Source organism: Rhinichthys klamathensis, unplaced genomic scaffold (assembly GCF_029890125.1).
Source record: "Rhinichthys klamathensis goyatoka isolate OS25496 unplaced genomic scaffold, OSU_Roscu_1.1 h1tg000246l_1, whole genome shotgun sequence".
Taxonomy (NCBI): Eukaryota; Metazoa; Chordata; class Actinopteri; order Cypriniformes; family Leuciscidae; genus Rhinichthys; species Rhinichthys klamathensis.
The window spans coordinates 15,514-136,163 of NW_026606768.1; the positions used below are offsets into that span (position 1 = coordinate 15,514).

At 36.4% G+C, this 120,650-nt stretch overlaps 12 protein-coding genes across 12 annotated transcripts in view; 3 read left to right on the forward strand and 9 right to left on the reverse strand.

Moving 5' to 3' along the window:
- cmtm6 (CKLF-like MARVEL transmembrane domain containing 6) overlaps window positions 1–5,198 on the reverse strand; it is a 9,006-nt gene extending 3,808 nt beyond the window's left edge. The window contains exons 1-2 of the mRNA XM_056266246.1: window positions 5,107–5,198; window positions 4,669–4,819 (exon numbers count right to left, since the gene is read on the reverse strand). Coding sequence (XP_056122221.1) covers window positions 4,669–4,797 — 129 coding nt within the window. The 5' untranslated portion in view covers window positions 4,798–4,819; window positions 5,107–5,198. The remainder of the gene's footprint in view (window positions 1–4,668; window positions 4,820–5,106) is intronic.
- A 6,820-nt stretch (window positions 5,199–12,018) lies between these two features.
- cmtm7 (CKLF-like MARVEL transmembrane domain containing 7) lies at window positions 12,019–16,708 on the reverse strand. Its single transcript, XM_056266260.1, has 5 exons — window positions 16,484–16,708; window positions 14,049–14,222; window positions 13,866–13,964; window positions 12,729–12,810; window positions 12,019–12,619 (listed from the first exon to the last, which is right to left on the reverse strand). Exons 1-5 carry the CDS (start codon window positions 16,595–16,597, stop codon window positions 12,606–12,608), a joined length of 483 nt encoding a protein of 160 aa, XP_056122235.1. The 5' UTR covers window positions 16,598–16,708; the 3' UTR covers window positions 12,019–12,605.
- A 784-nt stretch (window positions 16,709–17,492) lies between these two features.
- siglec15l (sialic acid binding Ig-like lectin 15, like) lies at window positions 17,493–21,555 on the reverse strand. The gene is made up of 7 exons (XM_056266231.1): window positions 21,450–21,555; window positions 20,907–21,278; window positions 19,896–20,249; window positions 19,761–19,788; window positions 19,586–19,668; window positions 17,934–18,119; window positions 17,493–17,815 (listed from the first exon to the last, which is right to left on the reverse strand). Exons 1-6 carry the CDS (start codon window positions 21,511–21,513, stop codon window positions 17,944–17,946), a joined length of 1,077 nt encoding a protein of 358 aa, XP_056122206.1. The 5' UTR covers window positions 21,514–21,555; the 3' UTR covers window positions 17,493–17,815; window positions 17,934–17,943.
- A 204-nt stretch (window positions 21,556–21,759) lies between these two features.
- si:dkey-11p23.7 (V-set and Ig domain-containing protein) lies at window positions 21,760–24,124 on the forward strand. The gene is made up of 3 exons (XM_056266181.1): window positions 21,760–21,901; window positions 21,990–22,379; window positions 23,703–24,124. The coding sequence occupies exons 1-3, from the start codon at window positions 21,835–21,837 to the stop codon at window positions 24,122–24,124; spliced, it is 879 nt and encodes a 292-aa protein (XP_056122156.1). The 5' UTR covers window positions 21,760–21,834.
- Window positions 24,125–25,282: 1,158 nt separating this feature from the next.
- LOC130100705 (uncharacterized) lies at window positions 25,283–30,156 on the reverse strand. The gene is made up of 4 exons (XM_056266254.1): window positions 29,010–30,156; window positions 27,702–27,824; window positions 26,075–27,271; window positions 25,283–25,773 (listed from the first exon to the last, which is right to left on the reverse strand). The coding sequence occupies exons 2-4, from the start codon at window positions 27,739–27,741 to the stop codon at window positions 25,283–25,285; spliced, it is 1,728 nt and encodes a 575-aa protein (XP_056122229.1). The 5' UTR covers window positions 27,742–27,824; window positions 29,010–30,156.
- Window positions 30,157–30,544: 388 nt separating this feature from the next.
- rpp25l (ribonuclease P/MRP 25 subunit-like) lies at window positions 30,545–31,994 on the reverse strand. The gene is made up of 2 exons (XM_056266203.1): window positions 31,774–31,994; window positions 30,545–31,387 (listed from the first exon to the last, which is right to left on the reverse strand). The coding sequence occupies exon 2, from the start codon at window positions 31,375–31,377 to the stop codon at window positions 30,706–30,708; it is 672 nt and encodes a 223-aa protein (XP_056122178.1). The 5' UTR covers window positions 31,378–31,387; window positions 31,774–31,994; the 3' UTR covers window positions 30,545–30,705.
- A 5,475-nt stretch (window positions 31,995–37,469) lies between these two features.
- On the reverse strand, window positions 37,470–42,121 carry LOC130100676 (uncharacterized). Its single transcript, XM_056266222.1, has 3 exons — window positions 41,967–42,121; window positions 40,540–41,739; window positions 37,470–37,941 (listed from the first exon to the last, which is right to left on the reverse strand). The coding sequence occupies exons 1-3, from the start codon at window positions 42,010–42,012 to the stop codon at window positions 37,508–37,510; spliced, it is 1,680 nt and encodes a 559-aa protein (XP_056122197.1). The 5' UTR covers window positions 42,013–42,121; the 3' UTR covers window positions 37,470–37,507.
- Window positions 42,122–43,463: 1,342 nt separating this feature from the next.
- Window positions 43,464–49,868, reverse strand: LOC130100717 (uncharacterized). Its single transcript, XM_056266269.1, has 3 exons — window positions 49,714–49,868; window positions 45,488–46,678; window positions 43,464–44,339 (listed from the first exon to the last, which is right to left on the reverse strand). The coding sequence occupies exons 1-3, from the start codon at window positions 49,751–49,753 to the stop codon at window positions 43,828–43,830; spliced, it is 1,743 nt and encodes a 580-aa protein (XP_056122244.1). The 5' UTR covers window positions 49,754–49,868; the 3' UTR covers window positions 43,464–43,827.
- A 1,656-nt stretch (window positions 49,869–51,524) lies between these two features.
- Window positions 51,525–55,642, reverse strand: LOC130100706 (uncharacterized). The gene is made up of 4 exons (XM_056266255.1): window positions 55,400–55,642; window positions 54,478–54,545; window positions 53,199–54,386; window positions 51,525–52,006 (listed from the first exon to the last, which is right to left on the reverse strand). The coding sequence occupies exons 2-4, from the start codon at window positions 54,515–54,517 to the stop codon at window positions 51,525–51,527; spliced, it is 1,710 nt and encodes a 569-aa protein (XP_056122230.1). The 5' UTR covers window positions 54,518–54,545; window positions 55,400–55,642.
- A 916-nt stretch (window positions 55,643–56,558) lies between these two features.
- aste1a (asteroid homolog 1a) lies at window positions 56,559–60,086 on the forward strand. Its single transcript, XM_056266227.1, is given in 6 exon segments — window positions 56,559–56,585; window positions 57,003–58,359; window positions 58,441–58,654; window positions 58,939–59,110; window positions 59,419–59,803; window positions 59,805–60,086. Coding segments are annotated over 5 exon segments (2,127 nt in total). The 5' UTR covers window positions 56,559–56,585; window positions 57,003–57,054; the 3' UTR covers window positions 59,856–60,086.
- A 3,447-nt stretch (window positions 60,087–63,533) lies between these two features.
- LOC130100685 (protein asteroid homolog 1-like) lies at window positions 63,534–66,938 on the forward strand. The gene is made up of 5 exons (XM_056266228.1): window positions 63,534–63,626; window positions 64,027–65,383; window positions 65,465–65,678; window positions 65,933–66,104; window positions 66,419–66,938. The coding sequence occupies exons 2-5, from the start codon at window positions 64,079–64,081 to the stop codon at window positions 66,849–66,851; spliced, it is 2,124 nt and encodes a 707-aa protein (XP_056122203.1). The 5' UTR covers window positions 63,534–63,626; window positions 64,027–64,078; the 3' UTR covers window positions 66,852–66,938.
- Window positions 66,939–67,266: 328 nt separating this feature from the next.
- atp2c1 (ATPase secretory pathway Ca2+ transporting 1) lies at window positions 67,267–119,783 on the reverse strand. The gene is made up of 27 exons (XM_056266177.1): window positions 119,694–119,783; window positions 103,430–103,534; window positions 96,532–96,648; window positions 90,062–90,151; window positions 89,934–89,969; window positions 89,681–89,742; window positions 88,233–88,341; window positions 87,621–87,776; window positions 86,541–86,609; window positions 86,371–86,446; window positions 86,151–86,217; window positions 85,915–86,039; window positions 84,584–84,681; window positions 83,050–83,145; window positions 82,872–82,961; window positions 80,278–80,382; window positions 77,309–77,465; window positions 76,653–76,823; window positions 74,289–74,386; window positions 73,886–73,936; window positions 73,642–73,808; window positions 73,458–73,526; window positions 71,315–71,431; window positions 71,060–71,207; window positions 70,444–70,539; window positions 70,065–70,206; window positions 67,267–68,872 (listed from the first exon to the last, which is right to left on the reverse strand). The coding sequence occupies exons 1-27, from the start codon at window positions 119,715–119,717 to the stop codon at window positions 68,751–68,753; spliced, it is 2,763 nt and encodes a 920-aa protein (XP_056122152.1). The 5' UTR covers window positions 119,718–119,783; the 3' UTR covers window positions 67,267–68,750.
- Between the last annotated feature and the right edge of the window lie 867 nt (window positions 119,784–120,650).

A 120,650-nucleotide genomic window follows, 5' to 3' on the forward strand; every position in this document is an offset into this window, starting at 1 on the left:
TTCATCTCCAACCCATTGCAAAGAGATCCTGAAGACGTTAATTGTTTGCTTCAGGTGTGTTTGATTAGGGTTGGAGATGAACTGTGCAGGACAGACGATCGGCAGGAGCAGGATTGGGCAACCCTTGTCAATGCGACTTACCTAAACAGACATTGTTTTCTGCGTATGCTACTTTTATTCAATTTGTTTTCTTTATAGGATTTATATTATTAATCTTATATTTATATTATTATTTTGGTCAGTAGTGAATCGATTAACTTTCTCCAACATACAAATCAAATGCCGTCTGCACACACATGAAAACACGGGAGGTTGACCGGTTGACTGTTGACTTTTGCGACAATGCTGCGGCGCTTGTGGCCTCTAGGGGCACTAGACGTGAAAATTACAGGTCGAGCGCACCCTAGTGGCCAAAAATTCCACAGTGTGCCTTTAAGAAACACAAAAAAAAACTTAAGTTCAAAAATACACAGAATATCAAGTGTTACCAATGGGAATTCTTTGACTATTTAAAACAAAGTCAGACACAGTTATTTTCGTACCATTGAGATGTTATTGTAGTTTGTATTAATATTTTCAATTAGTTATTATATTTTATATATACGTTTTAGTAATTTTGTTGTGTTTTTGTCATTTTTTAAGTTTTCAAATACCGGTAAGTACATTGTGTTCACTTATTTTTATGTGAGGTTCAAGTTTAGTTAAAGGGATAGTTCACCCCAAAATGCTAATTCTGTCATTAATTACTCGCCCTCATGTTGTTTCAAACCCGTAAGACTATTGTTCATCTTCGGCACACAAATGAAGATATTTTTAAAGAAATCTGAGAGCTTTCGGTCCCTCCATTGGCAGCCTATACAACTATTACTTTGACTCGTCAAACTGTTGATTAAGAGATTGTAAAACTAATCCATATGAATTGAGGGGTTCCAAATTTTTGGAATAGACTCGATCGCTTTATATAATGAACAGATTGAATTTCGGCTTTTATTCACATTTCACGCACATATTCATCAACGCACATATCAGGTGTGGTAAACGTAAGCTCAAGCTTGCTAGACGTGCGAGAACCAATGAGGTTCATTCTCGTGTTACGCATCACGTTTGTTTTTGCACGTCAAGCAGGTTCGGTTTATGTTCACAGATCAATGTTTATATGTGAATAAAAGCCTAAATTCAGTCAGTTCAGCATATAAAGCGATCATGTCCCTTTAGACAATTTGGACCCAACCGCTCGAATTTTAGTTTTACGAACTTGTTATGAAATTTTTAAAGCATCAAAGTAGTAGTTGCGTATCTGTCTATGGAGGTACAGAAATCTCACGGATTTCATTTAAAATATCATTTGTGTTCTGTAGATGAACGAAAGTTTTACGGATTTGGAACGACATGAGGGTGAGTAAATGACAAAAAAAATATTTTCAGGTGAACTATCCCTTTAACAATTTTTTTTTTTTTTTTTGGCTTTAGATTTAGCTTCAGGTAATAACCAAGAACAGAGCAGCTGCCAACATCCAGTGGCTTTATATAGTACTTAAAGGTGCAGTAAGCGTTTTCTGAGAAGCCCTGTTGAAAGTGAATCGGACCAGCACCAAAACACACTTGTAGCCAATCAGCAGTAAGGGGCGTGTCCACTCATTAGGGGGAGGTGCCTGTGTTGCATAGCATGTTTGTGAATTTGGGGCGAAGCTATAAAGATGGGGGTGTGCTTGTTTTGGTGATTTCAAATATCAACCGCGTTCCTCGGAAATCGCTTATTGCACCTTTAAAAGAAACATTTTGGTTTGTAGATAATAGTTTGGTAAAGTGGTTTGGATGTAGATGAGGGAAGACACTCTCCTTACTAGGGCCTCTTAGAACCAGCTTCAGCTTTGCAACTGATCTAGATGAGGTTGCACATGGGAAGTACCAGGTGTTTCAGGACAAAATTAGAAGTAAGGAATTTCAAACATCAAGGCATAAAAAAATTATAGTCTTAATCTCAAGATATATTATGTTTCTTAGGACTCAAAACTCAGAAAGAAGAAACTAAGTATTGTTTACAATTTTAACTGTTTATGATTAAATTCTAAGTCATTAAGTTTTTGTTCCGTGTCATTAGATCAATGTGTGTCACGAGGAGAACACTATGTACATCCAGTACAAAAAACTCCAGTAGCATTTCCCTGAATACACTACAGGAGAAACACTTGATAAAATCTAATTTCCTAAAAAACATGAGACCAAGCACTGGACTGTAGGAGTATTTACTCATAAGGATATTGACCTTTACGTGGTAATTATTGGCTAAATTTAATGTGTTCTGATGTGTTCTTCCCTGTACTTTAAAGGTTTTGGCTTTTAGTAAACTTTTTGACTCGCCACAACATACTGTGAAAGTTGAGTCTGTAATTGAATTTAGCATCTGCTCTCTAATTGCATTTGCAGGCATTTCTTACACCTGATATCACTTAGCATGTCAGATGTAAGCAGGCAATGCCCTTTGGTCTTTTTTTTAGATGTGCGAATTCAAACACTTAAATAAAGTGACAACCAATGAGTGACACTGAAAATTATAAAACTGATATAGGTTCAACGGCTAATGCTAAAAGCTAAAGATTAGGTAGGCTATACAGTGGACTGGATTCTGTATTTTTCAGACCACATTCAAAGTCTAATATTAAACCACAAAATAAATTAAAAGTATTTCATTTAATTTTAAAACAAAGAAACTGAATGAACAAAAAATGAATAAGAGACATTTTAGATTCTGGGTTACTTATAAAATCAGAAAATTTACCAAATTGAATTCCTTCATTCATTTGAAGCACGTAAACATTTGGGACATTTTCATATCCAATAACATGGAGCATCAGATTTTGCATAAATCTGTCAAGTCAAGTCCATGCCAGTATTTGGGATTAAAAAGGGAAGGTATGTCTAATGCTTATTGTGTGCAAGGAAAGCAACGTAAACACTGCAGAGGTTAAATAAGAATGACGTTGAAGAACCTTTATACAAAATAAACCAGGACCTCGCCTTACATGAGTCAACTGCATCTCTATCCAAAGCACAAGCAATATCTGCTAAATAGCCACTCGAACAGCCAGCACCTTTTCCTGAGTAAACCAAGATGCATGCAGCATGATCTGCTCTGTGATAAATTACACAAGCCAGTTTGACACATATGGAAGATACCAAGGAAATGGAGGGAATCTCTAACTTACAATAGCCAACACCAACAGTCTCAAACTCCCAAGTTTTGTACAAAAAGCCCCATGATCAACAGCCAAGCGGCATATGACTGCAATTCTGAAATGCCCAAGCTTGTTTAGAAAATAAGCTTAGCATTATTAAATGCAGACAAAAAGTTGCCACAGCCAAGTTAGGACATTTGCATTATCAAGGATGTGTGAGACATGGCAGTGGATTCATTTAAGAATGGTTCAGTCACATGTAACAGTATCCACAATATTCTAATTAACACTTTAAAACAACAGCAGTCATTTCAACCCCACCTTTTACATATGTTAACGTACTGCCAGCATTGCTGTTTGCTATTATACACTTTCAGCGAAACTTACACAATGAAGTTCCAATAATGCCACCTTAACTTGAATTGTGTTTTAACTGTCATTACACCAGACTAACCACTTAGACACTATGACCTCTAATTCAAACCATGTCCCATTGTTTACTTTCTGTTTGAAGGGTTATATACAATACCGGTCAAAAGTTTGGAAACATTAAGATTTTTTATGTTTTTGAAAGAAGTCTCGTAAGCTCACCAAGGCTGTATTTATTTGATCAAAAATACAGTAAAAACTGTAATATTACACTTTAAAATAGCTGTTTTCTGTTTTAATATCATTTAAAATGCTATTTATTTCTGTGATGTCAAAGCTGAATTTTCAGCATCATTACTCCAGTCTTTAATGTCACATGATCCTTCAGAAATCATAGTAAAATGCTGATTTTGTGCTCAATTAATATCAATTATGCTCAATTTGGTGCTCAATTATTAATAATGCTTCTGATTTTCATCAATGTTGAAAACCACTTTTGCAAGTTTAATATTTTTGTGGAAACTGTGATACATTTTTGTCTGGATTCTTTGATGAATAGAAAGGTACAGAACAGCATTTATTTGAAATAATATCTTTTTTGATCAATTTAATGCACCCTTGCTGAATAAAATAATAATATTTTTTTAATAATTACTTACTCGTCTCCAACCCTTTAAACGTCCGTGTATCGTGGTTTCCACAAAAATATACTTATATATATATTAAGCAGCACAACTGTTTTCAAACTTGATGATAATAATGAATGTTTCTTGAGCAGCAAATCAGCATATTAGAATAATCTGACACTGAAGACTGGAGTAATGATGCTGAATATTCAGCTTTACCGTCACATAAATAAATGTATAGATTTTAAAACATTAAAACAGTAAGCAGTCATTTTTAATTGTATATTTTACAATATTACTGTTTTACTGTATTTTTGATCAAATAAATAAAGCCTTGGTGAGCAGAAGAGACTTCTTTCAGAAACAAAAAATTCTTAATGTTTCCAAACTTTTGACTGGTAGCCTACATAATTAATTACGTATTTAAAGGCATATCATATTTAGAGATCACAGACTACATATGGTCACATTTGTTTTCAGACCAACGTGCTGCTTACCACTTCAATCACTTTGATCACAAATCGAATTTTATCCAGATTCTCTGATGGCACGATTAACCATTTTCTGGTTTTGGGCAGCTGCTCTGTTGTGGTGGTGGCGTTGTACACCGTGTCTGTAGTGGCCATACTGTATATACTGTAGTTAAATCTGAAAACGAGAAGTAGATTAAACAGTTTAGCGGTGTAACCTGTGCGTATATAGAAATTAGGAAAGGTGAACATAGAGTATATGATACTGCAAAGGAAACAAAGTAACGACACATCGACAGCTGCTGTTTTCCTTGAAAAAAGCGAAAGTAAACTAGTCAAAGTCAAGTCTAACTAAGCTAACAGAATTGATCAAAACGATCGATATTAAACAAACTACAGGATGAAATGCAACCGATTATGTGTGATAACAATATTGAGAAATGTTTAAGGGTATAATAGGCCTACCTGTTTGTTTGATCGGACGGTTGTTTTAATGTGTTCTGTTTATGCCGTTCACGCGTCCTTTGTGTAGCCAACTTGTGTCTCACTTCCGCACTGCCTCAGTTTTCTTCAACGAGGATGGACTTCCTACGGAGTTTGCCAAAAAACCCGACTGAACACAGAAGGGTGTTTTAATGATTTTTCTTTCTGCTATTTATGCGTCCGTGGGTTTGTAACAGATTTCAACTCTATTTTTGTTACATAAACATCGCCTGAAACGTTTTTGCCATGCCTTCATTTATTTGCTTTGAATGCATTTAATGAATATTTTACCGCATCCCAGACTTTAATTCTTAAACTTTGAAAATGAATGATACAATTTTTAATATTAGGCTACATTTAAAACTATGATGATCTGAACAAAGAGCAAAACAATATTTTGGCTATTTTGCGAAAATTATTATAAAAAATTGTTTAAAGAGTATTTTAAAGAGACACTCCCTGAGTTGTGGCCACACATGTAGCCTAATAGTTTTGTAGCCTAAATGTATAAAAATTATACATTTCAACTAAATACAAAATATTTTTTTAAATCAAACTCAACACTGAAATTGAATAATTCTTCTGTGAAAGCTTATAGAACTGCTTGTTTAAGTGAATGTTAGAATATATTCTTATATCTTATATATTCTTGCATGGTTAAATGGCGAATGGCCTCAGACCTCAGTGTCCTGCCTTAATGCTTCACTGTGTTTGCTGCAAACATCAGAACTGAGGGATACCCCTATCTGGTGTGCATTTCCTCTCTTGTGGCATTCTGAAAACAGAAACGGTCAGATGTGGCTGCTTTCTTCCAAGAAGGAAGAGGGGCTAACTGAGCATGTGTAAAATCAATATCATATGTAAAATCAATATAAATAAACATCAGCTCATTCCTGAGTGGAGAAATATGTTGCAACTGCCCCCACTCTGCCCAAACTGTGAAAATATGATTCCATTATTTGTATTGAGAATGCATAAAATGACAGCTATGCTAAAGACAAAGATTCTGACATTTTATTCCAAAAACTATAAAATGATGATGATGACCTGTTCTCAAACCTCTCTGTTTTAAATGACTTAATAAAAAAATTTGGATGGGTACTTGGAAGATGATGTAGATAGAGATTTTGTGAATGCAATACATTATTTAAAAAAAAACTAAAATGAGAAAACTGTTGTTTTAATTCCTGTCTTTGAGCTGTTTATATACTGTGGATCTTTATGAATCGATCAGTTTTCTCTCCCCTTTAATGAATTTGATTATATACCTATGTCTCAACCTTTCTGTGCAATGAAATAAACTTGTGTAAAGACCTGTGAACTGACAAGAGCCTAAAGCCTCCCACATTTCATATTCAAGTCTATTTTACAAAATAGTCTAGATAAACAGTCCAAATATCAATGGACTTTATGGTTAGCTATGCTCAGGCCTGAATATCCAAGTAAACTTGGCATAGATACACATAAACTACACTTGGCCAGAATCTAACAACAAGAACTCTGAGAATATAGTTGATCATGTGAGAAAAGGCAGATTCAAGTGTTCTCTTCTCGTGTATTCTGTGCCACCACATACACACACACACACACACCTGAAAGTACTGTTTTAGTCAAAAATAAAAACCCATGGCAATGATTAGTCTTATCATGTTTGATTGTATCTTGTATTTGTTTCTATGCAACAACAACAAAAAATCCTTTATTTCCCCTGTCCTTTGACTTCTCTTATTCATAAGACTTATTGAATCATTTGGTGTATGTACTGTCATTTTAAAAGTTAACTCTGATTAGGCATGCATACAGACTGTTTCATTATTCTGCGATGAAGTTTGCCCACTAGGGTCATGTGTTAAAGGGATAGTTCACCCAAAAATTACTCAACCTTCATGGCGTTCCAAACCTGTAAGACTTTCGTTAATCTTCGGAACAAAAATGAAGATCTTTTTGATGAAATCTGAGAGCTTTCTGTCCTTCATTGGCAGCTACTCAACTGACACAACTGAACTTCAAAAAGTTCATAAAGAGATCGTAAAAGTAATCTTTATGAATTGAGCCGTTTAGTCCAACATTTTCTGAAGAGACACATATTTATATGATGAACAGATTGAATTTAGGCTTTTATTCACATATAAACATTCATCACCTCACACACATCAGTTGTGGTAAACAGAAGCTCCGGCATGTTAGCTTGACATGCGAGAACCAATGAGGTTCATTCTTGTGTTGCGCATCACGTCTGAGCTTCTGCAAGAACCAATGAGGTTTGTTCTTACATGTCAAGCAAGTTCAGTTGAGCTTTATGTTCTCTGATCAATGTTTATATGTGAATAAAAGCCTATAAATTAAATCTGTTTATCATTTAAAGCGATCGAATCTCTTCAGAAAATTTGGACTAAACCACTCAATTCATATGGATTAGTTTCACGATCTCTTTATGAACTTTTTGAAGCTTTAAAGTTTTATTTGCGTAGTGTTGTGAGAGTCATCTCTTTCTTGCAAATGAAGCTCAGGAGGCAGAGATCCAGAAGTCGTAATAAAACTATATTGAAGAAAGCAACAAAGCCGAGATGCCTGCAGGACATCTAAATTTGTCTCTGGCCAAGGTGCCATTCATATACATTTTTCTTATCTGTTATTTGGCAACCAAATGACTACATTTTCATGTAAATTTTCCTCCTATTTCCAACAATGAATTTCCTCTTCTCTCGCCTTTCTCTCTAATTGTGGAATCCTGCCAAATGATGGTCAGTCCTTTCTCAGAGGCAAGATGTAACATTTTCCAAGGACAATCAACTCTTTCTCTGAGGCAAGAAGCCTCCAAGTGACATATGTATTTCTGACTTTACAAAAACTGCTCAGTGGGCCACAAGACATTCTCAGACGCATTTGACCATTGTGATAATTATTTCTGTAAATATTTCATCAGTAGCTGTCTACAGAGGGTCCGAAAGCTCTCAGATTTCATTAAAAAGATCTTCAGTTGTGTTCCGAAGATGAACGAAAGTCTTCAGATTTGGAACGACATTAATTGGTAAGAAATTAATGCAAAGAATTTTCATTTTTGGGTGAACTATCCCTTGTTTCACAAACTGCTGTCTGACAGTCAATAAGCAGGATAGACTCTGAAAGTAATTGGGTATTCCGAGTTAACTGAAATATGTTTCTAAATAAATCCTGCTAAACTTTTGCACTCAATAAAGAGTGATTCTGGTTACTAGGTCAGTGTTGCAAAGTCTTTGATCTGAATAGTACAACTTAATTTCAAATTCAGATTTTATTTATTTATAGTACATTCTTATGCAATAAATTAATTTATGACCACATACCTGCACATACTGCTGAAATATGAAGGCGTCTAAGACCTGCAGCGCCACCTCCAGAGGTCAGTGTTTTACCAGGTGGGTGAAAGCCACATTTAAAATCATAGTTTCACTGGAGACTTGTTAAAGTTACTCCGAGTTTTGTGGCATTTAAAAATGGTTTGAACATTTGAATCCTTAAAGCAACTGAAAAACTAAATGCTTTAAAACTCTCTAAATTACTTGCAATACGATGTTATGTTTTCACTTTAATTTAAAGTGTTAGTAGCTAATGTTGAGTGTTGTTGTAATTTGTTTTTGTTTTTAAATGTGTCTATATGGATTTATTGATTTTAATTTTATTTAGTTTCAGTTATTTTAGTAGGCCTCCTTTACGTTTAACTACGTGAAAATGAGACATGTTGCATCGGCAACTAGCTGATAGGCCTATATTATTTACAGTTTTATATTTTATTTTAATTTCGGTTAACGTTTATTTTATTTCAAGTAACGGAAATGTTTTTGGTTTTAGTATTACACTGTTAGACATTTCAAGGGGTTTTTACAGTAACTTACCGGCAAGAGTTACTGTCATTAAGATTAACAGTAACAACCGTATTTCAGTTTTACAGTAACTACGTGGTATTGTAATTGTGTAATACAGTGCATTACGGTAAAAACCAAGCTAATCAGTACTCTACTGTAATTATTTGTATTTGTACTTTTTATTAGATTTCATAATTTTGATATATAATTATAATTAAAGTAAATACTGCTGACATACAAATCAATTAGACAAAATACCTTTTTTTTTCTTTTTTTTTACATTTCATATCACAAAATAAACAGTCTGCCAATGCTGGAAATGTGTTACATTTTTACACATTATGGGTGAGTTTAGGGACAACGTTTGTTGTGTTAATTTTAACTCATTCATTGTGTTAATGATTTTTAAAAAGAAAATATGTCAGAAAGGTTAGCACAAACATGTATGAACGTGTTAAATTAACACATTGTCCTTCACTGCACACATTGTTAAAAAACATACATAAAATCCTAAACAAAACGTTAGCATTTGACTAAATAATAGAGTCATCACTTATTTCCAAAAATGTGTTGGATTCATGTACACTGGTGGCCAAAAGAAGTATTTAAGTAGCCTATTTAAGTGTCTTCGTTTTTTTTTAAAGAAGTCTTTGATGCTCAAGAAACATTTCTTATTATTATCAATATCTGACTGTCTTCTAGGCTTCTCCATCTTTTCCACAGTATACTGTAGGAGTAAAAGTCGTCATCAAAATAATCTTTAAAAAGCCAACACAATGTTTTTGTCCACCTTTGCAAACAAATTAACTTCTCCAAAGATTGGTTCCTGTTCAGAACTTGTACACAGGGCCGGCTCTGTAAATCTGGGGGCCCTAAGCAGAAAAATTGTGGGGCCCTGCCTTGCAGTAAATAATGGAGTATTGCCACTGCAAACCGGCAACAATCTAATCCCAATCTAACAAATCTTCAATAAAGTTGTTGCATATAGGCTACAGGTGTTGCTGCCGCTGTTATAGCGTTGTAGACCCGCGGTGTAAGGCAAAAATTAGGAAATAAAAAGCACGCATGGTGCCAGAGAGGCCGTTACGTCAAATACAGTGGATTACAGCAAATTTAAAAAATACAGTAAGTCTATGTATGTGTCACTGTTATTCTATATAGATATTTTACAGTCTATGATATAGATGTGTAGTTTGACGTCACAGAAAATTCCCATGATGCAATGGGAATCACAGTTATTTACTCTAAGGAGAAATAGCAGTATAATACTCATAATACTGGGTGATTTAAAGTAAATAACTAGAAAACTAGAAGTCAGTGTAGTTAACGCTAACAACCTTGCACTGAAGACTGCAACAGACCACAAGAGGGCAGACGACATTCATTAACACATAGACTGTAAAAAAAAAAAAAGAAGAACACCCACATAGGTGTACGTTGGGTTTTCGTGTTTTATGCGACTTTCCATGGTAGACATAATGATTTTTATACTGTAGAAACCGTATATTCTAGCTATTCCTAAACCCACCGATCAGAAAACATTCTACACTTTTAGATTTTCAAAAAAAAATCACTTAGTATGAATGATTGATAAGCTGTTTTTCTCATGGAGACCAAAAAAACCAACACCTACCCCTAAACCTAACCATCACAGAAACATGTGCAAAACACTCAATTTAAATAATCACTTGTTTCGGCCAATATATAAGCCTTTGTTTTGGCCAATATATAAGCCTTTGTAACTATAGAGGACCAGTTAAATGTCCTCACTATTGGTTGTCATATTTCACAAGTGAGGATATTTATTGAGACTTTCCATAATGGCGACTTTATGGAGACTTTACACACACACACACACACACACACGACACACACACACGTGAGAATCCACAAAGTGCTTTTTAAGGTCTTGTATTTAATTCCAGGTAGGCTATAGCTAAGTGTCTCTAGGTTATGTTCTGAGGAACATCAAGATCAGCATGTTTCCAACATCAGACCACATTTTGTGGGTCATTCAGGGTTTGTGCTTGCTTAACTCTTTCACTTCTGTAAAGTATAACCCACCACTGTGAGAAATTCATACACCCAAACCATTTCCCACCCCCTTTTTTCTGTTTGTTTGGGCATTTCAATGTGAGTGTGAGTATAATAGGTTACCAAAGTAATAAGTTGCTTTACTTTAGCCAATGGGAGAGCTTCTTTCACTGGGCTTACAGTACTCTAGTCTAAACAGAACCTTAAGGGGGAGTTGATATGGGCATGATTCATGTTTCCAAATTAGCTGGAATACTAAAATGGAATGTGGGCAGCTCTGTCCATTTCACTCCTTCCCTACCCTCCCTACATCCATAAATATAGCATAATTATTCCCTATGGAATTCATTTCCCTCATAGTTTCCCTTCCCCATTACAGCAGACTTACAACAACAATCTAGCATGTCATTATATTTTCTTCTTTCTCTTTTCGAGGGATTTCCCTGATTGTGGTCAGGATTTTCCTGTATCTCTTGCCCAGCAGCAACACCCACTTACTGTAACCATGAGTAGTGAGCATGATATAAGTCACTTCTGCTGGATGTCTTAAACATTTAAATAGGTAGCATGTCTAATAAGCCATATCATTTTGCTATGTTAAAGTCACACTGACTAAACTCTAACAAACACTTGGCCAGAAAACACATGCCAAAACCAAAAGAAAAAAAGTAATAAAGAAAAAAAAACGTATGACCATTGTGACATTATTTTGTATAATCAAGTATAAACACTTTACAATTCAATTTAGTTTTTTAACTCATGTTAATGAGAATTGGGGAGATTTGCTTGTTATAAAAATGTAACAATGCAAAAACTTTTTTTTTTAAATACCTTAATTTTATGCTAAATAATATTTATTTTGATTCTGAATTCAAATGTGACATGTTCCTGGCTGTTCATGAGTGTTATTACCATGCAACAAATGCAAATTATATTCTATCTATTGTATTACCACCTGTTTTGAGCCCCAAATTCTGGTTTTGAATCAGAGAGGAAGCAACACACAACACTAGAAGACGTTTTACCTTTTATCACACAGTGGACAAAACAAAGGGACTCGCATTTAGAAAGCCAGAAATACATTCTTCAAACTTTACAGTTGTGTTGCATATAATAATATCATGAGATACTGTGAAAAGTAAATATACACTTTAACTCTTGTGATAATAATAATAAAACAGTGGGCCAGCATCCATCCTTTATGAACACCTCACTTCAGCCTAAATATTCTTTGATCGGAGTCACTGAATCAAATCTGCATCACATGAAATACTGTCAAATAAATAATGTAAACATTCTACTGCAGAAATGGCCCCTTTTAGTTTCAGACATCGTTGATAAATATAAAACTCCATTCTTAAAATAATCCATTACTACTGGTGAAAAAGTTGATCCCAGCTGCTGCGCATGCCGAGATAAAAGAGACAGTTAAGTTCATTGAGGCACTGAAATTTTGATGAAGAAATCTACTCTTGAAGCACACAGCATCTTCCAAAACGTTTAAAAATGTCCCTTCCAGGTCCTCAAAGCACTCATCATCCATCTAGAACAAATTGAGAATTTTTCCTGCTACTTCCAGTTTCTTCAATTTCTTCCTTCTGGTTACACTGCAGCACCTTCAAGAGAGTATTAGCAGGAGATTATGCAATCAAATTCAATTAAACTGTGTTCACAGATTTCATATTTCACAAATTACATTATTACACAAAACAGGGTAGGACTCACCAGTTGGTTGAGAGCCACATGTGACCTTATAAGAAGTCCATATGCTGATTGCAATAAGAAAAGTAGCCATAAAGCCAAACACCTGTGTTTATGTAAAAACAGGGATTAGTAACATATTAAAATGCACCTATTATGATATGTTAAAGGTTCCTAGTTTTGTTTTGCAGCTCTCCTACAATAGGTTCACATGCATCCAAGGTCAAAAACACCTCTTTTCTCACAGTGTCTCAAACGGTATCCGTTATATAAAGGATCCAGTCTCTCTAAACCCTCCTTTCTTGAAGCCTACTCTGCTCTGATTGGTCAGATGGCCCAGTCTGCTGTGATTGGTGCAATAGCCCAGTTAAACTAAATCTATTAATAAAATGAAAATGAAAATGTAATAAAGTGTTGATTGCGGCCTTAAATTTAGATCTGCTCGTGTTGCATCATACTTTTTTCACGTTTTTACAGCGTTGCGCACTATAACCAATCACACACGACTCTGTTGAACTTATGAATGCAATGGCCAATCAGAGGCGTTAAGATTAGTCATCGCTGAAACACCGGAGTTTTGTTCAGTGCGTGAACAGAAAACTGAATTCTGCACTCTCGCGGATACTCTCATCATAAACCGATGAACATGAGCAGATTTGGTGAATGTGCTCTTGAGAGCGTCGAAACTAATATAAATAGGTTTTTCTATTTACAACGTATTTTTGCAGCGTTGAGCAATGTAGCCAATCACAAGCATATCTGATGATTTCTTGAAAGCAATTGCAAGTGAGATGTGTTTAGAGTGTTTGTCAAGTGCTGAGATCTACACACTCAAATCCTCTCGATATAAATTTAGCGTCGTCCACTTGTGATAAAAACGATCTTAATACCAGGTGTAAACAGGGCCAAAATGTAATATAAAAAAAGCATAACCGAGGCACTTTAACAATATTTTACAATTATGAATTACCAAACATAAAACGTAATTTTTGATGCCTAAAAGAGCTTTATGAGAATTGCACATGCACTGCCCAGGCGGTAACAGGACATGATGCAACATTGCAGATACGTATTTCCTGCTTCCTCTTCCCTACACAAGAAGTCTTTGAGCATTTCCTTGGCCAATCAGCTGCATGTACTGTACATACTGCAAGCACTCACAGATCCAGCGATTAAAGATGAGATCCCATAACTATTCACAGCTACAACTATAGAGGCGATAAAGACCAGGATTCCTCCTACAGCATAATGTAAAAACTCCTGTGAAAGCAATTAAGAGTTCATTAGAGTAGCATATAACAAGTTCGCAGATACGTAAGTGAAATGTGAACTGTGCCGACTTGCCGTCAATGTCCAGTTGATGCATGTGATTTTGCTTTGAAGTCGAAACAAATACATGAGGAAGAAGAAGAAGAAGACGACGAGAAACCATGCAGTGACCACCTCAAAGTAGCGAAAGGCAGAGTGTGCGTAGAGCCGCTCACAGTGCACACAGAGGAAAGCAATCAGGAGGATCACCTGATCAAAACCAAATCAGATGTAGACAATTTAATTTAAAAATCCCTTGTCTTTCACAGACAAACACTAATACAATTACCTATGGTGATGATACACAGGGCAACTTTTTGAGCAATGTTGCCGCCAACGGGCAACCAGATGAGACGCAGGGCCCACGACCGACCTAAATTATCCAGATAGAAATGTATTGCCCATTTTCAATGGGAAAGTGCCCAAGCAGCAATCGCTCGGCAAGATTGCCCAGCAACATTGCTCAAAAAGTTGCCCTGTGTATCATCACCTTTAGACACAAACCACAGAACGAGGTAGCAATGCTTTTGCTTGGTGACACCTGGGATTAACTTAAATAACAAGGTTTCAACAAGATAATACAACTCAGAAAATAAAACAAGTCCTTGGACCAAAAGAAATAATGAAGTTTCTGTTGTTTTCTTTATCAGCATTAGAAGTGACCAATATAAATTATTTTTATATTTAAGTGTCTGATATTTTAAGTTTAACTGTCTGATTTTTAATTAAAAAAAAAATTATTTATTTTTTACATGTTAAAAAATATATATATTTTATGAATTATTGTCCTATTTCTGCATTTTAACACAATAATAAATAGAAACATCAAAAACTAAATTAATTTAGGTTTTAGTTATGCACAGTGTTGGGTAAGACTACCCGGTAAGTTACTCTAAAAAGTAATTAATTACTAGCTATTAATTACATCTTCAACAGTGTAATTAGATTACTGTATATTTACTCTCTCTCTAAAGGCATTACTAATTACTAACAATACAAGGATAGACTTGAAACTGCTCTTTTAATTCTTTTAAATAAATCATATAAAATTGCATAAGTTATTCTTGAACTGGCCACAAAGTATTTAAACGGAGAAGGTTACATTATAAACACACACATTTTAACATTAGATGTTCAGTTTTGATGTTTAATCCACTATTGTTTTATATAGAATTGTTCTATACAGTATTTAATACAGAACATGTAACTACAGAAAAATTAAGAGTAAAAGTAATTAAATTACAATAATTACAATGCAACACAGGTTTTGCAATCATATTTGTATATTACAGTTTAAGCTCAAAATATGATGTATTTCCACTTCAGTACGAACTGCTCTTGCATAGAAAGTTGAATAATTTATGCAAACACTAAAAAAGTTTATTTTCCTGTAAACACTGTTGTTTCCTGTTGAACCGATTTCTTTGGAAATCTGGTTGCAGGTTTTATTTTTTGTTTAGTTTTTTGTGGTTGCAGGTTGCAGTGCTAATCTCTCTAAATCACAATCATCACCGCGACCATTTTAGGGGCCGGCTGTTCCTGAGCATCCGGGGTGTGTGAGTCTCTAGAAATTATCACTGCCTGTCATCACTTACTACTCTCTCTCTCTCTCTCTCTCTCTCTCTCTCTCTCTCTCTCTCTCTCTCTCTCTCTCTCTCTCTCTCTCTCTCTCATACAACACTAAACCAAACTCTGACCACAAAACACTACTGCTGGTTAGCCCAGTTAATAAAGACATTATTCAAATTTAGAAAAAAATTGGGATTTTTCCTGTGTATACGTGTGAATAGTGGTAACATCATATCTCAAATTCCTTTAAAAAGAATGATAAATATAAGATCTTTGGTTTTGGTGGGTTTTGTTGTGGGTCCTCTCTTTTCACTGAGGTCCCACATGTTACAGTACTATAATAGTGATAGTGTCACATGGCAATTTGCCATGGTAGGCTTACTTCGATTTACATAATAGTTTTGAAGTATATCCCTATTTTGGTGTTTAATCCAACCTTTTCAAATAAGTCAATGGTACATGTTGGATTTTTTTTCTATAAAAAATAACACTGTACTGTCCATAAAAATACATATAATAACATGATACGTGTAACAAAAAAACAAAACAAAGAAACATGGTAATACCACGGTAGTTACGTTTTAGCACTTTTGTTAGTGAAAATCAGGTTTAGATTTACCTTCTGGTATACTAGTTTGCAGAGATATTTAAATAAATTAGCTACTGTAAATAAATCCACTGATTACTGTATCTTGAATGGTTCGTACATAAGCAAAAGTATTCATGGGAACTTAAGTTCCGTTAATCGGTCAATGGAGCACAGTCAGTGGCGGTGTAAAACAGTCAGTTTCAGTAACCATATTTAACCATCTATCTTCCTCAAATTTAGGATTCTATGCCTACGTTTACTTCATAAAATAAATGTGTAAAATAAATGTGATGTAAGTATAACTTTCTCTTACCACTTGGCCGATTTTCAGTAATCCTTGAAATGAACGGGCATAAGCAATGTTGCAAAATCCTCCATCCGCGGTGGATGTTGTTGTGGTGGTTGTAGTAATGACAGTGTGAGGCATTCTGTTTTATTTATCTAATTAATGAGGAACTTTACAAATAAAACAAGATTATTTTTATTTAATGCTGCTCACATGAGACCAATGGCTGAGACAAGAGAAGTGTGTAAACTTTAACAGGGTGTGACCACAGACGTTGGTAATACATACTCTCGGAGTCGTTGCTTCTAGCGGTTTCCCATGGTAAACTATCTTCGTCCACGAGGGGGCGCGTGAAGGCCCAAAAGCTGAACCTTCCACTGAGGTGCATTCAAAACTCTCGACGTTTTTCGTCTTCTTGGAAACATTTATATTCAAAAACATAACATTTTAAAATATATGAACTATAATAAGTTATATCTGACCTAGGAACCAAAACACACCATAAAAATATTTATAACAGGATTTTTGTTTATTTTATTATTCTCATAGCGTAATCAAAAACGACTGTGATTGGTCCAGGTTGATCAGCACCTTGAAAAGTAACAGAAACCACGTGATAACACCGTTAACGTGTAGCTTCAGCAGCGATTTCTGGATAATAATTTACACATTAACGTATAATAGTGAGTGAATTGAATATATACTGTACGTAAAGAGTTCAAATAAAAAATATATAGGCCTATTACTCACCTTCGTAGCTGAATAAAAGACAACTTCACTAAGGCACGCCCATTTTAATTCCTTTCTGTAAAGGGATTGACCTTTCTACCCACCTTCTCTATTTCAATGGTTGTAACCATGGTTGTAACACCATAAGAGGAGGGACCAAAATCAGCAACAGTATTATACTATATCTAGTGTTTATTTAGAATGTGTGGCCATGTTTAGTGTTTAGTTTTCTCCTGAATATATATGAGAATTTTCCACCACAAGCAAAGGGGGTGAAAATGAGTCTAGTTATGTCACCCACCCCCTTCACAAATCACTGAACACACAAACTCACGAGCGGATATGTATATAGACTACATTCTTATGGGGATTTTCCCCTCAAACTGTGGTTATTTGGAAGTTTCTATGTTAGATTTTTGTAAGGTTTAGCTCACATGCTGCAATAAAACCTGTAGTTATATTGAACTGCTGCATCACACAAACAAAAAAGGAAAAACAAGACAAATGTCTAATTTTAAACTGCAACTTTATTCACATAAACTATTTAAAGGCCAGATTTTTGTTGTTTGTTGCTGTGTTTAGATACACTTGATATCTTCTTTCAAAATCGGTTTTATTTCTCTTTGAGGTCTGTTGACAAGAAGTTGGTAAAAATCTGTGAAAATATATGGGGCCTACATAAAGGTCAATTTAACTGACCCTTGATTGAGACAATGCTTTTATGATATTACACATAAATAGTCCTTACCTTTCACTTTTCACTGGTGCCTTCCGGGGGTGAGGGAGGAAGTGGGGTGTGTGGTTGGGGGCGGGGGGGGCCGGGGGCGATGTGGGTTTGGATTTTTGTGGTTCTGGGGTCCAGGAATCAGATCCACCTTTCCTCCCTTTAGTGACACCCCTTTTGAGTACACGTCATCTTGTCTAGTTTCACAACCTATAAAGATTAAAGGGTTAGTTCACCCAAAAATAAAAATTCTGTCATCATGTTCTCACCCTTATGTCATTCCAAATTCGTAGGACTTTCGTTCATCTTGGAAACACGAATGAAGATATTTTTAATGAAGTCTGAGAGATGTGAATAAAATCCTAAATTAAATCTGTTCATCGTGTAAAGCGATCGTGTCTCTTCAGAAAATGTGGACTAAACTGCTATATGTATTTATTTTACGATTTCTTTATTAACTTTTTGAAGCATCAAAGTGATATTTGACGCAATGGAGGGACAGAAATCTCTCAGATTTCATCAAAAAGATGATTTATGTTTCAAAGATGAATGAAAGTCTTATATGAGGGTGAGTAATTAAAGGAGAACTCCGGCGCAAAATGAACCTTTGGTCTAATTACACATTGTTACCTAGTCAACCATTATCTGAGATTTGTTTTCATGATTATCGAATGTAAATAGTTTTATCTCTAAAAACAGTTTAGCCTATAAAGCTAGTATAACGCTAGTATATTGGGCATAGTGTAATGACAAATAAAAATCGCTTGTTAATACCACTAACAAGGCTGAAAATAGACCCACACTAACACGGTAGCATAATGAGGGTCCCTACCTTCAAACCGAAGCATTGAGAACTTTGTCAGTGTACAGACAGTTTAATAAGAAGATATTTTAAACACACAGTCAACTTCGCGTATACAGGCAGAAGCCATCTTTGAAATACAGCCTTTACCAGTCGATCTACGAACGCCGATCCAAGCCTGCTGTTCGCGCTCACCTTATCACAACTTATAGCTCGTTCACATCTCACCAGCGCACTTGGATCGGCGTTCGTAGATCGACTGGTAAAGGCTGTATTTCAAATATGGCTTCTGCCTGTATACGCGAAGTTGACTGTATGTTTAAAATATCTTCTTATTAAACTGTCTGTACACTGACAAAGTTCTCAATGCTTCGGTTAAGGTAGGGACCCTCATTATGCTACCGTGTTAGTGTGGGGCTATTTTCAGCCTTGTTAGTGGTATTAACAAGCGATTTTTATTTGTCATTACACTATGCCCAATATACTAGCGTTATACTAGCTTTATTGGCTAAACTGTTTTTAGAGATAAAACTATTTACATTCGATAATCATGAAAACAAATCTCAGATAACGGTTGACTAGGTAACAATGTGTAATTAGACCAAAGGTTCATTTTGCGCCGGAGTTCTCCTTTAATGACAGAATTTTCGTTTTTGGGTGATCTAACCCTTAAATATATGTACACAAATATGTACAATAGCCTATATTAAAGGGTTAGGTCACCCCCCCCACCTCCCCCCACCCCCCTCCCCCACCCAGAAAAAAAAACATATTTAATTGTCCATTCATAGTAGTGTATCACATAGTAATAATACACATATTATGATACTATAATGGACAATTATATTGGTTTTCTTAATGGTTTAATACTCACCAACTGGATAAGTGCTAACATTGGCATAAACTGTCTCATTAGCTTGATATATAGAGGTTTGAGCCCTTTGTACATCTATTTGCCTGAAAATGAAACAATTATGACACATTAAAATACTTTGTACTAAAGATTCCTTATTTCAGAGGCCATTTAATTGAATAACATTCATTCTTACTGTTGCATGACTCCCAGCACACTTCGTCCTTTTTTTTGGAAATAATAACACACACAGTACATCAGAATTTGCACAAACTATTTAAAAATAAAGACAAAAATGCACAAATAATATTTAGAAAAGGGTCATGCTTACTTCTTTTTATCACCTCTATAACAAACGCCACAAGCCCAAGCAACAGCAAACATCCCAGAAAACAAGTCGCCACCAAAAGACCAAAACAGTTTGGATGATCTGGTGGAAATGTTCTCTGATCTCGGCCCAGTGAGTTCACAGCTTGGCAAGTGTACATGTTCTGGTCAGAGAATGGAACTGAGCTGATGACTATGTAGTTGCTGTGGTCTGTTTTAATTCGTCCATTTTCCAGCAGTCCAGATGAGGAGGTCCATTTCACTTCTGGAACCGGATTCCCGTGAGCAACGCATTTCAGCATCATACCGTTAGCTTTGGCATCTAAATCCAGGGACAGGCTGAGGATTTGTGCTGGAGCTACAGTTGACCATCAAAAAAGATATCAGTAATTGAATGTGTACATGTGGTCCCAATAATAATATAAACATTATATGTTTGTATGTATGTATTTCGGAACAGAACAAAGTTAATTACACAAATAAGTACTGAGTTACTGAGGTTAAGGTTTGGTTTAAGTTAAGTTCCTTGTAATTTATGCATAATTTACTGCAATACTGTTAACTTATGGAACTACGTCACTTTAAAATAAAGTGTTACCATTGTTTAAAATCAGTAATGGTTGTTTTAAATAAATACAACACTGTAAAAAAATTCTAACCTCCCCAACTCAAAATTTTCTAGTGACTGGTCACACCTAAATTTTTCAATTGGCCTAAGTGAAATTCTGCAAATTTAATTTGATCAATTTGCAGAATTTCTCTTGGGCCAATTGAAAAATTTAGATGTGACCAGTCACTAGAAAATTTTGAGTTGGGAGGTTAGAAATATTTTACAGTGAATGGTTGTTAAACTTTGTGGAACATGTTTATTTTAAATATAATGAACTACACCAGTGAAAGTACTGAGAAAAGTGTGACTTAAGTGTCCAAAGGTGTCCAAATACTTATATAATATAATATATATTGTGTGTACCACTGTATATTTTGTGTCATCATACAAATGTGTAACACTCACCATTGATATTAAGCTCCGTGGCCGTCGAAGAACATCTTTCATAATCCAGCTCCACCCTACAGTAGTACTTTGTAGCATCGGTAAACTTTAAATGACTGATACGCAAGGAAATGTCTCCTTTCTTGGGGTAACCGTTAAGCGAGAGCCTCTCTGATGATCTTAGATCAGTGCAGTTAATGTTGTCTTGACTATTTGTCGTGTTGTGAAGATTGCAGTGAAAGATGAGTTCTCTGCCCTTCATCCATTTGACAATGATGACGCCTTTGTAATTATTTTGTTTTGGATGTGTGAAGTCGCAGGGGAGAATCACATTCTCTCCCAAAGAGCCGTTGACCTGAGGCTGTACTGACATCCATTGTGAACATGTTAGGCCTGCGGATGAGAACAGAACAATATACAATATAATAACTTCAGATTCTTGAGAAAATCTAAATCTGTTGTATCCAGTTTATATTAATTGCTTTAATTTTAATTATTTCTTACACTATAAAAATGAAAAGATAAGACTGCTAGACCAGAAGACTATAAATCAATAAAAAATACCTTTGAGACTACAAATAAAAGAAAGGAATCCAAACACAAAATCTCGCCTCTTTAGAGCGAACATTCTTGGATCTCACAGAGAGACACTTTAAAAAATGAAGGCATGCTGACTAAACATGAGGGTAAGAACTGACTAAAACAAGGAACTGTCTACTTACATTTCCCAAATAACTTTTTAAGTGAACTGGTAAGTGCAGGTAGTTTTTTTCCGTTAGAGAGAGAGAGAGAGAGAGAGAGAGAGAGAGAGCTAGATAGATAGATAGATAGATAGATAGATAAAAAGAAAGAAATTATTAATGTCATGAAGTCAGTAATGTGTGATGGTGAGTCAGAAATATAGGAACATGTTGCAAGTAGATTTTTTCTTTTTCATAATGAATCATAAATGTCTGCAATGGAAGTGCAACGGTTCAGTAAAACTCTCGGTCTGCTGGTGGTCCTTCATAGTGCAGGTAAGAATATTCAAAACAGAATTAGAATAGAATTACTTAGTAGAATTATTTGCTTTGAACTTCTCAAGCTTTATAGACATTTTTCTAGCTATAGCCAAAGACGATGACGGCTGGTTGATGAAAGCACCAACTGAGGTGCGGGCGATCGAGGGGTACCCGGTAGTGCTACCCTGCTCTTTCACCCACCCGCACCACACCCATCCCTCCTCCATGCATGTGGTATGGACCCTGGGCCACGGACGGGCTGCCACAGTTCTGTTCCGCTGCACGAGCCTGAACAACAGCCAACAGTGCCAATCCAAGATCAACCAGGACCACCGCTACCGTCTGGAGGGCAACCACCGAAACCATGACATCTCACTCAGGATCAACAGCGTGACCTTGAAGGATAGTGACCGCTACTACTGCCGTGTAGAGTTAACGGGGCACCCTCATACAAGCTTTGAAAACACGCTGGGAACCCGTCTACGAGTGGAGGGTAAGAAAAACAACATTTGACTTGACTTGCATGCTTTGAAATGGGAAAGGAAATATATTGTAAAATTGCATCTTTATGTTGACCAAAATATTGCTTCCTGATTCAACATCTTTTGTTGGTGCTGGAACAACATTTCTGTCCAAACAAGCATAGTTCTGACCCCAACCAATTATAACCTAATCAATAGCTATCCCTAAAAGAGAGAAATGTAAATAAAATAAATAAATAAAAAACCTGAATATGTTGGTATGAACTCTAACAGCAAATTGATTGGTTGTTCCAAGACCAATAAAGCATAGACTTGGAATTTATGGACCAAGTTTGATGAGCGCATCGTTTCTCCTAATGCCTGTTGAATTTCTCTTAATAGAGCGCAGCAGTAATGACGCATTTTTGTAGACCAACCCAGAAGTTAGTTTCACCCCCGTTCTCTCTTGGAACCCCAATTGGATTTTTCCTTTGGCTTTTGGATTATTGTAGAACATAAGTTCTGTGGCCTACAAAAGTTTATGACTTTTACAAGTTTTATCAAGATAATCTTCACAAATTAACACAAATTTTGAAGCCTAAATGAAAAAAAAGAAGCTACATTTAGACTATAAACAAACTACAACATGGTTGACCTTCAACGTCACCAGCACTAAGCTTTCGAAAACTCTTTTACTCTTTATTTAAAATATACATGATGGAACGTTTGAGTTAGAATATTTTGCAAAACACAACAAGGCTGTAAAAGCAGACTAGTGAGTAGATAAGTTAACCTGTTTGACATGATGACATTTAATATCCCAGAAAACCTCTGTTGGCCTTTTTAGCTACTGCCTTTTTCAAGACACATAGGCCTGGTTTCACAGACAGGGCTTAGACCAAACCAGGATTAGGCCTTGAGTTCAATTAGGATTTTTCAGTAGCTTTTATAAACGTGCCCTAGAAAAAAACATTACTGGTGTGCATCTTGAGACAAAACAATGACACTGACATATTTTTAAAATATGTCAGTGCAAGTTGCTTTCAGTTAAACCAGCTCAAACATGCAGTTTAGTCTGAGACTAGGCTTAAGCCTTGTCTGTGAAACTGGGGGATAAAAGCTTAAAAGATCTCGAGTAGGGTATTACCGATGTATTTCATGTTGTAGCATAAAATGTGAAAATATTTTCTGACATTTAACCAAAAAAAAAAAAAAAATATTTGACTTCAGGATGATGAATCCAGAAGTGCAAAAATACTTGCTTCGGGCCAATACAATTCAAATTCCAACTCATGCATTAAAAGGAAGTAAAATCTTAAATTCTGACAGGCTTTGTTTGTATTGCTCACTACTAGCTGCACCACGAATCCTGAGTTTGTCAGCTGAGGGGAGTGAAACATCTGGCTTTAAAGCAGTGTGTCACGTTCAGGGTTCCCCTCTCCCAGATGTTCAGTGGATCGCACCAGATGGGGTTCTAGAGGCAGATACTTCATTCTTGCTTTCTCAGGAGGCTACCGGGCAATACCGCACATCAAGCCAACTACTGGACGTCAAACCTGGAGGACAGTACATCTGTGCGGCTTCAAACTCTTTGGGGAAGGATCAAGCCACTCTCTATGTTTTGCCCCCCAGCCCAGAGAGGTCAACCGCAAAGAGCTCCTTCTCTCTCCTTGTGTTGCTTCTTGCTCTGGCGTTGGGGACAAAGCTGCTATTGGCTCTGGGTGTGGGAGCTTGGGTGATCAAGAGGAGGTTTAGCAGCAGCGTGGATAATCATTAAGTCATGCTCAAATAATCAAAACACTCTGGTCTTCAAAACTGTTTCTTGTCCCATGTGCGTTAAAAATACAGTCTTAAAATAAAACTTCCTGTTTTGAGGTGAGCCATATGACTCTGACTTCCGTCTTTGTCTGACCTGTCTGGAAAATCTAATCAAGTGACTTATATAATACTAACTGATCAAATCTACAAACTTCGTTCCTGCAATTAAGTTAAATAAGTGTCAAATAAACATTTTGAAAATGAAATTGAGTTGGAAAAGATAGGGAATTTTACATATTTCTTTGTCTTACACTGCGATATGCTGTACCAATACATAAAAAATATATATTTCTGTCCTCTCGACACTTTCAAGTCAACATTAAACGGCATTCATCACAATTCATAGTTTTTTCCCCACGATTTTTTTCTCACAAATCCTAATAAAAACCAACAGACTGGGACTTTATTTTATCCATCAAAAATTTATTTAATCCTGCAAAATGGTCTATATATGACACGTCCTTGGAGGGTTTGGAAAGTAAGATGAAAAAAAAAAAGATTTAAGACAAACAGTTGTAAGAATTACATGACTGTTACAGTAGGCTATTATGTTTTACCTTTACAATTAATGACTTAACATGAATATCAAATAAAGCCTATGACATTATTTTGTATTTAAAAAAAAGTTCTACGGACTCATTTAGTTTTATTAACATTCTTTAATTAATTTCACTGTTTTAAAGCTTAACCTGAATACACCTAAAAATGCATCTCAACTTGAACACTAACATCTAAAAGGCCAATAATAGTCCCATTCAGCCTAAAAAGAAGAAAAAGTTAACAGAGTAGGCTCTCTCTAATGATATAATGTCATTGCCCACCAGATAACATATAGGCCTATATCTAGTTTAATATAGGGGTATAATTATATAGTCTAGACCAGGGGTAGGCAAGTTCGGTCCTAGAGAGCCGCTGTCCTGCAGAATTTAGTTCCAACCCTAATCAAACACACCTGAACAAGCTAATCAATGTCTTCAGGATTACTAAGGCTATAGGCAGGAGAGGTTTTTTTCAGTGTTGGAGCCAAACTCTGCAGGACAGCGGCTCTCTAGGACCGAACTTGCCTACCCCTGGTCTAGACAGATTAACTTTGAGCATGAAAATTATACTATTTTCTCTATTGACCCCTAAACATACAGTCCTGAAAGGAGTTTACATAAGTATTGTAATTGAGGCATAAGTTGTTTACAGTATCACTGTAAGTGAGATATTTTATGGATAGATAGCACACAGGTTTCTTTTTAGTACAGCAGCCTGCGCTCTTCCACTTGAATTTCTTGCTGGGGTCCAAGGAAATTGAGGCACACAAGCCTTTCTCAGGTTTTTCAGGATGTCCTCTCTCCCAGTAAGTGAATTCCACAGTGGATGGAAAATTGTCCTCGTTTTTCCAGTACCACTCTGTTGTGTACAGGTTGCGCCGCAGACCGATCCAGCCCTCTTTGGATTCTTGGACTGTCGTGTTCAAAACCATTCTATTCACCGAGCTGTTAGCGACGATCCTGGCAAGCTGATCAGCGTTTTCCAAGCAGTACTTACGGGACATGAACCAGCTCATTTCATCTTTACCAAGTACAAACGTCTCCGGAGTCACCAGACAACCATTACCATCTAAACACACACAAACAAATATTTGGTATTCAGTTGGTATTGAACCGTTTTCAAAGTGCTAACCAATTAGCATAGCATGCTGCTAACCGATTAACCTGACTAAAAAGTCACAGTATAGCATGAAAGGTTCAGTATGTATCTATGTGTTAAAAAAAAATTATACAGTATATGTACATCTAATAATCATATTTTTATATATAAAAAAAAAATATATATATATATATAAAGTTAATTAATTCAAAATGACAGTCTTAGTAAATATGTGTAGAATACAATTATGGTTCTTTAAACACAGACTTACCTGGGTCCGTATTTATAGCTATTGCTGGGCTCCCATAAATAATGTTGGACTCCAAGCGTTCTATCATATATACACCGATCTTTGAGGTAGGATGCCAGATAGTGCCTATCTCTTGTGTCTCCACCAGAGCCCAAGAGTACTCTGTGCCTTCCATAATGCTCCATTTGATGCTTGAAGGCAAAGGCTGATCATTTATTCGCACACCATTAGTGCTGGATGTATTAGTAATCACCAAAGCCCCACTGCGTGAAGAATTAAAACCTAACAGATAGCAGCCAGAGAACATGCTTGTCGGAATGAGGTCTAGAATGAGTCCAGGACTGATTAATTGGAGGGAAACATGCACAGTGGTAGAAATAAAATTCCAGGAGAACGGCAAGATGTCTGTAGAATTTTGCACCAAAATACAATTACTAGAAAGACCCTGACAGACTTTGCAGGATTGATTTGTTGTCAGAAGTAGCTGTTTGGCACTGAAGATAGAGGGCACGAGGAATGTGGCTGGAATCTTGTCAAACACTGGGGGTTTGAGCTGGTTCACCACCATGTTGCATGAGCAGTTTATTGCGTCAAAACACGGATGGGTCAGGAGCACAGCCACTTTGTCCACTGCATTTATTTCTCTCACTGTCCCATTAATCTCAATCTGGAAAAGCTCGTAAGGACCGAGTGTTATTCTATCTGCCTGGCTCTGACCTCTTTCGTCAACCTGTTTGATGGTGACACTGTTGTTTCTGTCTACTGCATTGATAATCATCAGCCTAAAAGGAAGAAATCTGTCCGCCGATGTCATTAAAAGGCTAAAGGATGCGGCTACCTTGGTGTAATTCAGAGCAGGGACCTGATATACCGTTCCGAGATGTTGTTCAGGCTGGACAACACGAGACTGGAATCTCCCCTGCCATCCACTCACAGAAAGAACTGTGACGTTTTTATCACTGGTGATTCGAAAAGACTTATTGGAAGAAACAAACCGGTTTTCTTCAACGTTCTTTGTCAAATACACTGTCAGAATGGTCCCGTTTATGATGCATTCAGTGGTGTTGACGGTGCCTTTGGCCAGATAGGTGACATTGACTATAGTGTTTGGGTGGAGGGTGGTGATTTTCAGTAGGTTTATGGTCTTTTTATAATAAACAGCAATATTCTCAGGGAATGCAGTGATGAAACTAGTCCCACGACTGTCCATTGAAAGCCCTGTGAAAGTTCAACAGCCCAATCATAAATCAGTTTGTTTTGCCATTTAATCCAATTTATTTTCAGCCAGTGGTAATCACTACTGATGCACTAATATTGCTCTGTTGATAATGGAGGGTAAATACTTGTACTTGGTCATACAATATCATCATTTGATTATATAAATATAATCATCATATGATAACAATATCATCATTATCATGTCTCTGAGAACACTGAAATGATGACTTGATTCGACAAAATTGGACTACTTTGAAAATGTCAAAGATTTGTGTTTTTTTAAACATGAACAAAAAGAAAGACTGCCAATTGTAATATTTGTAACAGCGATTTCAAGGGTAGGACAATTTGATTAAAAAAATATATTATCTTCTGGAGTTATCTTATTGTATTAGTGCATCCCTAGAAATCCCATTAGATAGTAACTTACCTTGACTAAACATTAAAATGGTCAACAGAACAGTCAACATGACTGCGTATTCTGCCTACGCAGCTCCTCGTTGAGTGACTCGTGAAGTTGGTTTCAGATGGTAAGCCACTGCTGTGTGCTGACCTGCCAAAAAAAAAGAAAGAGTAAAATACTAATTATTTAGGAGATTTGTTAAAAACACTCAGTTGATCCAGTGTGTTCACTGTACAAAATTGACGTGCACTCAAAAAGACGATAATATTTTTCCACTGAGGAGGCTCTTGTTACAGTTAGTCAAACTAGTGCTGAAACAAGACTACTATGTAAAATACCTGCTTTCAATATATTTTGTCTCTCATTTGCAGTTTTTTAACGTTTGGGTTTGGTAAAAATGCAGATACAATTGTTAGATATTATTACAATTAAATATATCCTTTGTATTATATATATATATAAAATTGATTCTTGTGATAGCAATATTCATCAGTCTTCAGTGTCACATAATTCTTCAGTAATCCTTCTAATATGATTTGGTGCTCAAGAAACATTTCTTCTTATAATAATTTTTATTAAAAAAAAAAAGTTGTGCTGCTTAATATTTTTTTTTGTGGAAAGTGACATTATTCCAGGATTTTTTTAAGAAAGTTCGAGAGAGCAGAATTTATTTGAAATAGAAATATTTTGTTACTTTATAAATATTTTTACTGTCACTTTTGACCAATTTATTGCACCATAAAAGTATTCATTATATATACATACACACATACATACTGTACATGCACATCTAGGACTGTCATTACACGTTTTCAGGTGGCAGTGAAATTATTACACTAAACAAGCAAGAAAATTAAAATAATAAACAAACAAATAGACATGTTATAGCTATCAAGAAGAATATATGAAACAATCCTGATGGTTACTATCATTAATGGTAACAACATTAATATTTACTCTTCAGCAAATGTGTTGAGCAGCTTTAGATTGAGTAGTCACATATTAAATTAAGGTTTGAAATGTCATACAAAGTATATTAAATACCATAAACAAAACCATTTGATATCAGTTAATATCTAGGAGGCTGTATTAAAGCTTTTTATTCATCCAAATAAACTTATTTGTCATGTGCTTAAATTGTTGGTATTTCTATAGAATTAACAACTGTTTATAATGACGACATCTAATTATTCTGCATCACCTTGAATTAGATTCCCTTCTGAAGAAAAATAGTATCTACATTTTGTTATAGTGCTAGACCACTTTTGAAAGAAGAACATTCAAAAATATTTAAGCATTTTTATTGACTCAAGAATAATGCAAAAAATATCCTACCTTATATTTTGATCAGCGCTCTTCTTCTATTTGAACAGAGTGAGCCGTGCATTCTCTGTTCATTCAGTAAAAGAACATTTGACATTCAAAAATCGTTCTCTCCTCTCCCCATGTGGTTTTGCATAAGATGCTGGAAAGATTTGAGTCTTAAGATCAACAAGTTTCATATAACAAATGTAGAAATTCACCAACAACTTCAAACTTCAGAATCCACACTTTATTCACTCAAAATAATTCAGTTTCAAAACAGTACATTTTCAATGTTACATTTTATCTGCCACAAAACTGACCATTGTTTGTATCAACACATCACAACTTTCAATTCCACTGTTTGAACTTCTCTTTTCTGCATTTCACTAAATAGAAATTTCCTAAAGAATATATAACATTAAACTCCTTATATCTCTTAAGTGTTCGCTTTCTTTGTAATTTACTCCAACGAACAGTGCTGCTGGGAAAACATGATGAAATTCATTTAGAGTTTTGTCTGAAGTTGGGCTGATATGCCCAAATCTGATCCAATAACATGTTTTCCATTTGAATTTTACAATATATAAAAAAACGACTCCCAATACAACATCTAGATGCCTTCAGTCCTTCTGAGCTGTGACATTAAAAAAACAGTGGCGCTTGGTCAGACCCCTTTAAGCCCAAATTTGTGTATTTTCTGCAGACATATTTGGTATTCAAAATACACAAGTTCCTTTCCTTTGCATAAAATAATTGATATGTTAGTGGCAAAAGATGACGTAGGCTATTTTCATTCTTTTGACATGAAAAACTTTGCCTGGTACTTGATCTGTTAATCAAATCTGCAATAGTATAATTACAAAGATCAAATTAATGGTGTTTGTTTACTTCAATATGGTTTGAATTGCTTCCTGAAGCAGCAACCTAACACCTCCTCTAAATAAAAAAACATTTCCCCATTTAAACATATGATCGCCAATTTGAATTAATCTATACATTTCTAACACTTCTTTAAACAATTTATACCATATATGCTGAAAAAACAGCCAACACAATCATCGCTAAAGAAACCTAAAGAATAATTGTATTTGCAATAAGAGATTTTAACAAAAAAACATGCTGATGTATATAAAAAAGGAAAATACCTCTTTCTAGTCTCTGGCACAATAGTTCAAACTGGAAATTTAGTTTTGGGCCTTTCTGTCTAAAGTATTTTAAAGGAAAAAAAAGAAAAGAAAACATTTGTCAAACCTGAGAAGCTCCAAAATGCATTATAAAAGTGGTCCATTCTGTAATTCAAACCTGTGTGTTATATTCCAAGTCTTCTGAATCCTTTATGTGCAGAAGGGATTCAAATTAAAGTCACTATTAATTGAAAACTTGCATGGCTTTAGAAGACTGGGATAATAGCACACAAGTCATATGAACCACTTCTATGGTGCTTTATGGAGATTGACAAACGTGATCAAAATTTAATATTGTTGTACGGAAAGAGCAGCATAAAAACCCTTCAAAAATTCTCCTTTTGTGTTGATTCTACTGTTTAAATGGCATAAGGGTGAATAAAGTTTTTAATTTGGGTGAACTGTTCAGGGACTGAACATCAATTTTATGACAGACATCCTCAAGAATCTGCTTATTAGATACGGCACTGAATATTCTTCATCAAAATGTGTCCGACAACAGAAACCAAGCTACGGCTGTGGCAGGAAGCTGCGAAATTCATTCATTCCTGCCCACCCCCAGCATGACCTAGAGGTTTACGTGCTCCTCCAGGTCGGCCCGAGTGCTTGTGCGGACCCTTTCCTCGGCCCGCCCCGTCCACCCTTCCTGCCCCTGTTCCTCCCCTCTTCCTTTTCTGTTCATGTCTTGGGGTTGCCGCTTCCTCTTTGAGAGCCTGAGCCCAAAAGGCATCAAAAGAACCGGGCGCTTGGTAACCCGGCTGGTTCCTATCAAGTGGGTCTCTGGAGAGCAGAACCCAAACACTAGGTACATTTCTGCTGACTGTGAGACTGTCCAAGCCGGCCTCAGGCTCCAGGGGCTCCCAGACCTCCTGAACCGTGCGGTAGGCAAGCTTGGTATGCTGGTGTAGGCAGCGAACACGGCGTTTCATGATCTCCACGCACGTGATGGCTTTAGCCACGCTCTGACCCACACCTGTGAACACGATTTGGCGGCATAGATTCTCCCCCGACCCAACGCTCACCTCTGAGCCTTCACAGGTGTCTGGATGATCTGTTGAAGGGGCTTTCTCCTCCATACGGCTTAAAGCAAACCTCATCAGGTTCCGGACTTTGCTGCCATCCTTCACTCGAACTTCGGGAGTGTTGCTGGGCAGGTCGGGGAACGGACACAGGCAGGGCTGGTCAACTGTGCGTGCTTTTCTGTAGTTCTCCATGACATTTAGCCTTCACAAAGGACAAAAGGCAGAATGAGTGACTGCATATCAGTTATGTGAGTATTGAGTAATAATGTATTGTGGTTCAAGAGTACTAGTTTGTTTTGGAAAAAGAAATCTCACAAAAATTCCCCACATATATCTATTAGTATATTAGGAACTCTATGCCCAACTGCAAAAGTGCGTTTTTTGTACCAATGACTTTGGTTTCAAAGATCCCCATATCCACGTAATGTAAATAGAATAAACAAAAAAATTTGGCAGTGTCCTCAGAACAAGGATGATTTCCATAGATGACAGCTCGTGGCAAGTTAGTTGTCACATATGTGTTTATATGTTATCGAAAACAGCATAATTATTCAGAGTGACACGTGAAAAATATTATGACAAACTTACTTTCGTTTCCTTTGCTAAAGTAGCGATCAGGCTAGCAAGTTCAGATGGCTGCAGCTGTTTTTCTAAATAATTGCGGGCTTGCGTCGTTCCATATAACTGAAATATGGACGCTTAGCTTCGAGAACCTTTTTTTTAAATGCAGAGTTATCTGACTACAGCTAAACCGACCCAATTTGCGAAATTCAAACGTTAAGCTACAGATCGCTTATCCACATGTAACGGCGTGTGACGTCAGGTCTGCCGTAAAGTGCCTCAAATGTTCATGGGAAGTGTAGTTTTGATTTAGCAATTTTATAAAATCTTAGAACATTTTAAAATAATAATAAATAATAAATAAACAATAATAAAAATAAACAAACATGACCCCAAAAAAATAATTTACATATAACATAACTTATATTTTTTCCTTTATGTTTTGCTCACATGCATTAATTAAATATTTTGTGAAGGAGTAAAATAAATTTGATATAGCTAAACAAGCAAGCTCATGCAAAGACCACATATGAGGAGAATAATCTCTTCAGGATAATCTCTCGAATTACTGAGAATTCAGTCAGGATAACAGTATATGAACTAAAAAAAGTTTTGCTTTTGTTCTCAATTTTAAAATGATTTAAAATTTAAAATCCATAAATCTTTACGTCTTAATGTATTTGTATTTTTCTGATGGTCCCTTGTAAAAGAGCTGTTGTTACAGCTCAGACCGGCACAGCCCGTGAAGAAGAGTGGTTTATAAGAACTTAGCGCCACCAAGCGTTCAGACTTAAGAACTGGAATTATAAACCAGTCTGAGATTGAATAAGGTTCGAAATCAATTGAAATTGTTGAATCATAATTATTACAATCATAAGTAGCCTACCAAAAGTGTATTCATGTTTTGATACTTTTTATGATACTGATAAAACCGTCTATAGGAGACATTTGCGAGTATTGTTTCTGTAGGTAGATCATGACCTCATTGCTGTTTTTGTTTTCTGTATTATAAAATATCCCGTTACGGTATGTGAGAAATCCCAGCAAACGATTCAGAACTAGCTACAATGCACCTAATTAAATAACATATTTGTACATCTTTAGGTCTACAAAAAAAAACATATCTGTGTGTGTAAATTAATCTACTAAACAAACGTATAGGGCCTACTTAAAAAAACTACAACAATGTACCAGATTAAAGAACATCTTTGCACATCTTTAAGTCTAACAAAAAATAACATGTCAATGTGCGTGTGAGTGTGTGTATATTCTTAATCATAGTCACAGGTCTGACAGATGAATGATGCTGGTAACCCTGGAGTGCAGGCTTGATGGGCCCAGAAACTATAGGGTGCATTTCACCTCTGTCAGTCTTTCTTTTCCATGCCATAAGTTATTCTTTAAAAAGAAAGTTATATTAGTTATATTCTTAGTAAGGGGATGGTTGTAAGACTTTTTAAATAAGTGTTACAAACCACCCCACCCCTATCAACCAATGTTGAGCAAGCTGTATTAGCATAGTGGTTTGAAATTGCAGGGGGAAATGCATCACTTATTGCCTAAGAAACTACTATTCAATCTAATGTATCTGCAATAGTATAGATACTAAACAAAATATAGCATTGGTCAAAATTTCAAAATCAGTTTTTTCTCTATATATTCTGCATGTGCCTGTTTCCAGCCTTTAGATCACCATGCTGGATCAGGGAGGAAGTAAAATACTGAAGTGATCACATGACTCACATCTTATCCCTAACTGGTGGAATTGGCTTTATGCCACAGCTTCACTACTTCCTGAACTTCAGCCAGCCCTTTGTTTCCTGTCTGTCATTATTGGACAAACTGATTAATCCAGGTGTGCCTGGCCTCAGTAACAATAATCAGGCACACCTGGATTAATCAGTTTGTCCAATAATGACAGACAGGAAACAAAGGAGCTGGCTGAAGTTCAGGAAGTAGTGAAGCTGTGGCATAAAGCCTATTGATGGTGTTACAACTCTCCCCATGTTACAACCTTCCCCGGTCTCCCCTACTTATGTTTTATCATTTAATCATTTAGACCTTAAATATCATTTAATCAAATGTAATCAAAATATTTTAAAGAAATCATTATTATCATGTTGATATGTTTCTCATTACTATCGTGTGTTACCATTATTATAATTTGATGTTAAATGCTTTTCTTTTATTAATCTTTATGCCTCAAATTTAGCTGATTGACTTAGCGTGAACTTTTGTATGCTGTTTGATGAGGTCAAGAATCTATACATTTCCAATAGACAGACCACAAACACTCAAATATCTCAGAATAAAGTGATAAACGAATGTTATCTTAGCTAAAGATCTTGCAGAAGAGACATGTTGTGCAGTTGTTCTGTATTGTATTAAGATGAACAACTTTCTGACACCTTTGGGGTACGAGACAATGTGTGTACGGCCCCCCTCGACGGTGTGAAACCACAAAAGAACGATGTGCTTTTGTCGTTAGTGTCTGCTCAATGTGATAGTAGAGGAACTTAGCCTAGCTGTGCTGATAAGCATCTGCATAAGAGGAAGAATATTTTCTGTAATGGTCAATCTCAACTTGGATGAGACCCTGTTCCTTTGGCAACTTGTCTTAAGAGAGCTCTCTCAAACAACTTACTTACCTTTAAGCAAGAATATTATACTCCGAGTTTGAATTATATTTTACTTAGAAATATTAGAAGTGATTTTAACTGTTCATTTATGTTTCTTTATTAAACTTTTAATTCTGATTATGTGAATTAATTTTACTCTTCATTTATTATTTGATTGTCTGCTGTTAAGAAATAAAATTTGCCTTAATCATCTGACTGGATCTCCTCCCTGCACCACAAAGGATATGATTATAGATTTTAGAACTTATGTTTCACATTATGATACTACGATCAGTAAAGACCAGGCTGTGGTTTGTGACATACAGTCGTAGACTACAGATTGACCTTTGAGGAGAGTTGTGAAAAGCGACACCAGCATCTGTTTTACCTCAGAAAACTATCCAGATTTCACACTGATAAATCTATGATGACCCTTTTTTATCAGGATTTCTTTGAATCAATCGTGTCCTCCTCCCCTGGGTCGTGGTTTGGTAATCCGTCTCTGAAAAACAGAAATTCTCAACCAAATTGTCAAATGGGCTATTGAGATTATCCATGAGCTTCAACTCAACCTATCAGGTCTCTATCCACACAGCTGCGACATAAGGCGAGCTCTATAGCCTATTAAAGACTGTTTCCATGTTGGATTCCAGCTCCTTCATTCTTGTTGTCGGTTTGTGGCCCCTAGGTGGAGAACAAAACGATACAGGAATACTTTTTGGGTGAAAATGTTGTCATCATTTACTCACCCTCAAGTTGTTCCAAACCTGTAGCCAATATGGCATAATATGGCAAGCCGTTTTAACTTTTATTCATTTCCAGGATATGAATCCTTGATATCAACAATTACATTTTCACTAGTTAAAATGATAATTATTGATATCAGGAATAATATTTCCACTAGTAACAATGGCAATTTTGGATATCAGGAATTACATTTTCACTAGTAACAATGCTAATTCTTGATATCAACAATTGAATTTCAACTAGTTAAAACTATATTTCTTGATATCTGTAATTGTATTTTCACTAGTGAAATGTCACCATAGGCTGCCATTCAAAATCAATTCTTGATATCAAGAATTGATTTCTTACTAGTTGAAATTCCAATTTCACATATCAGAAATACAATTCTTACTAGTAAAAAAACTTTATTTTTGATATTAAGAATTAAATTGTCACTAGTTGAAATGTCTATTCTTGATATCAACATTTGAATAACAATGTTAATTTTTGATATCAATAATTCAATTTTCACTAGTGACAATGTTAATTTCTGATATCATGAATGTGATTGTTACTAAGAAAGCCATTTTAGATATCTGAAATAATATTGATATCAGAAATACATTTTCAAATATCAAAAATGAAAATTTCTACTAGTAGCAATTCAGTTGTTGATATCAAGAATAGACATTTAGACTAGTGACAATTTAATTGTTGATATCAGGAATTCGCATTTTTACTAGTAACAATGTAATTATTGATATCAAAAATTAGATTTCTACTAGTAAGAAATCAATTCTTGATATCAACAATTGATTTTGAATGGCAGCCTATGGTGACATTTCACTAGTGAAAATACAATTGTTGATATCAAGAATTACATTTTTGATATCAATAATTCAATTGTTGATATCAAGAATTCAATTGTTGATATCAAGAATTCAATTGATATCAAAAATGTAATTGTTGATATCAAAAAATGTAATTCTTGATATCAACAATTCATATCCTGGAAATGAATAAAAGTTAAAACGGCTTGCCATAAGCCTATGCATTTCTTTCTTCTGCTGAACACAAAAGATGATATTTTGAAGAATGTTGGTAACCAGTCTCATTGACTTCCATAGTATCTTTTAAGTCAATGGGGCCCATCAACTGTTTGGTTATTACCCTATGTGGTTATACCCTCGGGTACTAATAAAGACGGTCTAGCGACAATGCTGATCATACCATCCATTCCATTGAACCGTTAATCTGAAGCTGGACAGACTTGATCTTCTCTTGAGTGCTTGTCAATGTTTGCTTCACTATAGCATCTCTGCTGACAATAGCCTGAATGTACAGTAGCTATGACATATAGTTGTTTTACATTCCGACAGGTTATAATAGTTCTGTGGGTAGTAAATACCCTCATCTATCCAGCCTTGGTTAAAGAGAATTTGCACCTACAAAAAGCACTCAACACGCACATTAATTGGCTCTAGAGATAATATTCTACAGAATGTTTGGTATATGCTGTGCTTTATGAAAGCATATTTATTCATTTAATCAAATGATAGAGATTGCTTTAAATCGTATAGTTTTCAGCAATTATACCGGTAGATGATTCAGGCTCAAACATACAGAACAATGCCATAAGGGATGATTACAGTTATTAAAGTCATAAATAGGCTGATTAATGGTTCCTACAAGGTGAGATTAGAGCTATTAAGCTCGCCAAGCGATAAAATTGATTCATGCAGTCCTGCAGAGTCAGATGCAGTTCTCATCAGGCCTGAGACAATGTCTGTTGAGTGGATTCTGTTTGCACAGAGTGATATGCATATTTACAGACTTTCTTTGATACAGCAACTTGCTACCGTACATGAAGTGGATTATATTGGTCACTAAATGTTTTACTAGATATGTACACTATGTAACATTATTTCATCAGCCTCAATACTTCATTTTGAGCATTAAATCAGCAGATGATACTATAGAAAGTGTTGAATTAATATTTAATAAGGCACAAATAAGGACTGCATACATTTTAAAAAAAAAAACATAATGCATAACTCATGACTGATACCAAATATCATGCTTTATAGAATTTTAATTCTATACATTTTATTGTTGATGTGGCATTCGTAACTCCAGGATCTATTTCCTGCTTCCATTTGAGTTGATGTCTAAGCTAAGTTGAAAACATAATTCAGGATCCATCTGTTTGAACGTTTAAAACATTTCCATACATTCATGGTATCAACGCAACTGCTTGACATAATTTCAAAAAGTCATTTAACCTTATTTAATTTTATTAGGCGTCTAAAATAAATCTAATATAAAGACAAATTAAATTTATTTAAAAATACAGCTCAGATATGCAGGTGGTGATTAATGAGCCTAAAGAAGAATAGCATTACTAGTAAGCACTAAACTTAAGGAATAGTGTTTAGAAACCAGTTTTGTGAAGGATTGAGGCATACTGGCCTTTTGTAGCAGACAGGCTTCTTTTTATCACAGCAGCGTGCACTCTGCCATTTGAAATCATTTTTAGGGTCCAGGGACATTGAAGCACATAAGCCCTTCAAAAGGTCCAGTGGTTGCCCATCGTCCCAGTGGACGTAATTGACATTGGGTTCATAGTCCTCCTGCCAGTACCACTCTGTAGTTAGTAGACTGCGGCGGAGACCGATCCAGCCCGTCCCGTCCTTCGTGGTCAGGCTATCAGCCATGTCCTTCAGGACGGCTTTGCTTACAGGACAGGCAAACTGATTTCCATTATTCATGCAGAACTCAAACGACTGCGTCCAACTCAGAGGGTCAGGTCCAACTGCAAATGCTCCAGGAACCAACGCACAGCCATGAAGATCTGAATGCATAAATAAATGAACATTTTTACCTTCACAATTACATGCCTTGTGGCTGGGGATGTGCACCATTCAGAATTAAATTGAGAATGTTTCTCTTTTTTTTTATTCTAATAATTTAGTTCCTGAAATTGAATTGAGGCACCAAACAGGATTCAGAATTGGGTAGCACTTTAGAATACCGTTCCGTCATTAATGATTAAAGAACTATACAGGAACAAATGAGTAACACACTATTAACTTAGTAACTATTAACTCTGATTAATTAATAATTAGTAATAGTGCTTAGTCGAATGTGGTAGTTCACTATTAGCATAATGTATGATTCATTCTAAAGGGAAGATCATGGTGACTCAAGTATTACCAAATCCTTCAGAAGGAAGGACTAATTATTTGAATCAGTATTCTAAAGTGAAAAACATGAAAGCTCTCTAGTAATGACTGAAATCTGTTTTCTGTAAGGTTTTAGATAATGACTCAAGTGTTAAGACATCCTTCTAAAAAACTACTAATAATTTGGATCAGTATTTTAAAGAGAAGACCATTCTGTTACCCAGAATTACTAGTTTTTTTTTATTCGCTTTGGTACTATTTTCGGAAGTAAGGTGTACATTTTTCAAAACAACTTGTTTGCAATTTCCGATATGGATAACCAAATGTAATGAATTCTTTTTACATAAGTGATTTATAGATAATAACCACCACTATGTTCAAAGTGTGTGCACACGCATGTGTGTGTGAGAGAGATACAGAGAAATTTGCCATTTGTGAAAACACTGTAAAGCAGAATAGAGTATAATGGAGAGGAAACGGTCAATGACTGTAAAACAGTAGATTGATCTAGAAGGGAGGGAGACAGATGGCATCAAATACAGCATTTTACATTACTGTTAAAAGTACTAAATTGAAAGAAGATCATACTGTTGTGTTTCTGTGATTAAACCAAACGTTCTCATTACATATTACAATAATCTTGTGTTTGAAACAATGATTATGTGGACTGAAAAATGTATAACTGTAATGAAAGCATGGGATCAGTTTGGATTTTTGTACTAAGAGTTTTGAAAATGTACACCTTACTTGTGAAAATAGTACCAAAGCGAATAAAAAAAAACTGTAATCACAGAAACACAACAGTATCTTCTTTCAATTTAGTACTTTTAACAATCAGTTCATTCAACAGCAAACAATGCAAGATACATGTTTCAAACCACCCTTGTTGCTGAAATAATTACAGTATTACAGGCAGTTGCCACATTAGAAAATACACGTGCATTACCTAACTTATGTAATTGAATCTATAATGTTTGTAATAGTATCTGCAGTGAGTTATCAAAAGCTGTGATGAAGTATGACACAGCCATGAGGTTCTGTGCTAGAACAGAGTTTGCTGCCAATACAGTAAATGTGTTCACTCTATCTGAATCTATACTGTAGTGGACCTTTACAGATGAAGGTTGAGTTACAGTAATGTGGCAGTCTCTACCATGGTAATCTGTTTACAGTATCACATGGCATACATACTGTAATGTAAAATGCTGTATTTGATACCATTCTGTCTCCCTCCCTTCTAGATCAATCTAATGTTTTACAGTCATTGACCGTTTCCTCTCCATTATACTCTATTCTGCTTTACAGTGTTTTCACAAATGGCAAATTTCTCTGTATCTCTCTCACACACACATGCGTGTGCACACACTTTGAACATAGTGGTGGTTATTATCTACAAATCACTTATGTAAAAAGAATTCATTACATTTGGTTATCCATTTCGGAAATTGAAAACAAGTTAATCAATATCTATAGAAATCTATAGGTGTACCAAATGATTCATTGATTAACCATTAAGATCAGTTGGATTAAATAATAGACAAATGTATTAAACTGAACAAAAAGAGATGCAAATCAAAAGTTTGAGAGTAAGAGCTTTATGAAAGGCAGTTACTGTGAATGAAACAGTTATGTAGATGAAACACTTATTTTGTGTTGTGAAAAGGATACTTTGTGATTTTGTGAATTGTACTAACACAATTGAAAACATGATGAAATGTTTGAAAAAAGTGCACTTTTGATGATCTGTTGTGATATTAGCACTAAGAGTTTTGAAAATGTACACCTTACTTCTGAAAATAGTACCAAAGCGAATAAAAAAAAACTGTAAACCAAACGTTCTCATTACATATTACAATAATCTTATGTTTGAAACAACGATTATGTGGACTGAAAAATGTATAACTGTAATGAAAGCATGGGATCATGTTTTGAAAGAATGACTAGCTGTGTTACAAGTGTGATCAGTTTGGATTTTTGTACTAAGAGTTTTGAAAATGTACACCTTACTTGTGAAAATAGTACCAAAGCGAATAAAAAAAAACTGTAATCAAATTTGAATGTAAGGAAGTAGAATTAACATCATACAGTACAAAAGTATTTTTAACTAAAAACGATTAGATAGATAGATAGATAGATAGATAGATAGATAGATAGATAGATAGATAGATAGATAGATAGATAGATAGATAGATAGATAGATAGATAGATAGATAGATAGATAGATAGATAGATAGAAAGATAGATAGATAGATAGATACTTTTTTTACCTGGTTTTTCAGTGATGGGTATAGCTGGGCCTCCAAAAAGTACTTTCGCATGCACATATTCCAACATATAAACAGCAATCTTTGAGGTTGGATGCCAGATTGTGGCACTTCGGTCTTGAATAGTTACTTCAGTCGAAGAGTACTTTGTGCCGGCAATTGCAGTCCATTTAGATGCTGATAGCAAACCATTATGTGTGCGCACATCATCTTTGCTGTCTGTTTCAGCTATCACCACAGCCCTGCCATTTTGTGTAGAAAACTGCAGCAGGTAGCAAGCAAAAAACATGGTGTCTGGGATCAACTCCACAATGAGGCCCAGACTGACAAGTCTGAGGGACACTCTGTCCGAAGCATTTACCAGTTGAGATGTCTCCAGGTTTGAAAACGGCAGAAGATCTGAGGCATTAGCTTCTAACTGGTTACCATCATGAAAGAGCGAAGATGGGTTTTCTGACAGCACAAGTAACTGGGTCTCGGCCACATTGAAGATGGATGGTACGATAAAGCTCCGACCCTGAAACTTTGTGGGAAGAATCTGATTCATTATCATGTTACAGTAACAGTCTGCAGTCTCTACACACGGGTGGGTCAATATCACAGCTACTTCTTTGCTAGATCTGACCCTCAGCACGGAATTGTTGGTCTGAAGCTGGAACAGCTGGTAAGGATCGATATCGAAAGTCTCTTCTTGAGCATCTGTTGATGTTTGCTTGACTACAGTGATGGTGTTTTTACTGTTCACAGCATTGATAATGAGTAACCTGAATGAGCTGTATCTCATGGTTGTACTGACAAGCCTAGGAAGGTCGAAGGATTCAAGATACCCTGGGTAATCCAGCAGAGGGATCAAATAGTCTGTACCGAGATTAACCGTGGGCTGGACGACATTGGTCTGGACGCTTGTTGCCTGCCAACTTTGAGAAACCACTGTGATGTTTTTGTCACTGGTAACTCTGACAGATGCGATCGAAGAGCCAAGCTGATATACTTCAGCAGATTTTGGAATCTGCACATTCATGGTCTGTCCTGACTGCTGGATTTGTAAGGCTTTCTGTGTGTTTTTGTAGAAGACTGTGAATGTAGTCTGGTCATGAAGGGCCGTGACTTTTAAAAGGTTCCAGGGATACCACGGATAGAAGAAACCTAGGTTCTCTGGAAAGGCCGTGATGAAGTTGTCTCCATAGCCCACTTCTGTAAGACCTTAAATGAAAATGTTCATTGTACAGGAGCTGCATTCCAAATAACTTTTTAAAAAACAGCAGCTCATTAAAGATTTTCAGGTAGTATTGAAAAGTACAACAGAAACTGCCCAATCTGGGAGAAACCAGATCAGAAAATCATCAGTAAATTAATATTACATTTATTCACTTAGTAGAAACCTTTATCCAAACCACAGACATAGAAGATAGTAAAAGTGCTTCCCTTACCTTGGCAAAACATTGATGCGATCAGCAGAACAACAAGCATGATCATGGCTTTAACTTGCTGGAAGAAAAGACAAAAACTGCGAAGAACAAAAATTGATTGTAAAATATGTTTTGGCACACATTAATGTATAGAAGGTTTTTAAATACATGCAACACAGAATCCCGTCACAAAGCAACTAATTCGAACAAACTGAATTAAACTGATGACAAAAAATTCTAAAATCCATAGATTGTCAAAAAAGTAAAAAACAATCTATAATTATCATCAAAGTAAAAGACAATGAAACAACAAAAAAGTTGTCTTTTTTGATGTCTTAAGATTAATATGTGAAATGGTATTTCTTTGCAGAAACTCAATTACAGCAAAAACTCTTACCAGATGTCTTGATCAGCACTGTTCTCCTCTCTAAGGATCACCTCTTTGCCCTTATTTTAGTTAAAACACATTTGACTTTCAAAATGCTTTTTTTTCTCTCAGATTTGCATGGGATCCTGGCTACGCAATTGACTTACATGCTTCATTTGACATAATGACTTTCAAAATGCAAAATCATGCTACTAAATTCCTAAAATGCCATACCATACATCCACCAGATTTGCTCAAGAGCATTTAAAAACATGTTTTCAATTGTTATTACAATCGTTTCGCCACGTTTGTTTACTGCATATAGACAGCCAAATGTGGCATTACTGATAGAAACAAGACAGCACGGCACAAATTCACTCACATGATGTTAACATTTCACATCTATGATAAACATACATTAGATAAAAACATTTTAGATTGTAAAGTTGGATTATAGCTACACTGATAAATGACAAATACTTAAAAAAAACACGTCCCATAGGGTATAGAACACCATAAAGAGGAAGACACAAATTATGAATTACATTTTTTTTATTGAAAACAACTGAATTTGTAAATTAGATACACAAAATAACTAATATAACTATATGTACATACATATATATAGACTGTTTATATATATATATATATATATATATATATATATATATATATATATATACATACATACTGTGCATGCATGCATACACACACAAAAAAAACTATACAAAAGCAGGACCAAAAAGGATTTATCAGATCAGATTAACCAATCGCTGTTATGAGGTACAAAAACACTCGCTAGAGTTTCTATTTTCTATTTTATATATGTAGTAACAACATACATTTTGTAACAGATACTTTTAATATTAAATAGGATGCTCTATGCTGGTTTAAAACTATGGTGACATATAGACAAGCAAATTCTTGTAGCAATTAAAGTGAGTTTTTTTTTATTATATAAAGTCTGTGCCCTTTTGGATTTTATAAACCACATTTATGATTCAATAAAATGCTGCCTGTTACCTGATTATGCCTATTTTAGGTGTCTATGTGTTTAAGAACCGTAGATTTGCCTAAATGACATCGCAGCATGGAGGCGATGGTGAGCTGAAAGGCGTCAGCCAACAGAGGATAAACAATGCACCAGAATCAAGCCAAACAGGCTTGAAGGAGTGGCCCTTTTCAAGAGCATTGTGAACGTATGACATATACTTGTATTCAGCTTAACTAATTTCACTTTAGGTGCCTTCACTTTAGATCACCCTACATTACATCTGACATTACAACAGTTTTTACAGTTGTCCAGCTTGAGAGCCTATTCAGTTTGTGCGATAACAGTACGCCATAAAATATTTCATTAACTATCATGGACAATAACATATTTTATTGCGTTTTTTAAAAGATCCACATATTTTAATGTTAAAAAAAAAAAGTGTTAAAATGGCTTTACATTATGCATAATAACAGACATGTAATAGCAAAAGGTTTTATATAATTGAGAAATTAGATTTTGATCTAGTCATTGAATTCAAATAAAAATAAATTACATGGATATAAAGGACAGACCTTTTGGTTAACGATGTAAAAATGATTATCCAGTGAATCAAAGGTCAAATCACTGAAGTATAGGGCCTTTTTGTAGCAGACGGGCCTCATCTTAGAGCAACAGGGCACACTCTTCCAGGAGAAATCCTTGTTGGCGTCCTGCGACACAGAAGCGCACAAAGATTTCCAGGGGGTCTCTCGATGCCCATCGGCCCACTTCGTGTAGTTCACGCTGTATTCGCCATCATTGCCGTTCTTCCAGTACCACTGTAATGTGAGCAGACTGCGCCGCAGCCCGATCCAGAAGTACCTGGGGCCGCCGTCTTTTAGCAGAAAGCTGGTCATCTCCCTTTGGGCCCTTGCGCTGCTTGCTATGCTCAGCTGTAAAGTTGCATTTAAGCAGTAATCATGGGACTCGGGCCACGTCATGACATCAGTAGTGGTCTTATATAGTGCAGGATCTGCCATACAGCCATCACGATCTATGTGCATACAAACATACAGTGACGTTTTCAGTAATCACTGGGAATTTTGATTTCATTCATACTTTAATGTAACTTCAAGTAGGCCTATATATGATATATTGGTCAATGTATGAAACAATAGGAACACATTTTGTTTGTTTGTTTGAAGATTATCTGAGCTATTTTCTAAATGAAAGAAGACAGATTTTTATTTTCAAGCTCTAAAAATTTGAGTTGTGCATTTATTTACATTTATGCATTTGGCAGACGCTTTTATCCAAAGCGACTTACATTGCATTTCAAGGTACACATTTACATTCTTATCAGTTCTTGCTTTCCCATGGGAATCGAACCCATGACCGCCAACGCGCTACTGTTTGAGCTACAGGAAGACCATTTGATTAAATACAGTAAAAAACAACATAAAATTATTGTGAAATATCCTTTGATATAAAATATATTTAAAATAAATGTCTTCTATTTGAATATATATTTAAATGTAATTCACTCCTGTGATGCAAAGCTGAATTTTCAGCATCATTACTCCAGTCTTCACTGTCACATGATCCTTCAGAAATTTGAATATGCTGATTTGCTGCTCAAGAAACATTTATTATTATTATTATCAATGTTGAAAATAGTTGTGCTGCTTCATATTTTTGTGTAAACCATGATACATTTTGTTTTCAGGATTCTTATTTAAATAAAAAGTTTAAAAGAACAACATTCATTTTAAAAAACAAAATCTACTTTTGATCAATTTAATGCATCCTTGCTGAATAAAAGTATTGATTTCTTTCAAAATTAAAAATTTTACTAACCCCAAACTTGTTTTTTGGGGTTGTGTATAGAAGTATATAATTATACCCCGGTACTATGCATTGTAAATAAATAAATATATATATATAAAACATATTGTGTCTGAATCCAGTTTCGTGTCACGTGTCATTCAAACATTTGATAGTAGCCTGATCACTAAAGCTATATCCAATCAATTCCTGATTTGATCAATTAAATTAAATAAAATTCCGCCGTACAATTTTTTCTTCAGAATTACGTAACATTTCAGAAGTCAAATAGGTTGTAAAAAAAACCCATTTCATGTTGACTTTAATCAGTCAAAGTCAGATCACATTCACTCTAGGATAAGAAAGATATCACTTTACCTGGATCTTCATTTAAAATCACAGCTGGGCCTCCGTAAGGAATTCCACTCTCCATTCTCTCAAACATGTACACTCCGATCCTGGAGGCTGGATGCCAGATGATATGCGTGCCTCTAAGCGACACTGATACCGAAGAGTAGTTTGAATTGGCAACAGTTTTCCAGTCAGTGGATGAAAGCAAACCGGCGTCTACATACACATCTCCTCTACTGGCTGTTTCAGCTATGATCAAGGCCTCAGCCGCCGTTGAGTTCATCTGCAGCAGGTAACAGGCAGCAAACATGCTTTCTGGCATGAGTTCTAAGATGAGGCCTGGACTGATAAGCCTGATGGACACATAGTTTGATGCAGTGATGAGCTGAGGTCCACTTTCGAGGTACGGGAAGGAAATTAGACCTGAATTTGAGGCTAGAATCTTTATATTCTGACCTCTGAGCATGAGATTCGTTGTGGATGTCACTTTCAGCCAAGTTGAATTCAGGTTCTTCACCGATGGCACAACAAAAGTCTGACCCCACAGATTTTCGGGGAGAACGTGGTTCGTCACCATGTTGCAAACACACGAGGAAGTTTCAACGCACGGATGGGTCAACAGCACAGCCACGGTGTTACTAGAGTACACTTTAATCTCTGACCCGTTGGTTTGGAACTGGTAAAGTTCGTACGGGCTGAGCGTAAAGTTAAAGGCTTGTTGAGCATTCATGCTAACTGTTTGGATGGAGATGGCGTTCATGATGTTCCCAGCATTGATAATGATGCATCTCCAGTTGTCCAGAGCTATCAGTGCTGCCCTGTTGTACAAGGACGCCAGCATCTGATTGTAATTGATAAAGGGGATTGAATACAGCTTTCCGAGATTCTTTACAGGTTGAACAAAATAAGACTGCACGCTGTCGCCTCGCTGACTGATCCAAAGAACCACGATCAATTTGTTGCTATTGATTCTGACAGAATAAAAGGAGCGTGTGAACTGATATTGCTCGACATACTTGGGAAAATGTACAACTTTAGTCTGGCCAGACTGTAGCTTTTCATTATATACGTTTGTGCGGTTGACGGTGATCGAGACGGTGGTGTCGCCGTAGAAAGCAGTAATTTGGAGCGTGTTGGAGGACTCTTGTGGATGGTAGTTGGCAATGTTCTCCGGGAATGCCGTGATGAAGTCTTTTCCATAGCTCTCCACTGATAGCCCTGTCAAATCGTCAGTTTAAAGTTCATTGTTTTTTATACAGAGTATAGATACTAATATAACATTTCCCCAATTACGATTTCCTTCAATTCTGGATTTCCTACAATCACTCTGCACTCTTTTACACTCTTACGTAATAAAATAATTTCAACTCAAATCAATATTTCATGCCCTTTTCAGATGGTTTAATAGCAAAATAAACTCAAACATGGTGAAGACCTGGCTATGACCATCTAATTACACACTCTTAAAAATAAAGGTTCTATATTGGCATTGATGGTTCTAATATAACTAGCTAATTTCCATATTATCTAATATGGAAACAAGCTTAATCAGTAAGTAATATCAAATTAAGGACTAAGATAGTTCCTTATTAGGTAATCAATAATTGCTGAATGAGATTCGACTCATTAATAACTATTGTGGTGGATTTTTAATAGATAAGATTAATGATGTTACTAACCATAAAAAACTGATTTTAGATGAAGCATCTTATGATAAACTTTTATCACACTTCCCGTTTTTATGTCCGACGGTGACTAACTTTCCATTCTAGATGTAACAATAAACCAAAATAAATCGTACTTCCTTTTATTTAGGATGTAGCCATCAGAAGAACTTGCGACAGACGACTCAATGTAACCTTTGAAAATGGACAAAACGTTCTGTTCTTTGACTGTACTGTGAAATGACTGATTGAAATATTAACCCCTTACAATGTTTTTTGATGATACAGGATATTTTTGCTGATGTCACTAACAAAGGGTTCATATTGATAGAGTTATCTTGTTAGTGATGATTCTATTTTGATGTGTCTGGCTTTATCCTATAAAGCCAGTTGTATTCTTCTTTTTGTTTGAGATTCTCTGAGAACTGGTCAAGAACTCCCGGCCGAAATAAAGAGAATTTAAAGGACAATTACTTAAGTCTGTCTGTCGTTTAAGCTGCGCGGTGAAGAAAACAAGTAAGTTAGAATTATCGACTCAACTGTAGACAGGCAGAGTATTGGATTTAGACGGATGCTGTAGTCGACTGGAGACTCGCTGAAGTGTGAACCTAGCTAACGTCAATGGACGCGCTAGAGTATAAGTTATGGTATAGTTAGGTTTAGGGAAAAAATCTATAACACTAGTCACTGCTAGTAATCTGGATCATTATTTTAAAGTGAAAAAGATCACTAGTAGTTCGTGAAGAGTGACTAGGTAACACTTCAGTATTTAGTGATGCATTTTAAGACCACATTGAGAGTAAAAAAAGACAATTGCTCACATCTCAGACACGTTAATATCGACTAGTAATTAATTAGTAATTCTTTATAATATGTCATAGTTATTAGTTCTTATTGATGCTAATCTCATTCAGTAATTAGTTAGTTCCTCATTAGGTAATATCTCAGTCCTAAATTGAATATTACTTACAGATTAGTTAATCTTGTTTATTACATTTTAGTATGCTGAAGTGTTAATGTACTACTTATTTGTCCTATTTTGAATCTACTTTGAACCAGAGGTGGGTAGAGTATCCAAAAACTGTACTCAAGTAAAAGTACAAGTACTTATAGAAATATTTACTCAAAGTAAAAGTAAAAGTAATAATCTTAAAAGTTACTTGAGTAAGAGTAAAAAAGTATCCAATGAAAAAACTACTCAAGTAGTTAGTTACTAGTTACTTTGGATCACATAGGCCTATATATATATATATATATATATATATATATATATATATATATATATATATATATATATAACATGACATTATTTAGATATTTTTTTATTTTAATGACTAAAATGATCATAATTAGATAAGCCATCTTTGCAACAAAAACAGAAGAGACAAACATTATTTCTGTATATTATATCTATAGCCCGAAAACCATTGCCTGTCCTTTGGTTTGTATAATAGTATAATAACTTATACAACTACATTTGGATTATTAGACAATGTCGGAATAAAGTGACTCTATGGAGTTTTGCATTCATGTAAAGGGGTGGGAACCATTGACACAGATTAGAAAGTGTTAAAACTCTGCACATGTGCCCGCCGTCATGTCATGCCAAACACAACCAACGATCAAATGTACGGATCTTCTTCTGTCTGTTCTCCAAAATGTATTTAAATGTAGGCTATATTTGTGAAAGCATCTTTAAACTGGTTAACTGTGTCTAATAAGGCAGGCAAAGGCATTCGTTTTCAAGTCGAGTTCGCACGTCACTGCGCAATACACACATTGTGTGTGTACACACATTCATAAACTGGACGATAGCTTATTTAATGTATAAATTAATGTAGGCTATATGTCCAAAAAAAGGGAAATGTCATACTTTGTAGTAGTGCTATATGGCGTAATAATCTGTTTGGTTGTAAAATGTATGAATGAAATGAAATCGAATGTATCGTCGTGTGGAATAATTCATTCACAGACAGCTTACGAAGTAACATACGAAGATGTTCAACTAATAAAGATCTTCATCGCTGGCAAAAAAATATGATGCATTTGCAGATTTACTTTCTAGACTGTACTGTAGACTGTGGACTGCCACTTCATACAACGCTCTTGATGTAATCTTGATGTTGATGTAATCTTCCTGTTACGACTCCGAGATGATTCAGTGCGTGCAGGAAACTGAACAGATCATTCGAACTGATTCGCGAACCGATTTAGACAGATCTGCCCAACTTGTTTGATGAAGTCTTTGAGCAGAATCGACTCAAAAGAGTGATTCATTTGTGAATTGAGCATCGCTCATACCCAGAAAAAAAGAGAGAGCGCGCGCTTAGAATAAACTACGCTTTTAACAACATATTGCATTAAAATAAAGTAACGAGAGGAACGTCGCCCAACGTAACGAAGTAAAAGTACCGTTTTTTCATCAGAAATGTACTCGAGTTAAAGTAAAAGTACCCACAATTAAATCTACTCTTAAAAGTAAAATTTTTCCAAAAAAATACTCAAGTAAATGTAACGAAGTAAATGTACTTCGTTACTACCCACCTCTGCTTTGAACATAAATGTGTGAAAATGTGAGAGGCGATTTACCCTGGCTAACCAGTGACATGAAGAGAAGATGAAACAGCATCACTGTTACTCCGTGGTTCTCAGTTGATTTGAGCAGCTACTGGTGTTATATCGGCCACATCTGACAATCAAGAGGAAAAATAATGATGATAGTTAATCACACAAATGTGAAATAACAAAACACACAAGGAATATGATTCAAATAGAAAGATGAGCACTGTAGAAGCTGTGCAGCTTACTTTAAGGAACTATTTCTACCTAACAGGTTGAACCAGTCATATTAAATAACATATCTGACTTATATTGAATTTATACTGAATAAAACTCTGTAATGTAGACGTTACATTGATGAAAAACTTTGAGTGCTATAAAAGTGCACTGTAAAAAAAAAGTTGCTGCCTTAAATGTTAGATGTTTAATTCATTTCAGCAAAAATTACATTAACTTAAAAAAAATGTGTTCAATCTTGTAAAACTTTTGAAACAGTTGAAAATTGCTTAACATATTTTGATGAGTTAAAGCAATGTAAAAACATATGTTGTCATAACTTATTGATCATCATTTTTTTTGTGGATTAAAGTTATAAACATAACCCATAAAAACTTCTTGATTCAAACTGTTCTAAAAATGTATGATTGCAATACAGACAGAAAGTTCATAAGCATGCCTATGTAGTTCTGTATTAATATCTAACATTCTGTTGTCATACATTATCAACAAGACTTACCTGATGCTTCAAGGCCACAGTTCTTCCACTCTCTGAGCAAAATCATCTTCATGTGTGTGTTTATCCAGCAACACAGGCACATTTTGCATTCAAAACACATTTAGTGTCGCGACATTAGTTTGCATAATGAGCTGTTGACATAGAGCTATTTGTCATATAACACATGCTGTATATTTTTACAGCACAGTCATCAGTCAGTTTCTCAATGCCATTAAAGGCTAAATGATGCATGCACTAGGTTTGAGGTCTGAATGCTTGTTTATTGGAATACTACAACTTCCTAGACATGTATACAAATATGACATACAAACATGATGATGCTATGTGGAGATGGTTTTTAAAGTCACCATGAAATTAGTTTACAATTCTTGTTTTTAAATTGAATATTGCCGTATTTATTATATAAATGACTTCCGTGGCGTGCACACATCATTATTTCTTAAAAATTCATGTGCCCCTGTAATCTTTTGTCAAAATAACTTCCCCTCCCTCTTTGCAGTGTCATCTCTTCTCTGATGTTGTTTACTGACGCGAGGGCGGGGCAACCTGTCACTCAAATGACATCACGGCAATAGCAAACCACAACCATCCAATCAATTCCCCATGGACAAAATCAAGCCCCGCCCTACGTTTTTTTCTTATTAGAGAAGCCTTTTCACTCACAATTGGGAACAAAAGACTATCATAACTTATGTTTCATGTCGACTTTGTACCTTGAAATCTGTTTATGAATGGCTTTTTTTTAAGTATACATCTATATACTGGAAATACGAAGTGCCTATTACTACATATAAATTCATGTTCCTAGATAAAGTGTGAACATTGTACATAATATCTACATACAATATTCATGGTTTTAAAGGCAATGGGAACTTCCTGGAGCAAACAACTTAATGTCTACCTATATGTGATCTAGCATCTTTAATCTGTTCTTACTAGCATTACATATAACTATTCTGGAAGTTTAAGTAGGTTTGTAATATTAACAATATGTCATTTAATGCCATGAATTGTAAAATATAAAGAAACAAATATGTTATCCTCAGATGTCACTGATTTGTTCCTTAAACATTTTGTAATTTTTTGTGCTGGCCAGTTTTTACTGTCAATTTCCATTTCCATTTCCTTTAGCATTACCATTAGAATTACTGGCTCTATCATTTGACATGGGTAAATCCAGAGTAAAGTAATGAGTATTTATGAAACAGATAGACTTCAATTGAGCACAGCAGGGCACACTTTGCCAATGGAAACCCGTTCTTGAATTTGGGAATACTGAAGCGCACATGCCCTCCGCAGCAACACGTGGCTCCCCGGTTCCCCACGACGTGTATGTCATAGTGTGGACTTCCTTACCCTTCTGCCGATACCACTCTAATGTGAGCAGACTACGGCGCAGTCCGATCCAGAGCCTCTCATTTAAACCTTCACTATTCAGAAAGTCGACCATCTCCATTTGCTCCGTTTTATTGCTCGGACTGAAAAGCTCGCCCCCTATGAGCTTACAGTATTGATGGGATTCAGGCCAGGTTTGAGGTGTTAAGATGATGTTGAGCTTAGAAGGGACCACTACACAGCCAACAGGGTCTGAATGCAGACAAACACAACACTCATGTTTGTAAGTACGTAAGCAGTACAGGCTTAGCATTGGCTAGTTGTCACTCAGTAACTAAAAGACAAAAATCCAATTTCACAAAGTGTTTTCTTTAGTTAGTGCTTTTGTAAGTTGGTTTCAAATACTTTGTTTAAAACTGTCTCATTTCTGTGATTTTACCTCTCCAGATTCAAATACCATCATATTTTATACTGAATAAAACCACATACGTTCAGGAAAGTGTTACAAAATCCAATTTCCAAGTCAAAAATCCAAAAATCCAAAATCCAAGACAAAAATCCAATTTCACAAAGTGTTTTCTTTAGTTAGTGCTTTTGTAAGTTGGTTTCAAATACTTTGTTCAAAACTGTCTCATTTCTGTGATTTTACCTCTCCAGATTCAAATATCATCATATTTTATACAGAATAAAAACACATACGTTCAGGAAAGTGTTAACTATGGCAGATTTGAACCAAAAGATTTAACTTTGCTCTTAGTTAGGACAAAAGTGTATAAACCGTTTATAAATAGTATTATAAACATTGTTTTATATTTTATGTATTTTATTATTTCAAATTTCTGTTAGAAAAACAATGTTTGATGTTTTGTATGTTACCGTATACATATTTGTTGTTTCACGAATTGTTTAAAATTTTGCTGAAAAATGTATTAATTGTGGGAGGTGTTAAGTTAACACGTGTTAAACTAACTGTATCTTTTTTTCCTGTGCAATAATAGTTAAACAATAACAAGGTGTGTATCTATATAGAAACTGACTTAATAAATAAATAAATAAAATAAATATAAATAAGCCTAATGTTAGACATAGTAGTAGTGTGACAACTAGCCCCATTTCAGGCACAGTTCATCCAAAAATGAAAATTCTGTCATTATTTACTTGCCTTCATTTCATTCCAAACCTATATGATTTTCTTCTGTGGAAGACAACAGAAATATATTTTGAAGAACTGTTTTTGCCCTTACAATGAAAGTCAATGGGGTCCAAAACAACATATACGGACTTTCGACACGAGGGAAAGTAATGACAGAATTTTCATTTTTGGATGAACTATCTCTTTAACCTTTAAAGCATTTCATACTTTGTGTTGATGTTAGAGAAGAATACAATACGCAATACAAAAATAACAATAATGAGCGTACCCATCAATAAATAGGTTTCTTACCTGGGTTTGCGCTTAAAGATATAGCTGGGCCTCCATACAAATGTGGGCTCTCCTCAAACACATACACGGCAATCTTTGTGGACGGATGCCAGATGACACGCGTGGCATCAAGAGACACTAATACAGACGAGTACTCTGAATCGTTTATAGTGTTCCATTTAGTGGATGAAAGCAAACCACCATCTATATACACACTATTCCTGTATTCCGTTTCTGCTATTACGAAGACCTTGGCACCTGTCAAGTTGACAGGCACTAGGTAGCACGCAGAGAACCTGGATAGTGGGATCAGTTCAACGATGAAGCCTAAACTGACAAGCCTGAGGGAAGCAGGATCAGAAGTGTTGATGAACTGAGATCCTAACATTAAAGATGGGAGAGACAGGAGTTTTAAGGAATAGGCTTCAAAAGTAGGCCTACCCGATTCTATATTCCCGCCACTGGCAATGATATTCGTTGAGGACGTCAGATGTAGCCGAACGTTCAGTATTCCGGGTACAGCGAATCTGCTATCCCACTGAGTGTCGGGATAAAGTTGGTTCACCACCATGTTGCATCTGCATCCTGAGATCTCTACACATGGATGGGTCAGCATCACAGCTACTGTATAATCAGATTGAACTGCAATTTCTGTCCCGTCGGTTTGGAGCTGAAGTACGGCGTACGGATCAAGTCTGAAAATAATGTTTTTAGTCTTTTTTACAATTGTGATTAAATTACCCATATCTTCTCCATTGATAATGACCAGCCTGAAGGATCTGCATCTACTGCTGATATTTCTTTCCGACTGAAAGAAAGTATTTATCATGTTCTTGTAATTCAGTGCGGGGATGGAATAAAACGTACCGAGATTTTTCAAAGGCTGAACGACATTAGTTTGTACACTATCTCCTCGCTGACTGATGGACTGCACCACGATGGGCTCCGTGCCTCTGATTTGGACGGTCTGAAGAGTTTGAACGAGACTGTATTTCTCAATACCTAGTGGCAGAGTCACATTTACAGGCTTTCCTGCTGGCAGTGTGTCCTGGTATGTCCAGGTACTGTCTGAGATGGAGACTCTCACCACGGCGTCGACATGGACAGCGGTGATTTTGAGAGTATTCACTGGATTAACTGGATAGTAAAAGGCTATGTTCTCTGGAAATGCTGTGACGAAGTTTAGCCCAAGGCTGTCCCATGACTGGCCTGTCAAATCAAGAGTTATTAATATCAGGAATATGTCAAATGAACATGCCTTTTATTAGGCTTCAAGAGGATAAAATGACACACTGCTTACCTTGGCCAAGCATAGCCGTGATGAGAAGAATAGTCAGCATGACTTCTGTCCTGATTTTAGTCAGTGATCTGAAAAAGAGCATGCGACACAGGTCTCAGTATTATGACTTTGCAATATAATTTACACCATTTCACTGCTTGCTTTGTAACGTCGTCAATCAATGATGTAAGAGTGCAGGTGCACTGGTTTCCACATCAGCATATAACTCTTTGCCGTCCTTGTAAAAAATAAGATGTTCTTAGAAAAAGGACAAATTAAGGCAACATTTTGATTATGTTTTCTGCATTTACTAAACTTAAACTATGAACTTTAAATCTGCCATCACTATGGCAATTAAATGCATAATGTTATTTTAAAGTGTTAACTTAAAAAGGATTTATTCAAATTGCTCTCTTTATTTACATTGTTTTAAATTATGTAATTAATCTAATGGAATGTACAAAGCGCACAGACAGTCGACAGACCAAAAAAACCACACTAACTCGCGCAGTCAACACTTGATTCATAAAGCACTACAGGAGTCACTGATCATTTTAAGCAGACATATAAATTGTTTTAAATGTAAATAATGCAATACTATTGTCGTTAGATTTTCTTTGTAGTTATAGTAGGCTTCGACAATTTTTTTCAAGATTCATGAAGAAGCACGAGAATGAACTAATAAATATCCTACTTCAAAATTCTTCATTATAAAATAGCCAAATAGATTTACAGGGTACAATCATAATATCACAAAAATACTAGGCCTTAAGAATCATGTTGCTGTTTCTACTTCACGGTTATTTTCTGAAATTCTTACCAGTTTTATTAATGTACAACCCCCCAAAAGTACACATTCCACAGGACGTTGTCTTAATAGGCCTTATGACCATTAGACCCCTAAAATCTATCAGTAAGCTTAAGTTCACATAGATATTCTTACCTGATCAGCGTATCACAACCTTCTCACTGAACCGAATCGCATCCGTGTCGTGTTTCATTTATAGCAAAGCATATTTGTCATTCAAAATCGATGCACTTTTAACTGCTTTGCATAAACTGCCTCAAACTGCCTAATAGAAGATAAACATTAGGCTACATGAGGCAGCCATTTTCGTTATCAACATTGATAATGAAAAGCAGAGAACTGCAGCCGTACAATCTGTAGATTTTATATGTTCTTTAAAACATCACAGTGTTGTTCTGATTCTGAAAGTCACAGTTCACAAACTTGACAACTTATCCTAAATGTGGTAACGTTGTTGTATCTTGTAAGAAAATGATGAAATCTGCATGTTCTTGCAAAGTTGGGGGGGGGGGGGGGGGGTAATGGGGGAATTTATCACTTCCCATTTCTCTAAAACAAAACAAGCTACGGCCTATCATATCTCTAAGATCAGGGGTGTAACTGCAACACGCAATGTGTTTTGCACAGCAAGGTGATGATTCATGATAGACAGACAGGATAGAGATTAGAAGAAAGAATATTATGCATTCACACACACACACACATATATATATATATATATATATATATATATATATATATATATATATATATATATATATATATATATATAATGTATAATGTATGTAATCTAATGTAGCCTAATATGTATGTTTGTAGGTACAAAAACACTCAAAAACAAGATTTTTATAAATGATGTGATAATAGGCTAGGCTATAACATAAAATAAAAATAGTAGCCTATTAGAGATAGCCTTCTTTTAATAATAAATAGCATGGTCTATAAATATCGATGTAGCCTATGTATGTTTTATATTACTTTATACATAGGCCTATTTAAAATAGAAAACATTCAGGACTATTAACAAAACGACTCTCGAATGTTTTTTTTTTTTACCACACAACAGAGATTGACTAATCTGATTTGTTTGGTAGAATTATTAGTGTTTTTGTAGGCTAAAGCGTTTGTTTATATGTTAGAAGTGTCCATGACATCCTCGTGATTATGATGCGGCTGCCGCCAAGTTTCGATTTGGGATTCCAAACGTCATTCGGTTAAGTTTCGGTTTCCAGTCTGTTTTATATAAAAAAGATCTGCATTTTGTTCGGATAGGCTCCATGAAGCCAAAGACGCCTCACACACTCTCATTCCTCAACATTCGGTAAGTTCTTTTCAATTACTTTAAGATTATTTCTACTACTTATTTCTATTACTGTCGAATTGTATTCCGACCAAATCAAGAACAATATTTGACATTTGATACAAGAAGAATTATGAAGTTGATTATTTATTTTGGAAAAACGCTCCATGCCTGTAAACATTTTGCATGTCATTATCGTGACGGTTAAAGGAACAGAGATACAATTACGAAATAACATTTTACATAATAAAAATGATGTAGACTATTTCTTTATTTTTTAATACATATGTTGATATTAAATAGGGGTGAATTCAAGTTCATTGGGACACTTTTTCCCAGTTATCTCAATGGCAAAAAAAAGCTAATTTAAAAAAAAAAAAATGTAATTATACATTAATTTATTGTATCTCAATAATTAGAAAATTATTGTTTTCCCAGCTCAAGTAATAAACAAAATATTGCTGAAAGTTGGTGTCGATCATTTATCAACATGGGAGTCCAAGGATTGAAGACATTCATTGAAAGCAGCAACAGAAATGATTTAAGGAGCTGGGCTTTTAGAGACAAACGACTAATAATTGATGGATGTAACTTATATTATATGCTGTACTTTGACTGCAGTCTGGATCAGATGCATGGAGGAGACTATGATGCTTTTGAAAAGCTGGTCATACAGTTCTTTGAGAACCTCGCAGCCTGTGACATTAGCCCTTACGTTGTACTTGATGGCGGGGCCGACCACACAGACAAAAAATTTGACACTGTCATGAAAAAAAACCAGCAGAGAATAAAAGAGGCCTATGCCCTGTCGATGGGGAAGAGAGGGAGACTCCTTCCTACGCTCATTAAAAATGTGTTCAGACAGCTCCTTCATAAGCTCAAGGTACCACTGGTTCAGTGTCTTGAAGAGGCTGATTGGGAAATTGCTGCCTTGGCTAAAGAGTGGAATTGTCCTGTTTTGTCCGACGACAGTGACTTCTATATATTCAACCTCAGAGCGGGAGTCCTGCCAAGCACACATTTCCAGTGGAAAAAAGTGAGAGTGGACAAACGGACAAACAAAAAAATCATCCAAGCCAAACACTTCACATTGGGAAAATTCTGTACATCTTTCAAAATGAATGCTGACCTTCTGCCAATCTTCGCTTCCATCTTAGGCAACGATTATGTGAAGTTGCAAAATATCAAGTACCCGAATTGGGAGAAGTACTCGGTACCCGGCATGAAAAATGCTCGTATTGATGGGATGCTTAACTGGTTATCCAAGTTTCCAGGGCCGGAAGAAGCTGTAAGTGCCTTGCTGAAATTTACAGACAACAAAGAAAAAGCCATCGTCCAAGAAGCACTTTTGATGGGAATCAAAGAGTACAAACTCATCCCTGGCTCTCTTGCCCCGTTCTTCGACTCAAAGGTGATTCCACAGTCAGCTTTGACAGGTCCTCTGCAAGTTCTGCCTAAATGGACCTTGAAGCCTCTACTTGAGGGGAGGATGTGCTCCTCCATTATCGATGTACTGTTACACCAAAGGGTTTCCTTAATGCCCCAGGTTGAAAATTTTCAACTCCCTAGTAGCAGTGAAATCTCTCGTCCCATACGCCAGGTGATTTACGGGTTACTCTTGTTGGGAGGACAACAGACAGCAAATAAACAAGCGTTAGCCGATAAAGCAGGCACTGGCACAAGCAAGCGCTATGTAGAGGAATACGGCAGACAACAGTTAAGACTAAGCAATCAGAAGGTTGAAGCCATACAGACCAAGGTGATGGAAGGACTTCAACTGGAAACATTATACAAGGTAATGAAGATGTCTTAAGCACTGTTTTAAAGTGAAATGAAACTGTTTGTTTTACAGTGTTTGTCTTTCTAATGATTCTAGGAACCACATGACGTGCGACTTCAGGTATTCCTTGACACTTTGGGTGTGTCGCCCGCAATGTTAAGAGGGATCCCACGTGCTCTACAGCTGCAAATGTTTGTGACCCGTTACTGGCTTGTAAACACACAACCTCAGCCGTGCCAAGTGCATCTTTGGGGGCTGCTACTGGGAATGGTCAATGGAACGCTCAGCAGAACGCCTAAAACAGAAAGCGGTATTGATATTATTATACATCATTCTGTTAGTTAGATGTTGTTTTTATAGCATGCAATAAAGTAATAATGCAAACTCAGGCAGATATAGCCTGCACATATTGTCACGCAAATAAAGCTGATATGATGTAATGATTAGCTAAATGTCATTGGCAAAATGGCACAATATTGCAGAGTTAAAAAAAAAAAAAAAAAAAAAAAAAAAAAATTTAAGCCAGTGCATAACATTTTGGAAAAAATAGTGTCGAAACATGTTTATTTATTTATTTTTGGTTTGGGGGTTTAGACATGCTGTTGAGACTTAAAAAACTCCAAATTGGTCAAGGAAAGCTGGAAGATGACTTCTATTTGGAAGATGAAGCAGCTCATCTATACAGCCAGTGGCAGTCGTGCCTGAAGTGGAGTGTCAATCTCAATCGTTTACTGTTGGATCCGCTATTTGAACCAGAGTGTGCACGGTACGACATCCTTTATTACTCCTAAACCATCCTTTTTTGATAATATTTATCCTTTTGATCTCCATTGTTATAAAATCCCTGGCTCCTGATTGCTGTTTCCCGTTCCTCTCTCTACCCCGTGCTTTCCTGTCTGATCTCTACACAATAGACCATAACAAGGCCCAAAATATAACTTAAAGAAATAATACACACGTTCTGTATATAAAGAAATATACACACACATACATACATATATGACTATTTACATCTTAGAAGTGTCCACTAGTGTTGTGGCACATGAATACTGAGTGTGTTCTGGTGTTGTTTAGTTTGTACCGTGGAACACTGGTGCACCAGGCTGTTGGAGAGCTCAGGAGAGGCATCGCTCTGGAGTCTCTGCTGATGAGGGGCTCAGGCGCTGAGCAACTCTTCAAACAGCTGAAGGATGCAATCGTGAGCTTAGTGGGTGAAGACTTCATCAAGAAAATGAAAACTGGGCTCGAGAAGAGAGATGCTGGGAAAACACAGAGTGCCTGCAAAAGCCAGAATCAGCCTATAGATGATCTGAGCAGTTGCTTTGAACATCTGATGGTTGAGGATATTGATGACAATTAATATGATGATCTCAATGGGTGGAATAAGGCCAAGGGTCACAAGACGGAGATCTCTGACCGTCCCTACACTGCCCGTACCAGACACAAGGCTAAAGTCCGATAATGCTGATAATCCCTCCAAGAAATCTGAGAGGATATGCTATAACTGGTAAAAAATAACAAAAAAGCATTAGTTTGCAGTATTGCACTTACAATGGAAAGGGCCAAGGCATTGCACCAGAATGAATGTTAAAATGATATATGTTCACTGTATGATATCAGAATCAAGTCATGCACAATCCTATTTTTGCTATCTTGTATTATTTACTGCATGACTTTGCTTTTCTGATTTAAATTATAATTACTTGATTATAAGATATTTGTAGCTGTTGGACATTGGTATCAAGAAGGATACATTCTATTTACCAGAGTATTTTAAGGAACATATTTAAAAACAAAAGTCATCAACTTCAGATACAGATTTGTTTTAATTTCAAACTTGACAACTTATCCTAAATGTGCTAACATTGTTGTATGTCTTGTAAGAAAATGATGAAACCTGCATGTTCTTGCAAAGCTGGGGAAAAATGAAATAAAACATTTGGAGAGAAATGCATTAATTTGTCACTTCCCATTTCTCTAAAACAAAACAAGCTATGGCTTGTCATATCTCTTAGATCAGGGGTGTAACTGTAATACGCAATGTGTTTTGCACAGGAACAGGGTGATGATTCATGAGATAGATGGACAGACAGACAGGCAGGACAGACAGACAGATATTAGAAGAAAGAATATTATGCATTCACACACACACACACACACACACGTAATGTGTAATAGGGTGAGTTGCCCTAATGTGGGACATTTTTTGCACTTTAGACTTATGTGACATATTGCGATGTGTAACCAAAACATTAAATCCACACCCAATACCATTAAAAAAAAAACAGTATGTGTCCTAATCAAATCAAAAGAGAAAATTCAGATAACCCATTCATAAGAGAAATTATAGAAATATTAGTGCTCTTATTCCAAGTTGTCTGAGACAATCTGCAGCTTCCTTATGTGGGATAGTTGTGCCCCCAATGCGGGACACTGAAAAATCTTATGATAAAATACCAAAAATCACATTGATACATGTAGAATAGTAAATCTTATTTTATTTTAGATTCTCTCTTAAATCTTAGTTAGTAATTTTCTTTGTTGTGAATGAATGAAACATGTAAAATAACAAAATCTTTAGTTATATTATCCATTTCCAGTAAATCAGTCACAATCCATAAACAAGTTATATTATAATGATGCATTTGTAAAACACCTAAAAAATAAACAGATAAACTTTGGACCAAAATAATTTGGTATAATTACAACTAAAAATAAATGTTCAATTGTTTCTGTTTCCTCTTTACCAAAACAGCATAATGGAGAAACCCCTTCTTTAAACTTACTGATAAAATCATTACATGGATAATATCTATTTATTATTTTAAATTGAGTTTCTTTGACTTATTTATTAGGAATGACATATTTGATATCTGTTTCCATTTCATCAATGCCTTAGGTGAAACATTTTTTTCTTTAGTTAAGATTTGTCTAATATAAACATTATTCATATTTTTATTAAAATAAAATAAATGTTTAAAACATGCCCCACCACACATTTTTGACTCATTGAAGTACTGTCCCACATTAGGCTGATCATACTGTCCCGGATTTGGAAACCACATTTCCTAATGTGGGACACTAGGAAATTTGATAAAAATATAAAATATATAGTTTATACACATAAGGTTACACTATTTTTTGATGGACAAACATTTCATAAGCATATTAGGCTAAAAAGTAGCATGATTGCTTTGTTTAAAATCTATTTAACTCCTTAACATCAAATTTGTTAAAACTCTATGTCATTAACCTTCGGATGCTCTTCACACACTGGGTGCTTCTCATTTCTTATTTGTGCATCCTCGTTTCCTTTCCTCGCGTCTCAGCTCCACCCCCTGTAGGACGCGAGGGAAGGCTGCAAGGGAAAAAAACGAGGACGGAGGAATTGAATGAAAGCTTTTTTAATACATTGGAATACTTGATCACTCGAGCGTCACTTCACTGCGTCATCGGCAGTGCTCAAAGGATCTGCCCTTATGTTGTTAAAGTTAGTTTATTTAAGAAATTCATAATAAATAATAATAAAGCAAGATACCTTGTTTAAATATGTGAGTTGTGTGGTTTATGTAAACTACAAAAGTAAAGTATAAATTCAAATGATTGTGACAGATGTGAAGGGGGAGGAGAATTGATACGTGCGTCATGTTTAGTCGATAAAACTCTTCCGCAAAGGGTACACCTGTGTATCCTCGCTCATAGCTCCTCTGGAAGCCTCCTCACTCCTCGATCCTCGCCTCCTCGCGGTGCAATTAGAGAATTGAGATGTCCTTCAAGATGGCTGAGCTCGATTGGTTTCCGGGTCATAGGATGGAGGACGGAGGAGCGAGGAGACGAGGAGGGATATTGAGAAGCACCCAAGGTGTCTCCTGATTGATGATTGCTCCACCCTCAAATATGATTGGACATTTGATAGGTCATGTTATTTTGATCACATGACACCACAGCTTTGTTTACCCATAGTTTCACTGTCATTCATGTATTTATGGGGGACCTACAAACACTAGACCTTAGGTGTCCCACATTAGGCCATGTCCCACATTAGGGCAATTCACCAAAGCTGGGGAAAAATGAAATTTATTAATTTATTCGGGACAGTGCACATTAATGGACAATCTAACATTTCTGTAATGACTGTAAATGAGCCAGGTTATAGCATAAATGCTAATTTTCACCTGTAGTCCCGAGGCAGAAAAACAACGACATATAAAATGATGCAACAGTAGAATATGACAATATACAATATCAAGCAAAAAACACATTAGCACACATTCAGGCAGTATACATTGTATCAATAAAATTATTCAAGATGAGGACATAACTGGGAACTTTTTAGAAGCTGTTTAAGGTGCTTTTTAAATGTGCAGTAAGTGGGACATTCTCTAATGTTTATTGGGATGCTGTTCCAAAAATGACCTCCTCTGACAGATATAGAACAGTTTGTCCAAAGGTAGGTATAATTACAACTAAAATAAAACATTTGGAGAGAAATGCATTAATTTGTCACTTCACATTTCTCTAAAACAAAACCAGCTATGGCTTGTCATATCTCTTAGATCAGGGGTGTAACTGTAATACGCAATGTGTTTTGCACAGGAACAGGGTGATGATTCATGAGATAGATGGACAGACAGACAGATATTAGAAGAAAGAATATTATGCATTCACACACACACACACATCATGTATAATGTATGTAATATAATGTATATAATATAATTTATGTTTTTACCACAAACATTATCTTACATACATTAAAATCTTAGTGAGTGTTTTTGTACCTTAAAACGTTTTAGGTACAAAAACACTCCCTAAGATTTTAATAAATGATTTGTGTATAACATAAAATAAAAATAGTAACAGAGATGGCCTTCTTTTAATAATAAATAAATAGCATGGTCTACAAATATCGATGTATGTATGTTTTATATTACTTTATACATAGGTATATTTCAAATAGAAAACGTTCAGGACTATTAACAAAACGACTCTCGAATGTTTTTTTTTTTTTTACCACACAACAGAGATTGACTAATCTTATTTGTTTGGTAGAATTATTAGTGTTTTTGTAGGCTATATAAAGCCTTTGTTTACATGTTAGAAGTGTCCATGACATCCTCGTGATTATGATGCGGCTGCCGCCAAGTTTCGATTTGCGATTCCAAACGTCATTCGGTTAAGTTTCGGTTTGCCGTCTGTTTTATATAATAAGATCTGCATTTTGTTCGGATAGGCTCCATGAAGCCATAGACGCCTCACACACTCTCATTCCTCAACATTCGGTAAGTTATAAGATTATTTCTACTTATTTCTATTACTGTCGAATTGTATTCCGACCAAATCAAGAACAATATTTGACATTTGATATAAAAATAATTATGAAGTTGATTATTTATTTTGGAAAAACGCTCCATGCCTGTAAACATTTTGCATGTCATTATCGTGACGGTTAAAGGAACAGAGATACAATTACGAAATAACATTTTATATATAATGAAAATTATGTAGACTATTTATTTATTTTTAATACATACGTTGATATTAAATAGGGGTGAATTCAAGTTCATTGGGACACTTTTTCCCAGTTATCTCAATGGCAAAAAAAAAAAAAAAACTTTTATAAATTATAATTATACATTAATTTATTGTATCTCAATAATTAGAAAATTATTGTTTTCCCAGCTCAAGTAATAAACAAAATATTGCTGAAAGTTGGTGTCGATCATTTATCAACATGGGAGTCCAAGGATTGAAGACATTCATTGAAAGCAGCAACAGAAATTATTTAAGGAGCTGGGCTTTTAGAGACAAACGACTAATAATTGATGGATGTAACTTATATTATATGCTGTACTTTGACTGCAACCTGGATCAGATGCATGGAGGAGACTATGATGCTTTTGAGAAGCTGCTCATACAGTTCTTTGAGAACCTCGCAGCCTGTGACATTAGCCCTTACGTTGTACTTGATGGCGGGGCCGACCACACAGACAAAAAATTTGACACTGTCATGAAACGAAAACAGCAGAGAATAAAAGAGGCCTATGCCCTGTCGATGGGGAAGAGAGGGAGACTCCTTCCTACGCTCATTAAAAATGTGTTCAGACAGCTCCTTCATAAGCTCAAGGTACCACTGGTTCAGTGTCTTGAAGAGGCTGATTGGGAAATTGCTGCCTTGGCTAAAGAGTGGAATTGTCCTGTTTTGTCCAACGACAGTGACTTCTATATATTCAACCTCAGAGCGGGAGTCCTGCCAATCACACATTTCCAGTGGAAAAAAGTGAGAGTGAACAAACGGACAAACAAAAAAATCATCCTAGCCAAACACTTCACATTGGGAAAATTCTGTACATCTTTCAAAATGAATGCTGACCTTCTGCCAATCTTCGCTTCCATCTTAGGCAACGATTATGTGAAGTTGCAAAATATCAAGTACCCGAATTGGGAGAAGTACTCGGTAACCGGCATAGAAAATGCTCGTATTGATGGGATGCTTAACTGGTTATCCCAGTTTCCAGGGCCGGAAGAAGCTGTAAGTGCCTTGCTGAAATTTACAGACAACAAAGAAAAAGCCATCGTCCAAGAAGCACTTTTGATGGGAATCAAAGAGTACAAACTCATCCCTGGCTCTCTTGCCCCGTTCTTCGACTCAAAGGTGATTCCACAGTCAGCTTTGACAGGTCCTCTGCAAGTTCTGCCAAAATGGACCTTGAAGCCTCTACTTGAGGGGAGGATGAGCTCCTCCATTATCGATGTACTGGTACACCAAAGGGTTTCCTTAATGCCCCAGGTTGAAAATTTTCAACTCCCTAGTAGCAGTGAAATCTCTCGTCCCATACGCCAGGTGATTTACGGGTTACTGTTGTTGGGAGGACAACAGACAGCAAATAAACAAGCGTTAGCCGATAAAGCAGTCACTGGCACAAGCAAGCGCTATGTAGAGGAATACGGCAGACAACAGTTAAGACTAAGCAATCAGAAGGTTGAAGCCATACAGACCAAAGTGATGGAAGGACTTCAACTGGAAACATTATACAAGGTAATGAAGATGTCTTAAGCACTGTTTTAAAGTGAAATGAAACTGTTTGTTTTACAGTGTTTGTCTTTCTAATGATTCTAGGAACCACATGACGTGCGACTTCAGGTGTTCATTGACACTTTGGGTGTGTCGCCCGCAATGTTAAGAGGGATCCCACGTGCTCTACAGCTGCAAATGTTTGTGACCCGTTACTGGCTTGTAAACACACAACCTCAGCCGTGCCAAGTGCATCTTTGGGGGCTGCTACTGGGAATGGTCAATGGAACGCTCAGCAGAACGCCTAAAACAGAAAGCGGTATTGATATTATTATACATCATTCTGTTAGATGTTAGTTAGATGTTGTTTTTATAGCATGCAATAAAGTAATAATGGAAACTCAGGCAGATATAGCCTGCACATATTGTCACGCAAATAAAGGTGATATGGTGTAATGATTAGCTAAATGTCATTGGCAAAATGGCACAACATTTTTTTTAAGCCAGTGCATAACATTTTGGAAAAAAGAGTGTCGAAACGTTTATTCATTTATTTTTTGTTTGGGGGTTTAGACATGCTGTTGAGACTTAAAAAACTCCAAATTGGTCAAGGAAAGCTGGAAGATGACTTCTATTTGGAAGATGAAGCCGCTCATCTATACAGCCAGTGGCAGTCGTGCCTGAAGTGGAGTGTCAATCTCAATCGTTTACTGTTGGATCCGCTATTTGAACCAGAGTGTGCATGGTACGATATCCTTTATTACTCCTAAACCATCCTTTTTTGATAATATTTATCCTTTTGATCTCCATTGTTATAAAATCCCTGGCTCCTGATTGCTGTTTCCCGTTCCTCTCTCTACCCCGTGCTTTCCTGTCTGATCTCTACACAATACACCATAACAAGGCCCAAAATATAACTTAATAACTTAAAAATAATACACAAGTTCTATATATAAAGAAATATACACACACATACATACATATATGACTATTTACATCTTAGAAGTGTCCACTAGTGTTGTGGCACATGAATACTAAGTGTGTTCTGGTGTTGTTTAGTTTGTACCGTGGAACACTGGTGCACCAGGCTGTTGGAGAGCTCAGGAGAGGCATCGCTCTGGAGTCTCTGCTGATGAGGGGCTCAGGCGCTGAGCAACTCTTCAAACAGCTGAAGGATGCAATCGTGAGCTTAGTGGGTGAAGACTTCATCAAGAAAATGAAAACTGGGCTCGAGAAGAGAGATGCTGGGGAAACACAGAGTGGCTGCAAACGCCAGAATCAGCCTATAGATGATCTGAGCAGTTGCTTTGAACATCTGATGGTTGAGGATATTGATGACAATGAATATGATGATGGGTGGAATAAGGCCAAGGGTCACAACAAGACGGAGATCTCTGACTGTCCCTACACTGCCCGTACCAGACACAAGGCTAAAGTTCGCAATGCTGATAATCCCTCCAAGAAATATGAGAGAATATGCTATAACTTGTAAAAAATAACAAAAAAGCATTAGTTTGCAGTATTGCACTTACAATGGAAAGGGCCAAGGCATTGCACCAGAATGAATGTTAAAATGATACATGTTCACTGTATGACATCAGAATCAAGTCATGCACAATCCTATTTTTGCTATCCTGTATTATTTACTGCATTGCTTTTCTGATTTAAATTATAATTACTTGATTATAAGATATTTGTATATAGCCGTTGGACATTGGTATCAAGGATACATTCTATTTACCAGAGTATTTTAAGGAACATATTTAAAAACATAACATGAAACTTTTTAATTGAAGTATTAAATTATTTTTCCATTTTAATCTTTCTTTTGTGTTATAACTTTTAGATTTATATTTTACCACATGATGTATGAACTTACAGCTTAAATAATCAGATTAGTCATCAACTTCAGATACAGATTTGTTTTAATTTGTAAAAAAATTTATTGTACAATTGTGTTCTGAAATGACCACAACAGATTACTGGTTTCAGCTGTGCAAACCACAATAAAATAAATACAATCTCAAAAAATAAAAATAAAAAAAAGCTTTTTACCTATCACCCTTCATTTAAATTGTTTATACTGTTTATTATCAGTGTATTACATTGTTTCGTTTTCAAAGCAAGAGCGATGCTAGAAAACAGAATGGGCATTAAAGAAATTGAACAATGTGGCCATAAAGAACCACTATCTGCAATACAGAGGAGAGATAAGATCACACACTGTAAAAACTCAAGTGCATCATCTTTACCTGTACCACAGAAACAAGATAGAGTTGGCAGATGGGAATAATTCAATGCTGGTGGGCTGCACTGAGGGTTTTCGGCATGGGGTTAGTGTTAGTCTAACATTTCTGTACATCCAACATGAGCGCCCATTTAACCAACTACATCATTAAACCTTAAAATACTAAGCATTCACCTAACCAAGCTGGTGAGAAAATAAATAACACTATAGATAAAAGCCAAAGTAAGGTGAAAAAGGTCAAATCTATCTTCAGATGGCCCAGATACCAGTGTATTAACATAAGGAAAGTAATAATAATATAGTACTGAAAATATGTAAATACAGAGGAACTGATAAGTAATTGTACAAGCCAGTTGTATTAACCATCAGTCTAATATAAAGATAAAGAACTACTAGTGCATGTACCTTGAAGATCGTCATAAGGTGGGACCCTGTAATCTCGTAATGCCATCATATTGTGGGATCCTGTATCCTTAACAGACTCAAAAACAGGGCCTGTTGCAAGGTGTTCAATTTGTTAACATTTTTCTAAGTAAATGATGTGATGGTTTGGCACATCACTTACACATTAATTCACACCCACAGTCTCATCATGACCCAAAACAAGTGGTCCGTTCCACAAAACACTGGAACACTCGTGGTTTAAGAGGACAAAAGCTTTTTCCAACCCAAAATAAATGATTTTTCAAGCATAATTTTATAATCTGGAATGCAGAAAGGCATTATCCATATTGATCCACAAACCTCTAACCAGAAATGTTTAAACAAAAGTTGATTTAGAAGACACAAAATCCTTTTAATAATAATAATATAGAAAAATCATAATACATCCCTTAAATCATGAAATCAAAACAGCCACTGTATGGACAGATACAGCATCTCATAAATAAAGTTCGCCCAGATGCTATGGGAAGTAGTACAGTCATAAAGCAGCACACCAAAGCATCTCCTCCGGCAAGGGCGCACGTCAGATTGCTCCAAAATCAGCTCCTGGTCTTGACCTTCACAAAGGAACTGCACATAAAGGTCGGGCCTGAATGATCACTCTGGATTGTTTCGTACGGTATGAGACCGGCCCAAGCGACATGCTAAACCACACGCCGCAGCCCCACCCACCATCTCCTGCACGGGACACAATGTGTGTCATACATCATGGAAATCCTCAGTGTCTGCCATTTTTTCTCCACCTCTGAGTCGCTCTAATTTCTTTATGACTTCCGATACCACACAGACAGAGGACGTGAGGCCCAGCAGGAACAGCAGATCTGCACGGAAAGGACAGTGCATATATCAGTGAACACGCTACGTGAAACATCCTAAACACAATAAGTGCCGGTACTCAAATAAATTCAATTATTTTTTAAATAAGTATTAAATTAACAATTAAATACACTGAAAAAATAGTGTTCAAATTAATTATATAATATGCCTGTGGCGAGCCGTCCTGCTCGCCACAATGCCAATACATTTTTTTTTTTGTTAGGATTAAGAATGATTCTTTTATTAGCTGAACATATTGAGTCAAAATTTTAAATATGAAAATTAACATTTCCAGAATTAATATTTGGGGCCAGATTTACTAACAGCTTGCGCCAGGGCAAACCCTCTTTTGGCATTCAAAAACTACTGTCAGGATTTAATAAAGACATGCAGGGAAAGGCGCTGATAGTGCTGAAAAGGCATGGACACTGTTATTTTTGTGGCTGACTTTATTGCATATGCATTTGTAGGGGTTTCCCTTTCAGACGCAGCTGAATCATGCAAGGTGATTAACTAAGGTTTCCGCTAGTCAATTTACTAGTGTTTGAACCATTATTTACTGCCCAGGCTAATTTGCGCTGCTCTTGATAGGTTGCGTTGGTCATTTTCACGGCGTCAGTAGATCACATGCAGAACTTTCCACTCCCATCTTCGCTTTTTTGGAATTGCGCTCTCACGCTAATCCGCCCTGTTTAGTAAATCTGGCCCTTTGTATTAAATTATTGAATGCTGCAATCATTAATGTAAACATGATAATCATGTTCTCCAGGACAGGGCTATTTACCACTAAAACCAAGTTTAAGCTGAAGTAATACGTTTTTTTAAAACTGAAATAAAAATAAAGATAAATTATAGAAATTAACTAATAAAAATAAAAAAACAACTAAAAATGGACAATCACAACAAAATGACTAAAACAAACTAAAATTAACACTGAAAGATAATTCAAAATACTAATAAATACTATAATAGCGTATAAATAATACTAAAAGAACAAAAAGCTCTAGGATGATTCGAGAATGTTCCAATGAGCATCTTGAAATTCAATGGAAGCAAGAACATCTGACAGAGTTTGCATGATTAATGTCACATATTTACTTTGATTTCTTCTGTATTGTACATATTTTTTGGACTCCACTGCGTGTATTAAGAAAAATGTGGTGTACTATGGTTTCCTGTATTTTTTTGTTTGCATACCTAAAATGCTGAGACTCTCTGTTTGAAAGACCTTCTGTAGTGGAGGGAAGTATATGACCAGGAGTTGGCCCATGATGGAGCCCAGCACAGCATAGCAGAACATCCTGTTACTGCATAAGCCCATCTCGTGCACCATCCGTGTCTGCAGGATGACAAAAACAGTGAAGAGAGACCTCTAATGATATACTGGCATACAATCCAGGCCTTAAAGACACCAAAACGCACATTGCCATTTTGAACTTTTTGAACATGACTCATATTCCCTACAGCAGGTGGCAGTGTTTAGGATTCTGCTCACCACACATTCTTAAGACATCCCATGAGAAAGTAAACCGGAAACATGCTTGTGCATTTTATTGATTTTTGATGTTGCTTATACCTGTGATCGAGAACTGAGAGCGTTGAACATATCGAAGAACACAAAACAGGTAAACGTCATGGTGGTGTCCCGTGGGGTGATCTCGTTGTCACGCAGCTAAAAAACAAAACAAAACAAAAAACTATTTATTAGACTGAAGGGAAGTGGTGGGAGAAAAATAAAATAAAAATCAAGGACATGCTTTTGTGGTTCCTTGAAAAGCTTTTAGCATTGTTCCTGTAGCTTTCAGGAGACAATTATTTCATCAGATTTAATGTACCGGTACTTCATTTTCCAAAGCCGTTCCGATGCTACTTACCCAGAGAAAAACAGTACTTAATAATTTTACAGCTCTTGTGTTGCTATTCAATTAAAGGCTAGGAAAGGTAATTGCACTCCTGTACCAAGGCTCCAAATTAATTCTCAAGTAGACAGGCAAAAACACCACAAAGGTAATATAGAAACAGCATTGCATGATGCCTCACAAACACAAGTCACAGTGTTTAATCGTGTTTAAGTCAAATCATTTAGTCATTTGCCTAATGCCCTGTTTTGAATATATATGGAACACAAATGAAACCCAAAGCAGAACACAAATGATGTGCAGGAAGGCCTTCATCAGCTGAATACTACCTACCTCTCTCCAGAACACAAACAGAGTGCCGCAAACGATGATGAAGGACGATACGAGGATTTTCACTATCAGACTGCGTGTGAGGATGCTGTCTCGGACGTTCCGCGGGGGTTTCCTGATCACGTCCCGATCAACAGGCTCCACTCCCAAACTAGAAAAAGATTTAAAGTTCATTCTTATTCAGGCTATCAATATTCTTGCACCAAAAATTTTCCTGATCAATGGCGGTGGTAAATCTGTTTGTAATCAATTTATTACCTCTGGGCTGGCGGCCCGTCCATGATGATGTTGATCCAGAGGATTTGCATGGCATTAAGAGGGTTGGGGAAATTCATAAGAGTTGCCAGGGAGATGAGGGTAAGGGCAGCAATGCTCCTAAAGAAAGTCAGCACAAAGATTCAGAGATTATTTAATCATTATTCATAACCTGGAACGTCTCAAATATTATATATATATATTAGGGGTGTAACGGTTCACAAAATTCACGGTTCGGTTCGATACGATACACTTGTGTCACGGTTCGGTTCGGTACGATTCGGTACGTTTCCGATACAGCAAAAAGAAAGAAATGCCAGAGAAATTTCCTTGATTTAATCTTTTTAATTATATTTTTATTAAAACTAACATCATAAAGTATGATATTTTTTAACTTTGAGCAATGATGGAGCTATACTTGACTTTTCTTAGGAGCTTATAAAACAAAACAGCTCCTTGGACAAAATTAAATGTAATATTGTAGTAGTTATAAACAAAGGTTTATTTTAGTTCAGATTAACATTTGAGGGCAGCAATTGTATTCATAATGTCAAAATAAAACCGACGTGATGTTACTTGAAAGCATTATAGCCTACTATTCCTGCCAAACTTCCATGGTTACAGTTAGTAGTGTTACTACAGTAAACCCATGGTGAATGTTGCTGATCTGTGGACACTGGATAGTTCATTCATGGCACAATGTTTCTTCCTGGTTTCCACGTCAGCGCTGTTTGATCCGTTAATAACGGAGAAATGCGAATGTTTCTCACTAGATCTTGCAGCGATGTTATTACTTCAGTGGCGAATTCAAATGCTTTCTTTACTGGATTTGGCTGTGTAGTAACAGTGCTGATGATTAAGATCGGCTCGCGCTGTATTTGTCCAAACTGATAAACGGTCCTTCAACCACACAATAACGAGTGGTTTCGTTCCGCTTACATTACATTTGCCATTTGATGTTGGGCAATGTTGTGGTCACGCACATTATGAGCGCGCTTGCCACGCGTGACGCGCCTTCATTTGAAATAACGAAATTTTGGTCGGCAGGAAAAATGGTCCAACGAACCGTTCGGTTCAAAAATGCGTACCGAAAACCGAACCGAAAGCCTCGTACCGAACGGTTCAATACGAATACGTGTATCGTTACACCCCTAATATATATATATATATATATATATATACTATACAATATTTTTTTCTTGTATGTATGTATGTATAAGTAAAACTAAAAAAAATATAAAGAATAGATAATATATAATACATTTAAATGTTTATATAAATCACATAAAAAAATAATACAAAAAATAAATGAATAATTCTGTTCATCAAGGATGCATTTATCTTACAAAAAATGTATATTTAAAATAAATTCTGTTCTTTTCTTTTTTCAACATTATTAAATTGCAGTCGGCAAATCTGGCAGATTGAGTGGACTTAGGCAAAAATTTTAATGTTTACAACTCTCATGCACCTCCCCCACTATCAACGAATACCTTCCCACCGAGTTCGTGCTAGTCAGTGCGTGTGCACCAGATTTTCTGTGAACACCATGGAGTATTTGGAGGTATGCTGCCCTGGCTAATCTACCGATAGATTGCAATTGCTAATGTAATTTATACTCTAAATGAGCTTACTTGATTTGTTAGTGTTTTGAAAGCGAGATACAAGTGTCGGATGAAGACTATGTCCCCGCCATCACTCTTCGTTACTGCGCGAACTTCAGGCGTGTGCATGTGATTGTAACGTGCGCGAGGGGTGGCGTGTGCTCGACCTGTGATTGACAGTCAGATCTCACACCCCCCTGCGCTGATTGGAGCCGATGATCCGGGAGCGGTGGATTTTTGCAAAACAAATAACACGCTCCAGGTGGAGTTAGAAGTTCGGGTTTTTTTCTAAAACCACTTTATTTATGTTGTTCTGTCGGATTATAGTGTCGATTTCACTGAATAAGATAAAAAAAAATTGCGCCTAATTTGCAGTTGTTGTTTTTCTTTTTGCAAATTTTGAAAAGATTTGCTTCACGTTTGGATGGAGACCTAGCTTCATAAAACTGGAGTAATGATGCTGAAAATTCAGCTTTTTCCATTACAGAAATAAATTACATTAAAAATTGTTTTATTTATATTATATAAATATGCCAACTTACGTGCTCAGCTGAAAGCGCACAAAGTTCTTAATGTTGTTGTAAATCCCTTTCCCTTCTTCAATGGCAGACCTAGAGTGAGAAACAAAGGCTTGAGGATATGTGTAAACACATCAGATGTCACATCAACAGTCCGCAAAATTCTGATAAAGCCAAAAAATAAATAAAAAAGAAACCGAATGCTCACAAGATAGTTTGAAAGTCGTCGTCTACGAGGATCATGTCTGCTGCCTCTTTGCAGACATCAGTGCCGGTCTGACCCATGGCCACACCGATGTCTGCTGCCTTCAGAGCCACCGCATCATTAACACCATCTCCCGTCATAGCCACAACTGCACCGATGTTCTGTAAGGACTGAAGCCAGAAACACAGGTTAATAAACATGGCCATATGCGGAGTACAATCACAAACAATCTGTTTGGTGCACTCACCTTAACTATCTTTAACTTGTGTCTAGGGCTGGCTCTGTAGAATACCGCTATCTGTGGAGACAGGTAACATATTCATTTCATGCCGCTTCTTAGGGCCGTTTTTACTGTTAAAAACGTGAGACAGCATGTCAGTGTTAAAAAAGTTTAACTTTTAACTTGAGCGGCACATTTTTAAATCGCTGTGTCATCCGTCTAGCACGTGTTTACATTGGAAAAAAAAAATAGAAAAGTAGCACAGTGGAATGGAAAAGACCAAAAGGCTGCTCTTATTTGTATCAGCTAATGTACAATTCTCAAGACTGTTTAACACTTGTGGATTTGAAACCCGGCCAAAACTCAGCTGTGGATCTTTTGGATCGTAGTGCTGAGAGGAAGCTTGGAGTGTGTAAAGGCATGTTCTTACCCTGGACACTATCTGAGAGAGATGCTGGATGTCCATCTGGTCGACTTCCTCTCCAGACAGAGATTGAGAACCTTTGGTATAGAGACCCAGTCGACTTGCTGTGGTGGAGAAAGGCAATAGAATAAATGTATGCGAGTAGTTGTGTCATATTGAATATTCATGATATATTCACAATGGCTTTGCTGATGCTGCAAAATGTATTATTTGAAAGGCTTTCTACTTGGCCATTAAATCTACTTAAATTAGTTATTCCTGGTCTTGCTACTCATAAGAATGAGAATATATGTGTGTGTGTGTTTATAATAACAAAAATGCATATTGTGCATATATTTATTTAAAAATAAGCATATTCAGAATGTTTAATGTCAGAACTAAATCTATAAAGGCATATTTTATTTTTACACTTGATTCAAACTTGTGACTCAAGTTTGACTCAACTTGTGACTTCACACTCAAAAACAATGGCATTAGAGTTAGTAAGTACAAAATCTATTTCCAAGAATCACTTCATGAATTGATGCAAAACTGTGATTCGACAACTTTGTAATCTATTCAAATGGTTTAGTAAACATATTGTTTATACTAATATTAACGTTTCAATTTAATTGTTTGTCACTACATTGCTGTGTCTCTAAAATTATTAAATATTCTTCCTTGTGTTCATTTACAGCAAAAGAGTGTAATTTTTTTTTACTTTTTAGTTCTGACATTAAAGGGTTAATTCACCCAAAAATATGTCATTAATTACTCACCCTCATGTCATTCTAAACCCGTAAGACTTTCGTTTATCTTCGGAACACAAATAAAGATATTTTTTATGAAATCTGAGAGCTTTCTGTTCCTCCATTGATAGAATAAAAGCCTAAACATTAATCTGTTCATCATATAAAGCGATTGAGACTTCAGAAAATTTGAAGAGTCAAAGTGGTAGTTGCATAGGTTGTCAATCTAGGTACAGATAGCGCTCAGATTTCATTAAAGAGATCTACATTTGTGTTCCAAAGTTGAATGAAAGTCTTAATGGGGTTGGAACGACATGAGGGTTTAGTAATTAAAGGGACACTTCACCCATTTGCATTAAGCTTTGCATTGTTAGAAACCCAGTCATATTTTTGAATGGTCGTGCATTATTCCCTCATTTTTCCCTGAGACGGGAGAAATAAGGATTTCAGTGTTGGAGTTCCTGCTTATAATAATGTAAAAATCGCCATTTTCCGTCATTCTAAGCAGGAAGTCCCATATCTTGGTAGAGGGGTTGAGACTACAAACACTCGTTACTTATTTTACTAGGGGGTGGGATCCACTCACGCTACAGACCTATTACAGATCAGTGGGTGGAACTTCACTTTCTAAAACTAAAAGCAATATCCTCCATCTTGTTTGGAAGCTAAGCTAACAGGCGCTGTGGAGCCAGATGTAAAGTTACGACAATGGCGAAATGTACTCAATATGATATGGAAGAAGAGGATTTCGAAAGTCTGATGCTCGAATCAGATGTTCGTGGCTACTTTTACGAGCCGCAATATAGCGAAGAGCAACTGAGGCTGATGGAGGAACAGGAGGCGGCTGCCTGTCGCGGACCGGCTCGAGCTGGGGTGGACTGGTGGTGCCTGTGCTCTCACTGTGCGCCTACGGACACAGAGATAGAGTCCGTCTGCTGCAAAGAATTTCAACGATGCCAATTTCTCCTGGACGAAATCTCTGAATCAGACGAGGACACGGACGTTTGTGTTGTGAACCATCCTAGTTTCACACCGCACATGTTCTGACTGAACATCCCGGTACCATGCAATAATTCAACATTTCGAAAGAAACACAAATGAGGAGTAATTCACTAATGAGTTCGCCATCTAACTGGAAATTTTGTGTGAAATGAATTTCAAGCTCTGGTGGTAGCTAGCCTTGTAGACGGAAGAGTGATTTCTCTGATAGGCGGATACCTCATAGGCGCTGTTCTGGATTAGTGGGAGTGGCGTGTGGAGCTGTGCAATGTGGTGCATTGTGGGAGGAGTTGTCTTTCATACAAATGCGCCCTAAAGTTACTTTCTGTCTTTCCTCGGTCAAGAAGGCACCAAATTCGAAATTTATTTTACATTTCGACTACATAAATGGCCCACTTTCAATAAAGATTAATGTTCCCACGGGTGAAATGCTCCTTTAATGAAACAATTTAAATTTTTGGGTGAACTGAACTATCCCTTCAAACATTCTAAGTCTACTCATAAATATATTCTATATATAGAATATTGTCAAAAGGCAAAAAAAAATCTAATTTGGTAGCTATATTTTGTTTTTATAATTATTGAAGATGTAGAGAGACACACCGCTGAGACAGAATAGGAATAATATGGTTGAATGTCATACCAATTGACACTGCGGTCTCTTTAGAATCCCCTGTGATCATCTTCACTGCCACTCCAGAGTTGATGAGAGTCACCACAGCCTCTTTCACTCCAGCTCTGGGAGGGTCGATGATGCCCACTAGCCCCAGGAAGGTAAGAGCGCCCATCTCAGAACCAGAAGCAAATGCCAGCACTGCCAGAGGACAGATGAAGAGCATCAGCTTCTGCCAAAACCTGCTTGATCTCAATATTATTACTGTGTCCTCCATGAAATGTCTTTAATTAAAAGAAGCTAATAGAGAGGAAAGTCAAAATGTGAAAGCACTTCTTCTGTGTCCTCAGAGACTCAATCTTATCAAAACAAGCCAAATGATAAGCAGGCCAGCTGAAAGATAGAAAAGCCTTGCCAGGGAGCAACTAAGGAGACACCATAAGAGTTGATACAAATAGCATGCATGTCATTTCAAAGGTATGTGGCAGGTAAGCTGTTTGACATTAAGCCACAGTTCGGAAAACCAAAGGAGCTGAACCCTTCAGGAATGCTCTTAAGAATAAGCTGTGACTGAAGTTTAAAGCATCCTTAAAGAATAAATGTATTAATTTCTTTTTTTTTTAAACTAGAAAACAATCTTAGTAATCCCAAACTTTTAAACGGTACTAGTGTAACAAGTGCTGTACCTCTGAGACCCGCAGTGCCCATATAGCTCTTCTGCTGCTGGTAGAGTTCTCTCTGCTGGTGAGTCAGAGGCAGAGTGACGCCTTTACTGTTGTAGGAAGTACAGAAGCGGATGATCTGCTCATAGGCGCCCTTCACAAAGAACATGGCAGGCTTATCCTGTTATTTAAACCGATGTAAGGAAAGATATAATTAGTTTCGTATAACCAGGCTTTTGACTACAGAATAACTTTGTAGCTTATTCTGACAAAGGGCTGTGTAATTAGTGACCACCTTTTTAACATTTAACATTTAAGGCCCCGACATACTTCAAGCTAAAACGAAGAATGAATTGATGTGACATCAATTCGAACAAAATCAGGCCAAAATGAACTTTGTTTGAAGTTCGTTTTAGGAGTTCGAAACAGCTTGCCAAAGCGAACTTTCTGGAAAAGTTTGTTGCGGCTGGTAAAAATGTACATATTCATCTAACCGTTGCACTCAGCAGCGTGGGTGGCGTCAGATGCTTAGTGCTTACTAACAGTATATTGCTGCTCAAGTATTTCAAACATCAGTTTACCCTTTTACACTTGACGAATAATGAAAAAGAACTTAGCCCTGAGTATATCAGGGCCTTGAATGGGTCAACACATTAACAGATCAACATGCAATAAAATGGTAGCTCATTTAAATGATTATTGAGTCTTTGAGAATGGTCATACACACAAACCAGATGAAACGATTGATTGAAGACTATGATCAGAATTGACGTCTAACAATTCTGACAAATTCCCTTTAAGGCAAGTAATTTCACTCGGTGGCCATCTTTGAAACACTTTCGGGCAGCTATTTCAGTCATGCAAGTACAGCCTCATCGGTTTTAAATGAGGAAAGATCAAATTCTCCAAAGCTGTTCACCAAGCTTACGATTAAAATTCATATTTTAAATCACCAATGAAATCTGACAACTGTCTCATAAATGGTTTCTTATGCTCAAATTAGTTAAAACAAGTTAATTTTTCAGGCTAGACCAGCCATGCACATGTGCGCTCTTAAAGGGATATTCCACCGTTTTTTCATATTAAACTATGTTATTCCCTAAACTAAGACGAGTTGATACATACCTCTCTCGTCTCAGTGCGTGCACTAAATCGCTCTGTCTTGCGGCGAAACTCTGATATCACTTAGCTAAGCCCAGTTCATTCATTTGGAGACAAGCAGAGAAGCGAGCAAACACCTTCACGTTTTCCCTATTTAAATACAGTTACACGAGTAGTGTAACTCGACCAAGAATGGTGACAAAATAAAACGTTGCGCTTTTCTAAGCGTGTAAAGTGGATAACTATAATGTATAGCGGAATACCATAGCAAGTGCTTGGGAGCACTTTGACTCAGCGCAGTAATATCATCACTCGTGAAAAATCCTCTCCCCCTCTCCGGAGTGATGATATTACTGCGCCGAGTCCATAGATATATATGCGCAGAGGTATGTATCAACTCGTCTTAGTTAAAGGGATAGTTCGGCCAAAAATGATATTTAACACATGCATTACTCACCCTCAAGCCGTTCGAGATGCATATGTCAATCTTGTTTCAGACGAACACATTTTCAGTTATTTTAGAAAATTTCTTAGACCCTTCAGTGGATATAATGTGAAGCAATGGGGTCCACCTCCTTCAAGTCCCAAAATGTGCATACTACCTTCACAAAAGTAATCCATCCGGCTCCAGGGGGATAAACGAAGGCCTTCTGAGGGTAATCCGTGCGGTTTTGTCGTAAAAATATACATATTTAAAACTTTATAAATGAAAATATCTGACTTCCGGCAACGATCGACGCGCGTTCACGGGTGATGGAAGTCGGCGTACGAGGTAGGACGTAGCGTAGGAACCGTCGTGACGTAGACGTTGTTTTGCTCTGCTCTCTGGCTGCGCAGGCGCGTTCGTTCTACGTCACGACGGTTCCTACGCTACGTCCTACCTCGTACGCCAACTTCCATCACCCGTGAACGCGTGTCGATCGTTGCCGGAAGTCAGATATTTTCATTTATAAAGTTTTAAATATGTATATTTCTACGACAAAACCGCACGGATTACCCTCAGAAGGCCTTCGTTTATCCCCCTGGAGCCGGATGGATTACTTTTTTGAAGGATGTATGCACATTTTGGGACTTGAAGGAGGTGGACCCCATTGCTTCACATTATATCCACTGAAGGGTCTAAGACATTTTCTAAAATAACTGAAAATGTGTTCGTCTGAAACAAGATTGACATATGCATCTCGAACGGCTTGAGGGTGAGTAATGCATGTGTTAAATATCATTTTTGGCCGAACTATCCCTTTAAGGGAATAACATAGTTTAATATGAAAAAACGGTGGAGTATTCCTCTAAGCAAGCATCTCAGAATAGCAACCGGAGCTTCTAACAGCAGCTGAGGTGATGTGATGACTTTACCAATCGTCAATTGGCTCTTTTATATAGAAGGGGGGACTTATTCCTTATGGTGGGAAAATTTAATGTGAGCGCACAGTCTTTGTGTACATAAAGTCTTTGTTACAGATTATTTCCAAGGCATAACACAGAAAACAAAGCAGTGAATCTAGCAAATAGTTGTTCTTATGCAGCAGCCTGGTACCTAAACGCACTTGTTTCCCGGTGGACTGATAAACAGTTGTGCATCCTGACTTCCATAAACTGCATGAAGCTGGCCACACAGATTGGATCTTAAGATTTCCAGAGAGTACTTTAAGAGCGCTCAGTCTCAGCGTGAGAATAATAATAAATAGCCAGCCAAGTGGAAAAACATTTGGGCACTGTCCATCCATTTCAAGACATGTTTGTTTAATGCAAGTAAATCAATAGGATCGGCAAAGTGAATGTAAATTTCAACGTGCACTATTGTGATATTGCCAAGGAATTTTCAGCTCCAATTACCTTCCACTATCTACTCCAAGTTTACAAAGTTCTTTATGCCATGTGGCACAGCTTACTTGCTGAGTGCGATGGACGACGCGGACTGCCATCCACTTCTGCTCTGAGGAGAAGGGAATCTCTTCCAACCGCACAAACTCCTGCTGCAGTCCCTCCAAACCCATCTATAAACAACAGAAAATAAATAGACATGTGGTTACATACTCAGCTCACTTGAATCCTTAAAGAAAGATATAGAAAATCCAATCTAATCTCAAAGAGACAGATCAGTTCCGGTTCCATGAAAAACTCTGATAAAACAGAGTGGCTAGATACAAAATCAGAATATAAAAGAAAGGCAAGGTCAGATAATACGAGACAAGGTCTTTGCCGCTAATGTGGAAAATTGAAGCAAAGATGCCTCAACAAAAAGACTGTTCAAACATAAAAAAAATAAGCATTGTAGTGCCCAATACAGCAAGTGAAAAGTCTGAAACTCTTTCACACTGGCCCCTGTGCAATTCTTATAGTTAAGGGCCTGATCAAGAACACCCTAAAATTGTGGCTTTGAGTTTTGCGCAGACAAGAAAACCGTAAAAATCTAGTTCTTTTTATCCTTGTATTTGAATCACAATTCTCTCAGTTTAAACCCCAAGTAAATGTCCCTGTGGTGAAAACAATATTATTAATGTACCAGACGTTAACACAACTGGGACCCTCAAGGGAGATGCTGTTGCCACAGCAACCTGTTCTATGGGGTGTGAAAGCATGTCTGCTCATCTTAATTAGCATGAGTGAGAAGAACAGATTCAAACACTCTCTGTTTGCCAAAATAAGGTGACACGAGGTGACAGACAGTATCAGGCAGGCATTATTGCCACAGGCTGTTGCCTCATGTTTGAACAGGTGGGAAGAGCCAACACAGGCACGTCCAACCATACTGTTTGGGTTTAGTTATGATATAGTTGCATGTGATATCCAGTGCTTTAAGTGGGCCGGTACGCACCGGTACTCAGTACCGCCACTTCCAAATATAGCTCTTGAGCGTACCGCCACCTCTCCGTGCGCCCAGAACGTGCTTTTAGCGTACCGGTACGCTCATTTGCACATCTGTTTTAATCCTTTGGCTGCGCTGCCGCTTTTCAGAGCTCCCTTCACAATGCATGCCTCCTAATTCGTCCCACCGAGACCAGAGACTACATTACCCATACACCCTTGAGTTTTACAAGTGAAAAGCGCATGCGTCGCTTTTGCCGCTGTCAGTGTTAGCTGCTCGGTTAAAATACAAATAGAGCATCACAGTGCGTAACTGTTTGGTTAAACCCCGCGAAGGTCCGTGAAGACTGAAGATCGTGTAATGACGTAGGGCTAGCTCATTGGTCGCACGCGCCATTGGATGTGCAGTTGCCGCAGTACAGCCTATGAGCGAGCCAGATGCTCAATGTGTTTTACATATAAGCTTCATTAAATCAGAAAAGGAGTTTCCCTGCACATTCACTATATGAAATTCACTGGAGGAAAAAGTTTGCGTGGCCGTCGTCAGATTTGGAAGTCGCTCAAAATCTTTCGCGGTTGTGGCTTCAGTCGACTTCAGTGAGGCGCGGTGGTTTATGGGATGAGTAGTTCCTTCGCTCGGAAATGAAAATATGTAAACAGTCTTGTACCTTTGATTTTATTTGGATTTTCTCTTAGTTTTTTCACTCGAAATTATATGTTGTATGCTTATGAGTTCAGCCGTAGCTGGTTATCCTCAGACATGCTCTAAAACTCTTTAGATACGGTTTTTCCAAAACGTCAATGGGAGAAATGAATGGGAAATTTACTTCCGGCACCGAAGCTCTCTCGGGCTGTGGGCGGGACTGTGATGCTCTATTATACCCCAGACAATAACATTTAATTTTGTAACAGAATATAAGTTTTTTTTTTTTTTTTTTTACAAATGTAATTTTACTCTGTTTATTAATGTTTTTACTCAACATGTGTGCCGTTTTTGGAGGATTTATGATATCTTTTAAATTTCTATAAATAAATAAATAAATAAATATTTATTTAAATAGGCTTTTTACAACAAAAAAAACAGCATTTTATGTCAAATTCACTTTATAAAAGACACAGATTTTTAACTTTCATTCATGGAGAGAACATGGATAATTTTACATGGTTTTAATGTAAAATTTTTGGCCATTTTTTGGAAAATGCAGTTTTAAAATAAAATAAAAATCACTTTAACCACTAGATGGCTAAAGAGCTGCACTATATGCTATTTGCTATTTGACTAATCAAAATATATCTTTTCACAAGTTTTTCCAGTTGGATTCATATCCACATTTTGTACATTTTTTTTATGTTCAGTAGCTCTTTCTACTGTAGCTCTTTCTAAGGGTATTTTTTCAATACCATTTTGCACATTTTATTTATGTTCAGTAGCTCTTTCTAGCTAAAGCAAATCCACAAACTAATAAAAGGATTTATTATTTTGTATAAGGTCGTCTGTTGACTGCTGTTTATATAAAACCCCTTCAATATAGTTGTTGTTACCTCAGGGGAGGAGGGGAGTCAGCAAAAAATAAATAAATAAGAGTACCGCCACCTCTTTTGGGCCACTTAAAGCCCTGGTGATATCACAAAAGAACAATAATTATTAGAATATCATGCAGGACGCAACATACTGTACCTTCATAGCCAGGGCGATGAGGGCGCCTTCGGTAGGGCGGCCCATTAGGGTGTTGCTCCTAATCAAGGCATCATTGCACACACAGCCAGCCTACAGGATTTCAGACACCAAACGAAATGTGTCACATTATAGTATCCAAAAAGCTCTGCTTTTCATAATATTTACCTCTTAACCTCACCTCCACAATCTTGCTAATGGAGGTGTTGGAGAAACCATGCACCACCTCTCCATCCAGCAATACCTCGCCAGAATTGTTGTACCCGACGCCAGTGACCTGTAAAAGAAATCAGTTAAGAAACATCTTAACACCTTAAAGTCAACATGAAACCATGTTCACAACCTATAGTAAGGCATTTATAAGTGAAACAAGAAAAAAAAAAAGTAGGATGGGACTATGTCGAATTGAGATTTATAGAGATATGAGACTTTATTTTTAGAAGAAACTGAAGGAATCATGAAACATTCTTTCCAAGGAAGTTATTACATTTTGAGGAAAGACTTGAAACTTTAACATACACGCAAATGCACTGTCACACAAAGCTCGAACAGAGACGATAGATGACTTTTAGCAGTCTTTTGACAGTGCTCTGTTTGAAGCCCAGAGGGATGTGGAATAAAAAAGCATGATGTAATAGACCTGGGAGAAGCGACCTAGTAAGTTTAAAAAGTGAGAGACTCAATCTACTCCTCAGCCGACTGCTTTGAAGATTTATTAGAGCACGCCGATAGCACAGCAATGAATTCAGGACTATACACTGATGCCATCAGGCATCTGACACACTGTTTCTGTTCCTGGGAGAGAAAACCAGAGGCTTCTCTTCAGATCCATAGGGCTGATGAAACACTGCAGCATTAACACTTCAGATTGCATATTTCTAATGTGGTAATGGCTTTAGGAAAAACAAGACCTAACAGAGCAAGGCACAACAATACAATTTATTGTCCCGTTCAAAGTTTGGAATTTTTGTAAACTTTTTGAAAGAAGTCTCTTATGCTCACCAAGGCTACAATTATTTGATCAAAAATACAGCAAAAGCAGTAACATTGTGAATTATTATCACAACTTTAAAAAGCTGTTTTCTGTTAATATATTTTAGATTGTAATTTATTGTAATTAAATCATTTTCAGCACCCATTACTGAGGTCTTCAAAGTCACATGATTCTTCAGAGATCATTCTGATTAAATGATTTAATGCTTTCCAATTATAAATTTTGAAAACACTAGTGCTGCTTAATTTTGTGGACACTGATAAATTTCATTAATTGAAAGTTCAAAAGAAAAACATTGCAGAAACATAAATGTTTAGTAATATTACAAACGTATTTACTGTCACTTTTGATCAATTTAAGTGTTTGCTGATTAAAAGTATTAATTTAATAAAAAAAAAACTGACCCCAAACTTTTGAACTGTAGTGTAAATATATATTAAATACTCATTCTAACTGATGTTCCTAAGACTTGCACTAGTTATTCTTTCAAATTGAACCAATCCTTGTGTGGCCAGCCAGCCACTTTGGTAACAGACATCATCAGTTTTGAGAGCAAATCGCTGCATTTATTTTCCAATGTGGGGTGGAAAATCTTCCTAAATGGGAGCTATAAGGACGGACTAACTACCAATTAAAATTACATATGGCTTTAGTGTTTGGTGTCCACATTCTTTGGTCATGTAGTGTAATTTTACCCTCCTGAAAGTTTCAAGGCTCTTACCTCAGCATGCTGTCCATCAGAGCTGAACAGGTGAGTAACTGTCATCTCATTTTTAGTGAGAGTGCCTGTCTTATCTGAGCAGATCACATTACAGCAGCCTGGAGAGGAGAGGGAGGTTTCTCAGTTTAATACAGACAATAAAGATATTCTGATTTCCATGAAATCAGTGCAAGAGAAAATGCAAATGAGACCAAGTATTAAAACGATTGAAAAATACTGTCCAAGACACCTACACAATGATATTTTCACATATTAACACAAACAACATTTGTGTGGAGTGACAACACCCCTATAGTAAAATATGAATGTATGGCCTTAAGTGGTAACAGCTTTACAAATGGGAAATGGCTCATGTAATAAAATTTGAGTTGAAAATTGTATAACTTTTATTTATATAAATAAATTCAATATTTTTGTTTTATTAAAAAAGAAATAATAATGTCAAATAATTCAATATTGGTCGATCCAATAACTTTTCTATACTCCTAGACACTAAGTATTCCTGTTTTACCATCTGCAATTAGTTCAGCCCAAACTTACAATCAAATATAGTTTTGGAGATAAACTACTCTGCACGCTGCACCAAACAATCCTGGTCCTGACTATGTCCACAATATAGCACATCTTTAAGTGCTACTTGACAAAAGCGTTGTTTCATTATTAGTAAAAAGCCATTATGTTCATCACATGATTGAAAATGGTTCTAAGCAAAGCAATAAACATTTCTTGAAAATGTTACTGACACCCACAAGAGCAATTTGCAATAATGTGTTTACTCCGCTTTATATTAGTGCATGTTCAGTGTGAGTGTGGCTGGTCGTCTGACTCTGGTGGTTTCTCCCCTCTGTGGCCTTACATAATCATCAGTCATGAGAATCAGTCAGCCCACAAAGTGACTTTTTGTTCTTCTGTGAGCTGGCCAACAGGAAGGAACTTCCTGACACAAGGACTTTGTCAGAACATTAGATGAGAGTTCCATTGACAATAGAGTACAGATCATTTACAGCGTGTCCTTTAATTCAATTGATCAGTGTTTTGTGAACATTCCCAACCCTTTGCAGATAGCAGGAAAATAAATTCAATGGTATTTTGCTAAAAATTCATTGTGACTTAATTAATTCTAGCCAGATACCAACATAGGTAGGTTTGCGTGTCATGCCCTCATACTTGGAATGACTACTGCCCACTACAATGTGCTTTGAGAGAGAAACCAATAAAACTTTTTGCATGATAAACAATTTTTGTAATCTATTGGGTCACCACATGATGTCCAAAGCAAAATCTGGGTCATGAACCAAAACCACTGGTTTACGTCACAATGTAGAACATACCCAGAGTCTCCACTATGGGCAATTTTTTAATGATCGCTCGTTTCTTCACCATCCTCATCACTCCCAGTGCCAAAGTCACCGTCACCACGATGGGGAGGCCTTCTGGGATAGCTGCCACGGCCAGGCTGAAGAGAAGAGCAATGATGCAACACTTAAAAGACTGAAACCTGCACTACACATCAAGTCACATGCCTCTTGGGAACATCCGTCTCTGTGCTAGGCTAATTAGGACATACCTGACGCCTATGGTGAACATGTCTAGAATATTCTTCCCCTGAAGCCATCCGACCATCATGATCACCCCTGAAAATGGAAATATATTAGTGCCATCACAGAGAGCGGAGGCAGGTATGACAGAACAGAAATTAGGGTTTGCATATTTAATGAGATGTTATGTATCACTAGCTCATGAAAGTGCAATGAATGTTAATTGGACAATCTTAACAAGATGTCTACCGATTATCCCAAAGGAATAAAGGGAGAGCTGTTTTCCCAGCAAATCCATGCTTTTCTGTAATGGGGTTTTAGGAGCCTGTTTAAAAAGCAAAAAGAAAGAAAGAAAACATTTAAATATGAAGCAAATGTGTTTTTTAGAGCATCAATCTCTCTGGTTTATGCTTGATTACCTCCTCTGCTTGCATCATCTTAAAAACTTCACCAAATTCAGAATTTTCTCCAGTGCCTATGACAATGCCCTATAATTTAAAAGCAAAATTATTAAAAATGTGTGCAAATGATACATCTTATTCAATGAAAAAAAGAAAAACGTCTAGTCTCACATAGAATCTTTATACTTTTTTCACATTTTCTAATTATGTGGGGAAATCTGAAGAATGGATAAATAACCAAATAAATAAATAAACAAACACTATTTAATACAATAAAATAAACAATGATTCAATATTTATTTTTATTCCACTAAAAAAAATACAAAACAATAATTAAGTGAATATCTGAGTACTTGGACATCAACAATTAACGTTCAGGAGAACAATAACTGTGTGACTTGACTGAACTTCAAAACTTTTCACACACTATAAACTATAAACAAACATGTTTAAAAGGGGCATTTTTTTTACATTTTGCAAACAGTTATGGTGTTATTATTGGTGGTGCAGTACTTGTCAAAAGTTTGGAAACATTATAATTTTTAATGTTTTTGAAAGAAGTCTCTTATGTTCACCAAGGCTGCATTTATTTAATCAAAAATACAGTAAAAACAGTAATATTGTAAAATATCATTACAATTTAAAGTAATTGTTTTCTATTTTAATACATTTAAAAATGCAATTTATTCCTGAGATGACAAAGCTGAATTGTCAGCATCATTACTCCAGTCTTCAGTGTCAATCATTCTAATATGCTGATTTGCTGCTCAAGAAACATTTATTATTATTATTATTAATGTTTTTTGCTGCTTAAAAATTATAATGTATTCAAACTTTTGACAGGTACCTTGTGGTCCGATGCATCGAAAAGCAATTACAAAGATGTAACAGTACCTTAACCATCCCACAGTGCACCAGCAAAATTTCACCTTATTAAAACATTTACTCTTTCAAAATGCAATTATACTGAAGAAAAACAAAAACATGCAAGCAGTGGGGGATATGTATAATTTTATTAATGAAGGCAGCTTGAATTATGAGTTCTCTGAGGACTTCTGTGGAGGGGTAGATTCAGTTCAGGTCTAGATGTAACTGTACCTTGGCCTTCCCACAGCGCACCAGCGTACCCATGAAGGCAATGTTACTGCGGGACGTGATATCGCCATTGGCGGCAGACGGCTGAGGGGCAGAGGTCTTCGTGCAGGGGGTGGTCTCTCCTGTCAAACTGGACTCATCAACTGTCAGATCCAATGCCTGCAGGGAAGGTTCAGCTTCACTAACAGGCCATTAGAATATTGCTGCCATTTCAAGCACAAGAATTTCCACCACTAACTGCCATTTGAATGTGCAATTCAGAAAGCCGCAAAGCACATATTTGTCTGGCATGTTTTTGACTGCAACAGTGTAACAGTAATAGTTTACATGTGCATCACTTTCCAATTAAGTCCAATTCTGGATAAGCCATCATTTATTATAACACAAAATTAACTTTGTTTGGACATTCTGTTACAGTGAATATTCTGAATTAAGTGTCTCTAGAAACTGTAGTATTGGCTTAATCCGTTTATGGCAATAATAAATAATTGGAGTTTATATAATCAGAATATGACCAAATTATAATTCATAATAGAATATTGTGCATAAAAGAGACACATGGAAGAGGAGAAAGAGACAAGTATATATATATATATATATATATTCATTTCACACCTCGAAAAGACGCAGGTCAGCCGGGACTCTCTCGCCGACTGATAGACAGACGGTGTCTCCGGGTACAAGCTCTCGAGCCAGAAGATGCTCCAGACGTCCTTCTCGAACACTGGAGTACAAGGAGAGAGGAGATGAGTTGGAAAGAGAAATAGAGAGGGCGTCAGAGGGATTGAGCGTTAAACGGTTTGAAATTAGGCCAGTGAAGTCGTGTGGACAGACCTTGAGATTTGTGCCCTACGGACTAGATGGAGGTCATATACTTTTGTGAATGTAGTTCCAACAGTCTTGGCAATGAAAAAATGCTTGTTGCCAGAATCATGTAAGAGTGGCAGATAAAAGGAGGATAACACATTGTGGTGCGCAACAAGGCTTAAGACTGTGGCACGGCCCAGTTTTGAAGTGCAAATAGGAGACTTTGTGTGTTTGAAGTGGAAATTACACCTCCAGTTCTCACTCTCTCCATATGTTGTCTGAAAGGCTGTCTTTTATGCATTTGGTGGGTGTAAAGCTCTGGAAAATACACCTAAGACATCAAGACCTCACCCACAGATAACCCTCACATATTAAATAGTAAAAAAAAGAAGCTTATTTTTTAAGTCTATTTTTAAGGTCAAATCCAGGTTAACATAATATATAAAACAACTAAAAACCTACATAAGATGTTTAAGATTTATTTTTTTAAAAAGAACTGAGGATTTCAGTAGAATAAAAAACTGTTTTCTCAGAGGATCACAGTCCAATAAAATATGTTTCACAGACAGTGACCCTGGACTGAGGCACATTTGGTGGGATCGTCATCTGATAGTAAAAATGTGTGACTAATGTGTGCGTTTCCTAATCATCATCAAAAGTAAAAGACTTTTGTTCCAGAAATTATTCAAATGAAACAAACTACCGTTCAAAAGTTAGAGATAATGCATACTCAGTGAGGATGCATTAAATTGATCAAAATGGACAATAACGATTTAACAAAGGTAAAAGATCTCTACTTTAACCTTTTTATTTGGAGCCTGAAAAAAGCATACCACTGCTTCCTCAAAAATATTAAGAAGCACAATTGTTTTCAACAATGATAATAATAAGAAATCTTTCTTGAGCACCAAATCAGCATATTAGAATGATTTCTGAAGGATCATGTGACATTGATGACTGAAATAATAGCTGATGAATATTCAGCTTTGCCATCACAAATTTTAAATTGAAATACTATTTCACAATATTACAGTTCTACTGTATTTTCGAGCAAATCAATGCAGCTTTGGTGAGCATAAGAGACTTACTTCAAAACAATTGAACAGTAGTGTAAATACTTTCCCAAAAGCAGGATTGATTTTGTGTCATTTATTTATTAAACCTGAGCCAATTCTAATAGCCACTTATTTTTGACATATAATCTATTAAAGCTGTGGAAGATAAAGCACTTTTTGAATTCTGTAGATAATGCTCACCAATGGCATTCTGGAGGCACAAGTTTCCCTAGTTCCTCCAGTGATTTTTCTGAGCGGTATTCCTGAAATGAAGCAGAACAGAGCTGACAGTAAATGTCCACCACACTTACACTCTCACTACACCTCATTAAATAGACTTTTTCCAAAGTATCTCAAAAGTATTCTGACATTTGCATACGCTCTGAGGTCTATAGCTTCAGATGAGTGAAGGCATGTCAAGTGAGGTAATGTCATAAGTGTATGTTGGATTTACCTGTACAAAGGCAACTGTAACAACGATAATAATGGCCTGCAAAAAGAATGACACAAGAGTGTTGATAAACTGATCAAGTACTTCAAGGAAATCAAAAGTCTGACAGAGGGGAGTGAGCAGGAACTTACCACGGTGATACTGACGGCATCGTCAAACTGACGCATCAACACGCTGATGACAGCGGACGCCAGCAGCAACAGGATAAGTGGGTCTTTAAACTGGAGACCAAAAGAAAGAGAAAAATTCAGAAAAATAGACTGCATGGGGGCGCAATGCTTCTCAGAATTCATTGTATCCCACATCTCAAGTTGAAGGTCTGAGTTTATCCGCCTCAGGGGTTGAACGTAGAATAATCAATGTTAGCTATACATGACAGCAACAATTATCGACCTCTGTGTTATATAGTCTGCTTTTTCAGATACCACAGGTACATACGCATCTTTACAGACAGCAAGAGACCACAGCCCGAAACGATTTGCAGTATTGGTCTACAGAAAACATTTTCTATGCTGTAAAATAGTTCAGTTTAGTTGGAAAAAATCCCAAAAGAGTTGGGTATTTCTATTGGTTGACGTAAATTACTTATTTTGAAATAAACATTTTAGTGAAAATGTTACGGATTTAATTACCACTAAAAAAATATTTAAAAATGTTTTAGTGTTTAAAAAAGTGAAAATTCATCATTTGCTAATTTAAATGTGAAATCGCTTTAAATTAATATATTTTGAATCCCAGATTTGCAATAGTGGTAGGTAGTGGTAAATTTAAATCTCCACCCTTATTCAAATATTATAAATGGACTGTATTTATATAGCGCTTTCACAGACCCAATGGCCACCAAAGCGCTTTACATTTTGCCTCACATTCACCCATTCACTCACTCATTCATACACCGACGGCGGTGTCAGCCATGCAAGGCGCCATCCAGCTCGTCGGGAGCAGCTGGGGTTAGGTGTCTTGCTCATGGACACCTCGACACTTGGTCAGGTGGAACCAGGGATTGAACCACCAACCTTCTGGTTTGTGGTTTAAAAATAAACATTCTGACATTAGAGAGGGTTTATCTCATAGGCTATTCAGCAACTCAAACATACCAAACCAACAATTACTAAAAACAGATTTTGCACGGGCATTGTACTAGTCTATCTATAAATTACAGAAATGTCTGTATGTCTGTGTGTCTGTCTGTTAATCGCATATCTCTCGAACTGTTAGTCCGATGGATTTCAAACTTGACAGGTGTCTTGCTACGGGCACGAGTAAGTGCAGTGCCGAGTTTGAAGTTGTTTGGATTAGAAATGCAAAAGATATCGTTAATATATCGGTAAAAGAAGCACACATTGAAGTTGTGGTTTAAAAATAAACATTCTGACATTAGAGAGGGTTGTGGTTTAAAAATAAACATTCTGACATGAACACTCTGTCAGTTACACTGTTTACTTCTGAATATTGTAGTTATTCAGGAATAGTTAGTTGTCAGTCGTTATATATGTAGTTCAATTTTCCATATTTATTGTATGTCATTATGTCAGTATCAGTATTTGCTTTCAACCATGTACAAATAAAAATGTCACTGAACTTTTGCTGTGTAATTGTAACAATGAGCACTCAGACACACCAAACCAACAATTACTAAAAACACACAAAAACTGATTTTGCACATACATACTGTCAAATCGATTATTCGCGATTAAAAAAAATATACACTACACACACACGTATAATATACAGTATATATAAATATAATATATACACAGACACACATACATCTATCTATAAATTACAGAAACATCTGTCTGCGTGTCTGTTATTCGCATATCTCAGTAAAAGCAGCACACGTTGAAGATGTTTAGAAAGTTGTGGTATAAAAAACATTCTGACATTAGAGGGTTGTGGTTTAAAAATATCTGAATATTATATTTTATTCATGGCCATCATTTGTAGTACCCTTTTCACAAACTGTTTGCTCAAGCGTAGCGTTTTCTCAGAGTTCACTGTGTACCCTGCTCCCTGAATCGTCGCGCTTATTCATTTGTGGATGTTAACTGAATCTGTAAGTCAGCTACACCGTTTAATTCTGAATATTATATTTTATTCTGGTGCGGTTAACGTTATTGTTTTCTCAGAGTTTAGGCTCCTGTGTAATAGTAGCCTAGGCTATTCAGCAACTCAAACATACCAAACCAACAATTACTAAAAACACACAAAAACTGATTTTGCACAGGGATTGCACTAGTTTATACTCAATTTACTGAGCAAATACATATTAAGATGTACTGAATATCATCAGAAACCTGAATAATATTTGTATATTTTTTATCTGCATCACCCAGCCCTAGGAGAGACATGTGTCATGCAAAAAAAACCATAAATGATAGACAGGGTATAGAAATATATTAGTTCTCGTTCTACAAACACCAGTTTTATAGTCTACAGAAGAAGGCTAAAAAAAAGGCCTGGTTTCAGAGACAGGGCTTAGACTAAGCCAGGATTAGGCCTTAGTTTAATTAGGACATTTAAGTAGCTTTTATAAACATGCCTTAGAAAAAAACATTACTGGTGTGCATCTTGAGAGTTGAGACAAAACAATGGCACTGACATGTTTTAAAGTCCCCGTAGTCAATAATTTTATCTCTTAAGACTCATCTTTGCTCACCAAAATGACATATTTAAACATGGTTTCCTCTTCATGCCTTAAAATAGCTTTTATTTTAGTATATGCAGTTTAGTATATGCCCCGCCTCCACTCATTCACAGCAGCTCAGAGATCCACTCGTTGACGATCACACGTTGTCATGTGATTGGTTACAAGGTAGTTTGTGACGTCAGAAACACCAGCGTTTTCAAAGCGCGTTTTTGAGACTTTTTTAACTGCCGTTTTAAAGAGAAAATACTCAGCAATAGTGTTGACTAGGGGTGTCCCCGACTAAGGATTTTCATAGTCGAATCAAGATTCGTCAAGTCCTGCCTATAGTTGACTAATAGTCGAACCATGTGTGTGGTGTTGGGGAGGGGGCGGGGCTTTAACATTTTAAAGCCGCGATGTACAGAACATCACACAAAGATATAGAAGAAAATGTATAAAAACATTTTGGATTAATAAAACTAAGAAATAACATAAATAACTGCAGAAAGGCCACACTGCAGATAGGATTTGCATTTCACATGCAAATCAAATTAAATCGGCTGAATTGCCTGTACGAGCATGAAGTAGGCCTACAGCGCAACATCGATGCACTGAAAAACAATCAACAATTAAGAACACAATATACATTTATAATAAATAAAAATACAAAACGAAATAAGTCAGAATCAAGTCACAAGAAGCAGAACAAATGTGTGCAAAATGCCTAAAGTGCAGGGGAACAAATATTCAAAACACAAGTCACAAATAGTTCAATTAGATCACCCTGAGTGATCAATTAATAAAATAAAAATAAAGAAATTATTAAAATAACGAAAGTATGGCCAGGATTGTCAACTTTGTCTTTTTAACTGCAGAAACAACAATAAACGCTAAACTGGAGCGGCAGTCTTTTTAGCTAAACGTGTTCACAGTATCCAAAAATCAAATTGGAACCGGCTGAAATGTTTTGAATCACTTGTACCCATACCTGATCGAAAAAACAAAATCCAGTCTTTCACTCGGCCTGTTCCGTTTGAGTCTTTTCAAATTGTGTACGCGGATAAAATACATTCTAAAACGCTTAACGTGAAAAACGCTTAACGGCTTTGTCCTAAAACTGTTATATTAAAAGATCAAATTCTGTACACACCTTATTAATAAAGCATATTATATAGCCTACAGAAAAGCAGATGAGCCCAGAATATGAACGCAACGCATTTTATTATAGGCTACGTTAAGCATTTTCCTCCCATAGAAAACCGTTAAAGAAAAAGCTTTACGTGACTTTCTATAGGAGAAACGCGTTGCGTTCATATTCTGGGTTCATCTGCTTATCTGCACATAGAATGGTTTCTTAAGGTGTGTAGCCTACTGTGTAGGCCTACATACATTAAGCACGTAAAAGTGCCATTTAAGCGTTTTAAAACGTCCCGAGGAAAACCAACCTGTTAATGTTGGCCGGCAGAAGTGCGATCATGGTTTTCCTGATGCTAAATCCAGCCTTGGAGAATATCCTTTCTGATGGTGTGCATCTTTAGATTTTCTTATCCCAGACATTTTTAAAAGATTTAAATCCCTGCCGACAAGACGCTCCTCTGTCGGTCACGGATCGAAAGTGAAACTTAAATCGGTCACGGGGTGTTTGGATTTATTCACGCTGCACGCACGTTAAAAAATATTTATTAAAAGCTTCTTTCTTTGCACATTTTTATTGACAGCATTATCATAATAGGCTGTATATTAAGGTATTGACAGAAAACCAGTAGTTCTATGTGAAATCAGACATTGAGCACACTCATATAGCCAAAATGACATAATCCTCGTTTAATAACACATCTGCGAAGATTCGGCCGTGAGATTGGTAGTCGAATCAGGCTCCTGCTATCGAAGCATCGAATCTTCGACTATTCGAGGTCACCCCTAGTGTTGACTTATGATTTTGTACATTGTTTGTCTTAAAAACCACATAGACGTTTTCGCCACAGGGGGACTTTAAGATATGTCAGTGCAAAATTGAATTTCAGTTAAAACAGCTAACTAAAACGTGCATTTTAGTCTAATGCAATGCTTGCTGTGGACTGACACTGCTTAGACAGGAAATGTATGTTATTTGGTTTATTTCAAAACCCCCAGGGTCACCTGATAACCAACGGCACCAGAAATTACTAATGACATGCTGGAAAGCTCTAGAAAGTGAAGATTAAAACGATGGGAGTGTAGGTTGCTTTCTTTGATTGGCCACATACAGAGAATGCAGCTTTAATCTACGGCAGGATCTGACACCCGCAGATCGCCGCATCTGCATAACCGGCAATTAACAGCATCACACAAGATGAGCTCATCATTTCTTTTGAACAAGCAATACGGCAGACTTTTTAAAACCAAACCACAGCCACAGTAACAGGCAGGTTACACATAGGAAAGCAAAACAAACTGGGTTTGACTTTGCTGTCTGTTGAAAGTCCTTTGACGTCTACTGTGACACATCAGGATTTACGGCGTGGTTTTATGCTTAGGGCTGGTGGCGCTGTGATAAAAATGCCGTTGAGAATTTGAATAAATCGGGGGGGAAAAGAAAGAAGTATGGGAGATTGTTTTAAAGCAGTGGTGGTGGTCGCGCCTGAAAAATGAAAAACCCTGTCTGATACGTTCTGGTCTGTGAAGCATGGTGCAGTAAACGAGGATGGTGCCTAGAAGAGAGAGAGAAGGCAGGGGGGGGAAACAAAACAGAAAAGAGAGAGACCGAGGGAGGTCGGCACATCCCAAAGCAAACAGCAAATGTGAAGTGACAGATTAAAGGGATGACAGCTTGTTGCTCTTAAAACGACTCTCTGAGACGCAGTGATACCTCAGACAGCCTTGTTCACAGACTCAGCCTTTTCTACTGTGAAAAGCAGAGGTAAGACAAAGGTGAAACTGGGAACTGAGCTTTGGCGTCTTCAGAAAATTAGTGTAATCACAGGTGTTAAATAAGACAAGAAGCCGCTATTGTAATTAAGAAGTAAAGAAATTAGCGCTAATGAGAAATAAAGGCCAATACATTTTCACGCAACAATTACCAGCAAGAACCACGTCGCACTTGACAGTCGTGACATGACATATTTGTCCTACAAGTTTTCCAGTTAGAAATGTACACATGCTTTGCCATTTTAAAGAAATGGGAGTGTAAAATATCGCACTGCAGGGGAAGCCAAAAAGGATGAAGGCGACAAAGTGTGCCAGCTCTGAAGAAGGCCCGGGTGACTGTGGGAAAAAATACAATTCCTCCCCCAGTTATAATGCTATATTTAGCATATCAGCACAAACCTCCTGAACAGGGTGGACTGAAATCTTTTTACAGAGGACAGCAACCTGTCATCTCTTTATTTGAAGAAAGAACTGGATGAACCGGTCGTTTTACAGCTTTAAAGCATTCACACAATAGTGTTATTTTTTGTTGCAAGACTTCAAATAGAAACAATGCTTATGGAGCCCTTCAAACAGGGTGCAAAAATTCACAGTGACATTTTTTTTTTTACATAGTGTGGGCCAATAATTTTTCTTTGACGTCTAAAGAAAACTCACGACCAATAGGGCTGGGAAAAAATAAAAATTTTATGATTCTGTGTCTCAACCCCACAGCAAAGGAAGTCATATTCTACAGTCTGAACTCAACATGTGTTGTCTGATTCACAAGCAAATGATTCTTATCTTGCTTTTGAGCCATTTATTAATTCGTTCATAATTGTTTTTATTTTATTGCAATTAATTGATTTATTTTTTCGTAATTTTAATATTGACTCTGTACTTATTACTTAATTATTCAAGTAAAGAGTTTATAAATAATTGTTTTAAATTAATTAGATAATATTTATATTGAAATTTAACTTAAAGGACTATGTTATTGTGTTAGTTGTGGTATCTAAATAAAATAAATTCTGGTATCAGCAAGTTAAGGTTTTTTTTTTTTTTTTTTTTTTTTTGCCACCCAACCTGAGATATATATTTTTTCCAGAGTGGTTCATCTTCGCTGATGTCAAACTCGTTCCATCCATGGTAGACTCGACGTCGTGAAACCTCCTCCTGGGTGAGACCGAACTGTAGGTCAGCCTAACAGAGGGAGAGAGAGGGAGGGAATTAAGTCAGAAAAATGCAGCCTTCCCAAAATAACACATATCAGATGTGTAACCATGACAACTGACATTAACCACTAACAAATAAGAATGCTGGAGCCATGGAAACAACTAATAAAGCCAGTGTCCTGGAACTTGAGCTTTAGTAAGTCTCTTGTTAGACAGCAGTCGCCCACAATGCATCTCTGCTCCCTGTGTGGAGAAAGATCTTGAGACCAGAGCACTGCATTGTGAACATGAGAGAGCATAAAAGCTAGATCCCTGCACCTAAAGACCTGCTGTCTGGGCAATATTAGGAATGGGGGTCAAAATATTGCTGAGATCAACCAAATCTGATCGCTTTGTATTATTTTAAAACAAACTTCTGATGGCACACAAATGAAAAATATGTCCTGTTTTATTTTCTATTGAAATAGTAACAACCAAGGCGTACTATTCATGGCTTAAGTGCTTCCTAGAGACTGACTGAATGTTGATGACAGTGGATGAATAAATGTCTTCTGAGAGCAGATGGTCATGTCAGTGTGGTGATGGACAAGGCACTACAAGCTCTTTCATAAACGCTGAGACTGCAAGAGCATCCCAGCACTCTCTAATCTTCCTGGCGTGATTCATTAAGGGACACTGTGTGATATCCGCAGGGATGGGCTTTGAATTCCTCAGTGTCAAGGCATGCAGTCTGTGCTTTTGGTGCATGTTTGACTGCATAACGAAATTCAATTGGGCTTCCGCCGCTGCTGTTTCTATAGGTTGTTGCTCTACACTCAAAGTTTAAAGATTTAAACAAGTAGAACATGATCCAGGATCAAGATCCTGTCTTGTTCCTGAAACATAATTCCTATCAAACAATCATAGTCCTATCCCTTACCCTGGTATTAAAATCAGATAGCAGTGCTGAATCTGATCCAAAAACAACAAAGGATATTGACTCATTTAAAGTCATCATTCAATTTTGTTCCCAGAAGTCCTTCCTAGAAGTTCCTAGAAACTGCTTTCTGAAATGCCTGATTCTAATTGGTCAATTGTGGCATTCTGCAGTCAAATATTTATTTATTAGTATAATAACTACTTCACATTGTTAATCCTGATTTTCCTGCCTGAGTAATTTTGCAAAAATTATGGACTATCCCATATCCCACTGGTCACATTAACATTTGTGACCAAAATTTACTTGGGGTCTAGAAAGAATTGTAGATTTATTTTACTAGGGCTGGGTATTGGCAAAGATTTCACGATTAAATTCACAAGCTTACACTTTGATTCAATTCTGATTCTCCATTAAATTCAATTGAATATTGATTTATTGAAGTAAATATCAGGTACAGTACATGACAAATTTTATATAAAAAAAATATTTAAAAATTATTATCTCTTAAAATGATCTGATTTGTACAGGCTACATACATTTAAATAACACAAAATGTAATATACATTTTTTTTATTATAATAACTTTAATGACAATTATGTTTCTACTTGTTTTTTGAAATATAAACATTTAAATGGTGGCTGTCATAAAACATGACAGATTTATTCAAACACATTAAATATTGAAGAACAGGTTAAGTATAAAATACAATGAATGAATGTGAATACAGTGTATATAATATTAGCAAAATGCTACTCTCTAGAGTTCATTATCTAGCTGACTAACGAGTATATGGCTATTAAATAACTTTTCTGAGGTAAATGTAACATTACGTGACATTGTTTACAAGCTGTTTTATTGACGTCTTTCACAAGTTGAAACACTCACTGAACGTGATTACACGAGACATTGATATAGGTTTTGGTAAGTTGCACTGTATCTTTTAACATACAGCTGATGTTCATAACATACAGCTCCGCACTGACGCTTCGCTTGATCAACAGCGACCTGTCGCCACATTAAAGAGCACCAAAGCGGTATTTATTGCTTGAATTTCTGAATAAAATTAACAGAATTTAAAGGCTGAGACTTTTTTTCATATCGAAAGTAACAAAGAACAAAGCTTATTGCAATTTATTGGATGGGAGATGCGCTACAAAGTTCTGTCATTAACTAAACTGACCAGACTAAAATATCGATTCTTGGGATTTTACAAGCGATATCGGTTCACCAAAATAAGAATCAATTAAAAAAATCTATATTTTACTCAGTTGTCAACTATAAATGAAATTTCAGACTGAATGGTCTTGGTTTCATGTGAACCCTTTTACATGGCTCAAATAAATCAAGATGAAAAATACATGTAAACATGCTATGTAAACATGTCATTAATCACATTTGTGACTAGTGGGGAAACACAGAACCCATTTTGAATAAGTAATTGATTAACATTATAAAACACCACATTAAAAAAAGTTTAATAAAAAAAAAAACGTCAAATCCCCCACAAATACCAGTTAATAAAAAAAGACCAATGGAGCATTTTTTTGTTTTGTTTCTCACAGGTTTCAACTGTGATCAAGAATGAAGCATGCTGGGAAAAATTTGGGATGAAATGGCCAAAATGTTCAAATTTAGTCAATTATTCAGTTTATACAACAGTTACCACATGTACAAGTCTTTCCGGCATAGGGCTGTGCGATATAGCAAAAAAAATTATCACGATATAATGTTTCATATCGTTTGGTATCGATAATTATTGACATTTTTTATGACCTTTTTTTTTTTAAGACAAGTAGAAAAGTTTGAAATTAAACCACTGTTGTTGTTTTTTATCCACATTATTAAGGGAAACAACAAATTATATATTAGCTTTAGCAGTCAAAAACAAAATAAAATGTAAACAAAAATATCTTCTTTATGTCTTATATTAAGATAAAAAAGTAAGTGTTAAAGAAACTCTTGAACTTAAATAAAATGTTACAAAATGTGTGCAATGTAAAAGTGTAAACGTAGAACAATCAAGGCAAACTTTGAGGTAGATCAACATCTGTAATAAGTAGGGGTGTAATGGTTCAAAAAATTCTAGGCTCGGTTTGATAGGACACAGTGGTGTCACGGTTCGGTACGTTTTCGATACAGCAAAAATTAAGAAATGCCAGAGAAATTTCCTTGATTTAAAAAAATTATAATTTGTATTTAAAAGAAAAATAATTTTTAAATAAGTGTGTTTTCCTACATCTTGAAACTTTTAGTTTTATAAATGGGGGTAATCTTTGAAGGATAAACAAATAATGTTTTGGTCATCACATTAAAAATAACATTTAAATATGATAATATTTGAGTTTTGAAGTGCTGGAAAAAGATGTGTGACTAACTTGAAAGCATTTTACTATTCCTGCCAAACTTTCATGGTTACAGTTAGTGTTACTACATTAAATCCATGATGAATGTTGCTGATCTGTGGACTTAAAGCTTATAACTAGTTCAATTATGGCACAATGTATGACTAGAAAATCAAATTCCAAATCACAGTCTTTGCTGTGCCAATTTAATTGATATAAGTAGTGTAGAACATTATATAGAAACTGTGTCTATTCCTCGTTTAAGTGAGGCCAAATAATAAATCCACTGTAGGATCTAGGAAAAATCTTATTGTAATTAAACCTGAAAATCTAAATATCAGTGAACAAAAACAATTTCTAAAACTAGGTCTTCTAAACATTAGATCGCTCACACCTAAGGCGGTTATTGTAAATGAAATGGTCACAGATAATAGCTTCGATGTACTTTGCCTTACTGAAACCTGGCTTAAACCAAACGAGTATTTCGGTCTAAATGAGTCTACCCCGCCAGGATACTGTTATAAACATGAGCCCCGTCTGATCGGTCGTGGCGGCGGTGTTGCAACAATCTATAGAGATATTATTAATGTTACTCAGAAAACAGGTCACAGGTTTAATTCGTTTGAAGTACTGGTGCTAAACGTTACGCTCTTAGATGTAAGATATAAATCCATATTATCTCTAGCCTTGGCTACTGTATATAGACCTCCAGGACCATATGCTGATTTCCTAAAAGAGTTTGCAGACTTTCTCTCAGATCTATTGGTCAATGCCGATAAAGCAATAATTGTTGGAGATTTTAACATACACGTAGATAACACAAACGATGCGTTAGGGACTGCGTTTACAGATTTATTAAACTCCTTTGGGGTCAAGCAGAATGTCAGTGGTCCCACTCATCGTCTAAATCATACACTAGATTTAATTATATCATATGGAACCAATCTAACCGATATAGATATTATACCGCAAAGTGACGATCTCACCGATCATCACATGGTAACTTGTATAATACGCACTGCTGAAATTTGTCATGTTGCGCCACGTTATAGACCAGGCAGAACAATCCTTCCGACCACTATAGATAGATTCTCAAATAGCTTACCTGATCTATCTCAGCTGCTCAAAGAACCCAAACAAACAGATGAACTAGAGGAAATGACTAGCAGTTTGAGCACCATTTTCTCTAGTACATTAGATATTGTTGCAATGCAAGATACTGTCGCTTGGGTTTCTCCCAAGGTTTTTTTCTCCATTCTGTCACCTGATGGAGTTTTGGTTCCTTGCCACTGTTGCCTTGGCTTTTGGCTTGCTTAGTTGGGGACATTTAACATTTAATATTCAATAATATTATTGATCTGCCTTACTTAAGGTGGACGTTGACGCAATTTCTTTTAGAAACAAACTTTGTTATATTGTTTTCATGTTATCACTGTGAAGCGCTTTGATACAATCTGTATTGTAAAAAGCGCTATATAAATAAAGGTGACTTGACTTGACTTGACAATGTTTCTCCTGGTTTCCATGCCAGCGCTGTTTGATTTAGTAGAGATCTACGGTTAACGGCGATGTTATTACTTCTGTGGCGAATTCAAATGCTTTCTTTACTGGATCTCATAGCGCTGTGTAGTAACAGTGCTGCTTGATCAAGATCGGCTCGCGCTGCACAGACATTGGTCCAAACTGAGCGTGAAGCACAAAATAATGAGTAGTGCAGTTTTTGTTCCGCTTTCATTACGTTTGCCATTTGATGTTGGGCAACATTGTGGTGGTCGTGCCATCTTTAACTTCGCAGTCCACTTACGAATCACGTTCGAATGGAACGGACCTTCATTCAACATGATGTGGAGACAAGAGGCAACATTCTTATCTGAAAAATTAAGCCTACCCGGAAGTGCGAAAAACTCTAATACATCGAAAATCCGCTAGGGGCAGATCCCAAAAGGGAGCAAATGTCCATGGACCCCATGTTAAAATGTCCGTTTTCACAGCATAAATTCATGTTTTTACAGGTTGGTCCCATAGACTTTTATTGTATTTTTCGATATGACAAATAAAGGCGTGGTTAACTTTGATTGACAGCTTGATTGACAGCTGAAATTCCTGAAATTTGACGTCTCGGCCATGATCTGACACATCACATCATACCACCTCTGTATCCTTTCTGAACATTTGTATTGAAATCTCGTACATAAAATGGATTGCTCTGCTATAAACTGCACTAACTGACACTGTAGGAGTAAGTTACTTCGCTTCATTTTTTCCTGGTAAGTGACATTCCACTACTATTTCACGTAGTTAGCACTATTTAGCATCAATGTTTGTGGGCAGTGGCACTGCAACAGTTAGCATTAAATCGCCTCAGCTAAGTTAGCGTCCGAGGTACTTTACCTATGGTTATTATAACCGGTTATAACTGACGTTTGAAACACTGTAAATGCGTCTGCCAAATGAATAAATGTAACATAAGAATAGACTGATATGTCCCACATTGGAGTGTTAATATATTTTGATGGGTTGAACTCTTCAGCAGGTTTGCAGTGAATGTAGTAGACATAGACTGTAAAAAGTAGCCTAGTCTGCCAATCGATCTTGTAACGTTACAGATAGCTGAGGCTGCTTGGCTGAAGAGGCGCGTCCACCGGCCAGCTCAGTCTCACACAAAGCCCGCCCTTTTACCCATATATGGATTGCCAGAAGGTGGGCGGGGTTAGGATTTCCCAAGATTTTCAAACGATGGCGCCGCCTATACCCCCCATAAACGGCCTCAAAACCGTTATTCAGAAACTCTATGGGTGACGTCACAGATGCTTTGTCCATTTTTTTAGTCTATCTGTGGAGAGTGCAGTTCATGGTTGCATAGCAATGACAGACGCCATGGGAGCGCAAGCCTTTGGAAATGAGGAGCAAGCGGCACAGCCGCGCTATGTTAGACGCGATATGTAAACGGCCCCTAAGATCTACGCATTTTAATGAAAAGATCTACACATTTTAATGAAAAGATCTACACATTTTAATGAAAAGATCTACACATTTTAATGAAAAGATCTACACATTTTAATGAAATATCGAGCGCTCGCTATATCAAACATTTTTTATATCGTTACCGACAATGGTGTACCGCCAATAAATGCCGATACCGTTTTATCGCCCAGCCCTACTTGGGGATTTGATTAAATTGCATAGAAACAGTCCAAACCACACTTAATAGTTCAAAATATGGCATGGAAGAGATATGCAACTGTAATATGGTCAACGAACCTTTTTTATAGTCTCTTTCGTAATCAACAACCTTGTAATCAACAACCTTGAATGTCAAGTCAAAACAAAGAATTCAACAATTCTGTAGCAAAATTACATTTTCTCTGATAATTATATCATTAAATAATGTTGTATGAAAAGCAGAATTGCAGGGAGTTGCTCTTTGTTAACTTGTGCAGCTATTAGAGCTTTCAATTAATTCAATATTGCATATAATTAAAAACAAATTAACAGTTTAATACATTTAATCCCTTTTTAAGAAAATATCAAATAATGTGTGACATACCTGCAGTGTACAGGCAGCCTCGTTCACAGGTAGTTCACTGGCTTTTTTTGAAGTCAGTACTGGAACCATGGTCTCATTTTCACAGTGGGGTTGATACTCGGCAAGCTGAAAAAGCGAAACAAAAATAAATGTATTTTAAACAGATTAAAACACAACATCAACAGAGGAGGATGTTAACATCTAAAACTGATAAGCCATGTGATCTCACAGAGAAAATGTCATCATAAACTAATCTCTCAAAAAAAATGTGAGTGCAATGTACAGAAGGATTACAGGACCAGACACTTTGACCCCTTCAGTGCTGCACATGGAAACAATAAAAAAAATCATGGACTATTTTGACCAGACCGACCAGGCATAGGACGGAAGTAAAAATCATCTGAAACTTTCTCAAATTGCATAGACTTTCAGCTACAAAAAGCACCATTAGAGCAAGCCACAGCTGTGCATCAGTCTGACTGGAGAAAGATCGTCCGACAGCAATAATGGAGCCCAACAGATGGACTGGAGCGCATTATGGAAGAGAATGACATTAAAATCTAGATAGCCATGAACATCAGGTTTAGCCTCACAAAGAGCATTATGAACACCCTTGCAATATCCTATCCTATTTGCTTTGCTGCATATTGATCTGGTCAACTAACCAGAAATCTTTTTTCAACACCATCTGCCACTCAAACTCACAAACAAACATACAAAGAGTGATTCAGTAAACAACAAACAGACAGGCTAAATATAATAGATTTTCAAATATTCTGACGTACACACGAGCAACACTTGCCTATGCAAAACTTGTGGTTGCTAACGTGCTCTGGCTGGTTACTGACGTCAAAAGACAGCACCATCATTCCTTGATCAATATTAGTTTATAAGATTGGGATCAGTATGTTTGTTCTTTTTATATTATATTACACTTTTAAATATTCAAATATATGCCCCCTTGGTGAACTACTTTCAAAAACAAAGAAATCTTACCAACCCTAAAATTTGAACGGTAGTATAAGTCTATGGCATTTGTGGATTGCTTGAAAAACAACACGCTTTGACTGTCAAGTATGAGCAATTGTAATTTTAATATTGGCCAGGGTCAAACTACATTCTCTGCCAGTTTGTTTTTTCTAATTTCAGGAAGTTTCAGCTTCCCTTTGACCAATTATTTACATTTACTATAACTTGTGATAGGTAGATGAAAAGAAGTTAATGAAATGTGGATATATTCTTGGGTCATTCGGAACTACCCAAGGTTAAAATGTTCAGAGACTTTATTTTAGAGTGCTATGTTTTAAACAAACTAGGTTACAATGGAAAGAACAAAACATCCCAGATGGTTGTTTACATTTTTAGGCGCAACATGCAAATCGAAACAAAATCCTGTTGTGACTAGACTTCATGACACGGCTGCAAAACAGACCAGACAGACAATACGCTCAGAGCCCAATTATAAACACTGGACATTGTGAATGTACTTTTAAGAGAGCTCCCCTCAGGAAGGATGTCATCGTTAGTCGCTTTGGATAAAAGCACCCCCCAAATGAATAAATGTAAATGTCATTGTAGGTATCATTCAGAGTGATGCCCTTCTAAATGACAACAGAGAGAAGACGACAGAGAAGAGATCTTAAAAGAAATTGAAAATCAGGGCTACCTTTTACAGTCCGTATCATGTTAAGCATCAAATCCAGCATGAATCTTGAAGTGTTACACATCATTCTTCCTACACTTTCACTCTGCAGTTCCAGCGTAAAGCTAAAAGTATCTTACTGAAGATCTAGTGAGTCTGAGCCTGAGCGGATTCCCATAATTAAGAGTGGCAACAGCTTAAACCTGGATGAACCAATCCTTTGTTCTCACCTCTCTCTGAACAGACTCTTTAAACTAATGAATAAATGCTATATGAGCTATCCGGGTCAATTTGCAAAATGATGGTCCTAGGGATGTCATGATTCCTCGATTTAATTCGAGTAAAAAAATTTTTTAAATCCTTGATTGCAATGTGTCGATTATCCGGCAAAATACCGCAAATGGTCCATTCCACAGATGAGAATCCATGAACCGCATTATTAGACCATTTTCAAAGGCTGCATGATATATTAAAACCATTTAAAAATCATAATATAGCATAGTGGTCACTGGTACTGAGTTGTCCAGTTAAATAAATCTATGCGCTGCAGGTTTCTGGGGAAAGTGCGGTACTCCATTTCTGCATATACTGCAAGTTAGTGTTGCTTATAACGTTCATCTGGGAGTGCAACGTGTGCCATTTCACCGGATTTGTAACATTAATCATTTATACACCTACGCCAACACAGGAGAATACATCAATATGTTTCTAAATATGCTATATTGTATGTTTTGATGTCCACATGTTCAAGAAATTACAGTGGCTGCAGCATCGTAAAGTGGCCAAATATTAAAGATTAAGTGGACATTTGAATTAAATGATTGTTGCCCAATATTAAACAACCATTTGATCATGCTGCATGTGTAACAACAACAATCACCAGCCCGTTGGCGCCCTCTGCAGGCATTTGTTATAATACGTAATGTACATAAATTGACTGTGTTTATATTATGTATATTACATTGTGGATTTTAAGAGTGTTGGCCAATAAACCCATATGATTACTTGCTTTTTAAACTTTTTTTGAAACAATTATTATTGCCTCATTGCAATTCTACCCATGTATTTTAAGTCATTTTATGGTTATTATTGTTCACTTAGGTCTATTTTTAGTAACACAAAAATATGCATCCGATTATTCGTCAAAATAACTGACCGATTACTTAAATAATCCTTAGTGACAGCTCTAGATGGTACTGTACCGTGGTAAATTTTTATACCATGCAAGATTTTAATGTTTTTAAAATAAGTCTCTTATGCTCACAGAGGCTGCCTTTATTTGATTAAAAAAAACAGTAAAAACTTATATTGTGAAATATTATCCCAGTTTAAAAGAACTGTTTGCTTCTTAAATACATTTTAAAGTGTAATTTATTTTTGTGATGGCAAAGCTGAATTTTCAGCATCATTACTCCAGTCTTCAGTGTCACAGAAATCATTCTAATATGTTGATTTGCTGTTCAAGAAACATTTCTGTGAAACACTTGTGTGGCTTAATAATGTTGTGGTTAATACATAAAAATAACAACATTTATTTGACATTTATTATACTAGTTTGTCAATTTTGATTTAATGTGTCCCTTGCTGAATAGAAGTATTAATTTCTTTCAAAAAAAAAGAAAAAAAGAAAACTAGATTATCAATTAACTGATGAGCTATGGTAGAGTTCTTAAATTATATTCACGCTTGTGTTCAATAAAAAAAGACAATTAAGAAGTATCATGCCAGGTTTGACGTCATTAAACACCATTGATTCTTGCATCTTTTGTAATTTGTATTTTGAAAGCTAATGCAAATAAGATGTTTCCTTGCGCACAGCAAATGCATAGTTTCAGAAGACTAGAAATACCTGCTTGTTGTATGGACTACTTTTCTGGTACATTTTGTCCATCCACTTTCTTTGAATGGAAAAAGAAGCTCTGACATTCTACTGGAAAAACTCCTCTTGTGTTTCGAAAAAAGAATAAAGAAAATAACACAGGTTTGGAATAACCTTTAACATGTTTAGAGATCTAATAATAGCTCAACATATCTCTAACTGTATTAAAAATATGATGTTGCTCTATCTATTATAACTAAGATGTGCTATTTGATTGACAGTTTTTCTCTATATTTACATCATGTTTTAATAGTAAAACTCTAAATTAGTTACTAACAATTATGATATCGAAAGCAAGATCAGCCATTTATCTAGGGATGCACGATGATATCGGGACAACATCGGTATCGGCCGATAAAAGCTTAAAATGACCATCATCGGCATCGGCCGATATGAATATTTCTGCCGATGAGTCTTGCCGATAGGGTGCCGTGTTTCCTATGCGCACGTGACGACCGTGAACGAAGCATGAGCGCCAGCAACTTAAACTTCCAACTAGGGGTGTGCCGTGCGTCTCACGGTTTTTGATCATGGACGATTAAAATGTCTCCACTATCTGCTTTTGAAGAAAAATCATAGTATCGTGCATTCTATCAGTTCAATTCTGGCGCCTTCATCTCAACATACTGTACAACGCGACGTACATTCACATCACATCACATGTAAACGCAGAGGTACAGTTACACTCACGGGACACCGCAATTCACAAAAGTTCATTGTTTGCATGTGCGTCAAAGTCTTGCTGGTTAAACATGTCATTCACGTGCTGATGCGCTGTTCTAACATCCGCTTTTCTGAGCGCGTTCGACGCGACGCTCACAGGAACTAAAGCCGTCACAGCGCCTGCATACTGGACTAATCTTTCGAGTCTTATTGCGCTGATACTGTCAAATACACACAAGGTTTACATAAACAAAGTTGGTTATGTCTAAAGTGAAAGCAAACAGAGAAAATCTGCTTGTCAAATGCGTGTATATTAGACGCGTCGCGTTACTCGCGTGCAGTTCTTAAAGAGACAGTAATAATATTCTGCCGCTTGTCTTTAAAGAGATACTGCACCCAGAAATAAAAATTCTGTCTATATGTTGTTTCAAACCTGGATTCATTTCTTTCTTGTGCTTAAATATACTATGGAAGTCACTGGAGTACAGCAACTGTTTGGTTAGCCACATTCTTCCAAATAACTTTTATAATTTCAACAGAAGAAAGAAACTTGAGAGAGTAAATGATGACAATTTAAATTTTTGGGAGAACTATCCCGTTAATGTTAATAAAACAACAAAACACAGAGGAAATCACTCACTGCTCTTGACTGAGAACATTAATAGAAGCTTTAATAAGCTTTTTTTGCACTTAAAAAAAATACAAATATATCGGTATCGGGCAAAATTAGTTTGAAAATATCGGCATATCGAATATCGGCCAAAATCCTATATCGTGCATCCCTACATTTATCTTCTCACTCAGCTGGCGACACAGATCTAAAATGAATAAATAACTCAAGCTTTAATTGTTTTTGCATCTCCCGGGCCCCCGATCTGGGTCTCAATTACAAACTGTGCCTGGTTCTCCCTCTGACAGAATTGGGCCAAGCGCAGGTTCAAGGCCATACAGACACAGAACAAACTGCTCTCTCAGCGTTCTCCATTAGATGATCGAGACTGATCGTCTGCAGGCCGCTGAGAGGCACAAGGTCACATTCACTCTAGCAGAGCCTCCACGGAGTTGAAACCGCAATCTCTCCCCATCAACCTCTCTTCACCCTTTCCAACTGTTCTAGGGTAGGAGCTTACGTATGTGGTACAAAAAGAATCTGTTAAGAAATGCTTAGTACACAAAAAGAAGGGAAAAATGCAGTTCACTAAAACACCCCAAGCCCCAGCCATGCCCTTAACAAACCTCCATCTGACAAGTTGAGCCTTACACAATCCTCCAAAACAAACCAGAACACAAATACGCACGAAAAAGTCTTTGAATGGCCACACCTTTATTTCTTTGATTTTCATCTTTGTCTATGGAAATTCTTGGACTTTTGATAGTCAAAAGTCGAGGGGAGGCCTTTATTTCTTTGCTTTGTGTTGTGTTATGTTGTAGGTCAGTCCGCATTGTTCCTCAGTATATACATTTCAGTCCATCTGTTTGTGAAAAAAGTGTTGTACACGTATATATTTGTGTAAGAGACACAGAGAGAGAGAGAACATAATTCATTTCTCTCTTACCATGTACAAAGCTGAACAGAAGTCGGGTTGGGCGATACACGGAACATTAAAAATATTTTCAATACTGTGAATACATTAAAAACAATTTACCAACATCGTGAACACCTACAGACTGTGCCTTAGATATTTTCTGCGCTGTTCTATATGTATGTTTTTTTTTAACACCATGCCAGCATCTTTAGCTATTTTCAAGGTGAAACCAAATTTAAAATAGAAACAAAATAAGATATTTAAGATAACTTTTAAAAAAAATTTAAAGGTGTCAATAGAATAATGTTTTTAGATGTAGAAATTAATATTACAATCCAATCAAATATGAGCTCTGCCTCTGACATGCACATATGCAAGGCTTGATGCTTACTTTTTCCCCAAGGAGTCACGTGCTGGTAAGTTGAAAAATTTAGACGCGCATTAAAAAACATTAGCGGTGCAACGCAAATTTTTCAAAAAATTTGTCTTAGCTAAATTAGGGGATATGAGGAGACATTATTAGGAGAATACAAAAAATACACAAGGTTATTAAATATTTCTGTTTCAAACGGTTTTTAATAATTATATGTAATTATTTAATGTCCTACTTTAAACTACATATATATATATATATATATATATATATATATATATATATATATATATTAGGTATTTGACGGCATCAAATTTTAATATCACAATAATTGCTGAAGCGTTTATCATGGTATATGGTATTAAACCAGTATTGAATTAGGTTAGGAAAAAGTGTTGTCCACCTAACAGGTTTAATAGCTTTTTGTTACAACAAAATGAACTCTGAACCTTTAAATACAATAAAACAATACACAAAAAATTAGGGATGCACCGATATGAACATTTTGACCGATAACCGATAATTCTTTACATTTGAAAGCCGATAACCGATATATTGGCCGATAAATCTAAATTAAAGTATATAAAAATTTTGATAGCCTGTATAACAAAAGGCTCACCATTAAAAGCCTTGTCTCAAACACTTTTAACATAAATCAAACCTATACAATACAGTATAGCCTAGTTTGAACCAGTGTAAGATTCCTTATCTTTTCAAATTAATTTTACACTCATATGGACAACTTTCTTTATTAAAAAATGGTACTTTATAATAAGGTTTAATTTTGTTAGCATTAGTTAGCATGACCCAACAATTTTATAAAACATTTTTAAAAAAGTTGTATCTGTTAACATTAGTCAATGCACTGTGAACTAACATGAACGCACATATTTTATTAACTAACAACAAAGGCTATTGCTCTCTGTTAGTTAATGCATTAGGCGAGACACTACAGGTGAATAGGGTACATTTTTTAACTAGCAGATATCACCATGAAACTTTTCCAGTTGATTACCTACATTAAGATGAGGAAAAAATGTATTACAAGTTTTCTGTAATTTAATGTTTAAATATGCAAATTAGGCATTATCTAATTAAATATGTGCTAATTTGCATATATTTCAAAAAATGAAATCTGATAATTGGATAAAGCCAGGTTCAAAATTATGTTTTCATTGTGTTCACATATTAGATGGGAAACAAATTACAGAGGGATTTATGGATATCTACTTTTGTTATCCTGTAAATCAGAATATACTGTCAATAGCCTTAAAAAAATGATTTTTGCCATGTTTTTTTGAATAAAATGTTATATAAATCAGGCTAGGAATAATATATTTACAAATCCCTCTGTAAATGTCTTCAAAATATAACTAGGTACAAGACTGGAGATTTTGGTGTATATAGGTGCTAATAAAGTGGAGATTTTGGACTTGGAGTATGAGAGAAAGGTCATTTTGAGAAAACAGGCTTTAAAGATTTAGCATCAGCCAATGAGATTGCGCATTTGCGCCCTTTTACTTTCACGATTGGTTGCTGATAAAAAGGAAATGACCATATTTGGATCCGACAACATTGTACAGGAGAGAGAGAGCTTTCTAGCAGTGTGTGTGATGACAGGGTGCAGACAGCGATCACGGAGCAGCGGGAGGATTTAGATCGCCAACTTTTGACGAATTTATGAGAAATCTACAGACGCAAACAGACAAAGTGTCGTAAAATAAAGACCTAAATGTGTATATCGGACTTTTTTTCACCACAAGTCTGAAAGAAGACATGTTATTGAAGACAAATATCCCAAAATCTCAAAATTGACCAGTGAAAAAAAAACTATGTTTTTGCCTGCCGTGTCTCGCCTTAACAAATGAGACCTTATTGTAAAGTGTTATCAAAAAATCTATTGCCTAACAAAAAATAAAATACATAAATAATGCAAACAAGTCATTGGATAACATTGGGCTGCATATAAAGAAACAAAATGCATGTCCCATGGATCAATAAAATGGAATCGCCTCCGCACGGACAATAAGAAAAAAATATTTTAATCAAACCATATCGTTGATGAAAATAATACGAGAACAAAATAATGTTAGTTATTAATTATAACGCAATGTTTTTGAAAAAAATTAAACATTTTTAATATTACATTGATAGTAAACATCTTTAATAGCTTACTGTTTCAAATGACATTTCCGTGTGAGCTGCGCGCGCTAAAGCTGAAGAGAAGGTTGATTGCTAGAAGGTTAATCAACTCAACGGTTGCTTAAGAATGCAAACCCAAAGAATTTACAAATGTATTACAATTGTGAATACAATTATAATTGTATGACAGTCCCAATCATAGCTTTTAATGTTTTGCATTGTTGTTTAATCTGCTCGCGCTGAAGCTGAAGAGAACGAGCACCGGCAAAAACTGAAGAACTTTTCTAGCAGGTTGTTTAAATCCACGAATGAAACGCATCATATGTGAGATTAATCAGATATTTATATTACGACTTATCAGCGCAAAATGACGTGAATGCATAATCGAACTTGTGCTGGTCATAATGTGTAGGCTATAAATCCCTGTTCTGGACGCGCTATTCTCACAACAACGTGCTGAAACGGCAACTAAACAGACAATTCACAACGTTTTATTACAATAGTAAGGGTGCTCCGATTGATCGGTCGCCGATCATAATCGGCCGATAATTGCTTTGGGATGTGTGATCGGTGGTCTCTATAAAGGCCGATCCAGAAAAGCCGATCAGATGACGCAAAACTCGCGAGACAATTTTTTTACGCCCTGGTAAAAATGGCTTCACCGGTCTGGCAATTCTACAACAGGGCTCTGTGTCAAGCATTGAGCGTGACAGTCACTCATCTCGGTCTTTTGTCACGCTCTCCCGCCAAACATTGTATTTCTCACGCTGAAAAACTATTTGTAATATATTTAATATGCCGCAGCGCCCAAAACTCTGGCCGCGCCGCTCTCACTGTGGAACCGGCATGAATCAAGCGCGTTTCCTCTGGTGTTGTTCGTCGAGCTACACAATAGCCAATCAGAAAATAGCACTATTGTATCTGGGTAAGATTTAAAGGTATTGTAGGTAGGAATTTTATAAAAAACTTTTTTCCAAATTTGTTCAAACTTTCTGTATATATATATATGCATAATTAAAATGTAAGTACTCTGAAAAAGAAAGTATAAAAATCGAGTGTCTGTAGACCTCTCACGACTGTTTTAAAGACAGCTCATTATTTCCATTCACTCCACCCCCTCCCTTCTGGGCTCCTTCCAAAGCCACGCCCCAAAAACACATGAACGCGCGACTCCGACCGCTGAGCTGAAGACGCATTATGATTATTTACCTGAGACGAGCGGAGAGGAAGGAGCGCAGTGCATGTAGTGACATCATGTCAGAATCACATGTAGCCTAATAAAAAAATCTAACTTTATCATTATGAAGATAAACAAATAAGATGTATTTTAGTAGCCTACTCACTATCAAGCTAGCATATTGATATTGGTGAAGTTTAAAATATTGATTCGCTAACGAGCTAGTTATCTATAAGGCAAAGCTAAAAACAGGTTGCATGATACACGTTTTTCCATTGCCATCATTTACACTGTGATGAAGATGAATTTCGTGTAACATTCATAACATATATGGTGTTCTGCATGTAAGAGTTTCCATGATGAAAGCATTGTTGACTCTGATGATGAGGACTACACAGAGACAAGTAGGCTACCGCATCGTCAGCTCGAGGACAGATCCGGGGTCGAGGGCGAAGCAGAGGAGGTCGTCACACGGCGTCACTTTTCAGCCCCTTGAGGTCTCTCAGTTCTCGCCATCGCTGAAAAGCCACGCCGATATTGACACGCGTTTTATTTCATTGTTTATCCAAAGACTTTTTGTTCATTACCTTTTCTAGTAACGTTACTGTCTTCCTTTTTTTGCCTGGTTTGCCTTCGCGAACTGCATATGTGAATTTTGATTGGTCTTTCTCCCTCAAATCAAACGGATACGCGCAAGTGGGCAGGTCCTGTGTGGCAAAAGGGTGGTTGCCATGGTTGCGAGAGAGTGACAGTCGCCTAAACCAATCCTTTGTTTCGTCCCGGATGGAAATAATGAGCTGTGTTTAGTGCAGATTAAACGGTCTAGAGTCACTCGATTTTTATACTCTTTTTATCAGAGTACTTACATTTTAATTATGCATTGATATATAGAAAGTTTAAACAAATTTGGAAAAATGTTTTTTATAAAATTCCTACCTACAATACCTTTAACGCAACAACCAATGACAAAAATTTATCCAACCCCCGTGCGTCCGTCAAATCACTCGTACATATTTTTTTCTCTCATCAAAACTGAATATGCTCATCAGCGGTTACAGTTATATCAAGCAAGGATACGTTTGTGTTTTATTTTGTGATTACACCGGACAGTCTATGTAGAGTCCGCAACGGCGATAGATTGAAGCGCGCGTCCGAGTGAAGCCTGCGCGAGACACAGAGCACTGTATCCATGCAACTGATCGCCGCGGCAACGAGCGCGCACCTTGAGTTCAAAAACACATTTTAGCGCTAGATTTCTTATTTAATAGCGAACTAAATGAATGATCTGCTAGTTAACTGAAGATGTTTTATTCATTTATATTAGGTACATGGTGGGACAGACTTCACTGGATCTAAAAAAAAAAATCAATCTAACCATAGATGTGACCAGTGGTTGCTTTCTTAATCTGTTTAAAATAATTTTGCAAGGGTTCTTACACACACATACACAAAAGGTTTCTCTACCTCTCTCTTCCTCTCCAAATGCCTACAAAATCTGACTAAGCATCCCAGAAAAAAGCAAAGTTATAGAGACAGATATGGAAGTTGTTAGTTTTTGTTTTGTTTTGTTTTTTGTTGCTGTGCACTTTACTACATGTGGTCATTTAAAGGTATTGTAGGTAGAATTTTTTTTAAAAACTTTTTGCCAAATTTGTTTAAACTTTCTATATATATCAATGCATAATTAAAATGTAAGTACTCTGGAAAAGAGAGTATAAAAATCGAGTGTCTGTAGTCCTCTCAGGGCAGTAATAAACACAGCTACTTATCTCCATTCACTTCCACCCCCTCCATTCTGGGCTCCTTCCAAAACCACGCCCCCAAAACACATGAACGTGCGATGCCGACAGCTCACAGCTGGAGGACGCGCTTACTAGCGCCGAGCGGAGAGGAGCAGTGCATGTAGTGACATCATGTCAGACTCACATGTAATAAAATACCTAACTTTATCATTATGAATATAAACAACTAACATGGCTGTTAATACTCACTATCAAGCTAGCATATCGATACTGTTAAAGTTTAAAATATATTGAGTTTGATTCGTTAACGAGCTAGTAACATAAAGCAAAGCTAAAAACAGGTTGCATTGATACACGTTTTCCCATTACAATCAGTTACACTGTGATGAAGGTGAATTTTGTGTAAGATTCATAACATATACGCCGTGTTTTGCATGTAATTGTGTCTCTTACTAGTCTCTTACCCTCCTCGAGTCAAACGAGTGCGCGCATGTGGGCAGCGCATGTAGCAGCGGGGGTGTTGCCATGGTTGCGAGAGAGTGACAGTCGCCTAAGCCAATCCTTTGTTTCGTCCCGGAAGGAAATAATGAGCTGTGTTTAGTGCAGATTAAACGGTCTAGAGTCACTCGATTTTTATACTCTTTTTATCAGAGTACTTACATTTTAATTATGCATTGATATATATAGAAAGTTTAAACAAATTTGGGAAAAAGTTTTTTAGACCAAAAACGACCTACCCAACCTTTAAGTGTATTAAAAAAACTGATGGCTGACTGACTCAAAACATTATTTTGGCTATAGCCTTTTTTGTTGCTGTTTTTAGTTTAAAGTAGTCTAAAGCTAAATTTAAAGACTCGGATGTTCTGTCTTTTATTAATTTTATTTTATATTCTACAGGAAAGTTGTATGTCAAGCCCTAAGCTGCTCCCAATAACCAAGCTTCTATGTTAATACATGTTGCTTGCAAATAAATACACAGGTGTCAATTCATTATGCATTGTCTTCTCTTAAATGTAATACTTAATGTACATTGTTGTTAAATATAGTTTAATAAGTAATGCTACATGATAAAAAGAAGTCTTCAATAGACCCTGTAATCGGTGATCGGTATCGGTATCGGGTGATACAGCTTCCAGTAATCGGCGATCGGCCCCAAAAATCCTGATCGGAGCACCCCTATACAATAGTGTTCTCATTATAATGGCATGTATATGACAGTCCCAATTATAGTTATAAATGTGCATTGCTGTTTGAGCTGCGCAACGCTAAAATGATCAAAGATGATCACAGCAAAGATGATCACCAGTACAATGAAGCGCTACTGCTGCATATCGTTCATTAACTCAACCAAACGCATCCTAGATATATATACACAAAATAAACATATTACAACTTACAATGGCGCAGAATGCTGCGAATGCTCAAGAGAACTTGACTGTGCTTGTCATGAAGGCTAAACTCCATAGACGCGCTCTTTCCGCCACAACGCGCTCGTCGCCCTGAAACACTGGCGAACAACAATTCACAACATTCTTTTGCGTGTTTTTATTATATGTTATGAAGCCTATGTGACAGATTTGTGCTGCACATGTTGCACTGAACTGTATCTTCCTTTTCGAAGTTAATCTAATCATTCAGAACCATCATAGCGAACAGCGCGCATCTCTCAACTGAAGTAAATAATCGATCTATCGGCTTTGATATCGGCCCGATAACATCAAAAAATATCATTTATCGGCCGATATCGATATGTGGTCGATATATATCGTGCATCCCTACAAAAAATATATAAAGCAAACAAATGTTTCCGACAGATAAAATTGCAATAGAACTATAAAGAACAATAAGTAACACTTTAGAATAAGGTCGGACCTATTAGTTAACTTTAGTTATTGCATTAACATTATTTAACAACGAGGAACAGCTAAATTTGTTACAGTAGTTATTCTTATTTTGTGTGTTGTTTCTTATATTATTCCAAGATATTTTTAGAAATGTCTCAGTATTTTTCATCCATATAATAGAACTCAGTTGTCATAAAAAAAATATTTTATTGTGTGTTTCAAAGAAGAAAAAAGTAAAAGGTTTGGAATGACATTTTGAGTGAGCTATCCCTTTAAGTATTGGTGGAATATTATGAGAAAAAAAGAAATGTGATATGATATTATTGACACAGTCAGCCCTACTAATAAGTATGACGTTATGAACAGTGGTTATAATGCACTATTAAGCACAACTAAGAAGATGAGAATAAAACATATCCTGAGAAAGAGGTCTATTTGGTGTGTTAGTGACCAAATTAAAATGAGTAAACCTTAATTCCTTATTTACAAAGCGGATTCAGGATACAAATTCAGCATAAGAACAAATAAAAGATTATCATTTACAATGGAATAAGTCCAGGCTCAGAGATCATTCAGTTCAGCGAAAACAAAAAGCACTAATGTCAACTTTGAGAGTCTTCTCTGAGAAGAGTGTTGTTGAAACAAGAACAGAGCTTCCCACAGAGAAAGAAAATCTTTTTTTCTCCAAAACCAAGGTAAACAAGGGATCCAAGCACTGCTGCTCAGTGGAGGGAAAATCGAAAGATTGATTCCACTTGTGAAAATACCAAACTAAAGCTTTCAGGATTTCATCACAATGTTATACTGAAACACATGCAAGTTCCAACTACCTTACTTCCTAGTTCCTAATTAATAATTTCACAAAAACTTTTGTTCTGAATTTGTTGTTGGATTTCCTTAAAATTCTGCATTTCTGAACAAGAAGGGAATAAAACAAACAGCAACAAAATTCAGTGACCAGACACTTCCAGATTTTTCTCAATCTTCAATCTGTCTCCTAAAGCTAATGGGAGCTTCACAGTAAGTTAAATGCACTGAATAGTTATATATAGATGGAGCAGGGGCTGCTGGGACAGAAAGCAGTTTATAATCTTCCTCCTGGCTGTCCTGACAGTGCCTACAGGCAGAGGCTCTCTGGAACTATTAGATAGCAGAGAGATGTCAGTCCACAAGTGCTGTGAAAAACAGAGAGAAACTGAGGACAGGGCAGCGGCAGAGAGGGAAATCCAGTGGAATGAGGCGGTCTTCTTCACACACGCAAATCCATAACACACACATGGAAAGAGCAAATACCTTACTCATCTTCATCCAAGAGGTGACCAGTCAGACACCCACTAAACTCTCCCTCACCTCCTCAATCATGCACAAACACATCATACTGTAATGATCAGCGTTGCACAGCACTATTGGGTATTGCTTCAGCCTGTAGAGTGCAACACCGACCGCCCGCTTTTAAGAATCCACGGTTATGTAAGTACTTGCCCTATTCAATGTCTCCACAGGGACTTAAGAAAAACCAGTTCTGAGATGAATCACAAAATTTCAAATCTAATTGAAAGCAAAAACACTGCAATACACACTGCAACACATGCATACTACAATTTATCACAATTAACCAGCGACATAACAGGTGGTTTCTGAATAAAACTTGTGTAAAACGGAGAGAATAAACTTCAAACGAACCTGGTTCACTTCACTTTTGTTCAATACGCATTTAATAGAATCGTCTCTATTCACACTGAGAAACAACGGCTTTCAGAGTTTGCTTATTTAAACAACCTTTTTCTTAATTAACTAGGCTAACTGTAGGAAATTAAATTAACACAACTTAAAAAAAAAAATATTAAGACACAAAGAATTGATGCAGTTTGAGAACAAAAATCCCAATATTACATTGATTCTGCACAGGCCTAAATGTTAAGTCAAAATCTCAATCTGCACATGAGGTGTGTTCATTTTATGTTGTTGTTAAACACCAATCTCTCTATAGATATAAAGAAAGGGGTTTTCACTTCCAGAAACCTATTGTTTGTTGTGCTCTATTATTGCCTATTATTATATAACTATTGGCTCACATTAACTAGTCACATGACACTCGACTGGTTTTCTGTTTCACTTGCAGGCACATCAGAAAACGCAGAAATATGTTGACAGTTTAACGTGACGAGTCTGTGGCAACAATGCTATAGATCACAATGGACATACTATTGCAACATGCATGCCTGCAAATTACAACAACACCTATTGCATGCAATAACTGCGAGAAAAACCTCCTTGAATTCCGTCATTTTGTTTGATCAAGTGTTTCAAAATTTTGAACTTGCCAACAATGCCTAAACATGCTGTCTAGGCAGGCATCTAACTAAGTTTTGAGAGACAGCCTACATGAACGCATTGCATTCTCTCTGCCAGAGCACGGTGAACTGGACTTTTTGTCATTGGTGCTTGTAAAAGCCTCTCTAGTCAAACACACCACACAGTGGCAATGAACTTTAAACACTGCATTAGTCAGAGAACGACAGCAAGTTGGCTGGAGTGCAGTTTAACTACTCATGTGATGCTTATTTGGTTACTCTGAGGCCTATTTCTCGAAAGAATACAATAGTTCTTGCCCTGTTCAGTTTGTTTAGGTGCAGATAACAGATATAGCTGTAGATAACAGCTGAAAAATCAGAGGACACGTTTGACAGGATGTAACTATAAAGTGCGTTCGACTGTATGTCATATAAAACCGCTAAAATCTATATTTTTTCAATGCTCTATTACAAATATATGTGTTACATACGACCAAAATAAACCAATTCAATCCCTACTAATTGGCTGGATGTATGACTTATTCACACTTCCAACTAAAGTTTCAAGCGTCCTCAGCCGGAAATGCGCTTAAGTGCATACTACTGATTTCATCTATAACACATACATGTCACGCGAGATGGTAAACTTGTTATTTTGGTAGGACACTGACAGCACAGCACATGACGGCTGACCTTAAACCTTCTCTCGTCGCTTTTCTAGCCTGAGTACGTTGGTTTACGTTGAAGCCGTTAATTTGAATGACGGTTGCTCGCCGAGCGCGAGCGGCGACAGCACGCTTTCTGCTAATGTTTAAATCACACCAGCGGGTTTCTAATTATGTTTTAGCTGTGTTTCATGGCATACATTCACACAGAACGTAGTGTGGAATAACATCTAAACAAACGGGGCTTTGTCTGAGCCTCGTAGTGGGTATTTTAGAGCGCTATAAAGCCGGCAAAGGCTTACGGAAAAAAAAGAAAAATGTCTTTTCTTGAAACTTACCAGCGGGTCCTTTTTCTTTTGCATCTTCCGTGAGCTTTCGTCGAGTCTGCCTGACGGCCACTGATGGCGTAATCGCGCTGGGCACGCAAAAGGGGCGTGGCGACGGAAAGAGACTTGGGAACAGTCACGCTAAACAACAACAACTCGATCGCGAGCATAAATCGAAAGTTGCTAAAAACAATGTCCAGGAAAGACAATATGTTGATATAGTGTCATTGATGCGTTCTTAGAAATAAATTATAATCGTATAAAGAGTGACTATTTGCACTAGGAGTAAATGGCCTCTGCCAATATATCTAAGTATAACAAGTAGGCTAACTTACATGACAGCTTCTTTGTCTCTAAATGTTGAATTAATACAATTGTCTCTTTTTTAAATTTTATTTTCACTTAAACAGAAAAACAATAATACAAATAACTGAACCAAAATAAATCAACTAAAGTCCAATAATAATTACAACAATCTGTCTGTTTATGGTTACCTTAAAGTGAATAGCAGTCTATTGTTTGGCTCAGGGTTATGAGCCAAAAATCAATGTTATATATCAATGCCTAATAAATATATATATAAACAATTTTAGGTAGATAATGCGCTATGAACAACACATCGTTTTGGGGATCTGAAAATGACAGTGTAAAGAAGACAAAGAAAAAAAAAATTTGTATATATTTAAAATAGTTTTTGCTGTTCTAATTTGATAAACCAGTCACGACTCTCTCCCTCGGGCCTTTTGGTATGTTGCACACATTGATATCTGTAGTTTAAGAGGTTTTAATAGATTTTAAATAGTTTTTTTGTGAATAATAATAATAATTAACGCATAGTGTTTTGTATGATTGGTCAATAAAGTTATTTTCTAATATCCAAATAACAGTTATCAGTGAATTTAAAATATTATATATATATATATATTTACAAATAAAAAAATACATGAGATATTATGGAAAGTAATTATT

Coding starts and splice junctions, on each gene's coding strand:
- cmtm7 (XM_056266260.1), bottom strand. CDS start 16,597: ATGCCTCACACTGTCATTACTACAACCACCACAACAACATCCACCGCG. Junction 14,223..16,483: donor TACTGAAAATCGGCCAAGTG/GTAAGAGAAAGT, acceptor GGTTTTGATCAG/GTGATCCTCCTGATTGCTTT. Junction 12,811..13,865: donor CATCTTTAATCGCTGGATCT/GTGAGTGCTTGC, acceptor ACATAAACACAG/GTGTTTGGCTTTATGGCTAC.
- siglec15l (XM_056266231.1), bottom strand. CDS start 21,513: ATGTTCGCTCTAAAGAGGCGAGATTTTGTGTTTGGATTCCTTTCTTTT. Junction 19,789..19,895: donor TATAGAGGTGATAAAAAGAA/GTAAGCATGACC, acceptor TCCAAAAAAAAG/GACGAAGTGTGCTGGGAGTC. Junction 19,669..19,760: donor GTGCTGGGAGTCATGCAACA/GTAAGAATGAAT, acceptor TTTCATTTTCAG/GCAAATAGATGTACAAAGGG.
- si:dkey-11p23.7 (XM_056266181.1), top strand. CDS start 21,835: ATGTCTGCAATGGAAGTGCAACGGTTCAGTAAAACTCTCGGTCTGCTG. Junction 21,902..21,989: donor GGTGGTCCTTCATAGTGCAG/GTAAGAATATTC, acceptor ACATTTTTCTAG/CTATAGCCAAAGACGATGAC. Junction 22,380..23,702: donor AACCCGTCTACGAGTGGAGG/GTAAGAAAAACA, acceptor GCTCACTACTAG/CTGCACCACGAATCCTGAGT.
- LOC130100705 (XM_056266254.1), bottom strand. CDS start 27,741: ATGTTGACTGTTCTGTTGACCATTTTAATGTTTAGTCAAG. Junction 27,272..27,701: donor CATTTTAATGTTTAGTCAAG/GTAAGTTACTAT, acceptor GAACTTTCACAG/GGCTTTCAATGGACAGTCGT. Junction 25,774..26,074: donor AGCTATAAATACGGACCCAG/GTAAGTCTGTGT, acceptor GTGTGTGTTTAG/ATGGTAATGGTTGTCTGGTG.
- rpp25l (XM_056266203.1), bottom strand. CDS start 31,377: ATGGAGAACTACAGAAAAGCACGCACAGTTGACCAGCCCTGCCTGTGT.
- LOC130100676 (XM_056266222.1), bottom strand. CDS start 42,012: ATGATCATGCTTGTTGTTCTGCTGATCGCATCAATGTTTTGCCAAG. Junction 41,740..41,966: donor CGCATCAATGTTTTGCCAAG/GTAAGGGAAGCA, acceptor TTTTCATTTAAG/GTCTTACAGAAGTGGGCTAT. Junction 37,942..40,539: donor ACCCATCACTGAAAAACCAG/GTAAAAAAAGTA, acceptor TTATGCATTCAG/ATCTTCATGGCTGTGCGTTG.
- LOC130100717 (XM_056266269.1), bottom strand. CDS start 49,753: ATGCTGTTTCATCTTCTCTTCATGTCACTGGTTAGCCAGG. Junction 46,679..49,713: donor CATGTCACTGGTTAGCCAGG/GTAAATCGCCTC, acceptor ACGATTTGACAG/GGCTATCAGTGGAGAGCTAT. Junction 44,340..45,487: donor GATTTTAAATGAAGATCCAG/GTAAAGTGATAT, acceptor GTATGCACATAG/ATCGTGATGGCTGTATGGCA.
- LOC130100706 (XM_056266255.1), bottom strand. CDS start 54,517: ATGCTGACTATTCTTCTCATCACGGCTATGCTTGGCCAAG. Junction 54,387..54,477: donor CACGGCTATGCTTGGCCAAG/GTAAGCAGTGTG, acceptor TTGATTTGACAG/GCCAGTCATGGGACAGCCTT. Junction 52,007..53,198: donor ATCTTTAAGCGCAAACCCAG/GTAAGAAACCTA, acceptor GTCTGCATTCAG/ACCCTGTTGGCTGTGTAGTG.
- LOC130100685 (XM_056266228.1), top strand. CDS start 64,079: ATGGGAGTCCAAGGATTGAAGACATTCATTGAAAGCAGCAACAGAAAT. Junction 65,384..65,464: donor AACTGGAAACATTATACAAG/GTAATGAAGATG, acceptor TAATGATTCTAG/GAACCACATGACGTGCGACT. Junction 66,105..66,418: donor TTTGAACCAGAGTGTGCATG/GTACGATATCCT, acceptor GGTGTTGTTTAG/TTTGTACCGTGGAACACTGG.
- atp2c1 (XM_056266177.1), bottom strand. CDS start 119,717: ATGCAAAAGAAAAAGGACCCGCTG. Junction 87,777..88,232: donor CTGACCTGCGTCTTTTCGAG/GTGTGAAATGAA, acceptor CCTTCCCTGCAG/GCATTGGATCTGACAGTTGA. Junction 86,040..86,150: donor ATGTTCACCATAGGCGTCAG/GTATGTCCTAAT, acceptor TCTTCTCTTCAG/CCTGGCCGTGGCAGCTATCC.